The sequence below is a fragment of the Epinephelus lanceolatus genome, chromosome 22 (assembly GCF_041903045.1).
Source record: "Epinephelus lanceolatus isolate andai-2023 chromosome 22, ASM4190304v1, whole genome shotgun sequence".
NCBI classification, from domain to species: Eukaryota; Metazoa; Chordata; class Actinopteri; order Perciformes; family Serranidae; genus Epinephelus; species Epinephelus lanceolatus.
In genome coordinates this window covers 7,904,223-8,038,105 of record NC_135755.1, presented here as the reverse complement: position 1 = coordinate 8,038,105, position 133,883 = coordinate 7,904,223, and the positions used below count along the sequence as shown (strand labels likewise).

Sequence of the window (133,883 nt, the reverse complement as noted above, 5' to 3'; positions counted from 1 at the left end):
TGAAGTGATATCTATTAGTTGGCATATGTTATGTAGCATTATGTTAAAATAAAAAAGCCTTCAGCGGGAGCTGAGACTTGGTGTGCGGTACATATTCTCCGTTTTTCATGACTTTTATATATATATATGTATCCAGCACCCACTCCAAATGGGCCTTGGGATGTGCATGTTTTTTGACTATTTTTGCATTACATTACCAACAAACATACTCATTTTAAGCCAAATCATGACGTTTTTGTCTAAACCTTACCACGAAGTATTGGTGCCTGAACCAATCAAAATTGAAAGTAAAACCTAACTTAACCGTTCCCAATGACAACAGCCATTTAATGGGCTGAAAACAGTATTACGAACCTACTGGTAAGTGTAGCAAGACCCTGCCAACTCATATCTCTAAAGCTGATACACACTTAGGACTTCATTATGTCTTAATCAGGGGTCTGCAACCTTCACAATCAAAAGAGACGTTTTTGGCCTCAACAAAAGGAAAATGCATGGAGCTGCAAAAAACATATGAAAGCCTTATAATGAAGGTAACACAGCCTATTATATCTCAATTAGCCAATAGGTCTGAATGAGCATTTATAAATATGTTGGCTTTTTAAGATTATTTGGTCCTTTAATTTTATTTGCAGTGATGGTGGTGAATGCAAATAAACCAGTCCACACACTGGTAAATTCTCATTTTTGGATTTAGAATTCATAGCTAGCGTACCTAGAGACGCAAGACCAGCCATTGCAAAATTTAGAGGAAAAGGCACCAGGCTGTAGACTGACGAAGCACATTTTTGGTGATCAAATGTTAAACCATTTTTGTATTCAGTGTATAGGCTACACACTTTAACGGCAGGAGAATTTGAGAATCATTCTCGGCCTACAGCAGTGATGAATGACAATTAAAATCTTAAATAAAATAAGGTTATTCATTTCCTTATAGTTTGTTTTTTTAAGTCATGGGGAGCCACTGGATAGGGGCCAAAGAGCCACATGTGCTCCGGAGCCACAGGTTGCCTACACCTGGTCTCAATGAATGTCAAGTAAGTTAAAGTAGGCAAAGCATGTTAAATGTTAGCAAAATCTGTCGGAGCTTTAGCGTTCAAATAAAAATTTGCTTTGCTTTGTAATAAAAGCCCCGTTTTCTCTACTGCACTCTTATGTCCTTTGTTGCATTTGTGGTCCATTCTATTTGTAATTTAATTCATTCTGCATTTGATTTCACTTCGTCACTGTCTCATTTTGTTGTTTGAACTTGATTTATTTCATTCTGTTTTTATTGTTAAAAGTTTTTTAGGGCTTGTCTCTGCCTTTTGAATTGCCTCTATGTTTAAAATGTGCTGTATAAATAGAGTTGACCTGCCTTAAAAATCAGTCACAAAGCTTATAGAAATTCATTATAAGAGTTCTGATACTGCAGCACTACAGGAACTGTAATGGGACATTTAGCTATTCCGAATACAATGTCGCTGCACTGCACTCACTAATCTCGTCTGGTGCTAGCTGTTCCAACGGGAATGAATGAATGTGTGTGTGTGAAACTCTGTGTGTGCGTGCGTGTGTGTGTGTGTGTGTGTGTGTGTGTGTGTGTGTGAATGGGGACACGTATAATCCATCATAACGCAGACACCTGGTGCCTCCACCATTACTCCTGCCGTGATCTGGACAGTGCGTGCGTGTGCGTGTGTGTGTGTGTGTGTGTCTGCCCAGCGTGTGTGGGAGTCAGTATCCATGGGACACACTGATTCAATTACTGGATCATCATGACGAGATGAATGGAAAAGGCAGAGAGGGGAGGAAAGGGACGGGAAAGAGGTGGGGAGCGACAGTAGAGGAATAAAGGAGGCGACCACACAGGGCAAGGAAAGGATGGAGGCGGAGGGAATTTAAAAGAGGGAGAGGGACAAGTAAAAATGTAGGGGAGGAAAGAAAGGATGAAAATTGTGGATGGATGACAGAGCAGGAAAGAAGAGGGGAGACGAGATAAAACAGAGAGATGGATAAGAGAGAGTGGAAAGATAGAAGAGAGACAGGGTTGTTCATCTGCGTGAGTGTGTGACATTTTCCAGAACAGCCGCCCGTCGAAGTGAAAGCACTGTGACGCATGTGTGTGTTTGTGTATCTGTGTGTAAAATTTGTCTTGAATGGATCACTCTGAGCTTAACCAGTGTTTACATGCACGACAACACACACACAAACGCACACACACACACACTGGACTGGTATGCTACCATATAAGCAGAAGCCAAGAAGACAACCTGCGTTTTTATACTGAATGAGGTACAGTAAGAAGTGTGTGAGACCTCTAGCTCAGCTTTTTTTTTAGCTTTTATATTTTCGTTTAAAATACTTATTCGAGGTGGGAATCTCCAGGATTCAGAGGGCAACAATTTGATGATTAATTACTGAAATATTACAATGCCTCATTTTTTTTAATATCTATTCATGATATATTGTATCTCACTGACAACTTGATACTTTTAGCATATTGTATCTATAGTGATCTATAATTACATTAACAGATGAATTCACTTGTGTACAGCATGGCTCCTGTCCAGGTCCCTTTTCCATTCAACTTTGTAGAAACCAAAATGCTTCCACACCTTGTATCTATCTGTTGGACACGCTAATCTTTGGGAGGATATTACATACTACAATATTTCACCAGAAATAGTTTGCAGATACTACATACTATTGGAGAGTAAATGTTCTGCAGCCTTTGTATTTTAAAAAGTTAACTGCATTTATTAATTGACTGAGAGCCTCTCACAGTGTCCTGCCTGTATGGGAGTAACAGAATGATGGGGAGGCAGAGCACACTGCTGTTATGTTTACGTTATGTCTCCAGCAGTGGAGGGCAGCCTCTCTGCTGCATATTATCTTCGGGAAAAGCTAAAGTGCTGAGCAGACTGAGCAAAGGTCTTTTTGAGGTGAAACAGACTGAACATAGAACATAAAATAATCATTAGCATAGCACAATGTTCTTTACTTTTCTTTACTTCATCTTTAAGGCTGAGACACACCTAACCAACTTCAGAGAACTAGCGGCAACAAAAGACAACTGTTGCATTGCCTCACGTTGTCTGTGTCTCGGCCAAAAAGTTTTATATGACCACAAAAAGTTTCAAAATGACCAAAAAAGACATAGACAAATTAGACAAATTACCTCAAAGAGATACACATTACCTCAGAGGCACAAATACAAAATTTATGATACAAATACATAATACACATACAACTACAAGGAGACACAGAATCCCTAAAAGATACACAAAATTACCTCCAAGTGACACATAACGACTACAAAGAGGCACAAAACAACAAGACGAACAAAAATGAACGAAAACAACACAAAATGACCACAACGAAACACAAAGTTACCTACAAAAACACAAAATCAACACAAAGACACACAACATTACCTCAAAGACACACAAAATTACCTCAAAGTGACACATAATGACTACAAAGAACACAACACAAAAGAACCAAATTTACACAAGGAGACACAAAGTTACCTCCAAGAGACGCAAAATTACCACAAAGAGACACAGAATTACCTCAAAGGGACACAAAATCACCACAAAGGGACACAAAATTACCTCAAAGGGACACAAAATTACCCCAAAGACACACAAAATTACCACAAAGAGATGCAAAATCGCCACAAAGAGATGCAAAATCAACTCAAAGGGACACAAAATTACCTCAAAGGGACACAAAATTACCACAAAGAGATGCAAAATCACCACAAAGAGATGCAAAATCAACTCAGAGGGACACAAAATTACCTCAAAGGGACACAAAATTACCTCAAAGACACACAAAATTACCACAAAGAGATGCAAAATCACCTCAAAAAGATGCAAAATTACTTCAAATTACCGCAAAGAGACACAAAATTACCTCAAAGAGACACAAAATTACATCAAAGAGACACAAAATCACCTCAAAGAGACACAAAATTACGTCAAAGAGACGCAGAATTACCTCAAAGGGACACAAAATTACCTCAAAGAGACGCAAAATTACCACAAAGAGACACAAAATTACGTCAAAGAGACACAAAATCACCTCAAAGAGACACAAAATTACCTCAAAGGGACACAAAATTACATCAAAGAGACGCAAAATTACCTCAAAGAGACACAAAATTACCTCAAAGAGACGCAAAATTACCACAAAGAGACACAAAATTACGTCAAAGAGACACAAAATTACGTCAAAGAGACAGAAAATTACCACAAAGTGACCCCAAATCCCTAAATGGACACATAATGACTTGAAGAACTCAAAACAACAACACAAAAGAACAAAATTTACACAAGGAGACACAAAGTTATCTCAGAGAGACGCAAAATTACCTCAAAGGGACACAAAATTACCTAAAAGAGACACAGAATTACCTCACAGAGACACAAAATTACCTCAAAGAGACACAAAATTACCACAAAGAGACCAAAATCCCTAAAAGACACAAAATGACTACAAAGAACACAAAACAACAAAATTTACACAAGGAGACACAAAATTAACTCAAGAGTTGAAAAATTACCACAAATAGACCCAACTTCCCTAAAAGAGAGATATGACTACAAAGAACACGAAACAACAACACAAAAGCACAAAATTAACAAAAAGAGACACAAAGTTAAAGAGACACAAAAGGACACAACAAAACCAAAAAAGCAGTGCAAACAACAGGCAAAACTATAACTAAGTCTGTGTCTTGTTCCTATGTAGGAGAGGTGGTAGGGCCTCCTGCATGTTAGTGCCCAGGGGCCCCATTGTCTCATAATCCACCCATGACCACTGTAGTTACAGGATTTTTGTTTTAAATGTACTGCAAACTGCCCACAAGTTTGAGTCCCTCGTTACTAAAGGGGATTTTAAAGCTTCTATCTATCTATCTATCTATCTATCTATCTATCTAGCTATGCTTTAGCTGAGCTGATCCTTCATCTCCCCCTGCTGGTTAATTTGTGTACTACATCACAGAATCATCTTGTAATGTGTTCTCCTCCTGCTGCTTTACCCTCAGATATCTGCTGATATATAAATGCATATTCATGTAGAACGTGCCGGGGTGTGAGATGCCATCACATACTGATGATACTACTGGAAACATTAATACAGACAGCCTTATTATCTGTGAGACATGAGCGGCTCTGCATCAGCATTCAATCAAACCTAATGTTCATTGCAGATACACATTTCTGTCTCTGTCTCTCTGTCTTCCTCCCGTCTTTTTATTTTGTTTATGACAGATCATACTTGTCATCAGCCCAGAGACTGAACGTTGAGACGTGCCTGCTTTGCTTCTCTCGCACATAATGTCTCATCTCTCACTGTCTTTCTATATTTTGCTTTATTTCACACACACACACACACACACACACACACAACAAACAAACTGCAAACTCGCACAGAGGGGGTTCGACACAAAATAAATGAATAAATAAATGACGTTTATTGCCAGCTTTGCTTTCTCTCTGACAAAATTTCATGTAATGTAATTGGTCTAGGAATCTCTTGCTGATAAGGTAATAAAAAACAATGTTTTCTTTTTGGGGGATAATCCTGTTCAGCTCATGACATCACTTCCCCTTACATTATGACATCACAGTGGGGTCTAATCACCTCATAGGCTATTTCTTCAACTTTCTATTGTGCACTTACTCCCTCTCCTCTCCAGTGTCTCTTTTATCACCTTCTCCTCCTGCTCCTCTTCTTCCCTCCTCTTCTTCTTCGTCTTGTTCTCTTCTTTAAAACACTTGAGGACACTCACCTCCTCGTGCTGCTACTTAACCTCCTCTCCTTATGTATCTCCTTTCCTCCCATATGTCTCCTTCCCTTGTCACTCACAGCCTCACTGTCTTTCTGTTCCCCTCATTCACATCTTCATCCTCTCCCTTTGTGTCACTGTCCCGTTTGTCTCTTGTTAACGACTTGGTGTCAGCCGTGGCGTTCTGGTTAAACTGTGAGATTTGCCTCGCTAACTGATTCGCTTCAGTCCGACAAGCAGCAAATTAGGCCTACGTGTGTGTGTGTGTGTGTGTCCTGTACACATGCACGAGTGTGTGTTCATGTGTTAGGTATATTGTGTTCTTGCTTCCTTCATCAAGATGACCCCCAATTAAGTAAAGGAGAACCTCAAGGGGAGGACAGAAACTGAAAGATGTCAAGAGGGAGAGAGAGAGTGAAAACCAGAATTAGACAAACAGGTAATCAAAATATAATAATAAATGTTAACAAGAAGAAACAGCACATATAGAGAGGGCCGCCCTCATCTGTAGAGTGATCTGTGTCAGGACCAGAAAGCATTCAGCCATGATGAAAATGGTTTGGCGTGGACTGGAGGGAGCAGAGGGTTGATTAAATCTCCATCGCAGTGATTATGGCGTCGTCAGTGAGCTGCCAGGAGGTGACGAGCCAAAAGCTATCGTTATCGTCTGCTGCAGTTAGTCTGGGTTTAACTCCCACTCCCAAATACTGTCCTGATGAGATACAATGCTCACAACATGCTCCTGTCATCTTCTAACACTCCCTCTGATTGCCCAAACTGGCCTGTACGCGTTTTAGAAAGACATCCATCTTTAATGATCAGTTCATTCATGCCTTTGCCCTGTTTGTCCAGGCTGTAGCCATAGTAAAGTGGGATTTACCTTACATACAGCGTAGGCTCTGCATCGTAGCCTGACATGCACATCCCCAGAAATGTAACTGCACGTCGCAGTGATGCAGACCTCCTGTCTGCTTCTGTAAGCTGAAACCATTTCCCTCAGTGGACACAAAGCTTTATTGACTTTAATTTCACAGATAAGAAACAATGAATTGTGAAGACAATAAAGCCTCCACAAAAATAGCATTTTAAGTCTTGTGTGTAATTTATCCTGGTTTCATATGAGCAGAGGAAATCTCTAGACTTGTGCTAATAACGTTAGCGTGTTATATTTGTTTGGAAAACATGTTTAGTATAAGACAGTTGTTTTGTCAGTGAACCTTGTGAGTTGTAATGGAGCAGATTTTGTAATGTTACCTTTGTTAAATGTTGCTGTTGTCCCTGGCTTCATATGAGTTGAGGCTGCTAGGCTAATTTATACAATGTAAAATGCCATAGGTCTGAGCTAATTACATTAGCATGTTGTATTTGTGGGGAAAATGTGTCCAGATAAAGACAAGTGTTTGTGAATCTTGTGAGTTACAGTGAAGCTGATTTGTGTACTTGTGTTTGAAATTGTCTCTATTAGGTCATGTTAAACTAGTCCATATGCATTGGTAGCGTTGTCACCTTCTACCTATGCCAATCCTCAATGCCTATGTGCAGTTTCACATAGATTGACCACATCAGTGAGTAGAAAAACGTGGGACAGACAGAATGACTGACTGACAGAATGACACACTGACAGTTTCCGTTATTATGTACAGCATACCATACCATGACTTAGTCATACCAAAAATTAGAAAAAAAACAACAACACTGGTCCACAGGGGGAGCCACAGCGATCGGTCGCATTTTAGCCATTTTTAAGCATTTTTCTGTTGTTATAGCGCCACCCAGTTGCCAATTAGAGTTAAATTTCTCCAGTCACCTTGAGGCGTCCTGTTCTACATATCTACCAAGTTTAGTAAAAATCCATATGGCGGTTAGGCCTAGATAAGAAATGAGCTCTCTAGCGCCCCCATTTTGTTTGATGGGGTCAATAATGGAGGGGTCCCCTCAGATTATGTGTGGTCATGTGCCTACAAAGTTGCGTGGTGATGGGTGAAACCCTTGAGATGTTATACACCTTTATGTGATGAGCCACGCCCTCCGCAATATTCATTGCCTTATAGAAGCTCAGTTTTAGTAAGTTTTCCAACTTTTACCAAGAGGGAACTTTAGATATTGGTCCCTAGATTATGTTCACCCAGTTTCATGCAGATCGCTCAAACTTCCTAGGAAGAGATCCATTTGAAGTGTTTTTCAAAAAATCCAAAATGGCGGAAAATCTATATAAGCGGAAGTTATGGGTTCTTGAGGCAAATGTGTTCCTCATGAGGAGAGGCATCTCTGTGCAAAGTTTCATGTCTCTACGACATACGGGGCATGAGATATGACCATTCAAAGTTTGCAATTTCAATCGGTTGCTATAGCGCCCCCCTTTGGCCAATTGATGTAATATTGCTTCATTCACATCCTCCCATGACCCTCTACCACTGTGCCAAATTTCACATGGATTGACCAAGTCAGTGAGGAGAAAAACGTGGAACAGACACACACACTGAGTTTTCATCATTATATAGTAAGATGTGTGTTTAATGTGAGTTTTGAATTAACTAAACTTTACAGCACTTCATAGAAACTCCACCGCCGACTAGTGTTTTGGAGGTGTAACTGCAGAGTGACAGAGACACACCACCGCATAAGTATAAATGCTCGACATTCGCCACGTGCGTAGGCTATGGTGTAGGGTCTGCATAGAGTTGATGCACAAGTATAAACGCACCTTAACACTATGTAACCAAATACAACAACCTGCTGATGACCTCTCCTCTCTACCTGTCTCTGCCGATGAGCTGCCCAATCTGAGTAGCACTTGCGTGAGGTAGAGGTATGGGAACTCCACTTGGACAAAGAAACCACAAGCAGAACCACATGATCACTGTTTATGGACTTTTTCTGAGTCTTATAAGTAATGCAGTCAAAGTCATTAGCTGCCAAAAAAATACTCAAGCAAAGAACAGAAACTCAAAAACTGTACTTGAGTAAATGTACGTCGTTACTGTGCACCACTGCCCATTGCAAAAATATAAAAATACTCTGGCCACAGGAAAAAAGAACTGCACACACAGCACTACCAGGCAGAATGCACAATGCACTGTGGCTGATTTAGTTAATCAAGAGATAACATGCAGATTTGTTCCCCGTTGGCCATCGATTGGTTGAAGAGTAGACAGATTTAGTTGGACTACAGCCCTGCTACTATGGACCGACAAATCGCAGTTTGTTCAATCGAACCACTGCGTAGACTAGAGCCAAGCTGCACCATCGTGGTTCAATAGTGATCGAGGGTCACGGACACTTTTCTGGCCTGGAAAACAAGTTTGAAATCCAAGTTCACAAAGTATTCTCCTGTGTCAGGCAACACTGTGAGGACATCGACTGGATGGAAGTTTGAATCATTTCATTCTTCTTGTGTTCAGGCCAAAACCATTTCAAATGCAAATAAGGCATTTAATGTCTGAATGAGGGGCCATACATTTGACATGTTTTTTGTGCCCTGAGATTCACTGTTTTCAGAGTAGACGTGTGTCATGTGACAAGGACCAACCAATCACTGCCAGCAGATGTCATTCCCTTCTTCCGTAAATATCAGTCTGTGGTAAATATGAAGAAGAAGTTGATCATTCTAGCGCAGGACTACCCAGCTTTACATCTGGCCCACAGTCGATATGTTTAGCTTAATACACACTCACAAAGCAACTGTCAAAATAAACACACTATGTAGGTATAACAACACAAATCAATGTGGTTGGGTTTAGGCAACAAAAACATGTGGTCAGGTTTAGGAGAAACAAACAGGGTTTGGCTTCATAATCTTAGAGAACGTGAACACCGCTCTTTCAGGTGAAAGTCGGTGTTTGTTGGACGCATCCAGCACCCCTCCTGCCTACACTACACGGACTTTCATCGTCTTAACTTTCGCTCTTGTCCGGCCTCGTTTCCCCCGGTAAACTATAGCAGCGACCAGCGGCGTATCAACGTTAAGGACGGCTTTTTTCGTAGGTTCCTGACGCTGCAAGTCACTACCCAATTGCCGAATTTCGACGACTCTACCATCGAAACTGGATTGCAATCCATTTGCAAGGTCGGTCACAGGTAGACTGACCCAGTTTGCGTCTGAACACCTGGTTGAGTGGTCGCACCAGAGACTGTGCCAGCTCGGACCTCCGGGTTCACTGTTAAATGCTTTGCGTTATTTTGACAGCCCTCATTAAGACGAGGTTTCTAGTGTCACACTATTGTTAAACTTTACACTCCCCACATTAAGTCTTACTTGAAAGTGTCCTGTGTATTTTATCATCATATAAGTTGCATATTGCAGCTTTAATACCAGCTCCAGCCCGCCTGATACTCTCTGTGTCACTGGATACCCATAATCTCCTTACTGAGTGGCCTCTGGGGTGTACTCAAATGGTCACAAGCTCGATATCTTCGGCAGAGGGCAGAGGTTGAAGGAAATGGCTCTTAGCTCCGTGATGTCTTTACATAACACCATAAAGCCGGTCTCTTGTGAATAAAAGACTTTGTAGGGCGAATTCAGCCGGCTGGAGGATTAGAAACAGCTTTCTCTCTCTTTCTCTTTCAGATCTTTTCTCTGCCCATGCTTGTTCAGTCGTTCCTCCTCCTTCATCCCCCACTCTCTCCGCGTCTCTCTGTGGGGTTTTTCGTGTGTAAAAACCCATATTGCTGGATTACGCCAAAGTCACCTTGCCCTCGCACTTCAGCTCTCAGACGAGTCACACAGTCTTTCATCTAAGCACTCTGTCTCACACCTACATCTCTGTGTCACCAACACACTCTGTCCTCTCGTTCTCTCAGACACACACACACACACACACACTTGTAGAGATCTGAGGAGGCTGCATGAGTTTAGTGTGACCCTGATGGAGAGAAGACAAATCACAAAGCTTTAAAAAAAGAAGTGATTTCATGGTGCTCATTTCTTCAAGTCTTGGTGGAGGCAGTGCCACAGTCTGTGGTTATCTTTCTTGGGCTGGAGAGATAAACTTGGCTGACTCGGCTTGTAAAGAGACGGGAAGGATAATCTGTTTCAATGACAAATTGATTCCTGCTGTGTGTGTCCATGAAGCACATTAGAGACGTCTTTTCACCATATGTTGTAATTTTTCATTTCAAATATTTCTGCTCTGCTCTCTCTGTAGGACTCTTTAACAATTTCACACCCCTCTTAAAGGTCCAGTGTGTATGATTTAGTGAGCTATGCTGGCAGAAATCAAATATAATTTTCATAACTATGATTTCTAATAAGAATTGTTAATTTCAGTACCCTAGAATGAGCCATTTATATCAACATATGGAGCAGGTCCTCATCTGCAGAGTCAGTCATGTTGTCTCTCAGTATTGTAATGACAGTAGAAATTTCAAATTTAATACAATACTTTGAAAAATAATTCAATTTTCCAAGCACCAACCTCCAAGGCTGAAAAATCAAGCGTCAAAAACTGCAGTTCCTCCAATGGCCACTTGAGGCTAGCTGCAACGCAGAGTAAATCCCCACAGTTCTACATGTTAAATTGCCCAACTTTACATTAGAAATAATGATGTCCCCATTATGTCCCCAAAGGAAAACTTTATCAACATCTGTTTTATCCAATAAGATAAAGTTTTCAGTCTGTTCATTTCACTTCAGCCATTTTTTGCAGCAGCAAAATGTATCGAGTGGATTGAAAAAGCAGAACATTAAAACCACTGACAAATGAAGTGAATAATATCAATCATTTCATTACAATGCATGTTCTGCTGAGACATCTTTGGTCCTGGCATTCATGTGGACACCCCTTTACACACTCCATCCACCTAAACATTGTCATAGACCAAGAACCCCCACTGATTGCAACAGTACCCCGATGGCAGCAGCCCCCCAGCAAGGCAGTGCACCATGCCAAACCGCAAAAACTGCTCAGGAACGGTCCAAGGAATGTGACAAAGTGCTCAAGGTATTGGCCTAGCTTTTAAATTCCCCAGATCCCAAAAGGACTTTGGAGGCTAAGTTGACGTCTTGAGCTTAGTCACGTCTGCCGAGCCATTCCTGAGCACTTTTCGTGGTGTGGCTTGGTGCATTGTCCTGCCTGGGGGGGCGCACTGCCATGAAGGAGTGCCAGGTCTCCCAGCAGAACATTGCACTGTAACAAGATGATCAATGTTACTCACTTCATCAGTCAGTGGTTTGCATTTTTTGGCTGATTGGTGTATGTAATTCTAGTAGGCTACCTAAAGTTTGATTTGATTTATTTGGATCCCCATTAGCTGTGGCAATGCCAAAACTATTCTTCCTGGGGTCCATGTTTAATTAGGGTCCGGGCAGCTAAGCTGCCAGGACACTATTGTAATCCTCGGTCTTCTTCTTCTTCTTCTGAGGAAATCATACTTCCCATGGGCGAAAACACACCAAACTTTGCACAAAGGTCCAGTCTCATGCCAGATATCCTCAGCTGTAAACTCAAGCCAATAGTCCTGATGGTGGCGCTACAGTAAGCATCTAAAGTTCAAAAATTTGAAAATTCATAACAAATCAACCATACGTGCTACAACTTCACAGTTTTCATCAAACTGTAGCCCCAATACTGAGGAAACTTTGGTACATTTAAACCTGTTAAAAATTATTAAGTTCATCACTCTGTTTTTTTCAAAAACTGTAAAACTTCTTAAACCTATCTCCTCCCACAATTTTTGCTCAATTGACACCAAACTTGCTACAGAGCATCTTCAGACTGTCCTACAAAAACTATGTTTCTCAGATTTTTGATTTATCAAAAATTGAGCCTACAGTGCATCAAAATGGTTGACTGTAAATGGTACTGTAAACATATACATGCAAATTCTTGCTAAGTAAATCTTCAATGTTCATGAAAAAAATGACAAAATTCTAGAGTCATGGTAGATGATGTGTGGCAAATTTCAGAATTTTATCTCAAAAACTGAATTTTTGACAGCATTTTGAATTTTGCTCTAATGTGAACAATTGGAGTCAATGTAAAAATGGCAATTTTTAACTTATGAAGCAAATCAAGCATTGTTACAAACAAATTACCAACATCTCCGTGCTGTCTAGATGCAATATGTGTATTTTCAGATTTTTGTTTCAATAACTGAATTTTTTACAGTGGTTTGAAATCTGCTCTTCCATGCATGGACGGCTGCTAAACCTGCACGTCTGGCTTAGTCAATTTGTGAAGCTACACATGAATTGTCACTGACTAATTAGCTCAGTGAGATAGAAATTGATTCGATACGATACTTGGCACTTTGTGAAGATACAATACTGCCACACAAAAGTACGCTGGATCAATACAAACTAAGGTATTTAAAAGGTTCAAAGGAAGCAGGTTTTTGATATTGTTTAGCAATCCGACGAGCGCCTTCCTTATACTGACGACGATTCCCAAAGCTGTCTGAGCTTGTGCTTTGCTGTGTGTGGTGCGCTCAGGATCAGTCACTGAAACTGTATTACATTTGTGTGGTATTATCACTGTGAGCTCCTCTCCACACGTTTCGGTCTGTCTCCTCCCATCTTTGATTTACAGCTCTACAAAGTTTTACCAAGTGTTGATGACTTTGGTGTTGCCTTCAGTGACACGGTGCGTCAAGTAACATTAATCAAGAGTAAGTGAAATTAATGTCAGTCCAGATGATGGATGTAACCAGTCTGCAGGCAGCAGGAAGAGAATGAAGAAGGCAAAGTATGAAAACAAAGAGAGAGACACATGTTCGACTAAATTCTGTTGTGCTCTATTCTGGCTTCATCACAAAACATCCGCTGTCCTCCTTTCACCTGAGCTGGTAAACAGATTAGCATCCCGTCCTGAAACAATCCCATCAGCCCCCGCTTCCTGTGCCCATTACACTTTCATCCCGCCTGCCAGTCCGTGCCTGGACTCTGCTCAGAGTGTTTGATAACAGCGGTAAAAACAAAGATTAGGTGGCGAGGAAGAGGAAGAGGAGGAGGAGGAGGAGGAGGAGGAGGAGGGGGGGGGTGTTTTCATCAGATGAATGCTCTTTCAATTTTTCATTTCCCCCGGGTGTGAGGGCACATGGCGATGAAGTACGGAGAGTGTGTGAATGTGTGTGTCTGAGAAAAGAAAAAGAATCGAAAGAAAAGAAAGCCTGACATACCTGACTAACACAAAAACACAGGAAAAGGTTTAGCCTCACTAAAATATCTTGGAGGCGGAAACACTCTTATTGGTTGAGTCACTCAAGAGGCTGCTTCACCGGCTGAGAGCTGAAGCCTTACAGGGCAATTTTTAGGATGGCAGCTTGAGTGGATTCATGTGACAAAGTGGCTTTAAAACGATATTTCTCAAACTATATTTGTATCCCAATAAGCTGTGCTTTAAACTGAGAAATTGTAAAGGTAAGGAGAAAGAAAGCAATGTCACAAACAACAGTGATACATACTATATGTTAAAACAGTGGTTATCAAGGCACACCAAAGGGCGAACCAAAATCTCAAGGCACACTATACATCTATAACTTTTGTATAGGCCCAGTTGAATATTGCCATAATAATGTGTGGTTATCACAAAATCCCACTGCTCACCTGGACTGGCATCATGGCGCAACATTTGAGAACAGTGACTGTGGAGGCCTGCAAAACGAAACAGTTTTCTTCTTGTAGTCAAAGTAACACCGGGTTAGTAATTGATATACAAACAGGGGTGAATCATTCCTTTAAAATAATTTCTTTTAAAGTCAAAGCATGTCAGAAAAGCTGCAGGAGGAAGGTGTGTTGGCTACACACACTCAGCAAATCATAGTTGCTTCATATCATCATACAGTCAGGATATTATCTTTCTATTCCCACTGGCTGGTCTTCACATTGTAGGAGCCTTCTGCAGGAAGGTGCTGTACTATAGAGTTGGACACTAGATGGCAACAAACGCTAAAAATCTACTTGGTGAGAATGAACACTTGCAGAGACAAAACCAAACACAGTCAGCTAGAGAGCTGAGGAGAGTTTTAACAACAGAAAACTCCACCTCAGATCCCATTATTGGGAGTAATTTAATAATAAGCAAACCACTGAGAAATATTGAAATGTGCTTTCATTGTCACGTTTTCTGTTCAGTTAAATATCACTTATTTGTGTGTGTGGGGGGGTATCTGACCTATCTGACCCTCCAGATTCTACGATTGATCCTTTTCTATCACAAAAGGGACTCACAGCCATCGTATATAATCACATTTCCGGGGTGAATTCAAATCATTCAGACACCCTGAGGGCTACTTGGGGCCAGGACCATATACCAGACCGCGTACATACCTCTTCAGCATGTGCTGGGCACAGACTCTTACACAGAGTCCTCCTCACAAACACAAGGCTGACCAAAATATGCCTGTACAGGTCTGATTCTTGCAATAGGTGTAAAGGTTCGCCCACTATATTCGAGACAATTTCTTTCCCTGTTTTTGAGAATAATGTTTACCCATGTGTAGAAAACTAAGAGTTAAAAAACTTAACACCTTTAACACCAGATTTATATTGTTTATATTATATCAAACTTCCAGTTACAAAATCTCACAGAGTTTCACAATGTTTTCCAAATGTGCATAAAATCAAGACAGCAGGAAACAAGTACAGTGGTGGAAAAAAGTTTTCGGACACCCTTAAAATTTTACACAGTCTCAAATATTATCATGAAATATTTGTGGAAAAATCTTTTTTGTGTTTCAAAAGGTGTGGCTGCATTAGACAGATACAAACAAATACAAATTATATTTTTTTGTTTATTGTTTACAAGAAAAACTAACAAAACTAAATTCTTGACAGTTTCAATATGTCAGTTCTCAACATTGTCGGTATCAAAGTCAACAAATAACAGAGAATGTGTTCAAAACTGAACAAAAAATAAATAAACCATCACATCATCAAATTAATATTTAGTAGTCCTGCCATTGGCACGTAGTAGAGCTCTAATCCTGGCTGGCATGTTCCCCACGAGCCTTTCACACTGTTGAGGGGTAATCTTGTCCCATTCTTCTTGAATTACTGCTTTTAATTCTTCTAAATTCTTTGGTTTATGCTTTGAAACAGACCTTTTGATAATCCACCACAGATTTTCAATGGGGCTTATGTCCGGGGATTGAGCTGGCCACTCTAAGACCTGGATACTGTGTCTTGGATGTGTGGCAAGGGGCATTATCTTGTTGAAACATCCAGTTTTTACCTCGATGGAACAGTGCATGTGCAGAAGGGAGCATGTGGGTTTCGAGAATGGTACAATACTTGGTAGAGTTCAACGTGCCATCACAGACAGTGAGATGACCAACACCAGCAGCACTCATGCACCATGATACTGCCTCCACCATGCTTGACAGTAGGTACTGTACATGCTGGAGATAATGCTTCGCCTGGCCTTCTGCGTACCCTCACATTAGTAGGAGGAAGATGAAGCTGGAAACTGGACTCATCTGACCACAAAATCTTCTTCCAATTCCTGGCTGTCCAGTTCTTGTGTGCCTGGGCCCAACGACGCCAGGCTAACCTCTGTCTCTCATTGATCAGGGGCTTCTTGATAGCCTTGTAGGACCTTAAGCCATGATCTAAAAGTCAGCCACGTACAGTGCGGGTGGAACACTGGACACCAGTTTGGTTTGACCACTGCTGCTGAAGCTCCTGTGATGTCATTCGCCAGTTTTGCCTGCACATGCGGATCAGGATGCGGTCATTTCTTGCTGAAGAAACCCTTGGACGCCCAGATCTTGGTTTGTCTTCCAAGCTGTTGGTTCGTCTGTATTTCTGCAGAGTGTATCCAACGGCTGAAGGACTGCATCTGCACTTCCTGGCTATCTGGCGGCAGCTGTATCCTTCCTGGCTGAGAATCTTTATCTTCAGGCGTGTTTCCTGCGTTAGGTTCCTTGTTTTAGCCATTTTTGTGTCTGAAGAACTTTCAAATGTGCTGGCTTTATGTAGACATGAAGCTTGGCAACAAAAATTGTGTCTTTTAATAAAAAGAACGACCTTCATCACTGGTACCAAAATGACCCAATACTCAAAATTTCTTATGTATTTTTATGGAACCAATCAATTTTAAGTTTTTAATGGCTTTTTTAGGATTTATTTAGTATTTTGGCTGTGACTGTACTAAAAGAAATTGCACTTGAAGACCTAAGAGTGATTCTTAATGCAATATTTCACAAATGCATGGGGTGTCCGAAAACTTTTTTCCACCACTGTACATTTTAAAGCAGTTAAACACAGCTATAGCTCTGCAGGGTTTGACCAGTGGTGCAACAAAGAGACACAATATCACCCACACTACATCCACACTTAAATGTTTAGGGTATATTTACCAAGCCTGATATAAAATGCCGTCAGTTTAACGTCTCACAGAAGGCAGGGATGAGTGGAAATGGAGCGGTGATACACTTCAGAACTGATGAGGGAAAGTGGAAACAGGTGAGCAGAAGGAAGTGACAGTCAGGTGACTGGGATGAGGGAAGTGTGAGTGCCTCTAGTGGACAGGTGGAGAATGGCAGTAAAGCTTAGCAGACATGCAGGGGCCTGGTGAAGTGGAGGTGTGGTGGAAAAGAGGGACAAAAAAAGCAGAACAGGAAAACCAGACAGCTGTGGAAGGCATCATGACAGTCAGGATTGCAAAGTTTTCTGCATGAGTTGTCAATTTAGTGGGCGTGTTAATGCTGCTGGGAAACTGCGCCTACTCAGGGCAACAACACAGTTTATCTTGGGAGCATTGGTGCAACAGTCAACAAAGAAAGGACGGCAGAGGCAATACCCACACACAAATGCAACTGGCCTGGACGGCTACAAAAAAAGGTTCACATGCTGAGTGCTCAGTGCAAAACAGTGTCAGTTTACTCAGGACATCCATGCACTAAAAGAAGGGTGCTCAAAGTGCAAGAAATTATAACAAAAAAGTGAAAACAGCAGCAAATGTACAAAATAAGACAAAGCATATCCAAAAGAGCCATGCTGGATGCACATGTCTATAGAAAGCAGGACAGATTCGCTGTGTGCTTTTAGGATGAAAGATCCATCTACTTTCCTCTGCAGGAGTTTAGTTTCCAATTCCATCTGTCCCATAAAATAAAGGCAACCCCCCCTTTAAAGTGCCATTAAGTAAAACTGAATGCCACTTGTTGGAGCTTTCTGCTGCTGTCCTGGGGAATATTGAATTTTTGTAAATGCATGCGTACATTCATCCCTCAGACTACTGTTGCACACTTGAATAAAGACTCAGAGTGAATTATAGGTTTCTTTCTTTACTTGGCTTTCTACAAAATACACACATTGCACTACATTGTTACACATGTCCAGACCCCCTCTTGTGGCCGAAAGTGACAACAGCTCTTGTCTAACTCTTCATGACTGAATACAGGAAGCTGGAGCACAGTGTATTTTGTTAACTACACCACAATATAAAACAACACATTCTTCAGTAAACAAGACATTATAACCTTTTAACACTCCCTGTGCCTTTGCTTAAGCCATAAAATAAAATACATGTAATGAAATGAAATAACATGAAATGAATAACAAATGAATGAACAATATAAAGGGTGTGGCTTCTCTTGCTTCTTAGATGGACTTCTTATCTGCACACTAAGGCCCAATCCCATTTCTACCCCTTAAATCTTCCACTTGGTATTGAGTAATCTCATTTGCGAGATAACCCTTGATGAGGGAAGTGAGAAATATTAGGGTAGAGATCTTTCCCTAAGAAATGAGACAACACTTCATGCAAATTGGCGTGGCCGACGTGCAGGCATACGTCACATGTAGTAGCGGCGCAAGATACCGGTAGTCATTAATGTTACGACTGTTGTCGTAATTTATTTTGTTTGTGTGTGTTTTGCTGCATGTGTTCTTTGTGCGTGTTCTCTGTGTTTTCTGTATGCAAATAGGTGTGTGCCATAGCCCGGTGAGGATTGGTGAATTTGATCGGTGCTCATTCCTGATTGGCTGCCGCCAAGGGGGGTCAGGTTTTTAAAGGACAAAGATGGCAGTTGCTGCGAGCTAGCAGGCAGACCTCACCTTCCTCCTCTCCCAACCGGCCACACATATTGTTGTTGCAGTAAATCATTATTGTTAAAGACTGTTAAATCGTAGGGGTGGACCGTCAGTTGTGTTACCATCCCTTTTTCTCCTGTTTATTTAGTTAGGGAGGTAAGCTTTTTGTCATTTGTTTTTTTATTGTTTGGTTAGGTTATTTACTTACTCCCTGGGCAGGATTGTTTTTGTTTGTTATTTTGACCTTAGTCCACCCTGAAGTTACTATTTCAGTTAATTCTGTTATTTAAATATTGTAAATAAATTCGCACTATTGATCGTTCCATACGTCTTTTTCATTGTGGCTACTTGGGACTTGGGGAAGATGGGGGCCTTTCATGTTGTGTCCCAGACACCCCTAGACTGGGCATAACATTAAGGTTTGAAATTGCCGGCTCCAGCGCTTGTTACCTGTGGTGTGTGCTATGTTTATTCTTCTCCGTCTGAGGAATCAACGGAGGGGAAATGCTGAAAACAGGAGGCGCCTACAACGTCTTCTAGTTCTGATCGATTTTCTTCGGGTAAGTCTATTTTGACACTGTGTTCAACCGAGTTGCTGATGAGTTTATGCTAATCCAACCATCTGTTGTTTGTATAGCCTACTTTCCGATCATACAGTAACAAATTGTAGTTCTCAAGGTGTTCTGGGAAATTTCATCTTCCACTTTGTTGAAAGTGTGGGTCGGGGCTCCCTTGGAATCTAGGGCAGGTTTTAAGTGTTGGAAACCATTTCCACTACCTCAATTCTGTTTTGGGACACCACTACCCTACTATTCCCATGTGAAACCAAAAGTCAGTTGAGTTACCTTAATTACAATGTCGTGTGTAAGTATGTGTAACATACCCTACTGCACTAAGGTAACTTTCTGTGGCATGATGTTAGCAGGGAAAGTACTTATTTTAGGCCAAACCATGATGTTTTGTTTTAAACCTGTGCCTCATTATTTGAGGCTCTGAGCAATGGCCGTCATATAAAGAGTGAGTATGTCTGTACTGTGTAGAAGGGAGGGAGGAGTCTTGGGTGCGTCAAACAAACACAGGACTTTCACCCAGGAGACCGCAGTTCATGCCCCCTGTGAAGCCAAAAACCAACGTTGAAACCAAAAACCAATGCTGAGTACTTTAAAATAATGTATTGTAGTATGCATGTACATGAATTTGTCATGTGACATACTATGTTGTGCTAATAAGACTTGTACGTATTTTAACAGAAACCGTTATCATTTTTCTAAGCCTATCTACGTACTTTTGTTGCCTAAACTCAAGGAAGAATACCTCCAAAGAAGTAAATAAAGCTACAGTGGAAGTTTATTTTGAAACAAGATTGTATGCATTTGACATGCTGAAAATGCTAGAGGGAAATCCAGAGCATCATAACTTGACATGTAGAGCCACGGACCAAGTCTCTGTTTTGGACAAGCTGAGAGTGAGAACACGTTTTCTGCTCTTACTCTCATTACATCTTTCATCCTGACTGAGCCATATGACTAACACACGGTAACTTCCCTGCCCTGTAGAGAAACAGCAGAGGTAGTGAGAGGCTACTCGGCAGGCAAAACCAGAATGCCGACATCAGCACCACACACCCGTCGTGGTACTCCAGCAGTGACGACGCGTGCACAGCCGTGCAAATCAGTAACCCCACATATTTCAGAAACATGACAACCGTTATGGCGACGATGGTGAAGAATGCCCTCTTCTTTGATTGGTCGACACGTTTCCTGTCTCCACCCACTCCCCCCGGCCCTGGGCGAATGAGAACAAAGACAACGGAGAGGCTGCAGAAGGAAATAACAAGTAACCCAAAGGCAAAGACAGTGAAGAATGGGATTGTGGGTAAAACTGGGTTCCATGAAGCCACAAAACACAGCATCCCCAAACAAGCCAGCCAAATACAGCCGATAATGGTGTTTCTGACCCTGATGCCTCTCTCTGTTTTCAGACTCAGGTAGGTGATGGGGTGTACGACTGCCAGGTAGTGCTCCACACAGGTGAGACACTGAAACAACAACCGTCCAGTATAAACAATGAAGATGATGTAAACGGCTGCTTTCATCATCATCTGCCTTTGCGCGTAGATGCTGCAGCAGTAAAATCCGCACGCAAGCAAACCGATCGGCTCCATGGCGATTATATTGTAGGTGAGGAAGTCGGAGTGGCTCACTGTCCTCGCTGTGGACACCTGCTGTTGTTTCCACCATCGCTGGATACCCATGTAGAGGACAAAGGCAGAGAGAGGGAGCAGGAGAAGGAATGAGGTGCAGGTGAACGTGGTGAAGACTGCAGAGCCGACCGCGGACTCAGAGCACTTGTAGAAGTGAGGGTAGAGGAAGGAGTTAGACAAGAGAGGAGGGAGGAGGGAGATGTTGGGTGACGAGGAAGAGTCGAGAGACATTTCTGCTCAGACAGTGGCCTGTGGAAGAAATGGAAAGGAAGAAGTCAAGAGAGGGATGAAGCAATGAATGCAATCCTGTCTCTTAGAAATTAGGTTCATATTAATACAGCAAATGAGGAAACATAATGCAGCTTCATTTTTTTTTTACTTAATGACGAAACATTGTGTGAAGTCCACAAAATCAGCTTATAGCAACTATTGCAAACTTTTGAATGGTCATGTTCAGGCCTTCAAAACATTTAAAGTTAAAAAATAGATTGAGGTCTTATATGAATATTGTAGAAAGTCAACATGGATGCTTTCACATCTGGCCTGTTTCGTCCGGTTCAATCGAACTCAAGTTTGTTTGCCCCCTAAGTGCGGTTTGTTTGGGCAATCCCACTCAGGTGTGCACCAAAACAACCAGACCTTCTTGAAGAGGTCGTCTCGGTCCGGTTACAAATGAACTCTGGTGTGCTTCGTTTGTGGTGACAATGTGTTCTGACCTGGATCTGAACCAACTGCAGTCACATGACACATTGTTTGGGTTAAACATGAGCATGTTACAGTCCTGGAGGATTATTAATGTGCACCTCCTCCTGTACTGCCTTAATATGCACATTCAGCACATCCAATGCATCAAAACATTGTTTTCTAGTTGGAGTCGCGCCTCGTTTTCAAACTGTATGGTTTGACTAAAATGAACAATGACAGCAATATAGTCCACGATGAGCAGCACTAAAATCAACCTGCGTAGTTGTCCCTCCATTGTGACATTAGAAAGTGTCACATTTATCTTGCAAGTGTACTCTTCTTCAACGTTTGCTTTACTTCCTGGATTTTTCCCACATGGAAATTCTGACCAATCAAGAGCAGCTTTCTCACACAAGGCATTTGATCTGGTCCACTTGTAAATGCTGCCATGAGAACACAAGCCAGCTCTGGGCAATTATACAACTTTGGAACAAACTTAGTCCCTGATTCAGAGGAAAGCGAGACAACTCGGTCTGAAAGCACCCATGGAGCACAAGAACATGTTAACTTTATTAATAATTAAAGGTTGTGTATGAAACTTTAAGATCCTTATTTATAGTGATACTTCTCTTAGGCCGTTAAATGAACTGCAGTCAGCATCCTCTGTAGCCATGAGCGAGTACCTGCATCGGCCACAACAGCGATCAACAACAGACTGACCATGATTGACTGGCATCACGAGGACTGAATACTAGAAAATAAATAGCAATCATATTTAGAGTAACGTTACTATCTGTTTCTTCCTATATTTCATTTGGACCATTTGACTCCATGATACTAACTACCTTGCCGCTTGAAAATTACTTATCAGCCAACGTTACAAAGCAACCAAAGGCAGATCCATGCAGCATAGCTAGACAGTTAGCTGGCTAACCTTAGCTCATGTTACAGTTAGCTTGTTGGCTGCCCAGCTAGCTGCAATTTAGCTGCACTGCATGGATCTGGCGCTGGCTGTTGGGACACTGGATTCATGATTCGGGGCTCTGAATTTTGATGAATTCACAAACCCTATCAGACCACAAATGAGATAAGAATTAGATAGCGCACTCCCCTGTCTTTGTGCTTCATGCCTCACTGCTCAAAAATTACTTCGCCTGCAGGAGAGTGAAGGGCAGGTGCGGAGACGGACCTTAAGTCAGCAGCTGTAACAGCTCAAATTCAGCCAGCACAGACCTCAGCGATAACTGGACTGCTGCTGCAAAATGTATATGGAAACACACCATGTGTGGACTCTGTTGTGGTGGGTGCTGGTCTTTTTTGACAATAGCAGACTACATTTTTTCACCAACGTTAGCTACCTTTGCCCGCTAAAGTGCTGTAGTGGAGTCAAAGAGAGATGTAGCACGCTGATGGGAGAAGTTTGCCTCCATGGCTTTCTGCCAGAAAGGGATTTCTTGGTTAAAGTTCATCACATCCTTTGGATTTTCCCTAACTCCTTTACATAGAAGCCAATCCACAGGCTGTTATAGGCAATCATAAAGTCGAAGGAATGTGTGCTTTTGTCACGTTACATTCAGTTCACCCACTGGCAATTAAAAATGGCAAAGTGCTTTTGTTGCCCAACCCTAACTACAGATGAAACTCTAGATGCAAACGCAGTCTCAGGTGTCATTTGCAACTTTATCTGCCCACCATCCACCCTGACAGACTCCCTATGACTTCTGTGCAGTTCAAAAACTTTCCCACCAAACATAATATGAAAGCATTCATGTTTCCATCAAAACATAACTCGCGAAAGACATTAATGACATAAAAACATATTTTAAATAATATAATAATAAATAATAAATGATATCTAAAAATATCAAATTATGTTACCAGCCTATGTTCAACAATTACTACAATACCCAGAATTCATTGCAAAGGCTGTGTTCTGTGATGCATTGCTTCATGGTATGCCACTGCCAAATGACACATCATAAATTACAGGCACTGGTTTGGCTCATTTTTGGGTTTCTAATCATTAATTACAACAAGAGATGTTACATTGTGAGACATGATTCAAACCAAAGATATTTTTGTTTGCGGTCGTCAACAGATGGAAAAACCCAATTCACTTCTAAATGTTTTGCTGTCTCAAGACAATTTGAGATGACAATATACAGAGGGACAAATAATTACTACCACTAAGTAAATTCTCCAGAGCAAGTCCTTGTTCTGGAGAATTTCACCCCTTCTGAAATATATTTAGTTGAACCAACCTCAGAAAAGAAAAAGCACCATTTCCCTCTACTGGTCACAGTTGACAGAAATATATGCAATCTGAGAAGTGATGAGTCCACCAAAGATATGGGAAATTGTGTTAATACAAAAATATTAACAAACTGTATGAAAAAGGTAAGTTAATGCAGAAAGTTTTATTTGAAAGAGCCAAAATGAAAAACCAGGACAGTAATCTGCAAATTTATATTGCTGAGTCATCATGAGATGACCATAGAGCAGATTTTACTGTACTGTATATAAATAAATTTGTCAACAGATTAATAAGACACCAACCTTGTGGAGAGTGTTTGTTGTTCCTTATCTTGTCTACAAAGACTGGACTGCTTTGCCTCTGCTCTACTGTTAAATGAATACTTTTAATGTGGAAAAACAGCGTGAGCAGGTCTGTGGGATTTTTGCATGCAGCAAATGCAATAGAGATGGAGTGATTTATTATACTATAAATGACAGTAGGCAAATTTTCTTGTCTGCAAAACAGCAATACTTGTACACTTGCTCAAGGGCACTTTAACTAAGTTGATTCTGGCTAACAAAGAACTTCACACAATATATTTTCTGCATCAATTCACTGTACTTACATGTATAGATGAATTACAGAACCATGAAAATGTGGTTAGGCTAGGAATTTCATCTTTCACAAAGTCTTCCTAAAGGATAAAATGATATGCATCTAAAGAGACACTGTCAATTTGTCATTTTTGTCCATCCATTACCATGAACATTTGACAGGATTCAAATGACTGGTGTGTATTCAAATCAAACTGAGCCACATAGCCAGGAGCACCTGTCAAAAACTTGAGATGAAGCTGGGAGTGGTGTGATTAATGTTCAGATCAGACCAAACCTATTCTGCTAAGACAAAATCTAATTTACTGGTTGTAGATATGGTATTGTATATCTGTATACACACAATTTAGAAAAGTACGTGCTTTCTTGAATAACCACCTATAGAGTGTAGGTACATTTTTAGGCTTATTTGAGATGTATAATTTAATATCATCGGCAAAAAAAATGAGAGGAGATACCTTTAAAGTGGCTTATTGTTTGCATGTACAAGATGAACAGAATAGGACCCAGGACAGAACCTTGGAGCACACCATTACAGCATGTCTCACATAAGAGCATATATACCAGCAGCAACACAGAAGCTCCTTCAGGTAGGAGGAGAGGGTGACCCACAGGTTCATAGTGAATGGGGACAATATCATCCCGATCATAGCCTGATCCGGGCAAGCATAGGGCACTGGTTTAGATTAGGAAAGACAATGGGCATTTAATTGTGTGTATTGTGTCACAGTGGACTATATACCAATTACCAATATACCTTTTTTTTTCCAAAGATCATGTTTGATATATTTAGTGCTCTGCTATGCACCACTTTAAACATGGCGAAGCAAAAGAGGAGTGATGTTGCAGAGTGTGAACACTGAAGGCAAAATGACCCACCTAAGTTCACAATTAGAAAAGCCACATGGCCTGCAGGAAAAATGGCTGATCAGAGTACGACAAGAAGATGGCTGAAACACGGTCAGTATGGGACAATACAACAATGGAAATGTGTGAAGTTCTTCGAGTTCCCTCTCTGAGTATAATTAACTTGAAAGCTAAATTACACAAGTATATGTGTGTGATCTATGTTGTGTAAAGGTTTTGGGTTAGTGAAAAGGATGTTAAGTTCATGCAAGACTGTCTGTACAAAGCATTAGCTAACTAACATCAGCTTAGGTTACTGGGTAGCTGGCATTTGGCAAAGCTGACTACAAAGAAATCACAACAATTACTCACTGAATAGCATCCAAGCAATACATGTACTACATCGACATCAGTTAAACAGTTTTGCTTAGCCTGTACCATTACTGTGCTGACATTAGCTAAGCCCAGTGGTTATGCTACCTGTCCATGAATGGAGGGGCAACAAAGTTGCTTCGGCGTACTGCTTATGTTGGCCAGTGGTCATCTGTAGTGAATGAGCCAGGTTTTAAAGAGTTGTGGTTCTAGTGCAAGCTTTGTTGTGCTGTACTATGAGGAACTGGTCGTTGAAGAAACACAAAAGCAGGGAAAGTGGTCACCTTTTTGTTCTTCCAAAATAAAATCCTTTGTTGTTTTTGCTGTGAAAAATTGCAACCAGTTGTTTGTTAAGTGAAGTTTACGCAACCATAGCCAAATGGTGAGATCAGAAAAAAGTGGTCTTTTTGTTCTCTGTCCGATAAAAGGTAGTAAAACTCCTTCAGTGTATAAAACAGGGATCTCTTAACAGCAAGCCAAAGCGTTGTAGAGAGAGACCGGTTTGAAGTTGCCCACCAATTGTCAATTGACAATTTGACATCATAGGTCTCACACCAGACTCAAGCGGTGGCAGTTGAAGAACCAGGTCCATGGTCGGGATTTCACACATAGGTGTGAAACATGGAGGACCCTGGGACGCTGAGTTCAACAGCTCTCCTGTGTTTGTAGAACAAAAGAGAATGAGGGCTCAACAACCATTTTGAGTTGACTGAGGCCCTTTAACAGAATGGGGAAACTACATATAGACATTTCGAACATTTCGTCATGTTCGAAGTTTTCAAAGGTCAGATTACTGTAGAGTTAGAGAAAGGGTTGAGGTCATACATGCAGGTGTGATTATTAGTATTAAGTCAAGGAAGGTCAATCAAGCAGTTGCCGTGTGGACTTGTTGTTTTTTGATGCAAACATGACAGCAGCTGAGCTGTCAACGACGGCTGATGAATGACTTGTGGCCAACTATGGAAACCACACAGAGAAAAACAATAGGTGGGGCTGTGATTTACAGTCAGTACAGTAAATCTGCAACAGACACTCAGACAGAGGAGTCCACAGAGGGGGAAGATCAGAAACAAATACAGGTAATTCATTACTTTTTAATGTTTTCAACTTTTTAAATCCACATTAGTGTGGACACAGGCAGCTCATGTCGAGAAAGACTTGCATTATGGAAAATGCAGGATCCAGCAATTATAAATATTGACTTTGACCAGAAACTAAAAATCAGGATTTCTCCGTTTCTGCTTCACAGATTTTGATAATTGTTTTTAAAATGTTTCTATCACCAAAGTACCCTTTAATTCCACAATGTTTTTTTGAAGGTTAATAGATCAAAGCTTTACACTAAAAGCAGCTTGAATTGAACTTCTAAGCTACTTAGTGGAAACCCAACAGCGTAAAAATGAATGACCACCTTATAAAGTTATTATAGTGAACATGTTAGCAAACAGTTCCTTTGCATTTGTTTTAAGGTTTTCTTTTCTGTCCACTTGAAGCATTTAACTTGAGCATTCACTCTTTTTTTGGCTCTGGTAAACACAAAATACATGGATCTTTAGCTGCCAAATGTTCCACTGCGTTCACCAGCTGGTCTCTAACACTCTCTGTTGTTTAGTGCTGAACAGGTAGTGTACGGTGGGTTCATCTGAGCTCTTTGCCACTTCTAGGAACATTGTTGATGAGAGTTATGAGAATGAACCATATTAGTGAAACTGTAAAACCAGAGCAATGAGTTGACAGACATTAAAATTCTCTGTAGAGCTGAGAGGAAACAGTAGAGTAGAGCAGTCGCGTCCAGTAGTTCAGTAGACCGAACAACTCAAAACTGAATTCGGAAAACTTAAACTTGCAAGAAGAGGAGAGAAATCCCTCCTCCAGGATTGATGGCATGAAAAATATGTATTTTATGTTTCCTCCACTTGACTGTATTTTTCTCTTCCAGATATGACAGTAAACTCGTCCTTCTCCTCCAATGACTCCCTTCCTGATTGCCATTTTACCAGACCAGCCTTCTTTTTCTTCATCACACACTACATCACAAGGATTCTCCTCCTCCTCCCTCTCTGTATCCTCGTCCTCTACCTGGGTCTCCAACGATGGCAGCAACAGCGCTCCACCTCCACAGCAGCAATGATGACTCACTCAGACAGCTTCACCTACCACATGGTCACCATGGAGCTGGTTGATCTCTTAGGGAGCATCTTCAACCTCTGTGGTGTCTTTTTATATCGTTCTGATATATTATTGTGGGGGGAGTATTTCTGGATCTTCACCTGGCATGGAGAGTTGTGCTTCCACATCCTGACCTGTGTGGAGCGCTACCTGGCTGTCATTCATCCCGTCACCTACCTGAGCCTGAGAGGAGAGAGAGGGATCAGAATCAGAAATATCAGCATTGGGTGTGTGTGGCTGTTTTGTGTTGGAGAGACAATTTGTATAACTTTAAAATACTTCTTACATGTGGCTTTCTGCTTCTTGATTTTGTCCTTGATCATCGTGTCCTTCTGCAGCCTTTCTGTTCTCTGCATTCTGATTCGTCCAGGGCCAGGGGAGCAGGGCGGGGACAGGGAAAGAGTTGACCAATCAAAGCGGAGAGCTTTCTACACCATCATGGCCATACTGGGAGTGCTGCTCCTGAGGTGCTCTGCTAATCTGGCTTGGGATTTTGTTCATATGTTGGGGCAAGGTGGGAAGTGTGCAACATCAGTAGCTGACATCTGGTTCAATCTCCCCAGCAGTCTGGTGTTACCTCTGCTGTTTCTACACAGAGCAGGAACATTAGCTTGTTGTAAGAACAACACCTGATGAGGTTAAGGATTAGATTTGCATAAAGTGTATATTTCAGGTTGGAGGTCACTTTGAGTCAATGTGTCTCACCCGGTTCTGGTGTTGAAATCCCATTTCACACTCCATCACGTCCCCAGGAATATAATCCTCTGGTGTAAAGTGTGCGCCACAAATAACCACGTTCTTCGTTGCTGATGCAGCCGTGAAGTCCTGTCTCCTCACTTGGACAAAACGCACCCACGCATGAAAAGTTGCACTTTTCCTATTCGTGGAAAAAGTATGAACTCTATGTCCAGATAGATTAGAGTTTGTGCAGCCTCCACAAACGCAGTATTACTGACTGACAAGACAACTGACTACAGTCTACCAACTAACTGTCCTGATATACTGCCAAACTACTACTGCACAGTTTACTGTACGTTGCAGCCTCAGAAAACCACAATTTTCACCATAGTTTTGCCCTTTTTATCCCTGAAGATGAATTTTTAAAATTATTTTTTGGGTATAGTTGGCCTAATCATAAGCTCAGAAATGTAAATCCATAAAAAAAAAACAGTCAAAAAAATTTTCAACCTGAAATATACACTTTAAAAGAAATCACTTCCGATAGAAGCACGCAATTATCTATTTAAACAAATGCTGGTTTTGTCACCATCCTACTCCTGAGAAAAATATATGATGTGATTTTGTTTTTGTCCTTCTGATTATTAAACATGTTATTTTTCCTTCATGAAGTAAATATGCTGTATATCATGGGCATCAGTTTCCTGTTAAACCACATACATAGTTATGATACATCTACCTTACAAACTAATCATGATTAAACCACTATGAAATGTGGTTCGAATGGTTGTAGGAGAAAAAAGAATACTGGAATAAATATAGTATGGATAATGTAATATGTTACACTGCAAGACAGGCTTATTATTCCAAGTGTGCAGTTCTGTGTATAGAAGTTACAATGTGGTTGCATGAGTGGCTCCAAAGAAGCATGCTACTGTAATGGGTGTGAATGCTGAGCTTCATTACACTGGTTTTCTTCATTCATGACTAGACTGAAAAAAGACTAAATGTGTTTTTGATATGTGTGTGCTTATTGTTTATTATTACTTTTTGGTGTGAACAGCAAAAAATGGGCTTGAATCTTTTAATTAGTGTGTGATTCATTTGCTTTAAGTATTTGCATTGGGTGTTTAAAGAGTTGATTAATTTGCAGGATGATGCTATGAACTGCTTGTCTTGACTGTTGTGTTTAAGAAATGAAAACAAAAATCCCCCAAAAAATAATCCTGGAATAAACAGGCCTTTACAAATACAAAGTGCAAATCAATGGGGTATTAAAAGTCTTCATAAAACAATAAAAACTAAGATTATCCTGACAGGCAGCAGTTGAAGACTGTAACCCTGTGGCGTCTTCCACAGTCCACACTCACTTCAGCACACCTGCTTTTAATTAAAGGTTTCCCAGATGCCAGGTCAGGTGGCGCATTAGAGTGTCTCAAAAAAATAATAGGAAAGTAGGACTTGCAAGAAATGGCTCTAACAGGTCTTAAAAGACCTAAAGAACTGTGATCGTTCCTAGATCGCACAGTGATTGTGCAGACACAATAAAAGGGGGGTTCTGAAAACTATATAAAGATCTAAAATCCAAAAACACTTATATACACATTTAGATAAACATGTTTGCAGAGAGTTCCAGGTATCTGTGACAAAACATTTCTGTAATGCTAGTAATGTGAAATCCTAATAAATGTCACTTTTTCATTATAAAACTGCACATTTTCCAGTGTTTTTTCATTGTGACCATCCCAAGGCGCAACTGTGTAATAATCATGTGGTGTACTCAGCACTGTGAAATGCTACACCTGCTCAGTGGATTGATTATCTTGGAAAAGAAAAGTGCTTACCAACACATTCATACATTTTCCGTAACTGTTTGTGCTGTCAGGGGTTGTGGGGGGGCTGGAGCCTATCCCAGCTTACATTGGGTGAGAGGTGGGGCACAACCTGGACAAGTTGCCAACTATTGTAGGGCTAACACATAGAAACAGACAACCATTCAGGCTCACATTCACACCTATAGCCAATTTAGAGTCACCAATTAACCTGCATGTCTTTGGACTGTGGGAGGAAACCGGAGTGCCCGGAGAAAACCCACGCTGACACGGGGAGAACATGCAAACTCCACATGGAGGGGCTCCTCCACCCTCAGTTTGAACCAGTAACCCTATTGCTGTGAGATGACAATGCTAACAACTGACCATGGTGAATGAGGATATTGTAATGCTGGGGTCAGAGTGCATAATATCATCCCAATCATAGCCCAATCCTGGTAAGCATAGGGAGTAGGCTTAGCAAGACAGTGGATGTTATTCTGTCCTTCTGTATGCATGTCTGATGTCTTTCATGTCTTGAGATGTCATGTGTCTGTCATTACAGACTGTTTTTGTGAAACTGAAATGACAGCAAAATATATTTATATACACAAAGCACAAACAGATGGAGGTTGATTCCAAAGGCCATGCTCAAGAGAACCTCTCCTGCATGCAATCAAAACAAAGATGGCCGAAATGAACCACGACCCAGGTCACATGTTTGTGTTAAAACAAGGAAGAGGCAGTTTCTTATGTGCCTTTACTCTAAAGTGAAACCAGAAATCAACATCTCTCGACATCATTATAAATGAGGGCTGTCCCTCAATGATTGCTCGAGATTGAATAAAAGTTGAATTAATGAAAAAGAGTCAGCAGGGGGTGCTAAACTTGAAACAAACAAATATTACATGACAGATGTTATTGTGTCACAGGGGGTGAATACCAACACTGCATCTCTGATGCCTCATCATGTTGTGGCAGAGCATGTCTGGTTATTTTTTTGTATTCTGTCACATCCATGACTTTGACCAATAGGAGCACAGAGCACTCCTCTATGCACCACTTTACACATGGTGAAGCAAAAGCAAAAGATGTTGCTGAGTGAGATCACACAAAGACAAAATGGCCACTTGAGTCAACAGGGCCTGCAGGTAAAAATGGCTGATCAGAGTACGACAAGAACATGACCAAAAACATGCTCAGTATGGGACAAGAGACCAATGGAAACTTGTGAAGTTCACTGAGTTCCCTGTCTGTGTATAAGTGTGTTGAAAGCCAAATTATATTAGTATATGTGTGTGATCTATGTTGTGTAAATGTGCTGGGTTAGTGAAAAGGATGTTGCAGTCTTTGTTGTGCTGTATTCTGAGGAACTGGTCACTCTTTATCCCTGCAGAGTAAGCATTCGGTGCTGACGTCGCTGACATAATATGAAACATGGCTGTGCACATGTGCATGTATGAATTTCAAGTTCAGCTTACCCCTTGGGAAAATTGGTACAGGGCAAAAGCAGGGGGTTGCTGACACTGAAAAAAAACAAGAGGAGGGAAAGTGGTCACCTTTTTGTTCTTCCAAAATAAAATCCTCTGTTGTCTTGCAATGAAAAATACAACTGGTTGTTTTTAATGTTTAATGGAGTACTTGAACATTGTGAAGTGAATCTTACACTACCATAGCCAAATGGTGAGATCAGAAAAATCTGGTCTTTTTGTTCCCTGTCTAAAAGAGGTAATAAGGCTCCTTCAGTGTATAAAACAGGGATCTCTTAACAGCAAGCCAAAGCATTGTAGAGAGAGACCGGTTTGTAGTTGCTGACCAATTTAATTGACAATTTGACATCATAGGTCTCACACCAAACTCAACCTGTGGCAGTTGAAGAACCAGGTCAGTGGCCAGGATTTCACACATAGGTGTGAAACATGGAGGACCCTGGGACGCTGAGTTCAACAGCTCTCCTGTGTTTGTAGAACAAAAGAGAATGAGGGCTCAACAACCATTTTGAGTAGCCTGAGGCCCTTTAACAGAATGGGGAAACTACATATAGACATTTGGTATTTGTATGTGTTTCTGTGCAGGAATGAAAGTGCAGTGTTCATTCATGTGTGTGATGTATGACCAGAGGAATGTGCAGATATGAAAAATAGAAAAAGAAAAAGTGTTGTGCGTTTGAATTCATCACATTTGCATGTGACAAAAAGCCTTGATAAATCTGGTGCTCTGTGTCTTGCACAAGGATATTTTTTGAATACACACTCAGTTGTAGATATTAGCCGTGTTTCCCAGATCGCTCTTAGCGCTAAGAGCTTCTTAAGAACGCTCTTAAGCCTCTTGTGAAAGAAAAGCGCATTTCCCAGATCACTCTTAGCTTAAGAAGATCTTTTACTAAGAAGTTGTAAGATCGTGCTGACCCACTTTTAACAGTCTTCTTAGCGACCAAACGCTCACAGATCCAGCCGCGTCAGGCAAATTAATATTACACTAAGCAAGAAGATGTTAAAACAGTGCACACCGTTGTATATATTGATCTATTTTATACTTCAGATTTATATTTAGAATTATTTGGTGACAGAAAAGAACAAATTTCATTCTGCAGAGAAATGCGTGTCCTTACTGTGCATATGACAATAAACACTTTGAATCTTGAATCTATATGTTTTATGACGACACTATGTGCTTTTAAAGCTGTGGCACCTGAGGACCTCAGGTTTGGACTGAGTGAGGACATTTCTGGAACATGTGGACATTTTGTCATGTTCTAAGTTTTTAAAGGTCAGATTACTGAAGAGTTAGAGAAAAGGTTGAGGTCATACATGCAGGTGTGATTATTAGTATTAAGTCAAGGAGGGTCAATCAAGCATTTGCCCTGTGGACTTGTTGTTTTTCAATTCAGCTTTATTTAAAGTGTAAAATCACCATAAACATGGTCTCGAAACACTTTACAGTTCACGTAGACAAAATACATTAGAAAATACAATTTACAAATAAAAATAAATACAATTTACAAATAAGCACAATTATTTACAAAAACAATTACAAAATACAATAAAAAAGTGCTATCAAGTTGTGCCATATGCTTGGGAAAATAAATAGGTTTTTAGTCTTGATTTAAAGATATCAACGGATTCAGCATCCCTTACTGGTTGGGGGAGCCGGTTCCAGAGAAGTGGGGCACGGTGGGAAAATGCTCTACCACCTACTGATTTTTTGTGAACTTTGGGGACTGTGAGGTGGTTACCATTTTGTGAGCGGAGAGCACGTGTTGGAACGTATGGAGTGATTAGTTCAGATAAGTATGAGGGTGCTAGGCCATGTAGAGATTTGTAGGTGAGTAAAAGCAGCTTGAAGTCTGATCTGGACTGGATCGGGAGCCAGTGGAGAGTGATTAAAGCTGGGGTTATGTGATCATATTTCCTGGTTTTGGTTAGTATCCTGGCTGCTGCATTTTGAACAAGTTGTAATTTGTTTGTGCTGCGCTGCAGTAGGCCAGAGAGGAGGATATTGCAGTAATCTAGTCTAGATGAAACAAAGGCGTGAACTAGGATTTCTGCATCTGAGGTATTTAGGAGGGGATGGATCTTTGAGATGTTGCGTAGATGGAAAAATGCTATCTGAGTGATTTCCTTGATGTGAGCATCGAAAGACAGAGATGAATCAAAAGTCACACAAAGGTTTTTAACTGTTGATTTTGGGGTGACAACACAGTTGTCGATGTTTAGACTAAGGTCAGTGAGGAGTGGTAGTTGGGTGCTCGGGCCTATGATTAGTAGTTCAGTTTTGTTGGCATTCAGTCGTAAAAAAATTTGTGACATCCAGTGAGTAACAGCAGCTAAGCAGGATTCAAGATTTGTAAGTTGGGATTGATTGTCGGGTGTAAGTGGAATGTAAATTTGCGTGTCATCAGCATAACAATGGTAGTTAATGCCAAATCTACGAAATATGTCACCAAGGGGCAGTAAGTATGTACAAAAGAGTAAGGGACCCAAGACAGATCCCTGTGGTACGCCAAACTGCACTAAGGAGGATATGGATGTAGTGTTTTTATATGAGACACAGTGCTTTCTGTCACTCAGATATGATTGTAACCAGGAAAGTGCAGTACCATGGATGCCTACGTGATTGGACAGAAGATCTAGCAGAATGTTATGATCGACCGTATCAAAAGCTGCACTTAAATCCAGGAGAATGAGAAGTGAAGAAGAATTGGAGTCAGATGCAAGGAGAAGGTCATTGGTTATTTTGGTGAGGGCAGTCTCAGTGCTATGTAGTGATTTGAAACCAGATTGAAAAGGATCGAGGAGGCTGTTGCGTGAAAGGTGGTCAGTAAGTTGACTGAAGACTATTTTTTCAAGGACCTTTGAGATGAAAGGGAGATTTGAGATTGGTCTGAAGTTGTTGAGAACGTCAGGATCAAGAGTAGGTTTCTTGAGTAGTGGTTTGATTACAGCTGATTTGAAAGAAGTGGGGACAATGCCAGATGAGAGGGACCTGATAATAATGTTGAGTAGCGGGGTGCCTAGAATCGGAAGGAGTTCTTTAATTAGTTTTGCCGGGAGAGGGTCAAATAAACAGGTTGTAGGTTTAGATGAGAGCAGTAATTTAGAAAACGCATCTAGAGAGATGGTCTGAAAGTGCGAGAGTGTCATAGTCTCATCTAAGATTCTTAAAGCCGGGCTAGGGGATGGGTTTACACACTTATTAAGTAGATGGCTGCTAATTTCATCTCTAATACAGGAGATTTTGCCATTAAAGAAATCAAGAAAATCATCAGCTGTAAATGGAGAGTTAGTATCAGAAGAGGGTTGGCGAGTAAGGTTTGCAACAGTGTTGAACAGGAATTTTGGGTTATTTTTATTTGTGTTAATAAGAGTTGACAGATAAGAGGCTCTAGCAGCAGAGAGCATACGTTTGTAATCCTGAAGGCTGTCACTCCAAGCTAGTCGGAAAACCTCAAGCTTAGATGAGCGCCATTTACGTTCTAGCTTTCTGCATACGCGTTTTTGTGTACGCGTGGTGTCAGTGAACCAGGACGAGTGTTTTTTGGAGCGATGTGTTTTTGTGCGCAGGGGTGCAATGGAATCAAGTGTGGCACTTAAGATTGAACTGAAATCATTTGTGAGGTCATCAAGAGATACAGATTGCTCTGGCAGAGTAGCAAGAGAGTGCGGGAGCAGGCCAGCAAGTTTGGAAATGGTGGAGTCATCAATACGGCGGCTGCTAAAAGTATCAGTATGGTTTGACCGCCGGTGGGGCAGGTCGGCTCTAAATTTAATAAGGCAATGATCAGAAAGTGTGGGAGGATATGACAAAACTGACAGGTCAGAGATGTTAATACCATGGGTGAGTACAAGGTCTAGTGTGTTACCATTGGAGTGCGTTTGTTCATGGACCAGCTGAGCAAAACCAAAAGTGTCAGTTAGGGAAGTAAAGGCTTTGGTGAGTGGATCGGTTTTACAGTTAACGCGTATGTTAAAGTCGCCAAAAATTATGATGTTATCTGCGTGGGTTACGAGGTCAGAAAGAAAATCAGAAAACTCAACCAGAAATGTAGAATAAGGTCCCGGTGGACGATATAACATGACTGAGTAGAATGAACCAAGGCCAGCTGTAGCAGAGGTGAGAATTTCACAGGATGACAATTTATGTCTATGATCATGTGAGAGACCTAAATTTGAGTTGAAAATTAGGCCAACACCCCCACCAGATTTCGATGATCTGGCAATATGTAAATTGGAATAATTGGGGGGAGAGGCTTCACCAAGGGGAAGAAATTCATTTGGTTTCAGCCAGGTTTCACATAATCCCATTATGTCCATGCCATGGTCAACAATCATGTCATTAATAAGAAGAGCCTTGTTATTGATTGATCTAGTATTGATGAAACCAAAACGAATGTGCATGTGGTCAGGAGAAAACGTGTTGAGAGTAGAAGAGTGAGTGGTGGAGTTGCCAGAAATAATTAATAGATTGTCCTTTGTAACCCCTCTAGGTCTGTCAGTGTGGCGAGGAAGACGAGCAGTAGAGTTATTAATATGGACAGGAATAGGAATGGGCAGTTGAGGTGCAATAAGCCCGTCAGGCCATGGGGGGGAGCCAGAGGTGTGAATTTTGCAGCTATACCGTACTGCACAGTGGTGCTCGTCAGGCGCAGTTAGTCCTCCACGCCGCCAGAGGTCGATACGGGAGGCAGTATTCGCAGAACTCGCAGAGGGTTTTGTGGAAGAAGAAGGAGGAGCGAGCACTGTGGAGGGGGTGTGGCATGTAAACAGTCAAGCGTGTGCGTGAGCCATAGCGTGTAGGCCTACAGTGTACTGTATGTTTGCTGCGAGCATGCGGCTACCTAATTTACTCGGGTGCAGACCGTCATGTCTATAGAAAGAGGGGCGATTCCAGAATAAGTTGAAATTGTCAACAAAGTGAAAACCAAGGGTACTGCAAGCAGACAGGAGCCAGGAATGGAGGGAGAGGAGTCTAGAGAACCGCTGTACGCCGAGGCCGAGTGTGGGAAGAGGGCCACTAATGAAGATTGACTTTCTCGATGTAAACATGACAGCAGCTGCTGATGAATGACTTGTGGCCAACTATGGAAACCATACAGAGAAAAACAATAGGTGGGGCTGTGATTTACAGTCAGTACAGTAAATCTGCAACAGACACTCAGACAGAGGAGTCCACAGAGGGGGAAGATCAGAAACAAATACAGGTAAGGTTGGTGTTCTCATCACTTTTTAATGTTATCAACTTTTTAAGTCCACATTAGTGTGGACACAGGCAGCTCATGTCGAGAAAGACTTGCTTTATGGAAAATGCAGGATCCAGCAATTTTAAACATTGACTTTGACCAGAAACAAAAATCAGGATTTCTCGGGTTCTGCTTCACAGATTTTGATAATTGTTTTTAAAATGTTTCTATCACCAAAGTACCCTTTAATTCCACAATGTTTTTTTGAAGGTTAATAGATCAAAGCTTTACACTTAAAGCAGTTTCAACTGAATTTCGAAGCTACTTAGTGGAAACACAACAGCGTAAACACAAATGACCACCTTATAAAGTTAATATAGTGAACATGTTAGCAAACAGTTCCCTTGCATTTGTTTTAAGTTTTTCTTTTCTGTCCACTTGAAGCATTTAACTTGAGTATTCACTCTCTTTTTTTGTCTCTGGTAAACACAAAATACATGGATCTTTAGCTGCCAAATGTTCCACTGCGTTCACCAGCTGGTCTCTAACACTCTCTGTTGTTTAGTGCTGAACAGGTAGTGTACGGTGGGTTCATCTGAGCTCTTTGCCACTTCTAGGAAAATGGTGGATGAGAGTTAGGAGAATGAACCAAGTCAGTGAAACTGTAAAACCAGAGAAATGAGCTGACAGATGATAAAATTCTCTCTAGAGCTGATGGGAAACAGTAGTGTCCAGTAGTTCAGTAGACCGAACAACCAAAAATTGAATTCGGAAAACTTAAACTTGCAAGAAAAGGGGAGGAATCCCTCCTCCAGGATTGATGTCATGAAAAATTTGTATTGTACCTGAGCCTGAGAGGAGAGAGAGGGATCAGAATCAGAAATATCAGCACTGGGTGTGTGTGGCTGTTTTGTGTTGGAGTGACAATTTGCATAACTTTAAAATGCTTCTTAGTTGTGGCTTTCTGCTTCCTGATTTTGTCCTTGATCATCGTGTCCTTCTGCATCCTTCCTGTTCTCTGCGTTCTGAATCATCCAGGGCCAGGGGAATAGGGTGGGGACAGGGAAAGAGTTGACCAATCAAAGCGGAGAGCTTTCTACACCATTTTGGCCATACTGGGAGTGCTGCTCCTGAGGTCCTCTGCTAATCTGGCTTGGGCTTCTCTTCATATGTTGAGGCAAAGTAGTGAGTGTGCAACAACAGCAGCTACAGACTGGTTCAATCTCCCCAGCAGTCTGGTGTTACCTCTGCTGTTTCTACACAGAGCAGGAACATTAGCGTGTTGTAAGAACAACTCCTAATGAGGTTAAGGATTAGATTTGCATTAAATGAAATCACTTCTGACAGAAGCAAACAGCTGTCTATTTAAAGATCTGCTAGTTTGCTCACCATCCTACTCCTGAGAAAAATATATGATGTGATTTTGTTTTTGTCCTTATGATTATTAAACATGTTATTTTTCCTTCATGAAGTAAAGATGCTGTATATCATGGGCATCAGTTTCCTGTTAAACCACATACATAGTTATGATACATCTACTTTGCTCAATAATCATGATTAAACCACTATGAAATGTGGTTTGAATTGTTGTAGGAGAAACAAGAATACTGGAATGAATATAGCATGGATTATGTCATATGTTACACTGCAAGACAGGCTTATATTTCCATGTGTGCAGTTCTGTGTATGGAAGTTACAATGTGGTTGCATTTCCTGTGAGTGGCGCCAAAGAAGCATTTGTTTATATGTATGTGCTCATTGTTTATGCACTTGAAAGCCATGTGCTGAAACGCGTTCGTTTTTGACACTGCTGTGCGTCATTAAAAGACTGATATATATGATATTTGTGAGTGCTGACATTTTGATCTATTCAACTGTGTTTTTGTCTTTTCATGTATTTTCCACAGAGGAAAAAAAAAATATTTTCAAACTACCCATGTACGTGTGGCAGCCCAGTCACCAGATTTTTTTTTTGTAAATTTCTGCAAACCAGGAATGAGTTAAATTTTTAAGTTAAATACATATGTAACATTACATATACATATAAATGCTTTGAAAGGGACATGGTACATGGGCTATCATTTTCATCAGGCGGTGGAGGGATAAGGTGGATGGCCTGACACCTCGGTATAATGCTTGTCAAGCTTCCAAACACTGTTCAAGACCAACAAATAACAACAAGACTTGTGAATTAGCGACCCATTGCTGTTTTTTATATTGAGCTACATTAGGGTCAAAAGTTTTGTACTTGAAAAAATAAAATTTGAAACTGAAAATTCATGTGTTGATCTTGAATTTTGAAAAATACAACAATGTTTTCAAAATAAAAATAAGTGTATGAAAAGTTTTTTCAGGTTAAATATAATTTTGATTCACTTTGGTAATTCTTTTGTATGAATAATTTATTTTCACATATTTGAAGTTTATATATTCTAACTGCCGATCATATACTAAACTGTCATTCCATATATTCAAACTTCCATTCCATTTATTCCAATTGTGATTACATATATTCAAGTTTTTATTCCATTTATTTTTAAATTTCAATCCATATATTCAAACTTTCATAACATATATATATTCAAGTTTCATTCCATATATTCCATATATTTGAATCTGACACAGCTGACCAGCGCCAATTGTACATGATACCACAGGGTAATCCACTGAAATAAATTCACTTCAAAACAAATGAGTGATGCTTTGACCTGCATTTAAAACCTTTAATATTTTATGTAAATCAGGTTATTTAAAAGAAATCTCATTATTTGGCAGTGGATACATGGGAAAGTGTAAATTCTTATTCTTCTCTGCCTATTTTTGTAATTTCTTCAATAACAGGCTGTGATCTACAGTGTCAAATGCTTTTTTTTAGATCTAAAAATACCCCAACTGCATATTCTTTCTTTTCCACTGCCTTTGTAATTTCCTCTACAAATTCCAATACTGCATAAGAAGTTGTCCTGTTGGCTCTGAACCCATACTGCTGTTCACACAATACACCATGTTTACACTCCTTTCAGGGATGGACCTAAGGCCCTCCCTCCCTTCCTTTGCTTTTCCTGAACCCCCCCCCCCCAAAACGCATTTCTTTTGCAAACAACACTACATTTCTTTTGCGCTCAATGCCATGTTTCTTTTGTGAACAGCGTCACAATTTTTTGTGCACAATGCCACATTTGTTGTGCAAACAACACCATGTGTCTTTTGCCAACAACACTACACTTCTTTTGTGCAAAATGACATGACATGTTTTGGGAACAATGCCACATTTCTTTTTCACATAATATAAGATTTCTTTAACGTGTCAATGAGCGACTTTAGAACAAAGAGCCTTTCCTGATTCCTCCTCTCTTCAGCTTCCTCTTTACTCCTCTCTTCTTCAGACAAATGGTCCATGTGGTGGTTTCATGTGGTCCCGGCCTCGAATGAACAAATCAAAACATATTTTTAAAAACTTTGAGAGCATCACAGGAAACAGGCAAAAGATGTCATTTATTTACTGTCTCCATTTGATTGTCTTTTTCTCTTCCAGATATGGCAGTAAACTCTTCTTCCATCAACTCCCTTCATAGCATTTTATCTTTGGACATTTACTGCTACATCACCAGACCAAGCTCCCTAATCTTTGCCACATACTTCTTCATCCATATCCTCCTCGTCCTCTCTCTCTGCATCTTCGTACTCTACCTGGGTCTCCAACGATGGCGGCGACAGCGCTCCACCTCCACAGCAGCAAAGACAAGCCACTCAGACATCTTCACCTACCACATGGTCACCATGGAGCTGATTGGTGTCACAGGGAGCATTCTCTGCTGCTGTGGTATCATTTTGGATGATGCTTATATATTGTACGTGGGTTTTATTCCTTGGGCCTTCACCTGGTATGGAGAGACGTTCTTCCACATCCTGACCTGTGTGGATCGCTACCTGGCTGTCGTTCATCCCTTCACCTACCTGAGCCTGAAAGGAGAGAGAGGGATCAGAATCAGAAACATCAGCACAGGGTGTGTTTGGCTGCTTTGCTGTGGAGCAACATGTCTAATTAATGAAAACAGCTCCTTAATTGGGGATTTCTGCCTCTTGATTTTCTCTATGATCATCGTGTCCTTCTGCAGCTTCTCTGTTCTGTACGTTCTGAAGCGTCCAGGGCCAGGGGAACAGGGCGGGGACAGGGAAAGAGTTGACCAATCAAAGCGGAGAGCTTTCTACACCATCTTGGCCATACTGGGAGTGCTGCTGTTGAAGTGTTTATCAAATCTGATTTGGACTGTTTTTCACATGTTCATGGAAATTGAGTGTGTGATAACAGCAGTTGAGCTCTGGCTTAATCTCCCCAGCAGTCTGGTGTTACCTCTGCTGTTTCTACACCGAGCAGGAACATTAGCTTGTTGTAAGAACAACACCTGATGAGGTGAATGATTAGATTTGTATAATTGTTGATACAAGCAATCAGTTGTCAGTTTGGGACCCTGTGTCCTCAAATGAGGACATCACATTTTGGGTTTACTTGACCTTGTGCTTCATTCTACTTAACTCACACCTGTTGTCCTCGTTCATGGACACCTTTTTGTGCCATCTAGTGGTAGTAACAGCACAATACACTAATCCATGTAAAAACAAGATGGCAGTCATCTCTGCCAAGTCAGTCTGCAGCCGATCTCAACACAAAAGTGGACAAGGTCCAAAACCTGCTCACATGTTGCTGTTGGAACTGGTTTATTTATGATGAATAATGTTTCTAGTTTGACATGACAACAAATTTGACCAATTTAGGAACAGTAACATGCTAAGACACATTAGGAAGGAAAAAATTTCTTGTCGTCTGGTTTGAGGACATTTGTACTTAATCATCATTGACAATTGTTAGTTTTTTATACTTCATGTCTTACTGACCCCAAATAGCTAGGAGAAATTAAAAATGCTAAAACAAAATTCAGGTCTCAGGAGGTTAAAGATCCACTGGTTTGCTTTCTTCCTACTCCTGAGAAAAATGTGTGGTGTGTTTATGTTATGACCATAGTCCCAAACCTCACCTATGGTCATGAGCTCTGGGTAGTGACTGAAAGAATGAGGTCTCGGATACAAGAGGCCGAAATGAGTTTATTCTGTGGGGTGGCTGGGCTCAGCCTTAGAGATAGGGTGAGGAGCTCAGACATCCGGAGGGAGCTCGGAGTAGAGCCGCTGCTCCTTCACGTTGCAACAGGTTAGTTAAGGTGGTTTGGGCATGTGATCAGGATGCCTCCTGGGCACCTCCTATGAGAGGTGTTCCAGGTACGTCCCACTGGTAGGAGGCCCCGGGGCAGACCCAGAACATGCTGGGGGGATTATATATCTCATCTGGCCTGGGAACACACTGGGGTTGCATGCAAATTGGCACACACACACACACACACACACACACACACAGATACATTGATTCACCAGGTTGTTAATTTTCTTGACATTGCTCAGGATTGCTGAGACTGAATTTCCTGCTGAATTGCTCCAATTCTCACACTTCTTGCAGCAACATCCGTATGGTTTAAATGCATCAAAGACACAAACGTGCCTTGATGGTGTCAGATTTTATTCAGTATCCTCAAGATCCATTCCATATTTCATTCCATGTCATTCCATATATTTATGCTTTCATTCCATATCTTCAAACTTCTTATGTACTGAAGTTTAATTCAGTATAGTCAAGGTACATTTCATATATTGAAATATTTATTCCACATATTCAAACTTCCATTCCATGTATAATTATATTTTCAAATTTCATTCCATGTCTTAAACCTTCATGGCATGTATTTGAAGTATTTAGACTTTCATTACATATATTCTAACTTTATATGATATATCCCAGCTCTCATTTCATATATTGAGGTTCTTTTTATATATTCCAACTTATATTCTATATTTAATTATATTTTCAAATTTCATTTTATGTCTTTAAATTTCATGGCATGTATTTAAATTATTTAGACTGCCATTCTATTTGTTCCAATTTCATTCCATATATCCTGACTTTATTTTATCATTTTATAAACTGAGGTTCATTCCATATATTCCAACTTTCATCCTGTGTATTCTGAATTTAATTCCGTCTAATTAATTTCATTCCATACATTCAACATTTCATTCCATGTATTCAAAGTTCATTCCATATATTCAAACGTTCATTCCAGTGTAATTGTATTTTCAAATTTCATTCCATGTCATTAATTTCTGTGACATTTAAAGTATTTAGACTGTTATGCCATTTCATTCCATTTGTTCAAATTTCATTCCATGTCTTTAATTTCCATGACATTTAAAGTATTTAGACTTTTATTCCATTTCATTCCATTTGTTTAAATTTCATTTCATATATTCTAACTTTAATTGATATATTCCAAATTTCAGCTTATATATTCAGGTTCATTCCATATATTCCAACTTTCATTCAGTAAATTCTAGAATAAAGGAAATCACTTCGCACATCTATTAAAACAAGACAGGTGCGCTGAAGAGAGAAGACCAAAAAATTGCAAAAGGACTCCCGCACACTGTCTAACTTGCAATATAAAATTTATTTGTGACGTTTCGGTACTAGACCTTTGTTTGCCTGATGAAGGTCTAGTACCGAAAGGTCACACATAAATTTTATATTGCAAATTAGACAGTGTGCGGGAGTCCTTTTGCAATTCAGTATATTCTGAATTTCATTCCTTGTGATTCGTTTCATTCCATATATTCAAATTTTCATTCCATATATTCAAACTTTCAGTTTATATGTAGTTATATTTAAAATTTAATTCCATGTCTTTAGCTTTTATTGCATGTATTTAAAGTATTTAGATTTTCATTCCATTACATTCCATATATTCCAGCTTTCATTCTGTGTATTCTGATCTTCATTACTTGTGATTTGTTTCATCCATTATATTCAATATTTTATTCCATATATTGTGACCGTCATTCCATTAAACACAAACTTCAAATTACACATATAATAATTTTCTGAATGGTATGCAATAATATACATATATTCATTCTTGTGGAGAGATTTAACTCACAGTACTGTACAATACAGGAAACAAAAAGATATGATTAAAATAACGCAACTATGCAAAACAGTCAGACTCCATCTAATGAACTGATAAAAGAAACCATTGTTGGATTGATGTTATGGTATTAATCGTATAGGCATAAAGGATTGTTTGCATTGTCACACTGTGCAGACTTTGTGTTGAGGACACTGGGTGTCTAGAGGTATAAAGTAAGATGGGCACCATGCAGATGTTTCTTCAGCTATGATAAGCATGGGGGAGAAAAGGTCTTCACAGAGGGTTACACACACTGACTACCCCACATCATGGTGTGATTATCCAAGAAATTTGGTACCACTAAAAGCTGAGTAAAATGTAAGGGGATTTTAAGTTTTTGGTATGACTGTGTCCATGATTACATGCTGTGTCCATGATCTTCTCTGATGTCACATTTGTGTTGTAATAAACATATATTCAAGTAAAGACAACTGAGGTTCATCGAGTTTGTTACTTTATTCATCTAAATGAATTGATCAGAAGTACCAGTTTTCCACATCACGCATGTTGTTAAAAAATCTGGAAGTGATACCACTGCCTGTTCCACTGTTAGAATTATTACTTTACAAAAATGGGGTACATTTTATAGCTGGACACAAATGAAGCTCTAGTTCTGTTGGAAAGACAATACTTTTCATGCTGTCTCTTTTCAGTAATGGTAGTTACCTTTTGATGTGGATAGACTCAGAGATCTTTTCTTTTCAATCGACGTACGATTCATTTGCATGAACTACTTGTATTTGGTCTGAAAAGACTTTAAGAACTATGATTGTTCCTTGTTCTGTCTGTGTGGACACAATAAAAAGAAGGTTCTTTAAACTCTACATAAAGTTCATCCAGTCCAAAACAACACATTAATTCCTTTGCAGACAATACAGCCTGCATAGATTTGCCTTTGGCGTTAAATGGATATTATTTTAATGCTGTCAGGGTGTCACACGGAGGCACCAATTATGTTAGAAACAACAATATTAGGCCTCACCAAGGGGACACCATTAATGTTGTAAATTGGCTATCGGAAATAATTAATAATTATTAATAATAATTATTTTAAATAATCTGACTTAATTAACATTAAATCACCTTGTGGGGTATCATTCCCATGATATAGCCAGTTAAAGATATCAGTCTCAAAAGTTCACTAAACTATCAATCTAGAATTTTGATTAATAATTAAATTAATGACAATAACCAAATTTAACAGTAAAGCCTGAAGGATTTCGGCAGAGGTTGACTATTCATTCACCCTTGTGCAACATTAAAAACACAGCAGGTATAATTCCAAATAATTACATTTATTCATAAAGTAGCAAAGCAAAACCAAACACACAAACTCTAACTAACAATCTATATACAACCTTGGTGTGTGTGTGTGTATGTGTGTGTGTGTGTGTGTGTGTGTGAAATTTGAGTCATCAAAAGTTGAATGAATGAAAAGAGTCAGCAGGGGGTGCTAAACTTAAAAGAAACTAATATTATATGACACATGTCACATATTGTGTCACAGGGGATGAATACCAACACTGCGTCTTTGATGCCTCATCATGTTGTGACAGAGCGTCTGATTATTTTTTGCCTTCCACTATGTATTCTGTCACATCCATGACTTTGACCAATAGGAGCACAGAGCACTCCTCTATGCACCACTTTGCACATGGTGAAGCAAAAGCAAAAGATGTTGCTGAGTGAGAACACACAAAGACAAAATGGCCACTTGAGTCAGCACGGCCTGCAGGTAAAAATGGCTGATCAGAGTACTACATGAAGATGGCCAAAAACATGCTCAGTATGGGACAAGAGACCAATGGAAATTATGGGGCAAGTTCATTGAGTTCCCTGTCTGAGTAAAATTTTGTTGAAAGCCAAATTACATGAGTATATGTGTGTGATCTATGTTGCATAAACGTGCCAGGTTAGTAAAAAGGATGTTAAGTTGCATGCAAGACTGTCCGTGTGAAGTATAACGTAACATCAGCTCAGGTTACTGGGTAGCTGGCGTTTGGCAAAGCTGAATACAAAGAGATCACAACAATAACTCACTGAATAGCATCAAAGCAATACATGTACACTGACATCAGTTAACAGTTTTGCTTAGCTTGTACTGTTCATATGCCGACATGAGCTAAGCCCAGGGTTACGTTACCAGTTCATGAATGGAGATTTAAAGGAGTTGCTTTGGCGTGCAGCTTTTGTTAGCCAGTGACACTGAATTAAAACAAAAAGAGGGAAAGTGGTCACCTTTTTGTTCTTCCAAAAGAAAATCCTCTCTTGTCTTGCAGTGAAAATTCCAACTGGTTGTTTTTACTGTTTACTCGAGTACTTGAAAATTGTGAAGTGAATCTTATGCTACCATAGCCAAAAAAAAGTGCTCTCTTTGTTCTCTGTCCAAAAGAGGTAGTAAAACTCCTTCAGTGTATAAAACAGGGATCTCTTAACAGCAAGCCAAAGCGTTGCAGATAGAGATCGGTTTGAAATGGCTCGCCAATTTAATTGACAATTTGACATCATAGGTCTCACACCAGACTCAACCTGTGGCAGTTGACTCAACAACCATTTTGAGTAGACTGAGGCCCTTTAACAGAATGGGTAAACTACATACAGACATTTGGTATTTGTATGTGTTTCTGTGCAGGAATGAAAGTGCAGTGTTCATTCATGTGTGTGATGTGTGACCAGAGGAATGTGCAGGTGTGTGTTTGACTGCATCACATTTAGGCCTGACAAAAAGCCTTAATAAACCTGGTTGTCTGTGGCTTGCATAAGTTAATCAGTTTTCAATTTGAGGATATTTTTGAATACACACTCAGTTGTAGATATTGTCAGTAGGTGGATTTACAGATTTTCAGTAGAACTTACAAACCTTCCTTTATCATTAACAGGATTCAAATGTCCTGTAAGTAAAACTTGTGCTTATTCAAACAAACAGTGTCATGCAGCCCAGCACACCTGTCTGCCCTGTGGATGTGTGTGTGTGATCTACTTCTGTCTTTGTGAGGACCTCAGGTTTGGACTGAGTGAGGACATTTTTGGAAAGTGTGGACATTTCGTCATGTTCAAAGTTTTCAAAGGTCAGATTACTGTAGAGTTAGAGAAAGGGTTGAGGTCATACATGCAGGTGTGATTATTAGTATTAAGTCAAGGAAGGTCAATCAAGCAGTTGCCGTGTGGACTTGTTGTTTTTTGATGCAAACATGACAGCAGCTGAGCTGTCAACGACGGCTGATGAATGACTTGTGGCCAACTATGGAAACCACACAGAGAAAAACAATAGGTGGGGCTGTGATTTACAGTCAGTACAGTAAATCTGCAACAGACACTCAGACAGAGGAGTCCACAGAGGGGGAAGATCAGAAACCAATACAGGTAATTCATTACTTTTTAATGTTTTCAACTTTTTAAATCCACATTAGTGTGGACACAGGCAGCTCATGTCGAGAAAGACTTGCATTATGGAAAATGCAGGATCCAGCAATTATAAATATTGACTTTGACCAGAAACTAAAAATCAGGATTTCTCCGTTTCTGCTTCACAGATTTTGATAATTGTTTTTAAAATGTTTCTATCACCAAAGTACCCTTTAATTCCACAATGTTTTTTTGAAGGTTAATAGATCAAAGCTTTACACTAAAAGCAGCTTGAATTGAACTTCTAAGCTACTTAGTGGAAACACAACAGCGTAAAAATGAATGACCACCTTATAAAGTTATTACAGTGAACATGTTAGCAAACAGTTCCCTTGCATTTGTTTTAAGGTTTTCTTTTCTGTCCACTTGAAGCATTTAACTTGAGCATTCACTCTTTTTTTGTCTCTGGTAAACACAAAATACATGTATCTTTAGCTGCCAAATGTTCCACTGCGTTCACCAGCTGGTCTCTAACACTCTCTGTTGTTTAGTGCTGAACAGGTAGTGTACGGTGGGTTCATCTGAGCTCTTTGCCACTTCTAGGAACATTGTTGATGAGAGTTATGAGAATGAACCATATTAGTGAAACTGTAAAACCAGAGCAATGAGTTGACAGACATTAAAATTCTCTGTAGAGCTGAGAGGAAACAGTAGAGTAGAGCAGTCGCGTCCAGTAGTTCAGTAGACCGAACAACTCAAAACTGAATTTGGAAAACTTAAACTTGCAAGAAGAGGAGAGAAATCCCTCCTCCAGGATTGGTGGCATGAAAAATATGTATTTTATGTTTCCTCCACTTGACTGTATTTTTCTCTTCCAGATATGACAGTAAACTCGTCCTTCTCCTCCAATGACTCCCTTCTTGATTGCCGTTTTACCAGACCAGCCTCCTTTTTCTTCATCACACACTACATCACAAGGATTCTCCTCCTCCTCCCTCTCTGCATCCTCGTCCTCTACCTGGGTCTCCAACGATGGCAGCAACAGCGCTCCACCTCCACAGCAGCAATGATGATTCACTCAGACAGCTTCACCTACCACATGGTCACCATGGAGCTGGTTGATCTCTTAGGGAGCATCTTCAACCTCTGTGGTGTCTTTTTATATCGTTCTGATATATTATTGTGGGGGGAGTATTTCTGGTCCTTCACCTGGTATGGAGAGTTGTGCTTCCACATCCTGACCTGTGTGGAGCGCTACCTGGCTGTCGTTCATCCCGTCACCTACCTGAGCCTGAGAGGAGAGAGCGGGATCAGAATCAGAAATATCAGCATTGGGTGTGTGTGGCTGTTTTGTGTTGGAGTGACAATTTGTATAACTTTAAAATACTTCTTACATGTGGCTTTCTGCTTCTTGATTTTGTCCTTGATCATCGTGTCCTTCTGCAGCCTTTCTGTTCTCTGCGTTCTGATTCGTCCAGGGCCAGGGGAACAGGGTGGGGACAGGGAAAGAGTTGACCAATTAAAGCGAAGAGCTTTCTACACCATCTTGGCCATACTGGGAGTGCTGCTGTTGAGATCCTCTGCTAATCTGTCTTGGGATTTTGTTCATATGTTGGGGCAAGGTGGGAAGTGTGCAACATCAGTAGCTGACATCTGGTTCAATCTCCCCAGCAGTCTGGTGTTACCTCTGCTGTTTCTGCACAGAGCAGGAACATTAGCTTGTTGTAAGAACAACACCTGATGAGGTTAAGGATTAGATTTGCATAAAGCGTATATTTCAGGTTGGAGGTCACTTTGAGTCAATGTGTCTCACCCGGTTCTGGTGTTGAAATCCCATTTCACACTCCATCACGTCCCCGGGAATATAATCCTCTGGTGTAAAGTGTGCGCCACAAATAACCACGTTCTTCGTTGCTGATGCAGCCGTGAAGTCCTGTCTCCTCACTTGGACAAAACGCACCCACGCATGAAAAGTTGCACTTTTCCTATTCGTGGAAAAAGTATGAACTCTATGTCCAGATAGATTAGAGTTTGTGCAGCCTCCACAAACGCAGTATTACTGACTGACAAGACAACTGACTACAGTCTACCAACTAACTGTCCTGATATACTGCCAAACTACTACTGCACAGTTTACTGTACGTTGCAGCCTCAGAAAACCACAATTTTCACCATAGTTTTGCCCTTTTTATCCCTGAAGATGAATTTTTAAAATTATTTTTTGGGTATAGTTGGCCTAATCATAAGCTCAGAAATGTAAATCCATAAAAAAAAAACAGTCAAAAAAATTTTCAACCTGAAATATACACTTTAAAAGAAATCACTTCCGATAGAAGCACGCAATTATCTATTTAAACAAATGCTGGTTTTGTCACCATCCTACTCCTGAGAAAAATATATGATGTGATTTTGTTTTTGTCCTTCTGATTATTAAACATGTTATTTTTCCTTCATGAAGTAAATATGCTGTATATCATGGGCATCAGTTTCCTGTTAAACCACATACATAGTTATGATACATCTACCTTACAAACTAATCATGATTAAACCACTATGAAATGTGGTTCGAATGGTTGTAGGAGAAAAAAGAATACTGGAATAAATATAGTATGGATAATGTAATATGTTACACTGCAAGACAGGCTTATTATTCCAAGTGTGCAGTTCTGTGTATAGAAGTTACAATGTGGTTGCATGAGTGGCTCCAAAGAAGCATGCTACTGTAATGGGTGTGAATGCTGAGCTTCATTACACTGGTTTTCTTCATTCATGACTAGACTGAAAAAAGACTAAATGTGTTTTTGATATGTGTGTGCTTATTGTTTATTATTACTTTTTGGTGTGAACAGCAAAAAATGGGCTTGAATCTTTTAATTAGTGTGTGATTCATTTGCTTTAAGTATTTGCATTGGGTGTTTAAAGAGTTGATTAATTTGCAGGATGATGCTATGAACTGCTTGTCTTGACTGTTGTGTTTAAGAAATGAAAACAAAAATCCCCCAAAAAATAATCCTGGAATAAACAGGCCTTTACAAATACAAAGTGCAAATCAATGGGGTATTAAAAGTCTTCATAAAACAATAAAAACTAAGATTATCCTGACAGGCAGCAGTTGAAGACTGTAACCCTGTGGCGTCTTCCACAGTCCACACTCACTTCAGCACACCTGCTTTTAATTAAAGGTTTCCCAGATGCCAGGTCAGGTGGCGCATTAGAGTGTCTCAAAAAAATAATAGGAAAGTAGGACTTGCAAGAAATGGCTCTAACAGGTCTTAAAAGACCTAAAGAACTGTGATCGTTCCTAGATCGCACAGTGATTGTGCAGACACAATAAAAGGGGGGTTCTGAAAACTATATAAAGATCTAAAATCCAAAAACACTTATATACACATTTAGATAAACATGTTTGCAGAGAGTTCCAGGTATCTGTGACAAAACATTTCTGTAATGCTAGTAATGTGAAATCCTAATAAATGTCACTTTTTCATTATAAAACTGCACATTTTCCAGTGTTTTTTCATTGTGACCATCCCAAGGCGCAACTGTGTAATAATCATGTGGTGTACTCAGCACTGTGAAATGCTACACCTGCTCAGTGGATTGATTATCTTGGAAAAAGAAAAGTGCTTACCAACACATTCATACATTTTCCGTAACTGTTTGTGCTGTCAGGGGTTGTGGGGGGGCTGGAGCCTATCCCAGCTTACATTGGGTGAGAGGTGGGGCACAACCTGGACAAGTTGCCAACTATTGTAGGGCTAACACATAGAAACAGACAACCATTCAGGCTCACATTCACACCTATAGCCAATTTAGAGTCACCAATTAACCTGCATGTCTTTGGACTGTGGGAGGAAACCGGAGTGCCCGGAGAAAACCCACGCTGACACGGGGAGAACATGCAAACTCCACATGGAGGGGCTCCTCCACCCTCAGTTTGAACCAGTAACCCTATTGCTGTGAGATGACAATGCTAACAACTGACCATGGTGAATGGGGATATTGTAATGCTGGGGTCAGAGTGCATAATATCATCCCAATCATAGCCCAATCCTGGTAAGCATAGGGAGTAGGCTTAGCAAGACAGTGGATGTTATTCTGTCCTTCTGTATGCATGTCTGATGTCTTTCATGTCTTGAGATGTCATGTGTCTGTCATTACAGACTGTTTTTGTGAAACTGAAATGACAGCAAAATATATTTATATACACAAAGCACAAACAGATGGAGGTTGATTCCAAAGGCCATGCTCAAGAGAACCTCTCCTGCATGCAATCAAAACAAAGATGGCCGAAATGAACCACGACCCAGGTCACATGTTTGTGTTAAAACAAGGAAGAGGCAGTTTCTTATGTGCCTTTACTCTAAAGTGAAACCAGAAATCAGCATCTCTCGACATCATTATAAATGAGGGCTGTCCCTCAATGATTGCTCGAGATTGAATAAAAGTTGAATTAATGAAAAAGAGTCAGCAGGGGGTGCTAAACTTGAAACAAACAAATATTACATGACAGATGTTATTGTGTCACAGGGGGTGAATACCAACACTGCATCTCTGATGCCTCATCATGTTGTGGCAGAGCATGTCTGGTTATTTTTTTGTATTCTGTCACATCCATGACTTTGACCAATAGGAGCACAGAGCACTCCTCTATGCACCACTTTACACATGGTGAAGCAAAAGCAAAAGATGTTGCTGAGTGAGATCACACAAAGACAAAATGGCCACTTGAGTCAACAGGGCCTGCAGGTAAAAATGGCTGATCAGAGTACGACAAGAACATGACCAAAAACATGCTCAGTATGGGACAAGAGACCAATGGAAACTTGTGAAGTTCACTGAGTTCCCTGTCTGTGTATAAGTGTGTTGAAAGCCAAATTATATTAGTATATGTGTGTGATCTATGTTGTGTAAATGTGCCGGGTTAGTGAAAAGGATGTTGCAGTCTTTGTTGTGCTGTATTCTGAGGAACTGGTCACTCTTTATCCCTGCAGAGTAAGCATTCGGTGCTGACGTCGCTGACATAATATGAAACATGGCTGTGCACATGTGCATGTATGAATTTCAAGTTCAGCTTACCCCTTGGGAAAATTGGTACAGGGCAAAAGCAGGGGGTTGCTGACACTGAAAAAAAACAAGAGGAGGGAAAGTGGTCACCTTTTTGTTCTTCCAAAATAAAATCCTCTGTTGTCTTGCAATGAAAAATACAACTGGTTGTTTTTAATGTTTAATGGAGTACTTGAACATTGTGAAGTGAATCTTACACTACCATAGCCAAATGGTGAGATCAGAAAAATCTGGTCTTTTTGTTCCCTGTCTAAAAGAGGTAATAAGGCTCCTTCAGTGTATAAAACAGGGATCTCTTAACAGCAAGCCAAAGCATTGTAGAGAGAGACCGGTTTGTAGTTGCTGACCAATTCAATTGACAATTTGACATCATAGGTCTCACACCAAACTCAACCTGTGGCAGTTGAAGAACCAGGTCAGTGGCCAGGATTTCACACATAGGTGTGAAACATGGAGGACCCTGGGACGCTGAGTTCAACAGCTCTCCTGTGTTTGTAGAACAAAAGAGAATGAGGGCTCAACAACCATTTTGAGTAGCCTGAGGCCCTTTAACAGAATGGGGAAACTACATATAGACATTTGGTATTTGTATGTGTTTCTGTGCAGGAATGAAAGTGCAGTGTTCATTCATGTGTGTGATGTATGACCAGAGGAATGTGCAGATATGAAAAATAGAAAAAGAAAAAGTGTTGTGCGTTTGAATTCATCACATTTGCATGTGACAAAAAGCCTTGATAAATCTGGTGCTCTGTGTCTTGCACAAGGATATTTTTTGAATACACACTCAGTTGTAGATATTAGCCGTGTTTCCCAGATCGCTCTTAGCGCTAAGAGCTTCTTAAGAACGCTCTTAAGCCTCTTGTGAAAGAAAAGCGCATTTCCCAGATCACTCTTAGCTTAAGAAGATCTTTTACTAAGAAGTTGTAAGATCGTGCTGACCCACTTTTAACAGTCTTCTTAGCGACCAAACGCTCACAGATCCAGCCGCGTCAGGCAAATTAATATTACACTAAGCAAGAAGATGTTAAAACAGTGCACACCGTTGTATATATTGATCTATTTTATACTTCAGATTTATATTTAGAATTATTTGGTGACAGAAAAGAACAAATTTCATTCTGTAGAGAAATGCGTGTCCTTACTGTGCATATGACAATAAACACTTTGAATCTTGAATCTATATGTTTTATGACGACACTATGTGCTTTTAAAGCTGTGGCACCTGAGGACCTCAGGTTTGGACTGAGTGAGGACATTTCTGGAACATGTGGACATTTTGTCATGTTCTAAGTTTTTAAAGGTCAGATTACTGAAGAGTTAGAGAAAAGGTTGAGGTCATACATGCAGGTGTGATTATTAGTATTAAGTCAAGGAGGGTCAATCAAGCATTTGCCCTGTGGACTTGTTGTTTTTCAATTCAGCTTTATTTAAAGTGTAAAATCACCATAAACATGGTCTCGAAACACTTTACAGTTCACGTAGACAAAATACATTAGAAAATACAATTTACAAATAAAAATAAATACAATTTACAAATAAGCACAATTATTTACAAAAACAATTACAAAATACAATAAAAAAGTGCTATCAAGTTGTGCCATATGCTTGGGAAAATAAATAGGTTTTTAGTCTTGATTTAAAGATATCAACGGATTCAGCATCCCTTACTGGTTGGGGGAGCCGGTTCCAGAGAAGTGGGGCACGGTGGGAAAATGCTCTACCACCTACTGATTTTTTGTGAACTTTGGGGACTGTGAGGTGGTTACCATTTTGTGAGCGGAGAGCACGTGTTGGAACGTATGGAGTGATTAGTTCAGATAAGTATGAGGGTGCTAGGCCATGTAGAGATTTGTAGGTGAGTAAAAGCAGCTTGAAGTCTGATCTGGACTGGATCGGGAGCCAGTGGAGAGTGATTAAAGCTGGGGTTATGTGATCATATTTCCTGGTTTTGGTTAGTATCCTGGCTGCTGCATTTTGAACAAGTTGTAATTTGTTTGTGCTGCGCTGCAGTAGGCCAGAGAGGAGGATATTGCAGTAATCTAGTCTAGATGAAACAAAGGCGTGAACTAGGATTTCTGCATCTGAGGTATTTAGGAGGGGATGGATCTTTGAGATGTTGCGTAGATGGAAAAATGCTATCTGAGTGATTTCCTTGATGTGAGCATCGAAAGACAGAGATGAATCAAAAGTCACACAAAGGTTTTTAACTGTTGATTTTGGGGTGACAACACAGTTGTCGATGTTTAGACTAAGGTCAGTGAGGAGTGGTAGTTGGGTGCTCGGGCCTATGATTAGTAGTTCAGTTTTGTTGGCATTCAGTCGTAAAAAAATTTGTGACATCCAGTGAGTAACAGCAGCTAAGCAGGATTCAAGATTTGTAAGTTGGGATTGATTGTCGGGTGTAAGTGGAATGTAAATTTGCGTGTCATCAGCATAACAATGGTAGTTAATGCCAAATCTACGAAATATGTCACCAAGGGGCAGTAAGTATGTACAAAAGAGTAAGGGACCCAAGACAGATCCCTGTGGTACGCCAAACTGCACTAAGGAGGATATGGATGTAGTGTTTTTATATGAGACACAGTGCTTTCTGTCACTCAGATATGATTGTAACCAGGAAAGTGCAGTACCATGGATGCCTACGTGATTGGACAGACGATCTAGCAGAATGTTATGATCGACCGTATCAAAAGCTGCACTTAAATCCAGGAGAATGAGAAGTGAAGAAGAATTGGAGTCAGATGCAAGGAGAAGGTCATTGGTTATTTTGGTGAGGGCAGTCTCAGTGCTATGTAGTGATTTGAAACCAGATTGAAAAGGATCGAGGAGGCTGTTGCGTGAAAGGTGGTCAGTAAGTTGACTGAAGACTAATTTTTCAAGGACCTTTGAGATGAAAGGGAGATTTGAGATTGGTCTGAAGTTGTTGAGAACGTCAGGATCAAGAGTAGGTTTCTTGAGTAGTGGTTTGATTACAGCTGATTTGAAAGAAGTGGGGACAATGCCAGATGAGAGGGACCTGATAATAATGTTGAGTAGCGGGGTGCCTAGAATCGGAAGGAGTTCTTTAATTAGTTTTGCCGGGAGAGGGTCAAATAAACAGGTTGTAGGTTTAGATGAGAGCAGTAATTTAGAAAACGCATCTAGAGAGATGGTCTGAAAGTGCGAGAGTGTCATAGTCTCATCTAAGATTCTTAAAGCCGGGCTAGGGGATGGGTTTACACACTTATTAAGTAGATGGCTGCTAATTTCATCTCTAATACAGGAGATTTTGCCATTAAAGAAATCAAGAAAATCATCAGCTGTAAATGGAGAGTTAGTATCAGAAGAGGGTTGGCGAGTAAGGTTTGCAACAGTGTTGAACAGGAATTTTGGGTTATTTTTATTTGTGTTAATAAGAGTTGACAGATAAGAGGCTCTAGCAGCAGAGAGCATACGTTTGTAATCCTGAAGGCTGTCACTCCAAGCTAGTCGGAAAACCTCAAGCTTAGATGAGCGCCATTTACGTTCTAGCTTTCTGCATACGCGTTTTTGTGTACGCGTGGTGTCAGTGAACCAGGACGAGTGTTTTTTGGAGCGATGTGTTTTTGTGCGCAGGGGTGCAATGGAATCAAGTGTGGCACTTAAGATTGAACTGAAATCATTTATGAGGTCATCAAGAGATACAGATTGCTCTGGCAGAGTAGCAAGAGAGTGCGGGAGCAGGCCAGCAAGTTTGGAAATGGTGGAGTCATCAATACGGCGGCTGCTAAAAGTATCAGTATGGTTTGACCGCCGGTGGGGCAGGTCGGCTCTAAATTTAATAAGGCAATGATCAGAAAGTGTGGGAGGATATGACAAAACTGACAGGTCAGAGATGTTAATACCATGGGTGAGTACAAGGTCTAGTGTGTTACCATTGGAGTGCGTTTGTTCATGGACCAGCTGAGCAAAACCAAAAGTGTCAGTTAGGGAAGTAAAGGCTTTGGTGAGTGGATCGGTTTTACAGTTAACGCGTATGTTAAAGTCGCCAAAAATTATGATGTTATCTGCGTGGGTTACGAGGTCAGAAAGAAAATCAGAAAACTCAACCAGAAATGTAGAATAAGGTCCCGGTGGACGATATAACATGACTGAGTAGAATGAACCAAGGCCAGCTGTAGCAGAGGTGAGAATTTCACAGGATGACAATTTATGTCTATGATCATGTGAGAGACCTAAATTTGAGTTGAAAATTAGGCCAACACCCCCACCAGATTTCGATGATCTGGCAATATGTAAATTGGAATAATTGGGGGGAGAGGCTTCACCAAGGGGAAGAAATTCATTTGGTTTCAGCCAGGTTTCACATAATCCCATTATGTCCATGCCATGGTCAACAATCATGTCATTAATAAGAAGAGCCTTGTTATTGATTGATCTAGTATTGATGAAACCAAAACGAATGTGCATGTGGTCAGGAGAAAACGTGTTGAGAGTAGAAGAGTGAGTGGTGGAGTTGCCAGAAATAATTAATAGATTGTCCTTTGTAACCCCTCTAGGTCTGTCAGTGTGGCGAGGAAGACGAGCAGTAGAGTTATTAATATGGACAGGAATAGGAATGGGCAGTTGAGGTGCAATAAGCCCGTCAGGCCATGGGGGGGAGCCAGAGGTGTGAATTTTGCAGCTATACCGTACTGCACAGTGGTGCTCGTCAGGCGCAGTTAGTCCTCCACGCCGCCAGAGGTCGATACGGGAGGCAGTATTCGCAGAACTCGCAGAGGGTTTTGTGGAAGAAGAAGGAGGAGCGAGCACTGTGGAGGGGGTGTGGCATGTAAACAGTCAAGCGTGTGCGTGAGCCATAGCGTGTAGGCCTACAGTGTACTGTATGTTTGCTGCGAGCATGCGGCTACCTAATTTACTCGGGTGCAGACCGTCATGTCTATAGAAAGAGGGGCGATTCCAGAATAAGTTGAAATTGTCAACAAAGTGAAAACCAAGGGTACTGCAAGCAGACAGGAGCCAGGAATGGAGGGAGAGGAGTCTAGAGAACCGCTGTACGCCGAGGCCGAGTGTGGGAAGAGGGCCACTAATGAAGATTGACTTTCTCGATGTAAACATGACAGCAGCTGCTGATGAATGACTTGTGGCCAACTATGGAAACCATACAGAGAAAAACAATAGGTGGGGCTGTGATTTACAGTCAGTACAGTAAATCTGCAACAGACACTCAGACAGAGGAGTCCACAGAGGGGGAAGATCAGAAACAAATACAGGTAAGGTTGGTGTTCTCATCACTTTTTAATGTTATCAACTTTTTAAGTCCACATTAGTGTGGACACAGGCAGCTCATGTCGAGAAAGACTTGCTTTATGGAAAATGCAGGATCCAGCAATTATAAACATTGACTTTGACCAGAAACAAAAATCAGGATTTCTCGGGTTCTGCTTCACAGATTTTGATAATTGTTTTTAAAATCTTTCTATCACCAAAGTACCCTTTAATTCCACAATGTTTTTTTGAAGGTTAATAGATCAAAGCTTTACACTTAAAGCAGTTTCAACTGAATTTCGAAGCTACTTAGTGGAAACACAACAGCGTAAACACAAATGACCACCTTATAAAGTTAATATAGTGAACATGTTAGCAAACAGTTCCCTTGCATTTGTTTTAAGTTTTTCTTTTCTGTCCACTTGAAGCATTTAACTTGAGTATTCACTCTCTTTTTTTGTCTCTGGTAAACACAAAATACATGGATCTTTAGCTGCCAAATGTTCCACTGCGTTCACCAGCTGGTCTCTAACACTCTCTGTTGTTTAGTGCTGAACAGGTAGTGTACGGTGGGTTCATCTGAGCTCTTTGCCACTTCTAGGAAAATGGTGGATGAGAGTTAGGAGAATGAACCAAGTCAGTGAAACTGTAAAACCAGAGAAATGAGCTGACAGATGATAAAATTCTCTCTAGAGCTGATGGGAAACAGTAGTGTCCAGTAGTTCAGTAGACCGAACAACCAAAAATTGAATTCGGAAAACTTAAACTTGCAAGAAAAGGGGAGGAATCCCTCCTCCAGGATTGATGTCATGAAAAATTTGTATTGTACCTGAGCCTGAGAGGAGAGAGAGGGATCAGAATCAGAAATATCAGCACTGGGTGTGTGTGGCTGTTTTGTGTTGGAGTGACAATTTGCATAACTTTAAAATGCTTCTTAGTTGTGGCTTTCTGCTTCCTGATTTTGTCCTTGATCATCGTGTCCTTCTGCATCCTTCCTGTTCTCTGCGTTCTGAATCATCCAGGGCCAGGGGAATAGGGTGGGGACAGGGAAAGAGTTGACCAATCAAAGCGGAGAGCTTTCTACACCATTTTGGCCATACTGGGAGTGCTGCTCCTGAGGTCCTCTGCTAATCTGGCTTGGGCTTCTCTTCATATGTTGAGGCAAAGTAGTGAGTGTGCAACAACAGCAGCTACAGACTGGTTCAATCTCCCCAGCAGTCTGGTGTTACCTCTGCTGTTTCTACACAGAGCAGGAACATTAGCGTGTTGTAAGAACAACTCCTAATGAGGTTAAGGATTAGATTTGCATTAAAAGAAATCACTTCTGACAGAAGCAAACAGCTGTCTATTTAAAGATCTGCTAGTTTGCTCACCATCCTACTCCTGAGAAAAATATATGATGTGATTTTGTTTTTGTCCTTCTGATTATTAAACATGTTATTTTTCCTTCATGAAGTAAAGATGCTGTATATCATGGGCATCAGTTTCCTGTTAAACCACATACATAGTTATGATACATCTACTTTGCTCAATAATCATGATTAAACCACTATGAAATGTGGTTTGAATTGTTGTAGGAGAAACAAGAATACTGAAATGAATATAGCATGGATTATGTCATATGTTACACTGCAAGACAGGCTTATATTTCCAAGTGTGCAGTTCTGTGTATAGAAGTTACAATGTGGTTGCATTTCCTGTGAGTGGTGCCAAAGAAGCATTTGTTTATATGTATGTGCTCATTGTTTATGCACTTGAAAGCCATGTGCTGAAACGCGTTCGTTTTTGACACTGCTGTGCGTCATTAAAAGACTGATATATATGATATTTGTGAGTGCTGACATTTTGATCTATTCAACTGTGTTTTTGTCTTTTCATGTATTTTCCACAGAGGAAAAAAAAAATATTTTCAAAGTACCCATGTACGTGTGGCAGCCCAGTCACCAGATTTTTTTTTTGTAAATTTCTGCAAACCAGGAATGAGTTAAATTTTTAAGTTAAATACATATGTAACATTACATATACATATAAATGCTTTGAAAGGGACATGGTACATGGGCTATCATTTTCATCAGGCGGTGGAGGGATAAGGTGGATGGCCTGACACCTCGGTATAATGCTTGTCAAGCTTCCAAACACTGTTCAAGACCAACAAATAACAACAAGACTTGTGAATTAGCGACCCATTGCTGTTTTTTATATTGAGCTACATTAGGGTCAAAAGTTTTGTACTTGAAAAAATAAAATTTGAAACTGAAAATTCATGTGTTGATCTTGAATTTTGAAAAATACAACAATGTTTTCAAAATAAAAATAAGTGTATGAAAAGTTTTTTCAGGTTAAATATAATTTTGATTCACTTTGGTAATTCTTTTGTATGAATAATTTATTTTCACATATTTGAAGTTTATATATTCTAACTGCCGATCATATACTAAACTGTCATTCCATATATTCAAACTTCCATTCCATTTATTCCAATTGTGATTACATATATTCAAGTTTTTATTCCATTTATTTTTAAATTTCAATCCATATATTCAAACTTTCATAACATATACAGTACAGGCCAAAAGTTTGGACACACCTTCTCATTCAATGCGTTTTCTTTATTTTCATGACTATTTACATTGTAGATTCTCACTGAAGGCATCAAAACTATGAATGAACACATGTGGAGTTATGTACTTAACAAAAAAAGGTGAAATAACTGAAAACATGTTTTATATTCTAGTTTCTTCAAAATAGCCACCCTTTGCTCTGATTACTGCTTTGCACACTCTTGGCATTCTCTCCATGAGCTTCAAGAGGTAGTCACCTGAAATGGTTTTCCAACAGCCTTGAAGGAGTTCCCAGAGGTGTTTAGCACTTGTTGGCCCCTTTGCCTTCACTCTGCGGTCCAGCTCACCCCAAACCATCTCGATTGGGTTCAGGTCCGGTGACTGTGGAGGCCAGGTCATCTGCCGCAGCACTCCATCACTCTCCTTCTTGGTCAAATAGCCCTTACACAGCCTGGAGGTGTGTTTGGGGTCATTGTCCTGTTGAAAAATAAATGATCGTCCAACTAAACGCAAACCGGATGGGATGGCATGTCGCTGCAGGATGCTGTGGTAGCCATGCTGGTTCAGTGTGCCTTCAATTTTGAATAAATCCCCAACAGTGTCACCAGCAAAACACCCCCACACCATCACACCTCCTCCTCCATGCTTCACAGTGGGAACCAGGCATGTGGAATCCATCCGTTCACCTTTTCTGTGTCTCACAAAGACACGGCGGTTGGAACCAAAGATCTCAAATTTGGACTCATCAGACCAAAGCACAGATTTCCACTGGTCTAATGTCCATTCCTTGTGTTTCTTGGCCCAAACAAATCTCTTCTGCTTGTTGCCTCTCCTTAGCAGTGGTTTCCTAGCAGCTATTTGACCATGAAGGCCTGATTAGCGCAGTCTCCTCTTAACAGTTGTTCTAGAGATGGGTCTGCTGCTAGAACTCTGTGTGGCATTCATCTGGTCTCTGATCTGAGCTGCTGTTAACTTGCCATTTCTGAGGCTGGTGACTCGGATGAACTTATCCTCAGAAGCAGAGGTGACTCTTGGTCTTCCTTTCCTGGGTCGGTCCTCATGTGTGCCAGTTTCGTTGTAGCGCTTGATGGTTTTTGCGACTCCACTTGGGGACACATTTAAAGTTTTTGCAATTTTCCGGACTGACTGACCTTCATTTCTTAAAGTAATGATGGCCACTCGTTTTTCTTTAGTTAGCTGATTGGTTCTTGCCATAATATGAATTTTAACAGTTGTCCAATAGGGCTGTCGGCTGTGTATTAACCTGACTTCTGCACAACACAACTGATGGTCCCAACCCCATTGATAAAGCAAGAAATTCCACTAAATAACCCTGATAAGGCACACCTGTGAAGTGGAAACCATTTCAGGTGACTACCTCTTGAAGCTCATGGAGAGAATGCCAAGAGTGTGCAAAGCAGTAATGAGAGCAAAGGGTGGCTATTTTGAAGAAACTAGAATATAAAACATGTTTTCAGTTATTTCACCTTTTTTTGTTAAGTACATAACTCCACATGTGTTCATTCATAGTTTTGATGCCTTCAGTGAGAATCTACAATGTAAATAGTCATGAAAATAAAGAAAACGCATTGAATGAGAAGGTGTGTCCAAACTTTTGGCCTGTACTGTATATATTCAAGTTTCATTCCATATATTCCATATATTTGAATCTGACACAGCTGACCAGCGCCAATTGTACATGATACCACAGGGTAATCCACTGAAATAAATTCACTTCAAAACAAATGAGTGATGCTTTGACCTGCATTTAAAACCTTTAATATTTTATGTAAATCAGGTTATTTAAAAGAAATCTCATTATTTGGCAGTGGATACATGGGAAAGTGTAAATTCTTATTCTTCTCTGCCTATTTTTGTAATTTCTTCAATAACAGGCTGTGATCTACAGTGTCAAATGCTTTTTTTTAGATCTAAAAATACCCCAACTGCATATTCTTTCTTTTCCACTGCCTTTGTAATTTCCTCTACAAATTCCAATACTGCATAAGAAGTTGTCCTATTGGCTCTGAACCCATACTGCTGTTCACACAATACACCATGTTTACACTCCTTTCAGGGATGGACCTAAGGCCCTCCCTCCCTTCCTTTGCTTTTCCTGAACCCCCCCCCCCCAAAACGCATTTCTTTTGCAAACAACACTACATTTCTTTTGCGCTCAATGCCATGTTTCTTTTGTGAACAGCGTCACAATTTTTTGTGCACAATGCCACATTTGTTGTGCAAACAACACCATGTGTCTTTTGCCAACAACACTACACTTCTTTTGTGCAAAATGACATGACATGTTTTGGGAACAATGCCACATTTCTTTTTCACATAATATAAGATTTCTTTAACGTGTCAATGAGCGACTTTAGAACAAAGAGCCTTTCCTGATTCCTCCTCTCTTCAGCTTCCTCTTTACTCCTCTCTTCTTCAGACAAATGGTCCATGTGGTGGTTTCATGTGGTCCCGGCCTCGAATGAACTAATCAAAACATATTTTTAAAAACTTTGAGAGCATCACAGGAAACAGGCAAAAGATGTCATTTATTTACTGTCTCCATTTGACTGTCTTTTTCTCTTCCAGATATGGCAGTAAACTCTTCTTCCATCAACTCCCTTCATAGCATTTTATCTTTGGACATTTACTGCTACATCACCAGACCAAGCTCCCTAATCTTTGCCACATACTTCTTCATCCATATCCTCCTCATCCTCTCTCTCTGCATCTTCGTACTCTACCTGGGTCTCCAACGATGGCGGCGACAGCGCTCCACCTCCACAGCAGCAAAGACAAGCCACTCAGACATCTTCACCTACCACATGGTCACCATGGAGCTGATTGGTGTCACAGGGAGCATTCTCTGCTGCTGTGGTATCATTTTGGATGATGCTTATATATTGTACGTGGGTTTTATTCCTTGGGCCTTCACCTGGTATGGAGAGACGTTCTTCCACATCCTGACCTGTGTGGATCGCTACCTGGCTGTCGTTCATCCCTTCACCTACCTGAGCCTGAAAGGAGAGAGAGGGATCAGAATCAGAAACATCAGCACAGGGTGTGTTTGGCTGCTTTGCTGTGGAGCAACAAGTCTAATTAATGAAAACAGCTCCTTAATTGGGGATTTCTGCCTCTTGATTTTCTCTATGATCATCGTGTCCTTCTGCAGCTTCTCTGTTCTGTACGTTCTGAAGCGTCCAGGGCCAGGGGAACAGGGCGGGGACAGGGAAAGAGTTGACCAATCAAAGCGGAGAGCTTTCTACACCATCTTGGCCATACTGGGAGTGCTGCTGTTGAAGTGTTTATCAAATCTGATTTGGACTGTTTTTCACATGTTCATGGAAATTGAGTGTGTGATAACAGCAGTTGAGCTCTGGCTTAATCTCCCCAGCAGTCTGGTGTTACCTCTGCTGTTTCTACACCGAGCAGGAACATTAGCTTGTTGTAAGAACAACACCTGATGAGGTGAATGATTAGATTTGTATAATTTGTCAGTTGTCAGTTTGGGACCCTGTGTCCTCAAATGAGGACATCACATTTTGGGTTTACTTGACCTTGTGTTTCATTCTACTTAACTCACACCTGTTGTCCTCGTTCATGGACACCTTTTTGTGCCATCTAGTGGTAGTAACAGCACAATACACTAATCCATGTAAAAACAAGATGGCAGTCATCTCTGCCAAGTCAGTCTGCAGCCGATCTCAACACAAAAGTGGACAAGGTCCAAAACCTGCTCACATGTTGCTGTTGGAACTGGTTTATTTATGATGAATAATGTTTCTAGTTTGACATGACAACAAATTTGACCAATTTAGGAACAGTAACATGCTAAGACACATTAGGAAGGAAAAAATTTCTTGTCGTCTGGTTTGAGGACATTTGTACTTAATCATCATTGACAATTGTTAGTTTTTTATACTTCATGTCTTACTGACCCCAAATAGCTAGGAGAAATTAAAAATGCTAAAACAAAATTCAGGTCTCAGGAGGTTAAAGATCCACTGGTTTGCTTTCTTCCTACTCCTGAGAAAAATGTGTGGTGTGTTTATGTTATGACCATAGTCCCAAACCTCACCTATGGTCATGAGCTCTGGGTAGTGACTGAAAGAATGAGGTCTCGGATACAAGAGGCCGAAATGAGTTTATTCTGTGGGGTGGCTGGGCTCAGCCTTAGAGATAGGGTGAGGAGCTCAGACATCCGGAGGGAGCTCGGAGTAGAGCCGCTGCTCCTTCACATTGCAACAGGTTAGTTAAGGTGGTTTGGGCATGTGATCAGGATGCCTCCTGGGCACCTCCTATGAGAGGTGTTCCAGGTACGTCCCACTGGTAGGAGGCCCCGGGGCAGACCCAGAACATGCTGGGGGGATTATATATCTCATCTGGCCTGGGAACACACTGGGGTTGCATGCAAATTGGCACACACACACACACACACACACACAGATACATTAATTCACCAGGTTGTTAATTTTCTTGACATTGCTCAGGATTGCTGAGACTGAATTTCCTGCTGAATTGCTCCAATTCTCACACTTCTTGCAGCAACATCTGTATGGTTTAAATGCATCAAAGACACAAACGTGCCTTGATGGTGTCAGATTTTATTCAGTATCCTCAAGATCCATTCCATATTTCATTCCATGTCATTCCATATATTTATGCTTTCATTCCATATCTTCAAACTTCTTATGTACTGAAGTTTAATTCAATATAGTCAAGGTACATTTCATATATTGAAACATTTATTCCACATATTCAAACTTCCATTCCATGTATAATTATATTTTCAAATTTCATTCCATGTCTTAAACCTTCATGGCATGTATTTGAAGTATTTAGACTTTCATTACATATATTCTAACTTTATATGATATATCCCAGCTCTCATTTCATATATTGAGGTTCTTTTCATATATTCCAACTTATATTCTATATTTAATTATATTTTCAAATTTCATTTTATGTCTTTAAATTTCATGGCATGTATTTAAATTATTTAGACTGTCATTCTATTTGTTCCAATTTCATTCCATATATCCTGACTTTATTTTATCATTTTATAAACTGAGGTTCATTCCATATATTCCAACTTTCATCCTGTGTATTCTGAATTTAATTCCGTCTAATTAATTTCATTCCATACATTCAACATTTCATTCCATGTATTCAAAGTTCATTCCATATATTCAAACGTTCATTCCAGTGTAATTGTATTTTCAAATTTCATTCCATGTCGTTAATTTCTGTGACATTTAAAGTATTTAGACTTTTATTCCATTTCATTCCATTTGTTCAAATTTCATTCCATGTCTTTAATTTCCATGACATTTAAAGTATTTAGACTTTTATTCCATTTCATTCCATTTGTTTAAATTTCATTTCATATATTCCAACTTTAATTGATATATTCGAAATTTCAGCTTATATATTCAGGTTCATTCCATATATTCCAACTTTCATTCAGTAAATTCTAGAATAAAGGAAATCACTTCGCACATCTATTAAAACAAGACAGGTGCGCTGAAGAGAGAAGACCAAAAAATTGCAAAAGGACTCCTGCACACTGTCTAACTTGCAATATAAAATTTATTTGTGACGTTTCGGTACTAGACCTTTGTTTGCCTGATGAAGGTCTAGTACCGAAACGTCACACATAAATTTTATATTGCAAGTTAGACAGTGTGCGGGAGTCCTTTTGCAATTCAGTATATTCTGAATTTCATTCCTTGTGATTCGTTTCATTCCATATATTCAAATTTTCATTCCATATATTCAAACTTTCAGTCTATATGTAGTTATATTCAAAATTTAATTCCATGTCTTTAGCTTTTATTGCATGTATTTAAAGTATTTAGATTTTCATTCCATTACATTCCATATATTCCAGCTTTCATTCTGTGTATTCTGACCTTCATTACTTGTGATTTGTTTCATCCATTATATTCAATATTTTATTCCATATATTGTGACCGTCATTCCATTAAACACAAACTTCAAATTACACATATAATAATTTTCTGAATGGTATGCAATAATATACATATATTCATTCTTGTGGAGAGATTTAACTCACAGTACTGTACAATACAGGAAACAAAAAGATATGATTAAAATAACGCAACTATGCAAAACAGTCAGACTCCATCTAATGAACTGATAAAAGAAACCATTGTTGGATTGATGTTATGGTATTAATCGTATAGGCATAAAGGATTGTTTGCATTGTCACACTGTGCAGACTTTGTGTTGAGGACACTGGGTGTCTAGAGGTATAAAGTAAGATGGGCACCATGCAGATGTTTCTTCAGCTATGATAAGCATGGGGGAGAAAAGGTCTTCACAGAGGGTTACACACACTGACTACCCCACATCATGGTGTGATTATCAAAGAAGTTTCAAAGAAGTATTATCCAAGAAATTTGGTACCACTAAAAGCTCAGTAAAATGTAAGGGGATTTTAAGTTTTTGGTATGACTGTGTCCATGATTACATGCTGTGTCCATGATCTTCTCTGATGTCACATTTGTGTTGTAATAAACATATATTCAAGTAAAGACAACTGAGGTTCATCGAGTTTGTTACTTTATTCATCTAAATGAATTGATCAGAAGTACCAGTTTTCCACATCACGCATGTTGTTAAAAAATCTGGAAGTGATACCACTGCCTGTTCCACTGTTAGAATTATTACTTTACAAAAATGGGGTACATTTTATAGCTGGACACAAATGAAGCTCTAGTTCTGTCGGAAAGACAATACTTTTCATGCTGTCTCTTTTCAGTAATGGTAGTTACCTTTTGATGTGGATAGACTCAGAGATCTTTTCTTTTCAATCGACGTACGATTCATTTGCATGAACTACTTGTATTTGGTCTGAAAAGACTTTAAGAACTATGATTGTTCCTTGTTCTGTCTGTGTGGACACAATAAAAAGAAGGTTCTTTAAACTCTACATAAAGTTCATCCAGTCCAAAACAACACATTAATTCCTTTGCAGACAATACAGCCTGCATAGATTTGCCTTTGGCGTTAAATGGATATTACTTTAATGCTGTCAGGGTGTCACACGGAGGCACCAATTATGTTAGAAACAACAATATTAGGCCTCACCAAGGGGACACCATTAATGTTGTAAATTGGCTATCGGAAATAATTAATAATTATTAATAATAATTATTTTAAATAATCTGACTTAATTAACATTAAATCACCTTGTGGGGTATCATTCCCATGATATAGCCAGTTAAAGATATCAGTCTCAAAAGTTCACTAAACTATCAATCTAGAATTTTGATTAATAATTAAATTAATGACAATAACCAAATTTAACAGTAAAGCCTGAAGGATTTCGGCAGAGGTTGACTATTCATTCACCCTTGTGCAACATTAAAAACACAGCAGGTATAATTCCAAATAATTACATTTATTCATAAAGTAGCAAAGCAAAACCAAACACACAAACTCTAACTAACAATCTATATACAACCTTGGTGTGTGTGTGTGTATGTGTGTGTGTGTGTGTGTGTGTGAAATTTGAGTCATCAAAAGTTGAATGAATGAAAAGAGTCAGCAGGGGGTGCTAAACTTAAAAGAAACTAATATTATATGACACATGTCACATATTGTGTCACAGGGGATGAATACCAACACTGCGTCTTTGATGCCTCATCATGTTGTGACAGAGCATGTCTGATTATTTTTTGCCTTCCACTATGTATTCTGTCACATCCATGACTTTGACCAATAGGAGCACAGAGCACTCCTCTATGCACCACTTTGCACATGGTGAAGCAAAAGCAAAAGATGTTGCTGAGTGAGAACACACAAAGACAAAATGGCCACTTGAGTCAGCACGGCCTGCAGGTAAAAATGGCTGATCAGAGTACTACATGAAGATGGCCAAAAACATGCTCAGTATGGGACAAGAGACCAATGGAAATTATGGGGCAAGTTCATTGAGTTCCCTGTCTGAGTAAAATTTTGTTGAAAGCCAAATTACATGAGTATATGTGTGTAATCTATGTTGCATATACGTGCCAGGTTAGTAAAAAGGATGTTAAGTTGCATGCAAGACTGTCCGTGTGAAGTATAACGTACCATCAGCTCAGGTTACTGGGTAGCTGGCGTTTGGCAAAGCTGAATACAAAGAGATCACAACAATAACTCACTGAATAGCATCAAAGCAATACATGTACACTGACATCAGTTAACAGTTTTGCTTAGCTTGTACTGTTCATATGCCGACATGAGCTAAGCCCAGGGTTACGTTACCAGTTCATGAATGGAGATTTAAAGGAGTTGCTTTGGCGTGCAGCTTTTGTTAGCCAGTGACACTGAATTAAAACAAAAAGAGGGAAAGTGGTCACCTTTTTGTTCTTCCAAAAGAAAATCCTCTCTTGTCTTGCAGTGAAAATTCCAACTGGTTGTTTTTACTGTTTACTCGAGTACTTGAAAATTGTGAAGTGAATCTTATGCTACCATAGCCAAAAAAAAGTGCTCTCTTTGTTCTCTGTCCAAAAGAGGTAGTAAAACTCCTTCAGTGTATAAAACAGGGATCTCTTAACAGCAAGCCAAAGCGTTGCAGATAGAGATCGGTTTGAAATGGCTCGCCAATTTAATTGACAATTTGACATCATAGGTCTCACACCAGACTCAACCTGTGGCAGTTGACTCAACAACCATTTTGAGTAGACTGAGGCCCTTTAACAGAATGGGTAAACTACATACAGACATTTGGTATTTGTATGTGTTTCTGTGCAGGAATGAAAGTGCAGTGTTCATTCATGTGTGTGATGTGTGACCAGAGGAATGTGCAGGTGTGTGTTTGACTGCATCACATTTAGGCCTGACAAAAAGCCTTAATAAACCTGGTTGTCTGTGGCTTGCATAAGTTAATCAGTTTTCAATTTGAGGATATTTTTGAATACACACTCAGTTGTAGATATTGTCAGTAGGTGGATTTACAGATTTTCAGTAGAACTTACAAACCTTCCTTTATCATTAACAGGATTCAAATGTCCTGTAAGTAAAACTTGTGCTTATTCAAACAAACAGTGTCATGCAGCCCAGCACACCTGTCTGCCCTGTGGATGTGTGTGTGTGATCTACTTCTGTCTTTGTGAGGACCTCAGGTTTGGACTGAGTGAGGACATTTTTGGAAAGTGTGGACATTTCGTCATGTTCAAAGTTTTCAAAGGTCAGATTACTGTAGAGTTAGAGAAAGGGTTGAGGTCATACATGCAGGTGTGATTATTAGTATTAAGTCAAGGAAGGTCAATCAAGCAGTTGCCGTGTGGACTTGTTGTTTTTTGATGCAAACATGACAGCAGCTGAGCTGTCAACGACGGCTGATGAATGACTTGTGGCCAACTATGGAAACCACACAGAGAAAAACAATAGGTGGGGCTGTGATTTACAGTCAGTACAGTAAATCTGCAACAGACACTCAGACAGAGGAGTCCACAGAGGGGGGAGATCAGAAACAAATACAGGTAATTCATTACTTTTTAATGTTTTCAACTTTTTAAATCCACATTAGTGTGGACACAGGCAGCTCATGTCGAGAAAGACTTGCATTATGGAAAATGCAGGATCCAGCAATTATAAATATTGACTTTGACCAGAAACTAAAAATCAGGATTTCTCCGTTTCTGCTTCACAGATTTTGATAATTGTTTTTAAAATGTTTCTATCACCAAAGTACCCTTTAATTCCACAATGTTTTTTTGAAGGTTAATAGATCAAAGCTTTACACTAAAAGCAGCTTGAATTGAACCTCTAAGCTACTTAGTGGAAACACAACAGCGTAAAAATGAATGACCACCTTATAAAGTTATTACAGTGAACATGTTAGCAAACAGTTCCCTTGCATTTGTTTTAAGTTTTTCTTTTCTGTCCACTTGAAGCATTTAACTTGAGCATTCACTCTTTTTTTTTGGCTCTGGTAAACACAAAATACATGGATCTTTAGCTGCCAAATGTTCCACTGCGTTCACCAGCTGGTCTCTAACACTCTCTGTTGTTTAGTGCTGAACAGGTAGTGTACGGTGGGTTCATCTGAGCTCTTTGCCACTTCTAGGAACATTGTTGATGAGAGTTATGAGAATGAACCAAATCAGTGAAACTGTACATTAACAGACATGACAGACATTAACATTATCTGTAGAGCTGAGAGGAAACAGTAGAGTAGAGTAGTAGAGTTCGGTAGTAGACCGAACAGCTTATAACTGAATTAGGACAAAACTTGCAGGAAGAGGAGGACAAGAGGAATCCCTCCTCCAGGATTGATGGCATGAAAAATATGTATTTAATATGTTTTCTCCACTTGACTGTATTTTTCTCTTCCAGATATGACAGTAAACTCGTCCTTCTCCTCCAATGACTCCCTTCCTGATTGCCGTTTTACCGGACCAGCCTCCTTTCTCTTCATCACACACTACATCACAAACATTCTCCTCCTCCTCCCTCTCTGTATCCTCGTCCTCTACCTGGGTCTCCAACGATGGCAGCAACAGCGCTCCACCTCCACAGCAGCAGCAATGACTCACTCAGACAGCTTCACCTACCACATGGTCACCATGGAGCTGGTTGGTGTCTTAGGGAGCATCTTCAACCTCTGTGGTGTCTTTTTATATCGTTCTGATATATTATTGTTGGGGAAGTATTTCTGGTCCTTCACCTGGTATGGAGAGGCTTTCTTCCACATCCTGACCTGTGTGGAGCGCTACCTGGCTGTCATTCATCCTGTCACCTACCTGACCCTGAGAGGAGAGAGAGGGATCAGAATCAGAAATATCAGCATTGGGTGTGTGTGGCTGCTCTCTGTTGGATCAATAAGTTTTGTAATTATAAAACACTTCATACTTTTGGATTTCTGCTTCTTGATTTTGTCCTTGATCATCGTGTCCTTCTACAGCCTTTCTGTTCTCTGCGTTCTGATTCGTCCAGGGCCAGGGGAACAGGGTGGAGACAGGGAAAGAGTTGACCAATCAAAGCGAAGAGCTTTCTACACCATCTTGGCCATACTGGGAGTGCTGCTCCTGAGGTCCTCTGCTAATCTGGCTTGGGCTTCTCTTCATATGTTGAGGCAAGGTAGTGAGTGTACAACAACAGCAGCTACAGACTGGTTCAATCTCCCCAGCAGTCTGGTGTTACCTCTGCTGTTTCTACACAGAGCAGGAACATTAGCGTGTTGTAAGAACAACTCCTAATGAGGTTAAGGATTAGATTTGTATTAAATGAAATCACTTCTGATGGAAGCAAGCAGTTGTCTATTTAAACAAATGCTGGTTTTGTCACCATCCTACTCCTGAGAAAAATATATGATGTGTTTTTGTTTTTGTCCTTCTGATTATTAAACATGTTATTTTTCCTTCATGAAGTAAAGATGCTGTATATCATGGGCATCAGTTTCCTGTTAAACCACATACATAGTTATGATACATCTACTTTGCTCAATAATCATGATTAAACCACTATGAAATGTGGTTTGAATTGTTGTAGGAGAAACAAGAATACTGGAATAAATATCGTATGGACAATGTCATATGTTACACTGCAAGACAGGCTTATATTTCCAAGTGTGCAGTTCTGTGTATAGAAGTTACAATGTGGTTGCATTTCCTGTGAGTGGCGCCAAAGAAGCATGTTATTGTAATGGGTGTGAATGCTGAGCTTCATTACACTGGTTTTCATCATTCATAACTGGACTGAAAAAAGACTAAATGTGTTCATGATATGTGCGTGCTTATTGTTTATTATTCCTTTTTGGTGTGAATAGCAAAAAATGGGCTTGAATCTTTTAATTGATGTGCGATTCATTTGCTTTACGTATTTGCATTGGGTAGCAAAGGTAGTAAAACAGGGATCTCTTAAACAGCAAGCCAAAACGTTGTAGAGAGAGACCAGTTTGAAGGGCTGTCTGACCGAAATGTTACATTTACAATAACGGGAGTCAATTAACAGTGCGTGGATTATTTTACTAACATATTTTTTTTCTGTTTTTTCTTAGTTCTCATCACACATGTGTCTCATGTTATGTTGAGCTGCAGTGATAGAATCAGATTGTAAAAGTAGCAGCGCCATCACTGCACACTAAAATAATCTTCGGAATTTCAAATATCATGTGTTTAATGTTGTAGGGGAGACCGGAGATGGTTGTAACACTCTCAGTTTGGCCAATTAGAAACGAGCTGTGGTGACATCATCAACATAGTCCATGCCCATTTACAATTGGAGCTCACTGGTGAAGCCGCATGTCTCTGAGTCCAAATTTGTCTGTTCTAGAGCCATAAAACAGTTTTTCAGGTGAGAAACCAAACATTTTCATCACAGTTGTTTTTTGCATAGTGTCCATTGTGTTGTATGTACAATTGTTTCACTTACATAGGTTCAAGTAGTAGTTTCTCTAGTTTAATTTGATGTGTTTCATTAGTGCTAGCTTTGACGCTAAATGCTAAAAACAGTTAGCTCTTTCATGGCTGCTAGGCATGGGGAGGGTTGTAACTCTTCGAAAGTGTTTATTGTAACTGTTAAAATGCTGTTCAAATGTCAACCTCATTGAGGCTACAACACACTCACACACACACACACACACACACACACAGGTTAATACTTTATAATTCTTGATTTTATTTATTTTATGTTATATATTTTTATTTATTTTCTTGTACTTATTTTTGTATTTGTGTTATACATTTCTATTTATTTTAATATTATAATTATTGTATTCTTACAAGTTTAATGTTCCTTCTTTATAATTCATTAAAGTGCTTGAATACATTTAGCCTATTGTGAATCTTTTTTAAGCACAATAATTTCATTGTTACATCCACCCCATCTAGTGTTACAACTCACCCCAGTACTGGGGTACGTTGTAACAATATACCTCTTTGTATCTGACGTTAATTTCCATAATCTGTGATGGTGTAGTAGAGGTCAAAGTGTGTGTTATTTATAGCAGACAAATATGGGTACCACGTATCAAAATGTAAGAGCTCTAACAAAAAAAAAACACTGAGTTACACTTGCTCAAACAAAAAGTGTTACAATCATCCCCGGTCTCCCCTAAATATCTATGTTTGTTATAAGTTCTGTTTTAAAATCAGTGAAAATAAATCCCTGGAATTATTAAATGAATCCTCTGACCTTTAATACCATATAGGCTCCTCTTTTTACCTGTCACTCCGGACTTTCTTTCATAGATACTTTTTCTGCTGTGATCTGATTGGTCAGATTTCGGGCTGTTGATACCCTGAAGTTATGCTGCTTTGGAGCAGGTTAGCTGTTCAGCATAAGTTACCACGGTGATTTATCCCGATAAAAAGAGAACCAGCTTTTTAGTAATGAAAACCCAGAGTTAACCCCAAAGTTAGCTTGCTAACTCCAAATCCTGCTTGGTAGTACGGGCCTCTGGTCCATGGCTGGGATTTCACACATAGGTGTGAAACATGGAGGACCCTGGGATCAGTAGGGGTTCTAGCCTAAATGGCACCCTGGGCGACACCCCCCTATGTTACCTGACATAGTTATTGTTACGGGCAGTGTGTAACCAGGGCCGTCGCAACCGGACAGGCAAACTAGGCAATTGCCTTGGGCCCCGAGCTGGAAGGGGGCCCCCAGAGATGTCTGACATTGGTCCATATCAATGACAATATGATGGAACCCCTATAGATACTGCAACAACGACAACACATTGGAATCCCCCCTAACGGGGCCCCCTACTAGCTGCTGCTTGCGAGTGGCTAAGTAGGGTGACCAGACATCCCGCATTGTGCGGGACTGTACAGCATTTCTGTCTCTTTTCACGCGTCACGCAAATTGAGACCATGTTCTGCATGACTGGTTGCCACCCACGCGAGCATTGTTGGGGTACCGTAGTACTGCGGTACCTCACGGTACCACTACTGTGGGATAAGTTCAAAGTCCAATCACAACACTCACCCTCTTGCGCAAGCAAAACAAATTATTCAGGACCACGCTATGCAAGTACAGATTTCAACCAACAGCAGAAACGAAAGGCGAATCCTGCCAGTTGTGGGTTGAACAGGGGTCACAGACGCTGTATTCCTGTCAAATATGCCACAAGATAAGGCTTACCGGCGACGGGGAAGTCCGGCTCCAGGTCCAATAATTTCCTCTTTGTTGATTTCATGACTGCCCAGTAGTACCTGAACAGCTGAGCCGTGGCAGCACAAAGGTATGTGACGTGTCAGAGGAGAAACGAGCCGTTCACATTTCTCTCTTTGTGGCAGGTTTACGGTCCACAAACCTCACCGCACTTTAGGGACTGTTCTTTACTTGTCAGGGGAGGAGGGTGGCTGGTTGATTCTTATTTCATTTATTTATTTTATTTTGACCCCCCCTATGTTAATCACTTATTGATGCTGTTTTTGAAGTATGAATAAGTCAATAAGTAATTTATTCCATTGAAATATCATTGATGTATTATAGAAAAGTGATTTATCTTTTTATAAATGACAAAAGGCACATCTGCCTCATTTTTGCTGTGGTATCCTGATACTACTCAGAACTATGATACTTTCTCTGTGTGTAACACGCTGCTCACACAGCAGCATAGCACAGCACTTGACACACAGTCAATTGGAGCGAAGCCTGTGTCGCATTCAGGTGCGGTGTGCAGGAATCAATCAATCAATCAATCAATTTTATTTATAAAGCCCAATATCACAAATCACAATTTGCCTCACAGGGCTTTGCAGCATACGACATCCCTCTGTCCTTAGGACCCTCACAGCGGATAAGGAAAAACTCCCCAAGAGAGAGAGAGAGAGAGAGAGAGTGAGAAGGAGAGAAGGTGCTCGGTGTATTATAGGGGGTCCTCCAGCAGACTAGGCCTAAGTCAGCCTAACTAGGGGCTGGTACAGGGCAAGCCTGAGCCAGCCCTAACTATAAGCTTTATCAAAGAGGAAAGTCTTAAGTCTAGTCTTAAATGTGGAGACGGTGTCTGCCTCCCGGACTGTAACAGGAAGATGATTCCACAGGAGAGGAGCCTGATAGCTGAAGGCTCTGGCTCCTGATCTGCTTTTGGAGACTTTAGGGACCACGAGTAACCCTGCGTTCTCAGAGCGCAGTGTTCTGGTGGGATAATAAGGCACTATGAGCTCTCTAAGATATGACGGAGCTTGACCATTTAGAGCTTTATAAGTTAACAGTATGATTTTAAATTCAATTCTGGATTTTACAGGGAGCCAGTGCAGAGAAGCTAAAACAGGAGAAATATGATCTCGTTTCTTAGTTCCTGTTAGTACACGTGCTGCTGCATTCTGAATTAGCTGGAGAGTTTTTAAGGACTTACTAGAGCTACCTGATAATAGAGAGTTACAGCGATCCAGCCTAGAGGTAACAAAAGCGTGGACCAATTTTTCTGCATCTTTTCGGGTCAGGATAGGCCTAATTTTCGCAATATTACGCAGATGAAAAATGCAGTGCGTGAGATTTGTTACATATATGGTATGAAACACAGAAAAAGAAAAAGTGGTGTGTCTTTGAATTCATCACCTTTGCGCATGACTAAATCTGGTGGTCTGTGTCTTGCACAAGTTAATTTTCAGTTTAAGGATATTTTTGAATACACACTCAGTTGTAGATATTGTCAGTAGGTACATTTTCAGATTTTCAATAGAACTTACAAATCTTCCTTTATCATGAACAGGATTCAAATGTCCTGTAAGTAAAACTTGTGCTTATTCAAACAAACAGTGTCATGCAGCCCAGCACACCTGTCTGCCCTGTGGATGTGTGTGATCTACTTCTGTCTTTGTGAGGACCTCAGGTTTGGACTGAGTGAGGACATTTTTGCAAAGTGTGGATATTTTGTCATCTTTGTCATCATCAGCTTTTCAAAGGTCAGTTTACTGTAGAGTTAGAGAAAGGGTTGAGGTCATACATGCAGGTGTGATTATTAGTATTTAGTCAAGGAAGGTCAATCAAGCAGTTGCCGTGTGGACTTGTTGTTTTTCGATGCAAACATGACAGCAGCTGAGCTGTCAACGACGGCTGATGAATGACTTGTGGCCAACTATGGAAACCATACAGAGAAAAACAATACAGGAGCTCATTTTACCAGGATTGAAGGAGCCAATATTATTATAATGAAGACACATTTGAATTGAACTAGTGAGAGAGAAAGAGACAGAGAGGAGGGGCTGTGATTTACAGTCAGTACTGTAAATCTGCAACAGATACTCGGACGGAGGAGTCCACAGAGGGGGGAGATCAGAAACCAATACAAGTAAGGTTGGTGTTTTTATCACTATCAACTTTTTAAATCCACCTTAGTGTGGACGCAGGCAGCTCATGCCCAGACAGACTTGCGTTATGGAAAGCCTATAGGATCCAGCAATTAGAAAGTAAAAATCAGAATTTCTCGGGTTCTGCTTCACAGATTTTGATCACTGTTTTTAAAATCTGTCTATCACTGCAGTACCCCTTTAATTCCACAATGATTCTTTGAAGGCTAATAGATCAAAGTTTTACACTAAAAGCAGTTTCAACTGAATTTCTAAGCTACTTAGTGGAAACACAACAAACACAAAGGCCCACTTTACATGGTGAACATCTCAGCAAACAGTTTCCCAGAATTTATTTTAAGTTTTTTCTTTTTGCCCACTTGATGCTTTTATCTCCAGTGTTCACTCTTCTTTTTGGCTCTGGGTTGGTCCCTACCAATGCCCGGATAAAATACATGTATCTTTAGCTGCCAAATATTCCATTACATTCACCAGCCCTCATATTCACATACCGAACAACTCAAAATTGAATTAGGGAAACTAAACCTTGCAAGAAGAGGAAAACTAGAGGAATCCTACCTCCAGGACTGATGGCATGAAAAATATGTACAGTACAGGCCAAAAGTTTGGATACACCTTCTCATTCAATGCGTTTTCTTTATTTTCATGACTATTTACATTGTAGATTCTCACTGAAGGCATCAAATCTATGAATGAACACATGTGGAGTTATGTACTTAACAAAAAAAGGTGAAATAACTGAAAACATGTTTTATATTCTAGTTTCTTCAAAATAGCCACCCTTTGCTCTGATTACTGCTTTGCACACTCTTGGCATTCTCTCCATGAGCTTCAAGAGGTAGTCACCTGAAATGGTTTCCACTTCACAGGTGTGCCTTATCAGGGTTAATTAGTGGAATTTCTTGCTTTATCAATGGGGTTGGGACCATCAGTTGTGTTGTGCAGAAGTCAGGTTAATACACAGCCGACAGCCCTATTGGACAACTGTTAAAATTCATATTATGGCAAGAACCAATCAGCTAACTAAAGAAAAACCAGTGGCCATCATTACTTTAAGAAATGAAGGTCAGTCAGTCCGGAAAATTGCAAAAACTTTAAATGTGTCCCCAAGTGGAGTCGCAAAAACCATCAAGCGCTACAACGAAACTGGCACACATGAGGACCGACCCAGGAAAGGAAGACCAAGAGTCACCTCTGCTTCTGAGGATAAGTTCATCCGAGTCACCAGCCTCAGAAATGGCAAGTTAACAGCAGCTCAGATCAGAGACCAGATGAATGCCACACAGAGTTCTAGCAGCAGACCCATCTCTAGAACAACTGTTAAGAGGAGACTGCGCGAATCAGGCCTTCATGGTCAAATAGCTGCTAGGAAACCACTGCTAAGGAGAGGCAACAAGCAGAAGAGATTTGTTTGGGCCAAGAAACACAAGGAATGGACATTAGACCAGTGGAAATCTGTGCTTTGGTCTGATGAGTCCAAATTTGAGATCTTTGGTTCCGACCGCCGTGTCTTTGTGAGACGCAGAAAAGGTGAACAGATGGATTCCACATGCCTGGTTCCCACTGTGAAGCATGGAGGAGGAGGTGTGATGGTGTGGGGGTGTTATGCTGGTGACACTGTTGGGGATTTATTCAAAATTGAAGGCACACTGAACCAGCATGGCTACCACAGCATCCTGCAGCGACATGCCATCCCATCCGGTTTGCATTTAGTTGGACGATCATTTATTTTTCAACAGGACAATGACCCCAAACACACCTCCAGGCTGTGTAAGAGCTATTTGACCAAGAAGGAGAGTGATGGAGTGCTGCGGCAGATGACCTGGCCTCCACAGTCACCGGACCTGAACCCAATCGAGATGGTTTGGGGTGAGCTGGACCGCAGAGTGAAGGCAAAGGGGCCAACAAGTGCTAAACACCTCTGGGAACTCCTTCAAGACTGTTGGAAAACCATTTCAGGTGACTACCTCTTGAAGCTCATGGAGAGAATGCCAAGAGTGTGCAAAGCAGTAATCAGAGCAAAGGGTGGCTATTTTGAAGAAACTAGAATATCAAACATGTTTTCAGTTATTTCACCTTTTTTTGTTAAGTACATAACTCCACATGTGTTCACTCATAGTTTTGATGCCTTCAGTGAGAATCTACAATGTAAATAGTCATGAAAATAAAGAAAACGCATTGAATGAGAAGGTGTGTCCAAACTTTTGGCCTGTACTGTATTTAATGTTTTCTCCATTTGACTGTATTTTTCTCTTCCAGATATGACAGTAAACTCATCCTTCTCCTCCAATGACTCCCTTCCTGATTGCCTTTTTACCAGACCAACCTCCTTTTTCTTCATCACATACTACATCACAAACATTCTCCTCCTCCTCCCTCTCTGCATCCTCGTCCTCTACCTGGGTCTCCAACGATGGCAGCAACAGCACTCCACCTCCACAGCAGCAGCAATGACTCACTCAGACAGCTTCACCTACCACATGGTCACCATGGAGCTGGTTGGTGTCTTAGGGAGCATCTTCGGCTTCTGTGGTGTCTTTGTTGATCGTGTTCATATATCATGGTTGGGGCACTTTTTGTGGATCTTCACCTGGTATGGAGAGATGTTCTTCCACATCCTGACCTGTGTGGAGCGCTACCTGGCTGTCGTTCATCCCGTCACCTACCTGAGCCTGAGAGGAGAGAGAGGGATCAGAATCAGAAATATCAGCATTGGGTGTGTGTGGCTGCTTTGTGTTGGAACAACAATTTGTATGACTTTAAAATACTCTTTAGTTGTGGCTTTCTGCTTCTTGATTTTGTCCTTGATCATTGTGTCCTTCTGCAGCCTTTCTGTTCTCTGCGTTCTGATTCGTCCAGGGCCAGGGGAACAGGGCGGGGACAGGGAAAGAGTTGACCAATCAAAGCGGAGAGCTTTCTACACCATCTTGGCCATACTGGGAGTGCTGCTCCTGAGGTCCTCTGCTAATCTGGCTTGGACTGTTGTTCATATGTTGAGGGAAAGCAGGGATTGTTCAGCAACGGCAGCTGAAATCTGGTTCAATCTCCCCAGCAGTCTGGTGTTACCTCTGCTGTTTCTACACAGAGCAGGAACATTAGCGTGTTGTAAGAACAACTCCTAATGAGGTTAAGGATTAGATTTGCATTAAATGAAATCACTTCTGATAGAAGCAAGCAGTTCTGTATTTAAAGATCTGCTAGTTTGGTCTCCATCCTACTCCTGAGAAAAACATATGATGTGATTTTGTTTTTGTCCTTCTGATTATTAAACATGTTATTTTTCCTTCATGAAGTAAAGATGCTGTATATCATGGGCATCAGTTTCCTGTTAAACCACATACATAGTTATGATACATCTACCTTACTAAATAATCATGATTAAATGACTATGAAATGTGGTTTGAATGGTTGTAGGAGAAAAAAGAATACTGGAATGAATATAGCATGGATTATGTCATATGTTACACTGCAAGACAGGCTTATATTTCCAAGTGTGTAGTTCTGTGTATAGAAGTTACAATGTGGTTGCATTTCCTGTGAGTGGTGCCAAAGAAGCATTTGTTTATGATATGTATGTGCTTATTGTTTATTATTCCTTTTTGGTGTGTATAGGTGCATAGTTAAAAATGGGCTTGAATCTTTGATGTTCAGTTTATTTGCTTTGAGTACTTGCATTGGGTCTTTTAAGAGTTGGTTAATTTGCAGGATGTGTGGAGAGTTGCAGGATGATGCTATGAACTGATTGTCTTGACTTAAAACCAAAAATCCATAAACAAACATTCCTGAAATCAACAGGCCTTTACACAATACAAAGTTCAAAGTTCAATGGGCTACAATACATTTTCATGAAACCATAAAGATTTACCAAACAGGCAGCAGGTAAGGACTGTAACCCTGTAGTGTCTTCCACGCTCCACACTCACATTAACACACCTGCCCTTAATTAAAGGGTCCCCAGATGCCAGGTCAGATGGTGCATTAAAGTGACTCAAAAAATAATAGGAAACTAGGACTTCCTAGAAATGGCTCTAACAGGTCTTAAAAGACCTTAAGAACTGTGGTCATTCCTAGATCGTGCGGTGCGGATGCAATAAAAGGAAAGTTCTTAAAACTTTATAAAAAGTTCTGCTGTACATGTATGTATTTTACACATGTAAAATTTTGTACAGTTTTGTATTTTGTGCAAAAGTAAAGTAGATGATCTAGCATTACAGAGTGATTGCACAGGAATTGTTTCGAGATCTCACATTTCTGCTTTAGCTGTATATGAGTGTGATGCTTCCTGGTGAGATGACACAGGTGATGACTCTGTTTCAAGGGTCATCAACTACATTTGTCCGAGGCCAGAATGTTTCTAAGCACTGTGGGGACCGAGTGTGAAATAATATATTAGATGTGAATGCACAGCAGCCTTTGTTTTCACATTATTTGAATTATGTCCATTCTGTCCAGGTGTCCATCTAATGGACAGATAAATGAAACTACACTGGGATCGATGTTGGGGTAGAAGTTTATGAGACATTAATGAATGCATGAGTTGTGCATTGATTTGGTAATTCTGGGGGCCTCAGGTGCCTTGATGTCTTTGGACTATGGGGAGCGTGCAGGCTCCGTAGAGGGGCTCACCCAGCCTGGGTTCGAATCGGAAACCCTCTTGCTGAGAGGCAACAATGCTAACTAACTGCACCACTGTGCTGCGTCACTTGCTAGCACAGACTATAACAAATTTGTGACCAAAATTTAAGTGAGTCTTTTGGGTCCATAAAACAAACTTAGTTCATTAACATAAATGGGAGCAAAAACAAAATGGTTGTATTTAATTTTTTTGTTCAGTGTAGGTGCCATACAAAACTGAGTGTCATGTGACACGACTTTAAATTTTTGGTTTGTGTGTTCATGCATACATGCTGTACCAAGTCTGATGTCTGATTTGTGTTGTAATAAACATATACTCAAGAAAGGACAGCTGAGGCTCATCTAGTTTGTTCTCCAATTCATCAAAATGAAGAATGACCAGAAGTACAAGTTTTCCACATCAGGGTCTCATTTATAAACATTGCATACACACAAAATGAAGCCCGAAAGAGGCGTATGCCACTTGGTGGGCGAAACTTTGACCCATGCTTACAAACTTTTTGGAGACGGGAAATTGGTGACGCTACATGATTATCGACATTTTTTGGCTTTTGTATATATCCATGGACCGCGGAACGCATCTGAACAAGGGGGGGCCATAATTTCAAGTCACATGGAGGGGGTGGGGGGGCATATGCATTGAAACAGACAATATTACTGATGTATTAAATAATGCTGCGGAGCACTTTTATTATTCTGACGCCACACAGTCACATCTACAGTACACACATGAACACGAACGCATGCTTGCTCAGATTAACCCCTCTGATCCCACTCTAACATTCACACACAACAGGCCAAGCCTATTTACACATAAACGCACAGATGAAACTATAGCAAACAACAAAGTACATCCAGTCCACAACCACAACCAAAACTCATCTTGCTGCCTTGAATCTAAATCAACATCATATTCATTATCATCACAAGTCAGCACTCATATCAGACTGATGTGCAGAGCTGCGCGCGCGCACACACACACACACACACACCCAACAAGAAAAGTTAGTGAAAAGTAACCAGAACGCTGAATTTCTGTCCACTCCCGCCCGCTCCCACAAAACTCTGAGAATTTATGCCTGCACAATAATAGAGATGCATTGATTTTGTGTCTTATCCCGTCCCGCAGGAGAAAACACGTCATTTTATAGGCTATTAATAAAGAGATTCATGGGGCTGTTTGTTTCGTTTCCCTGGCCTCCATGTCTTTTCAGGAATAGCGCTCCTATTTCGTTGTTTTCATTTAGTTCTTAATGAAATAAAGGCTGTTTCATATCCTATTCTCCTCCTCTGTATTTATTTATGATTGAGGTTAAGCCAAGCCCGGCGCCAGGATGAAGTTACTGAGGGGGCGGTTAAAAATTACGAGGGGGCAAATCTTTATTATGCAACATAGGTTCACACAGTGAGTTATAAAGAGCGCATAGACGTGCGTAATTGTCACGCGTAATGACAGCTCGTTGCCAGTGAAACACATAAACTGCACATCTTCTTTCATGTTTGTCTCATGACAGATGGAGCTAACAGACAGACAGACAGACAGACAGGTGGAGCAAGCGGCAAATGAAAGCTGTTTCAGGGCATATTCGTCCATTTATGAATAAATATAGAGTGGAAACGCTCATGCATGTGCACCAAGTTCCTGTGTTGACATCCTGTCGCTAGGCTACATCTTCTTCTTCTTCTTTTTCTTCTTCTTCTACTGTTTAATGGGGACCCGCGGGACCCGGCGGGACCCAATCCCAATGCAGCCCTCTACTGTATGTCAGAATACAAAAGTTACCCGGGCCATGGCCCCCCTGGCCCCCCTGGCCCCCCCGGTTCCGCGGTCTATGCGTATATTTTTAAAATTGATCCTACGCGTTGTTTTATGAATGAGACCCCAGATGTAGTGTTCAAAAATCTGAAATGTACGCCAATGTGTGTTCTGATTTTAGACTAACTGCTTTTACAAGACATGAAATTATGTTGAGATTTTATAGCTAACAGCAAACAAAAGCAAACAAATTGTAGGTAGTGGTGTGTGCGTGTGCGCTCATCAGTAATGCAACAGTATAATGAACCAAATAAAGGATTAAATGTAGGATACTAGGAATATATTTTCTCGACTATCTGTTGCTGTGTTGTTTATTCATTAATTAATCATCCTTTGTGGGTGAGTTTGTCTTTGCTACTTTTGTTATTTCATTCAAATAAAACATTTGAATGTAAATCTAATTTGCAGAGGGAGAGAGGTGATGCGCTGTGATTTACAGTCAGTTCAGTATCAGTCAGTCACAGGAGTCCAGAGAGGGAGAAGATCAGGAACAAATACTGACAAGGTTGGTGTTGTTAATACTTTTATTGTATTCATTTTCTTTAATCACATTAGTGTGGATGACCAAAAACAAATTTAATCTTACTATTCTGACACCTGCACAGATGATACTTTGTTTTATAAACTCTGTAGTTTTCCTAAAGACTCTCAACAGGAACTTCAAAGGAGCACTTCACTGATTTAATACATGAATGTTCATTTACTCATCATGGTTTTGGACCACTCATCCTGCATGTGAAAACAGTTGTATTATATTTTGTGTTGCTCTGGAGGAGATTATGTAGTGAACAGTACAAATGCAAAACACTGCAATCAAATTAAGGATCACATCCTGATGGGTTATGATTGGCATACTGTACCTCGGCATAGCTAAACCTCAATTAATCACTCATTGAATGCACCACCTGGAGAGCATGCTAAGTGGCCCAAATCACAGCTGTGTGGTATGAAAAAAAGAGCCGGCCCTAACTATAAGCTTTATCAAAGGCTATATCCTGCGGAGCTCTGCTGGCGCAGGTTTCAGTGAAGAGCAAACTTCCAGCAAATTGTGTGCAAAGTGTTGTGGGGATTTTATACCCGTGGAGGATCCACACAGGCATCCTTCGAATTTCTTGGAAAGAAGGACTCAGTCCTTTGAGAAACTCGGAAGGATCCTTGACATTAGAGCAGTTTTCAGCTGGAGTCTATGATGTAGTGTCCTTCAAATTCGGCCGTTCGAGGATCCTTCCTTGACTTTGAGAAACCCAGAGTGAAAACAAACAGGAGACAGTAGGAGGGGGAAACAGGAAACTCAAAGGAGAGGCAAAGCTGAAACCCTAACAGTAACATGCCCAACCATGTTTACACAGCTTTCAGGGATGGACATAAGGCCCTCCCTTCGTTCCTTTGTTTTTCCTCAAAGGGCTTCCTCTTTACTCCTCTCTTCTTCAGACAAATGGTCCATGTGGTGGTTTCATGTGGTCCCGGCCTCGGATGAACTAATCAAAACATATTTTTAAAAACTTTGAGAGCATCACAGGAAACATGCAAAAGATGTCATTTATTTACTGTCTCCATTTGATTGTCTTTTTCTCTTCCAGATATGGCAGTAAACTCTTCCTCCAACAACTCCATTCATAGCATTTTCTCTTCGGACATTTACTGCTACATCACCAGACCAAGCTCCCAAATCTTTGCCACATACTTCTTCATCCATATCCTCCTCGTCCTCTCTCTCTGCATCTTCGTACTCTACCTGGGTCTCCAACGATGGCAGCGACAGAGCTCCACCTCCACAGCTGCAAAGACAAGCCACTCAGACATCTTCACCTACCACATGGTCACCATGGAGCTGATTGGTGTCACAGGGAGCATCCTCTGCTGCTGTGGTATCATTTTGGATAATGCTTATATATTGTACGTGGGTTTTATTCCTTGGTCCTTCACCTGGTATGGAGAGACGTTCTTCCACATCCTGACCTGTGTGGAGCGCTACCTGGCTGTTGTTCATGCCGTCACCTACCTGAGCCTGAGAGGAGAGAGAGGGATCAGAATCAGAAACATCAGCACAGGGTGTGCTTGGCTGCTTTGCTGTGGAGCAACAAGTCTAATTAATGAAAACAGCTCCTTAGTTGGGGATTTCTGCCTCTTGATTTTCTCTGTGATCATTGTGTCCTTCTGCAGCTTCTCTGTTCTGTACGTTCTGAAGCGTCCAGGGCCAGGGGAACAGGGCGGGGACAGGGAAAGAGTTGACGAGTCAAAGCGGAGAGCTTTCTACACCATCATGGCCATACTGGGAGTGCTGCTGTTGAGGTGTTTTGGAAGTCTGATTTGGACTCTTGTTCATATGTTGATGGAAAGTGAGTGTGTGATATCAGCAATTGAGCACTGGCTTAATCTCCCCAGCAGTCTGGTGTTACCTCTGCTGTTTCTACACAGGGCAGGAAAATTAGCGTGCTGTAAGAACAACTAATGAGGAAAAGGATTAGGTTTGTATTAAAGGAAATCATTTCTGATACCAGCAAGCAATTGGCTATATATCCTCCTGAAACCCTGTGTCCTCATACGAGGACGTCACATTTTGGGTTTACTTTACCTTGTGCCTCATTCTACTTAAAGGGATAGTGCACCCAAAAATGAAAATTCAGCCATTATCTACTCACCCATATGCCGATGGAGGCCCTGGTGAAATTTCCTCACAAGTCCTCACATCCCTTGTGGAGATCGGCGGGGGGAATAGCTAGCACACCTAATGGCTGACGGCGCCCCAGACTAACGTCCAAGAACACAAAATTGAATCCACAAAGTATCTCCATACTGCTCATCCGTAGTGATCCAAGTGTCCTGAAGCTGCGACATAAAAAATTGTTTCGAAAAACGTCATTTGAACTCTGTTTTTAGCCTCACTGTAGCCTGTAGCTCTGACTGCTTCTCTGTGCTCCGGGCTCACGTGTGTGCATTTGCACGAGACCAGCGAAAGCATGAGCTTTGCTTACCCGTGTTTACATCATGTAAAAAACAAGATGGCAGCCATCTCTGCCAAGTCAGTCTGCAGCCGATCTCAACACAAAAGTGGACAAGGTCCAAAACCTGATCACATGTTATGGTTGAAACTAGTTTATTTATGATGAATAATGTTTGTAGTTTGACATGACAACAAATTTGACCAATTGTAGCAACAGTACAAGCTATGACACTGTTAATTAGGAAGTACTTGTTTGAAGACACTGGGACTTAATTATCGTCTCGTTTGAGGACATTGGGACTTTATTATAATTGACAATTTTTAGTTTTTTACACTTATCAGGTCCTACTGATCCCAAACAGCTAGAAGAAATGCTAAAACAAAAGTTCAGGTCTCAGGAGGTTGAAGATCCACTGGTTTTCTTTCTTCCTACGCCTGACAAAATGTGTGTGTGAGTGTGTTTATGTTATGACCATAGTCCCAAACCTCACCTATGTTCATGAGCTCTGGGTAGTGACTGAAAGAATGAGGTTTCAGATACGAGTGGCCGAAATGACTTTCTTCTGTGGGATGGCTGGGCTCAGCCTTAGAGATAGGGTGAGGAGCTTGGACATCCGGAGGGAGCTCGGAGTAGAGCCGCTGCTCCTTCACACTGAAAGGGAGTCCGTTGGTTCGGGCATCTGATCAGGATGCCTCCTGGGAGCCTCCTGATGGAGGTGTTTCAGGCATGTTCCACTGGTAGGAAGCCCTGGGGCAGACCCAGAACATGCTGGGGGGATTATATATCTCATCTGGCCTGGGAACACGTTGGGGTCCCCCAGGAGGAGCTGGAAAGCATCGCTGGGGAGAGGGACATTTGCGGTGCTTTGCTTGGCCTGCTGTCCCCGCGGCCCAGGCTCGGATAAACAGATGAAAATGGGTGGATGTTTATGTTATGTTCCTCCGGTAACTAAACATGATTATTTTCTCTTTAACCCTCAGGGGACTCAAGGTATTGTGATAATTTTGGCATTTTCACTGGTTCTCTGATTTATTTAAGTCAAATATAAACACAAGTTTATATTTTATATTTTAAGTTTATTCCATATATTCAAACTTCCATTCCGTGTATAATTGTATTTTCAAATTTCATTCCATGTCTTAAACTTTCGTGGCATGTATTTGAAGTATTTAGACTTTCATTCCATATATTCTAACTTTATATGATATATCCCAACTCTCATTTTATATATTGAGGCTCTTTTCATATATTCCAACTTGTATTCTATATATAATTATACTTTCAAATTTCATTTTATGTCTTTAAATTTGGCATGTATTTAAAGTATTTAGACTTTCATTCTGTCTTTTCCACTTTCATTCCATATATCCAGACTTATTTGATATATGCCAACTTTCATTTCATATATTGAGGTACATTCCGTATATTCCAACTTTCATTCTGTGTATTATGAATTTAATTCCGTCTAATTCATTTCATTCCATATATTCAACATTTCATTCCATAAATGCAACATTTCATTCCATATATTCAGAGTTCATACCATATATTCAAACATTCGTTCTATATAAATGTATTTTCAAATTTCATTCCATGACTTTAATTTAATTTAAAGTATTGAGACTTTCATTCCATTTGTTCAAAGTTCATTCCATATATTCCAACTTTAATTGATATATTCCAAATATCAGTTTATATATTCCGGTTAATTCCATATATTCCAACTTTCATTCAGTATATTCTGAATTTCATTCCTTGTTATTTGTTTCATTGCATATATTCACAATTTCATTCCATATATTCAAACTTTCAGTCAATATGTAGTTATATTTTAAAATTTAACTCCATGTTTTTGCCTTTTATTGCATGTATTTAAAGTTACATTTTCATTCCATTACATTTCATATATTCCAAATTTCATTCTGTATATTCTGACCTTCATTTCTTGTGATTTGTTTCATTCCATATATTCACAATTTCATTCCATATATTCAAACTTTAATTGATATATTCCAAATTTCAGTTTATATATTCAGGTTCATTTCATATATTCCAACTTTCATTCAGTATATTCTGAATTTCATTCCTTGTGATTTGTTTCATTCGGTATATTCACAATTCCATTCCATATATTCAAACTTTCAGTCTATATGTAGTTATTTTCAAATTTATTTCCATGTCTTTACCTTTTATCGCATGTATTTAAAGTTAAAGTTAGATTTTCATTCCATTACATTCCATGTATTCCAAATTTTATTCTGTGTATTCTGACCTTCATTCCTTGTGATTTGTTTCATCCCATATATTCAATATTTTATTCCATATATTGTGACCGTCATTACATTAAACACAAACATTTAATGCTTTTCTGAATGGTATGCAATAATATACATTCTTGTGGAGAGGTTTGACTTACAGTACTGTACAATACATGAAACAAATAGATATGATTAAAATAACGCAACTATGCAAAACAGACTCTATTTCATTTGAATGCTCAACAGACTATGTCTTCACATAATTTGAATTTTGTTAGGTGTCCATCTAATGAACTGATGAAAGAAACCATAGTTGGACTGATGTTGTGGTATAAATTCTTTAGGCATAAAGGAATGTTTGCATTGTTATGATTTGGTCATTTTTGAGGCCTTAGAGTACTTCACACTGGGCAGGCCTTATGTGAGAACACTCTTGGTGTCTAGAGGTAAAACAGAAGATGGGCACCATTTAAAGCTCAGTGAAATGGAAGGGGACTTTAAGTTTTTGGTATGACTGCGTCCATGATTACATGCTGTGTCCATGATCTTCTCTGATTTGTGTTGACATTTGTGTTGTAATAAGCATAGTTAGCAGTTAATAAACAGTTAGGAAGACAATACTTTTTATGCAATGTCTTTTCAGTAATGGTAATTACTTTTCGGCATGGATAGACTCAAAGATCTTTTCTTTTCAATTGACTTGTGATTCATTTGCACAAACTATTTGCGTTTGGTCTGAAAAGACTTTAAGAACTATGATTGTTCCTTTTTCTTTCAGTGCGGACAAAGAAGGTTCTTAAAACTCTACAAAAAGGTTCAACCAGTCCAAACCCCCCTACAATACATATGAATATCTTTGCAGAGTATATACTGTAGAGATTTGCCTTTGGCATTAAATGGATATTATTTAAATGCTATACATGCAAGTATTTTACACCATATATGGTACATAAGTAAAGCAGATGATCTGGCATTACAGAGTGATTGCACAGGAATTGTTTTGAGACCTGACATTTCTGATTTGGCTGTTCATGAATGCAATGCTTCCTGGTGAGACGATGCAAAGCAGTTAATGACTCTATTTCAAGGGTCATCAACTACATTTTTCCGAGGCCAGAATGTTTCTAAGCAGACACTGTGGGGACCAACGTTCAAATTATATTAGATTTGAATGCACAGCAGCCTTTGTTTTCACATTATTTGAATTCTGTCATGTCTCCATCTAATGGACCGATAAAATAGACTACAGCTGCATCGATGTTGATGAATGCATGATTTGTGCATTGTCATGATTGGGTTATCTGAGAGGCCTCTTTCACACTGTGCAGGCTGTATGTGAGGAGAGTCTGGAGGTGAAACATGAGATGAAGATCTTCCAGATGTTCCCACTGCTTTGATAAACAAGGACGAAAAACAGTCGTTACACACATCGTCAACCCCCCATCATGTTAAGTAATTTTCATAAAATTTATCAACTGAATTTTTAAGCATTTACAAGTTGATTTACAACCAACAACATAAATGAAATGACAATGACTTCTTGAATTTTAAGGATCCACAAACAGTTTAGCCGAATCACAACAATATTTGTAAAGTATATGACACCCACTATCTTTAACTCGCTAATTCAGATCAAGTCTCCACGTATACAGGGATGTATGAAAACATAGTTTTTTGGCCATTCGTCCAGTCTAGAACTGCCTTGTACATCTGTACACAATTCCTGGAAGCTGAAAACCAGTTCTTGCATGACCTGCATACTCACCAGGCATGTCATCCATTGAGCATGTTTGCAGTGCTCTGGGTCGGCGTATAACCACTTCCTGCCAACATCCATCAAATTTGCACAGCCATTGAAAAGGAGTGGACCAACATTCCCAAGGCAACCATCAACAACCTGATCAACTCTATGTGAAGGAGATGTGTCACACTGCACAAGGCAAATAGGATACTGACTCACTTTATACGGCATCTCTGTAACATTAGTCGTGAGAAATCTGAATGAAAGTCTTTTCTTTAAAGGTCAAACTGCAGATTAAAGAGTGGCCTTTTATTGTGACCAGCCCAAGACACACCTGTTAGTAATCAGGAAGCTTAATCAGCATTTTGATATGCCACACCTGTCTGGTGGAAGGATCATCTTGGAATAAGAGAGGTGCTCACTTTTAACAAACTTGCACCCATTATTTTGGAGAAATACATCTTTTGTGTGCATAAAAAACAGTTTTAGATCTTGAAGTTGAACCTGTGAAAAAGAGACCAAACTACAGCTTTTCCACATCACATGTATGTTGCAAAATCAAAAATTCTGACCAATGTCTTCTTTTACAACACATTAAAAATTATGGACACAAATTCAGTAAGGCAACTATGTAATAATTCAAATAAAGGATTAAATCTGGGAATATATTCTCCACTTCAGCTGTTACTCTAAGTGTTTATTTATCAATAAGATATTCATTGTGGGTACATTTGTCTTTGCTACTTTTGTTGTTTTATTCAAATAACACATTTGAATGTAAATCTAATTTACTGAGGCAGAGAGGTGAGGTGCTGTGATTTACAATCAGTTCAGTATATTTGGATCAGATACTCAGACACAGGAGTCCACAGTTGGAGGAAAATCAGAAACAAATACTGATAAGGTTGGTGTTAATATTACTTTTTTAATATCATCATCATATTCTTAAATCCAAATTAGTGTAGACGACTGAAACTGACAGAAAACAAGCTTTAGGGGTTCCTCTAAAGATTTTGTTTTTTATCTTCTTCTTTTTTCTGTATGCTTATTGTTGTAATAGGCACAGTATCTCCATGAACCCCTTTTAACTTCCAACCACAATGTTTAGACCTCTTAATATTTTTTCCTGTCTTTTCTATACATATTTTTGTGTAAATAAACTAAACTAAACGTCCCGACAGAAACTTTAAAGGGGAACATGAAGGTCCATTTACTCATCATGGTTGGTACCACTCATCCTGCATGTGCAAACAGATTTATAATGTCGCTCTGGAGGAGCTTTAAGGCTTGAGACTACAAATATTCTGGGATGGACACATAACATAACACATTGAATTTATTTTCATTACTATTACAAAGTTGTTAGTGTTGTTTGCGTGTACTCCTACAATTTTCAGTTTTTAAAAAAAATCTGTTATTTTACTTTGAAGTATTTTAAACCCGAATTTCACTTTGATACATTTCAAGTTACATCTGTTACCGAGTAAAAACAAACGTCACATGAATGAGTCCTGATAAACTGTGTGAGAATGGAACAAAAGAGAGGAGATATATCAGCTGCAGTCACACCTGTGCCAGGCCACATATGTAGCATCCGCGATACGATATTATCACGATTCAATATTGTTGCCATTTTAAATATGTTGTGATATGCTGAGTGTCGCGATAAATGATATTGTGATATATTCCAATTACTTTTACCTAAGTAAATTTTGTACACAAGCACTTGTAGTTTTACTTGATAAAAATGTCTTTACATTAACAGTGCTTTTACATGAGCAGAATATTCTGGTACTTTTTCTACTTTTGCACATTTCTTACTGAAGGTAAGTGTCATAAAGCAGGGGGCTTTAACTTTGAAGTTGCATCATGGGAAAAATAGGATCCAGCTATTTGATCCTTGAATCCCAAGTCAGGATGTCTTGGCTTTTGCTGCACAGATTCTGATGTGTTTTCAAATCTGTCTATCTATCACTGGAATACACAGGTTAATATAGGTACATTAGGGCAGCTTTAATTGAATTTGTAAGACACTATCACATATGAATCAATATTCTGTTTCTGCATTGCCTATTTCTCACCTCGAATGTCCAGAAACATATTTTAGTGTACTGTTTAGCTGTAAAATGAGAAAGCTGGTTGTATGGAGGGCAGGACTTTGGTTGACTATTTCCAACTTGGCGGCCAAACTTTTTCAATTTACAGCTAAATGCCAAAAGAAGCAGTAGAAAGAGGAGTGACAGAATGTTTTTCACAGGATATTTACTTTCAGGATATAATGATAGTTTTTTTTATAAATGTCTAAATGTGTTTAGCATCAAAGCATTTACACGTTGAATGACTCCCAACAACAAAAATTAAAGTAATGCAAATGACAATGACTTCTTGAACTCAAAGGATCCAGATGTTTCAAGGTTTTCTCTGGCCTTTCATCCACTCGAAAACTGCTGGTTTTCAGAAACTCATGTGACATGTAGACAGGAAAAGCAGAGTTTTTGGTTTGACACACCTGACGTTGCTCCATTATTTCCTTTTTGAGGCGCCAGAAGTGAACATGACCCAAATGGTGCTGGCACTAACCTTACAAAAACAACTTTTTCCATGTTTACATGTAAATGTACAGATGTTCTTCCACTATATTTGAGGAACAAAAGCATCAGAATGTGTTAAGCCTAGTTCACGTTACATGATTTTCACCGTGATTTTGACGTCACAAAGGATCTTGAGAGCCACCTTGGGTCGGAGGTGAGTCGGCAGATAGTCTGCCACGACGAGTCCTCATGTGTGAACAAGCCTACAAACAAGTCGCCCCCTCGTCTGTGACTGGGATTGGATATCTGGCATGCTAGAAAACTGGAGAAGTCTGACACGACTGACAAAGAGCATCAGCCAATGAGAGGCCGGATACAGTACGTCCCATGTCAGCACGCAGGAGGACGGAAGAAATGTGAGGAGGACAAGCCACACGGTTGCCAGGTCTGCTTATTAGCCGCGACTTTGGGCTTGTTTTTTGTAAAGTTGCTTACAAATATTAGTAGTCACGGGTTGCAGTTTTTTGGGCTTGCTCTCTAAACGTCGCCTTTCTCTCTATATATACATATATATGCATCACTTCTTTTGGGCTTGTTTCCATAGCCCTGGTTGCTTGTTTCTCTCCCAAGATCTTGCAACACTGACAAGCCGGCAAGCAACAACAACAATGGCGGCGTCCACAGGATCCCGGGGAGCTTGTTGTGTTTAGACCCAGGCCCTGGAGGCAGATCTGATTCAACACTGGGAAGAATATCCATGCCTTTACGATGTGTCGTCTCCAAGTAAAAAAACGTAGTTTGGTGACATCACTGCGTTATCTGGGGCTCTGTCGGCGAGGGCTCGGTGGAGAAATCTTGTGGTGTGCACACAGGTCGTAACGCAGTTGGCGAGACTCCCGCTGATAGAAACACACGTCGCCAGGTATGAACGCCCAAAAGATTATGATAGTCTTCGCGACGCAAAATCAGGGTGAAAATCGTGTAATGTGAACTAGGCTTTACTGACATCACTGCTCGATGTAGACTTCTGGAAACAGCTAGTTTTTAAGGATTTCTGATTGGCTATCACCTAGAACTTTGCATGTTTTTGGGTTAGGGTATATCGACCTGTTGGTTCGACACGCTCCACACAGTGCTTCAGTTGTACTTTTGTGTAAAATCCCTCTTTTAGGACTGATAGATATGCAAAACATGCAATTAATATGTTTTCTCCATTTTCCTCTTCCAGATATGGCAGGAAACTCTTCCTCTTCCAATGACTCCATTCTTCATTCTAACTTTCCTGTGGCCATACTTTGCCTCTTCACCAGACCAGGCTCCTTAGTTTATACTGCATTAAATATCACAAACATCCTCCTCCTCCTCCCTCTCTGCATCCTCGTCCTCTACCTGGGTCTCCAACGATGGCAACGACAGCGCTCCACCTCCACAGCAGCAATGACGAGTCACTCAGACAGCTTCACCTACCATATGGTCGCCATGCAGCTGATTCGTGTCGTAGGGTGCACCGTCTGCTTCTGCGCTATCATCTGGGGTCATGTCATTACATTCTATGCCGGGTACTTTCTTCGAGTCTTCACCTGGTATGGAGAGTTGTGCTTCCACAAACTGACCTGTGTGGAGCGCTACCTGGCCGTCGTTCATCCCGTCACCTACCTGAGCCTGAGAGGAGAGAGAGGGATGAGAATCAGAAATATCAGCATTGGGTGTGTGTGGCTGTTTTGTGTTGGAGCAGCAAGTCTGATAACTGAAGGGAACTTGGTATCTGTGGATTTCTGCCTCATGACCTTCTCAGTGATCGTCATCGCCTTCTGCAGCCTTTCTGTTCTCCGCGTTCTGATTCGTCCAGGGCCAGGGGAACAGGGCGGGGACAGGGAGAGAGTTGACGAGTCAAAGCAGAGAGCTTTCTACACCATCGTGGCCATACTGGGAGTGCTGCTGTTGAAGTGTTTTGGAAGTCTATTTGTGGTTGTTTTTCATACGTTGGGGGTAAATGAGTGTGTGATATTGACATTAGTTGACCACTGGTTTAATCTCCCCAGCAGTCTGGTGTTACCTCTGCTGTTTCTACACAGAGCAGGAACATTAGCGTGCTGTAAGAACAACACCTAATGAGGATAAGGATTAGACTTGCTTTAAATCACTTCATACAAGTAAGCAATTGCCCTCTTTAAACATCTGCTGGTCTGGCCTCCACCAACTCCTGAGGAAAATATACAGTGTGTTAATGCAATTTAAATGAGACCTCTCTGTTGGGTGTTATCAATGACTGTAAACCAAAATCCCTCTGGATGCAATTTAATTGATATACGACCAATCTGAGCAATGAAATATGACTTAGCGCTGAACAACGGACAAATGCTAATGGACTACAGCGAGCAGAGATGAGCTTTGTCTGTGAACCAGGGCCGTTGTTGGCAACTTGGGGGGTCCTACGCGCAAGCTGCTTTTGTGATTGTTGCAGCCTGAGTGCGCAACTTTACAGATGTGATGCAGACTTCATTATTATAAGCATTCACAGCATTATTTGTTTAACTAAGTAGTTTTTTTTACCATTAAATTACAGTTGTTTTTTTGATACTGTTTTACAAAAACAGAATCCCATGATGGAAATGGGTTTGCCTTTTTGAGGGGATAAATAGAAAATCACACCATTATTTAGTTAATGTGAGTTCTTTTAACACAGGTGTATTTCCAGGTAGCTATCAGCCGCCCCCCACCCAGATCAGCTCTGCCCTCAGGACTTCAGGTCAACAGACTATGATATGATCCATGTTAAGGTCGCTTAGCAACCTCAGACGGAAACTGGCACCGCGCTCTTGACAGCTGGCTCAAAGAAGGCACAAAAGTAGTGCCCAGCCTAGGTGGTTAAAGACGCAGCATGTGTACGGCCCTTTAATGGGCCTGTACAATCAAAATTTTTATGTGAACCAGTATGAGTATCCCTTGTATAAAAATGAGGCTCCAGTACATCAATTATGAGCCATTCATTTGATCTAGCTGTGACAGACAGAGTGAGTTCTGACACCCGACGATTACGGCACCCATCGTTCTGATACAACACCACTTAATCCTGTTAAAACAACACTCGCAACTTGCATTAATTTTTATGAAAAAAACCTTTTGATTCCTTTGATCTGAGGACCTTAACAGACTAAAAGAATATGAATAACTTACAGGGTTATTAAAGAATGGACACATGATTTGAGGTAGCCAACAACCTGCTTTTATACATCCGAAGAACTTCGATTAAAAAAAGACAAATGAACTGCCTGACAACCAGACCAGGCTTCTAAAAGACAGCAGTTTATTTGTCAAAATGTGTAGCCACACCGGGCGACCTTACATATTTGACTGATATATAAAGAGTAAAAGTGACCTGGTCTTTAATTGGAGCCTTACAGTAGCTGGGACGATGTCGAGGTAGAAGTTTAGTAGGCTTGAAGGAATGTATAATGTTTGCTGTTGTGATTTGTCTTTCACGCTGTGCAGGCTTTATGTGAGGAGGCTCTGGGTGTCTGGAGGTAAAGCATAAGATAAAGACCTTGCAGATGTTCCTATGGCTATGATAACAAACACTACAAAACACACGCACATCCCAATAACCAATGGAATGGGTACTGTACCAAAGAAATGCCTGGCAAAGTCCCATCATGTTGTGATTATACAAGAAACTAGGTGCCATTTAAAGCCGAGTGAAATGTAATAAGACTTTAAATCTTTTGGTGTGACTGTGTCCATGCATACATGCTGTACCATGATTTAATTAACTGAAGCTGCTGTATGTCCAGGGCATCGTTTTCCTTTGGAGAGGTTCAGCTTTGTGCACACATACTGTATACACAAGACACAAAAAAGCTGTGATAAGAACAACACGTCCATGCAAAATAGTTGATGATTCCAGTTGATTTGAATACATGGCAGACTTTGTCTTCACATCATTTGAATTGTGTCAAGTGTCCATCTAATAATAATAATAATAAAAAAAACAACTACAGTTGAAATAGATGGGGTGGCATGTGTGATTTGTGCCTATCATGATCTGATAGAAGGTACCTGCTGATGTGTCTACCCCTGTGTTAAACATGGAGGAGAAACAGACCAAGGGTTACACACACTGTACTGAGATCTTCTTAGATGTCAGATTTGTATTGTAATAAATATATATACAAGTAAGGACACCTGAGGCTCATCAGGTTTGTTGTATATTTCATCTAAATAAAGACGGACCAGAAGTAAAAGTTTTCCACATAAGTCTGGTGGTGAAAAATCCGAAACTGACGCCAGTGTCGTTTCAGTGCTAAAATGATTACTTTACTTACTTACTTTACTGGAGATTTTATACTTGGTATGTAGTGGTATGTGAGCGGGCTGAATGTGATCAGTAAGACAACAATGAAATGATTCAAATAAAGTATTAATGTTGGATATTTTCCATTTGATCTATTACCGTAATGGTTTATCTGTCAGCAAGTCATTCATTTGTCATTCGCCAGTTTGTCATTGAACATTTGAATGGAGAGACAGAGAGAGGGAGGGAGGGAGGTATGAAGTGGGGCTGTGATTTACAGTCAGCTCAGGATATTTGGATCAGATGTTCGGACACTGGAGTCCACAGAGGGAGAAGATCAGAAACAAATACTGATAAGGTTGGTGTTATTACTACTTTTTGATATCATCATCTCCTGAAGTCCACATAAGTGTGGATGACTGAAAACAAATTTATTTATTTATTTATTTATTTGAACGCTTGCACAGTGAATACTGTATTATGTAAACTCAGAGGTTTTTCTTTCCTGTACATTTTTAAGTGTTTTTAAAAATGTGTCCTTTTACTTTTAAGTACTTTCAATGCAAATATCTGACTTTACTACATTTCCATTCACAATCCATTATAGATTTAAAAACAGAAGTCAGATGAATGGGGCCTGATAGAGTATGTGTGAGAAAGGGAATAAAGAAAGGAGATAAATCAGCAGCTGCAGCAAAGAAGAAGCTGCAGGTGTGTCCGTGGCCGCAGTTGGGCAGAGCTCGACTGAGGTGACGCTGTCGAAATCCGGCGTTTGGCACCAACGTAAAAGCTATCCTTTAATTTCGGCCGGTCGCCGTTGTAGCTTAATGGCAACCCGTGGCATCAGGGGGAAACACAGTGGCACAGGAATGAGAGATAAGGAACTCCTAGTCTCTATATACAGACTCTACATTCAGTGAATGTAGAGTCTGTAGGCAAACCCCGGAGATCTTGCCCCCTTCAGTAGAAGAGCGGAAGAGCCCTGGTTTCCGGTGCTAGGCTGTTTGTAGTCCATGTGATTGATAAGAATTTGTTTGTAATGACCTTTAAAGCAAATAGAGACCGGAACCGAAATATCAAAGTTTAACCGAATTTATCATCTTGCACAAGAGGAGCGTTTCACAGTGCAACACACAAGATGAGGTTACAGAGAAAAGGCTCCCTGGAGGAGCGTTTGCTATCAGCTATTATACAGCACAAGTGGGCAGGGAAGCTCGGATGTTTCTATCAAGTACACACTTGTAGATAACGTCACAATCATCTTCGGTCCCTCTGTTGGAACAATACCCTGCCTGTCTGGCCATCCAAAATGGCCTGTCCTTGACTTGTCTCTGATCCGAGCCTCCCTGTCCTCCCCTACAGATACAGAGCTGATGAATCTGCTGACGTTGTGGTGTTTAAGTACAAAACAGAAACAGTATCCTACTGACCGGTACACAGCGTACATACACAGCGTGATCATAATTTTTATAACAGTGATATTGACCAATTACGTTTGAGCCGGCTGCAGTTGTTGCCAGGTTAAATGGTCCGTGCGGTGAACTAACGAGGCTGAACATAACTGGCGTCACTGCAAACTCTGAATCCATCGCAATGGTTCAGCATATTTACTTATATATAAACTAAAGATGGAAACAGAAATTCACCTCCTCTGCCCAAATCAAACCGGAATGCCAAAAAATCAGGGGTCTGCCCCCAGAGGCTGTATCGCCGTCTGCCGGAAGTCAGACGCCGAATACAGCCGATGGGTTCCGAGAATGAGGAACTCCAAGTAAAGTGGGCGGGAGTGGTGGTGGATGGGTCCAACAAACACTGGCGTTCACCAGGGAGAGCGGTGTTCATGTCTCCTCGGGTTCTAAAGCCAAACCCTGTTCGTTTTCCCTAAACCTAACCACATTCATTTAGCCTGGAAATCCAGACTGACATCCAGAAAGATTTTGAGTCTGGCCCTCACGATACACCCTTCCTACCCAAGCGGCGGCACTAACTGAGGCATATTAAAGGCCACCGCACACACTTGGATAGCACGATGGCCAATCAGAGCAAAAAACAAGGTGACGTATTCATTACACTAAGCCCCATTGGTTTTATCGGTATTTTGCTTTTGCCGTATCCCGTTGGCAAAAATGTCCTTCCTGGAAACGAAGGCTTCTATCTGCCCTACCCTTTATTTATTTTATCTTCTGTTCCTCTCTCAAGGAAAAAGATAAGCGTACTTGGCTTAGCGTTTCTTCCAAAGCTAAATTGAATGGACGCGATCCTTCAGCAGCTGCCATCTTGGCTGTTTACTTTTCGACTCCTATGGCACAGCGCTGTCCTCATCATGTTACACCCGCCCAGAGCCCGCTTCTGTCAGATAGACTGATCTGATTGGTCCGATTTGGCATTCAAAGTGCTCTGCTCGTCGGGGCCAGATTCCAGTACAGTGCAAATTTGTATTTGCTAGGGGCGGGGCATCTGGTTTCCAGGTTAACATTCGTTAGGAAGAAACATCGATTCGCGGTGTTGTACCGACATACTGCTTTTATTTTGAAAGAAGCAAGCATGTAACAGGCAGAACTTGACACGGTGTCCCAGAACGTCAACAACCAACACACCCAGGGTACCTTGCACATAGTATGTGGACGTGGAAGGTCCATGACCAAACGTCAATATGTGACGAGGTCAGAGCAAGGATGTGTTGATTCTTAATGCTACATTTAGGAAGGCAAAACCTCCTAAACCTGCCCTGATGGAAGCATCTGAAACTCAACATGGAGGGGATGCTGAGAGTCTGAGACAAGAGACCAACATTTAACAAGAACCCCAGGTGACCCAGTTGACTTTGCTCATTAAGGTGTTGTTAATAAGCGTAGCTGATGAAGTTGGGGTGGTGGTGGGGCTGGTGGGGTTCTAAGACTGATGGACATGCAAAGGATGTAATTTATGTTTCCTCCATTTGATTGTCTTTTTCACTTCCAGATATGGCAGTAAACTCCTCCTCCTCCTCTTCCAATGACTTCCTTCCTTCCCTGACTATATGCCTCATCACCAGTCCAAGCTCTCTCATCTTCATCACACACTGCATCACAAACTTCCTCCTCCTCCTTCCTCTCTACATCCTCGTACTCTACCTGGGTCTCCAACGATGGCGGCGACAGCGCTCCACCTCCATAGCAGTAGTGACGAGTCACTCAAACACCTTCGCCTACCACATGGTCGCCATGGAGCTGGTTGGTCTCTTAGGGATCACCTTCATCTGCTGTGTTATCTATGAGTTTCATAACATAATTCTAAGTGTGGGACATCGTCTTTGGGCCTTCACCTGGTATGGGGAGATTTGTTTTCACATCCTGACCTGTGTGGAGCGCTACCTGGCTGTCGTTCATCCCGTCACCTACCTGAGCCTGAGAGGAGAGAGAGGGATCAGAATCAGAAATATCAGCATTGGGTGTGTGTGGCTGCTCTCTGTTGGAGCAATGTGTCTGTTTACTGAAGACAACTTCTTAATTGTGGATTTCTGCCTCTTGATTTTGTCCTTGATCATCGTGTCCTTCTGCAGCCTCTCTGTTCTCCGCATTCTGATTCGTCCAGGGCCAGGGGAACAGGGCGGGGACAGGGAAAGAGTTGACGAGTCAAAGCGGAGAGCTTTCTACACCATCATAGCCATACTGGGAGTGCTGCTGTTGAGGTGTTTTGTGAGTCTGATTTGGACTATTTTTCATATGTTGATGGAAAATGAGTGTGTGCTACTGACAGCTGAAGCCTGGCTTAATCTCCCCAGCAGTCTGGTGTTACCTCTGCTGTTTCTGCACAGAGCAGGAGCATTAGCGTGCTGTAAGAATTAGCTTTGAATTAAATCACTTCACAGACAAGCAAACAGCAGCTGGTTTGGTCCTCACCTTAACCAAAGAGAAATATCTCGTGTGATTTTATTTTGTCCTTCTGGTGCTGTTTTTCTGTAAACGTGAACTCTACCCTGACGTTGTCAGACTATATATGTAATATATTTTGTTCATGAATGCTTCCTTTGGAGAGTTTCAGCTTAGAGCACACATGCTGCGACAACATGGGACAAAAATAACACGTCCATGCAAAACAGTTAATGATTAGTGTTTGATTTGAATACACAGCAGGCTTTTCTTCTCATCATTTGAATTATGTCAGTCTAATGGTAGATTGATGTGGTAGAAATTTATGAGGGGTGAAGTAATGTCTGTCTGTGCATTGTCGTTATCTAGTAGGAAGACCCTGCCGACATTTCTGTTCGGCCTCAACCAATTGTTACACACTGTACCAAGATTTCTCGGATGTCAGATTTTTATTGTAATAAAAATATATTAATGTAAGGACAACTAAGCATTATCATTTGTTTTATTTTTCATCTAAATGAAGTGCTACTTTCATGTGTTGTTGAAAAATTTGAAACTGATGCCGCCGTCTGTTCAGATGTTACAGTTACTACGTTAAGAAGATGTCTGTTGAAAATGAGCTGAGATATTAAAGCTGGACACAAATAGTGTGCAGTGGTGTGTGCACCAGTCCAACACATTCTCACTCCAGTCTCATCATATGTTGACGTTTGGTAAATCAGTTCTATTTTCACAGGAAATGTACAGTTTACATGCAGTCTCTTTCAAAATAAAAGCGCTACATCGGTACAACACCACAAATTGACTTTTTTTTCCCTCCAACAAGTAATGCCCGTGGTTAGGTTTAGGAAAAAAGAAGAGGGTTTGGCTTTAGAGTCTTTTGGGACGCGAACACCGCTCTCTTATGTCATGTCTGACGCCACAAGTCACTGCACAAGCGCCTGATTTCGACGACTTTGGAGTGAGAGCAGGCTGACTAGTCAGTAATGCAACAATATAAATAAAATGAAAAAAGGCTAACGAGTGAGATATCCCTTTTTGGCACAAACATTTTCAAATGTAGACAAATGCATTAATGGGCATATATAAGTAAAACACGTTTATTTTTGCTAACATATATTAATTATGCTTAAATCAATCCTATAATCCTTATTTGTTTTTGATACATGGTTAATTATAAAGTCTTTTTCTCTGGTTGAATTGCTCTGCTTGGCAAATTGTCTCGCCATATTTGCATTTTCGCAATGCTGTGTCATCGATTTTCCTCACTTCCTCTTGGATGTGCACTGCTTACGATCTGTCACCTTGTCACTATCCTCTTAAAGGATAACTTCGGTATTTTTCAACCTGGGCCCTATTTCCCCATGGGTATGTGTGCGTATGATTCATAGGTACAAATCGTTTTAAAATTGGTTCAGTATTGAGGGAAGCGGATGCAGCTGGCAGCCACAAGGCAGATATGGGGGCAAATGCGTCCCGTATAAGTTTGCGTATTAAAAGTGCTTTTTTTTTGCCACTGACCAGATCAGATCACCAGTGCTATCTCTGTAAATAGCATACTAAGCTTTTCCCTGACCCTTCACCTCCTCCCAACTGTGACGTCATCTCGCTAGAGCTTTGCTTGTTGCCGGAAGAAAACAGAGGAGCGCTGCTTGTCCCGTGGTACAGTTGAGAGTTTTACTGCATCGGTATCATGGCTGCATATTTACCCGATTTTGAGAATGAAGATGAGCCCTTTTATTACTTATTTGAGCCCGAGTATACGGACGAGGAGCTCCTACAAATTGAAGAGCAGACGTGGATAGAGAGAGAGAGGGCCAATGAGCAGACGAGGGTGAAGCAGCGGCTGCGCGAGCGCAAATCTCTGAGGAGTGGTGGTGCTCCTGTGGTTGCTGTGACTCCATGCCCACAGAGGACGAGTGGGACCTGCTGCCCAGTATTCATGGTCTCGATGTGTCCTGGGATGATACAGAAACTACCAAACACTGTGAAACTACATTAGAGGATTTCCCCCCTCTGATCAACAGGGCAGTGCTGGATACCTTTTTTCATGTGCCCAAAATAAATTGGAGGAGGCGGCCAAAACCACAGGGACCAATTGGTCAACTATCCATCAAGTAAGTATAACTAATATGTCTTTATGCATGTAATACTGATACCTAGAATTGTCTCCGAGACGCACATTTACTGTTGCATACTTTGCCCTCATATTTTATACTTGGTATGTAGTGGTATGTGAGCGGGCTGAATGTGATCAGTAAGACAACAATGAAATGATTCAAATAAAGTATTAATGTTGGATATTTTCCATTTGATCTATTACCGTAATGGTTTATCTGTCAGCAAGTCATTCATTTGTCATTCGCCAGTTTGTCATTGAACATTTGAATGGAGAGACAGAGAGAGGGAGGGAGGGAGGTATGAAGTGGGGCTGTGATTTACAGTCAGCTCAGGATATTTGGATCAGATGTTCGGACACTGGAGTCCACAGAGGGAGAAGATCAGAAACAAATACTGATAAGGTTGGTGTTATTACTACTTTTTGATATCATCATCTCCTGAAGTCCACATAAGTGTGGATGACTGAAAACAAATTTATTTATTTATTTATTTATTTGAACGCTTGCACAGTGAATACTGTATTATGTAAACTCAGAGGTTTTTCTTTCCTGTACATTTTTAAGTGTTTTTAAAAATGTGTCCTTTTACTTTTAAGTACTTTCAATGCAAATATCTGACTTTACTACATTTCCATTCACAATCCATTATAGATTTAAAAACAGAAGTCAGATGAATGGGGCCTGATAGAGTATGTGTGAGAAAGGGAATAAAGAAAGGAGATAAATCAGCAGCTGCAGCAAAGAAGAAGCTGCAGGTGTGTCCGTGGCCGCAGTTGGGCAGAGCTCGACTGAGGTGACGCTGTCGAAATCCGGCGTTTGGCACCAACGTAAAAGCTATCCTTTAATTTCGGCCGGTCGCCGTTGTAGCTTAATGGCAACCCGTGGCATCAGGGGGAAACACAGTGGCACAGGAATGAGAGATAAGGAACTCCTAGTCTCTATATACAGACTCTACATTCAGTGAATGTAGAGTCTGTAGGCAAACCCCGGAGATCTTGCCCCCTTCAGTAGAAGAGCGGAAGAGCCCTGGTTTCCGGTGCTAGGCTGTTTGTAGTCCATGTGATTGATAAGAATTTGTTTGTAATGACCTTTAAAGCAAATAGAGACCGGAACCGAAATATCAAAGTTTAACCGAATTTATTATCTTGTACAAGAGGAGCGTTTCACAGTGCAACACACAAGATGAGGTTACAGAGAAAAGGCTCCCTGGAGGAGCGTTTGCTATCAGCTATTATACAGCACAAGTGGGCAGGGAAGCTCGGATGTTTCTATCAAGTACACACTTGTAGATAACGTCACAATCATCTTCGGTCCCTCTGTTGGAACAATACCCTGCCTGTCTGGCCATCCAAAATGGCCTGTCCTTGACTTGTCTCTGATCCGAGCCTCCCTGTCCTCCCCTACAGATACAGAGCTGATGAATCTGCTGACGTTGTGGTGTTTAAGTACAAAACAGAAACAGTATCCTACTGACCGGTACACAGCGTACATACACAGCGTGATCATAATTTTTATAACAGTGATATTGACCAATCACGTTTGAGCCGGCTGCAGTTGTTGCCAGGTTAAATGGTCCGTGCGGTGAACTAACGAGGCTGAACATAACTGGCGTCACTGCAAACTCTGAATCCATCGCAATGGTTCAGCATATTTACTTATATATAAACTAAAGATGGAAACAGAAATTCACCTCCTCTGCCCAAATCAAACCGGAATGCCAAAAAATCAGGGGTCTGCCCCCAGAGGCTGTATCGCCGTCTGCCGGAAGTCAGACGCCGAATACAGCCGATGGGTTCCGAGAATGAGGAACTCCAAGTAAAGTGGGCGGGAGTGGTGGTGGATGGGTCCAACAAACACTGGCGTTCACCAGGGAGAGCGGTGTTCATGTCTCCTCGGGTTCTAAAGCCAAACCCTGTTCGTTTTCCCTAAACCTAACCACATTCATTTAGCCTGGAAATCCAGACTGACATCCAGAAAGATTTTGAGTCTGGCCCTCACGATACACCCTTCCTACCCAAGCGGCGGCACTAACTGAGGCATATTAAAGGCCACCGCACACACTTGGATAGCACGATGGCCAATCAGAGCAAAAAACAAGGTGACGTATTCATTACACTAAGCCCCATTGGTTTTATCGGTATTTTGCTTTTGCCGTATCCCGTTGGCAAAAATGTCCTTCCTGGAAACGAAGGCTTCTATCTGCCCTACCCTTTATTTATTTTATCTTCTGTTCCTCTCTCAAGGAAAAAGATAAGCGTACTTGGCTTAGCGTTTCTTCCAAAGCTAAATTGAATGGACGCGATCCTTCAGCAGCTGCCATCTTGGCTGTTTACTTTTCGACTCCTATGGCACAGCGCTGTCCTCATCATGTTACACCCGCCCAGAGCCCGCCTCTGTCAGATAGACTGATCTGATTGGTCCGATTTGGCATTCAAAGTGCTCTGCTCGTCGGGGCCAGATTCCAGTACAGTGCAAATTTGTATTTGCTAGGGGCGGGGCATCTGGTTTCCAGGTTAACATTCGTTAGGAAGAAACATCGATTCGCGGTGTTGTACCGACATACTGCTTTTATTTTGAAAGAAGCAAGCATGTAACAGGCAGAACTTGACACGGTGTCCCAGAACGTCAACAACCAACACACCCAGGGTACCTTGCACATAGTATGTGGACGTGGAAGGTCCATGACCAAACGTCAATATGTGACGAGGTCGGAGCAAGGATGTGTTGATTCTTAATGCTACATTTAGGAAGGCAAAACCTCCTAAACCTGCCCTGATGGAAGCATCTGAAACTCAACATGGAGGGGATGCTGAGAGTCTGAGACAAGAGACCAACATTTAACAAGAACCCCAGGTGACCCAGTTGACTTTGCTCATTAAGGTGTTGTTAATAAGCGTAGCTGATGAAGTTGGGGTGGTGGTGGGGCTGGTGGGGTTCTAAGACTGATGGACATGCAAAGGATGTAATTTATGTTTCCTCCATTTGATTGTCTTTTTCACTTCCAGATATGGCAGTAAACTCCTCCTCCTCCTCTTCCAATGACTTCCTTCCTTCCCTGACTATATGCCTCATCACCAGTCCAAGCTCTCTCATCTTCATCACACACTGCATCACAAACTTCCTCCTCCTCCTTCCTCTCTACATCCTCGTACTCTACCTGGGTCTCCAACGATGGCGGCGACAGCGCTCCACCTCCATAGCAGTAGTGACGAGTCACTCAAACACCTTCGCCTACCACATGGTCGCCATGGAGCTGGTTGGTCTCTTAGGGATCACCTTCATCTGCTGTGTTATCTATGAGTTTCATAACATAATTCTAAGTGTGGGACATCGTCTTTGGGCCTTCACCTGGTATGGGGAGATTTGTTTTCACATCCTGACCTGTGTGGAGCGCTACCTGGCTGTCGTTCATCCCGTCACCTACCTGAGCCTGAGAGGAGAGAGAGGGATCAGAATCAGAAATATCAGCATTGGGTGTGTGTGGCTGCTCTCTGTTGGAGCAATGTGTCTGTTTACTGAAGACAACTTCTTAATTGTGGATTTCTGCCTCTTGGGTTTCTCCTTGATCATCGTGTCCTTCTGCAGCCTCTCTGTTCTCCGCATTCTGATTCGTCCAGGGCCAGGGGAACAGGGCGGGGACAGGGAAAGAGTTGACGAGTCAAAGCGGAGAGCTTTCTACACCATCATAGCCATACTGGGAGTGCTGCTGTTGAGGTGTTTTGTGAGTCTGATTTGGACTATTTTTCATATGTTGATGGAAAATGAGTGTGTGCTACTGACAGCTGAAGCCTGGCTTAATCTCCCCAGCAGTCTGGTGTTACCTCTGCTGTTTCTGCACAGAGCAGGAGCATTAGCGTGCTGTAAGAATTAGCTTTGAATTAAATCACTTCACAGACAAGCAAACAGCAGCTGGTTTGGTCCTCACCTTAACCAAAGAGAAATATCTCGTGTGATTTTATTTTGTCCTTCTGGTGCTGTTTTTCTGTAAACGTGAACTCTACCCTGACGTTGTCAGACTATATATGTAATATATTTTGTTCATGAATGCTTCCTTTGGAGAGTTTCAGCTTAGAGCACACATGCTGCGACAACATGGGACAAAAATAACACGTCCATGCAAAACAGTTAATGATTAGTGTTTGATTTGAATACACAGCAGGCTTTTCTTCTCATCATTTGAATTATGTCAGTCTAATGGTAGATTGATGTGGTAGAAATTTATGAGGGGTGAAGTAATGTCTGTCTGTGCATTGTCGTTATCTAGTAGGAAGACCCTGCCGACATTTCTGTTCGGCCTCAACCAATTGTTACACACTGTACCAAGATTTCTCGGATGTCAGATTTTTATTGTAATAAAAATATATTAATGTAAGGACAACTAAGCATTATCATTTGTTTTATTTTTCATCTAAATGAAGTGCTACTTTCATGTGTTGTTGAAAAATTTGAAACTGATGCCGCCGTCTGTTCAGATGTTACAGTTACTACGTTAAGAAGATGTCTGTTGAAAATGAGCTGAGATATTAAAGCTGGACACAAATAGTGTGCAGTGGTGTGTGCACCAGTCCAACACATTCTCACTCCAGTCTCATCATATGTTGACGTTTGGTAAATCAGTTCTATTTTCACAGGAAATGTACAGTTTACATGCAGTCTCTTTCAAAATAAAAGCGCTACATCGGTACAACACCACAAATTGACTTTTTTTTCCCTCCAACAAGTAATGCCCGTGGTTAGGTTTAGGAAAAAAGAAGAGGGTTCGGCTTTAGAGTCTTTTGGGACGCGAACACCACTCTCTTATGTCATGTCTGACGCCACAAGTCACTGCACAAGCGCCTGATTTCGACGACTTTGGAGTGAGAGCAGGCTGACTAGTCAGTAATGCAACAATATAAATAAAATGAAAAAAGGCTAACGAGTGAGATATCCCTTTTTGGCACAAACATTTTCAAATGTAGACAAATGCATTAATGGGCATATATAAGTAAAACACGTTTATTTTTGCTAACATATATTAATTATGCTTAAATCAATCCTATAATCCTTATTTGTTTTTGATACATGGTTAATTATAAAGTCTTTTTCTCTGGTTGAATTGCTCTGCTTGGCAAATTGTCTTGCCATATTTGCATTTTCGCAATGCTGTGTCATCGATTTTCCTCACTTCCTCTTGGATGTGCACTGCTTACGATCTGTCACCTTGTCACTATCCTCTTAAAGGATAACTTCGGTATTTTTCAACCTGGGCCCTATTTCCCCATGGGTATGTGTGCGTATGATTCATAGGTACAACTCGTTTTAAAATTGGTTCAGTATTGAGGGAAGCGGATGCAGCTGGCAGCCACAAGGCAGATATGGGGGCAAATGCGTCCCGTATAAGTTTGCGTATTAAAAGTGCTTTTTTTTTGCCACTGACCAGATCAGATCACCAGTGCTATCTCTGTAAATAGCATACTAAGCTTTTCCCTGACCCTTCACCTCCTCCCAACTGTGACGTCATCTCGCTAGAGCTTTGCTTGTTGCCGGAAGAAAACAGAGGAGCGCTGCTTGTCCCGTGGTACAGTTGAGAGTTTTACTGCATCGGTATCATGGCTGCATATTTACCCGATTTTGAGAATGAAGATGAGCCCTTTTATTACTTATTTGAGCCCGAGTATACGGACGAGGAGCTCCTACAAATTGAAGAGCAGACGTGGATAGAGAGAGAGAGGGCCAATGAGCAGACGAGGGTGAAGCAGCGGCTGCGCGAGCGCAAATCTCTGAGGAGTGGTGGTGCTCCTGTGGTTGCTGTGACTCCATGCCAACAGAGGACGAGTGGGACCTGCTGCCCAGTATTCATGGTCTCGATGTGTCCTGGGATGATACAGAAACTACCAAACACTGTGAAACTACATTAGAGGATTTCCCCCCTCTGATCAACAGGGCAGTGCTGGATACCTTTTTTCATGTGCCCAAAATAAATTGGAGGAGGCGGCCAAAACCACAGGGACCAATTGGTCAACTATCCATCAAGTAAGTATAACTAATATGTCTTTATGCATGTAATACTGATACCTAGAATTGTCTCCGAGACGCACATTTACTGTTGCATACTTTGCCCTCATATTTTATACTTGGTATGTAGTGGTATGTGAGCGGGCTGAATGTGATCAGTAAGACAACAATGAAATGATTCAAATAAAGTATTAATGTTGGATATTTTCCATTTGATCTATTACCGTAATGGTTTATCTGTCAGCAAGTCATTCATTTGTCATTCGCCAGTTTGTCATTGAACATTTGAATGGAGAGACAGAGAGAGGGAGGGAGGGAGGTATGAAGTGGGGCTGTGATTTACAGTCAGCTCAGGATATTTGGATCAGATGTTCGGACACTGGAGTCCACAGAGGGAGAAGATCAGAAACAAATACTGATAAGGTTGGTGTTATTACTACTTTTTGATATCATCATCTCCTGAAGTCCACATAAGTGTGGATGACTGAAAACAAATTTATTTATTTATTTATTTATTTGAACGCTTGCACAGTGAATACTGTATTATGTAAACTCAGAGGTTTTTCTTTCCTGTACATTTTTAAGTGTTTTTAAAAATGTGTCCTTTTACTTTTAAGTACTTTCAATGCAAATATCTGACTTTACTACATTTCCATTCACAATCCATTATAGATTTAAAAACAGAAGTCAGATGAATGGGGCCTGATAGAGTATGTGTGAGAAAGGGAATAAAGAAAGGAGATAAATCAGCAGCTGCAGCAAAGAAGAAGCTGCAGGTGTGTCCGTGGCCGCAGTTGGGCAGAGCTCGACTGAGGTGACGCTGTCGAAATCCGGCGTTTGGCACCAACGTAAAAGCTATCCTTTAATTTCGGCCGGTCCCCGTTGTAGCTTAATGGCAACCCGTGGCATCAGAGGGAAACACAGTGGCACAGGAATGAGAGATAAGGAACTCCTAGTCTCTATATACAGACTCTACATTCAGTGAATGTAGAGTCTGTAGGCAAACCCCGGAGATCTTGCCTCCGGAAGAAGAGCGGAAGAGCCCTGGTTTCCGGTGCTAGGCTGTTTGTAGTCCATGTGATTGATAAGAATTTGTTTGTAATGACCTTTAAAGCAAATAGAGACCGGAACCGAAATATCAAAGTTTAACCGAATTTATTATCTTGTACAAGAGGAGCGTTTCACAGTGCAACACACAAGATGAGGTTACAGAGAAAAGGCTCCCTGGAGGAGCGTTTGCTATCAGCTATTATACAGCACAAGTGGGCAGGGAAGCTCGGATGTTTCTATCAAGTACACACTTGTAGATAACGTCACAATCATCTTCGGTCCCTCTGTTGGAACAATACCCTGCCTGTCTGGCCATCCAAAATGGCCTGTCCTTGACTTGTCTCTGATCCGAGCCTCCCTGTCCTCCCCTACAGATACAGAGCTGATGAATCTGCTGACGTTGTGGTGTTTAAGTACAAAACAGAAACAGTATCCTACTGACCGGTACACAGCGTACATACACAGCGTGATCATAATTTTTATAACAGTGATATTGACCAATCACGTTTGAGCCGGCTGCAGTTGTTGCCAGGTTAAATGGTCCGTGCGGTGAACTAACGAGGCTGAACATAACTGGCGTCACTGCAAACTCTGAATCCATCGCAATGGTTCAGCATATTTACTTATATATAAACTAAAGATGGAAACAGAAATTCACCTCCTCTGCCCAAATCAAACCGGAATGCCAAAAAATCAGGGGTCTGCCCCCAGAGGCTGTATCACCGTCTGCCGGAAGTCAGACGCCGAATACAGCCGATGGGTTCCGAGAATGAGGAACTCCAAGTAAAGTGGGCGGGAGTGGTGGTGGATGGGTCCAACAAACACTGGCGTTCACCAGGGAGAGCGGTGTTCATGTCTCCTCGGGTTCTAAAGCCAAACCCTGTTCGTTGGTCCAATTTGGCATTCAAAGTGCTCTGCTCGTCGGGGCCAGATTCCAGTACAGTGCAAATTTGTATTTGCTAGGGGCGGGGCATCTGGTTTCCAGGTTAACATTCGTTAGGAAGAAACATCGATTCGCGGTGTTGTACCGACATACTGCTTTTATTTTGAAAGAAGCAAGCATGTAACAGGCAGAACTTGACACGGTGTCCCAGAACGTCAACAACCAACACACCCAGGGTACCTTGCACATAGTATGTGGACGTGGAAGGTCCATGACCAAACGTCAATATGTGACGAGGTCGGAGCAAGGATGTGTTGATTCTTAATGCTACATTTAGGAAGGCAAAACCTCCTAAACCTGCCCTGATGGAAGCATCTGAAACTCAACATGGAGGGGATGCTGAGAGTCTGAGACAAGAGACCAACATTTAACAAGAACCCCAGGTGACCCAGTTGACTTTGCTCATTAAGGTGTTGTTAATAAGCGTAGCTGATGAAGTTGGGGTGGTGGTGGGGCTGGTGGGGTTCTAAGACTGATGGACATGCAAAGGATGTAATTTATGTTTCCTCCATTTGATTGTCTTTTTCACTTCCAGATATGGCAGTAAACTCCTCCTCCTCCTCTTCCAATGACTTCCTTCCTTCCCTGACTATATGCCTCATCACCAGTCCAAGCTCTCTCATCTTCATCACACACTGCATCACAAACTTCCTCCTCCTCCTTCCTCTCTACATCCTCGTACTCTACCTGGGTCTCCAACGATGGCGGCGACAGCGCTCCACCTCCATAGCAGTAGTGACGAGTCACTCAAACACCTTCGCCTACCACATGGTCGCCATGGAGCTGGTTGGTCTCTTAGGGATCACCTTCATCTGCTGTGTTATCTATGAGTTTCATAACATAATTCTAAGTGTGGGACATCGTCTTTGGGCCTTCACCTGGTATGGGGAGATTTGTTTTCACATCCTGACCTGTGTGGAGCGCTACCTGGCTGTCGTTCATCCCGTCACCTACCTGAGCCTGAGAGGAGAGAGAGGGATCAGAATCAGAAATATCAGCATTGGGTGTGTGTGGCTGCTCTCTGTTGGAGCAATGTGTCTGTTTACTGAAAGCAACTTCTTAATTGTGGATTTCTGCCTCTTGGGTTTCTCCTTGATCATCGTGTCCTTCTGCAGCCTCTCTGTTCTCCGCATTCTGATTCGTCCAGGGCCAGGGGAACAGGGCGGGGACAGGGAAAGAGTTGACGAGTCAAAGCGGAGAGCTTTCTACACCATCATAGCCATACTGGGAGTGCTGCTGTTGAGGTGTTTTGTGAGTCTGATTTGGACTATTTTTCATATGTTGATGGAAAATGAGTGTGTGCTACTGACAGCTGAAGCCTGGCTTAATCTCCCCAGCAGTCTGGTGTTACCTCTGCTGTTTCTGCACAGAGCAGGAGCATTAGCGTGCTGTAAGAATTAGCTTTGAATTAAATCACTTCACAGACAAGCAAACAGCAGCTGGTTTGGTCCTCACCTTAACCAAAGAGAAATATCTCGTGTGATTTTATTTTGTCCTTCTGGTGCTGTTTTTCTGTAAACGTGAACTCTACCCTGACGTTGTCAGACTATATATGTAATATATTTTGTTCATGAATGCTTCCTTTGGAGAGTTTCAGCTTAGAGCACACATGCTGCGACAACATGGGACAAAAATAACACGTCCATGCAAAACAGTTAATGATTAGTGTTTGATTTGAATACACAGCAGGCTTTTCTTCTCATCATTTGAATTATGTCAGTCTAATGGTAGATTGATGTGGTAGAAATTTATGAGGGGTGAAGTAATGTCTGTCTGTGCATTGTCGTTATCTAGTAGGAAGACCCTGCCGACATTTCTGTTCGGCCTCAACCAATTGTTACACACTGTACCAAGATTTCTCGGATGTCAGATTTTTATTGTAATAAAAATATATTAATGTAAGGACAACTAAGCATTATCATTTGTTTTATTTTTCATCTAAATGAAGTGCTACTTTCATGTGTTGTTGAAAAATTTGAAACTGATGCCGCCGTCTGTTCAGATGTTACAGTTACTACGTTAAGAAGATGTCTGTTGAAAATGAGCTGAGATATTAAAGCTGGACACAAATAGTGTGCAGTGGTGTGTGCACCAGTCCAACACATTCTCACTCCAGTCTCATCATATGTTGACGTTTGGTAAATCAGTTCTATTTTCACAGGAAATGTACAGTTTACATGCAGTCTCTTTCAAAATAAAAGCGCTACATCGGTACAACACCACAAATTGACTTTTTTTTCCCTCCAACAAGTAATGCCCGTGGTTAGGTTTAGGAAAAAAGAAGAGGGTTCGGCTTTAGAGTCTTTTGGGACGCGAACACCGCTCTCTTATGTCATGTCTGACGCCACAAGTCACTGCACAAGCGCCTGATTTCGACGACTTTGGAGTGAGAGCAGGCTGACTAGTCAGTAATGCAACAATATAAATAAAATGAAAAAAGGCTAACGAGTGAGATATCCCTTTTTGGCACAAACATTTTCAAATGTAGACAAATGCATTAATGGGCATATATAAGTAAAACACGTTTATTTTTGCTAACATATATTAATTATGCTTAAATCAATCCTATAATCCTTATTTGTTTTTGATACATGGTTAATTATAAAGTCTTTTTCTCTGGTTGAATTGCTCTGCTTGGCAAATTGTCTTGCCATATTTGCATTTTCGCAATGCTGTGTCATCGATTTTCCTCACTTCCTCTTGGATGTGCACTGCTTACGATCTGTCACCTTGTCACTATCCTCTTAAAGGATAACTTCGGTATTTTTCAACCTGGGCCCTATTTCCCCATGGGTATGTGTGCGTATGATTCATAGGTACAACTCGTTTTAAAATTGGTTCAGTATTGAGGGAAGCGGATGCAGCTGGCAGCCACAAGGCAGATATGGGGGCAAATGCGTCCCGTATAAGTTTGCGTATTAAAAGTGCTTTTTTTTTGCCACTGACCAGATCAGATCACCAGTGCTATCTCTGTAAATAGCATACTAAGCTTTTCCCTGACCCTTCACCTCCTCCCAACTGTGACGTCATCTCGCTAGAGCTTTGCTTGTTGCCGGAAGAAAACAGAGGAGCGCTGCTTGTCCCGTGGTACAGTTGAGAGTTTTACTGCATCGGTATCATGGCTGCATATTTACCCGATTTTGAGAATGAAGATGAGCCCTTTTATTACTTATTTGAGCCCGAGTATACGGACGAGGAGCTCCTACAAATTGAAGAGCAGACGTGGACAGAGAGAGAGAGGGCCAATGAGCAGACGAGGGTGAAGCAGCGGCTGCACGAGCGCAAATCTCTGAGGAGTGGTGGTGCTCCTGTGGTTGCTGTGACTCCATGCCCACAGAGGACGAGTGGGACCTGCTGCCCAGTATTCATGGTCTCGATGTGTCCTGGGATGATACAGAAACTACCAAACACTGTGAAACTACATTAGAGGATTTCCCCCCTCTGATCAACAGGGCAGTGCTGGATACCTTTTTTCATGTGCCCAAAATAAATTGGAGGAGGCGGCCAAAACCACAGGGACCAATTGGTCAACTATCCATCAAGTAAGTATAACTAATATGTCTTTATGCATGTAATACTGATACCTAGAATTGTCTCCGAGACGCACATTTACTGTTGCATACTTTGCCCTCATATTTTATACTTGGTATGTAGTGGTATGTGAGCGGGCTGAATGTGATCAGTAAGACAACAATGAAATGATTCAAATAAAGTATTAATGTTGGATATTTTCCATTTGATCTATTACCGTAATGGTTTATCTGTCAGCAAGTCATTCATTTGTCATTCGCCAGTTTGTCATTGAACATTTGAATGGAGAGACAGAGAGAGGGAGGGAGGGAGGTATGAAGTGGGGCTGTGATTTACAGTCAGCTCAGGATATTTGGATCAGATGTTCGGACACTGGAGTCCACAGAGGGAGAAGATCAGAAACAAATACTGATAAGGTTGGTGTTATTACTACTTTTTGATATCATCATCTCCTGAAGTCCACATAAGTGTGGATGACTGAAAACAAATTTATTTATTTATTTATTTATTTATTTGAACGCTTGCACAGTGAATACTGTATTATGTAAACTCAGAGGTTTTTCTTTCCTGTACATTTTTAAGTGTTTTTAAAAATGTGTCCTTTTACTTTTAAGTACTTTCAATGCAAATATCTGACTTTACTACATTTCCATTCACAATCCATTATAGATGTAAAAACAGAAGTCAGATGAATGGGGCCTGATAGAGTATGTGTGAGAAAGGGAATAAAGAAAGGAGATAAATCAGCAGCTGCAGCAAAGAAGAAGCTGCAGGTGTGTCCGTGGCCGCAGTTGGGCAGAGCTCGACTGAGGTGACGCTGTCGAAATCCGGCGTTTGGCACCAACGTAAAAGCTATCCTTTAATTTCGGCCGGTCCCCGTTGTAGCTTAATGGCAACCCGTGGCATCAGGGGGAAACACAGTGGCACAGGAATGAGAGATAAGGAACTCCTAGTCTCTATATACAGACTCTACATTCAGTGAATGTAGAGTCTGTAGGCAAACCCCGGAGATCTTGCCTCCGGAAGAAGAGCGGAAGAGCCCTGGTTTCCGGTGCTAGGCTGTTTGTAGTCCATGTGATTGATAAGAATTTGTTTGTAATGACCTTTAAAGCAAATAGAGACCGGAACCGAAATATCAAAGTTTAACCGAATTTATTATCTTGTACAAGAGGAGCGTTTCACAGTGCAACACACAAGATGAGGTTACAGAGAAAAGGCTCCCTGGAGGAGCGTTTGCTATCAGCTATTATACAGCACAAGTGGGCAGGGAAGCTCGGATGTTTCTATCAAGTACACACTTGTAGATAACGTCACAATCATCTTCGGTCCCTCTGTTGGAACAATACCCTGCCTGTCTGGCCATCCAAAATGGCCTGTCCTTGACTTGTCTCTGATCCGAGCCTCCCTGTCCTCCCCTACAGATACAGAGCTGATGAATCTGCTGACGTTGTGGTGTTTAAGTACAAAACAGAAACAGTATCCTACTGACCGGTACACAGCGTACATACACAGCGTGATCATAATTTTTATAACAGTGATATTGACCAATCACGTTTGAGCCGGCTGCAGTTGTTGCCAGGTTAAATGGTCCGTGCGGTGAACTAACGAGGCTGAACATAACTGGCGTCACTGCAAACTCTGAATCCATCGCAATGGTTCAGCATATTTACTTATATATAAACTAAAGATGGAAACAGAAATTCACCTCCTCTGCCCAAATCAAACCGGAATGCCAAAAAATCAGGGGTCTGCCCCCAGAGGCTGTATCGCCGTCTGCCGGAAGTCAGACGCCGAATACAGCCGATGGGTTCCGAGAATGAGGAACTCCAAGTAAAGTGGGCGGGAGTGGTGGTGGATGGGTCCAACAAACACTGGCGTTCACCAGGGAGAGCGGTGTTCATGTCTCCTCGGGTTCTAAAGCCAAACCCTGTTCGTTTTCCCTAAACCTAACCACATTCATTTAGCCTGGAAATCCAGACTGACATCCAGAAAGATTTTGAGTCTGGCCCTCACGATACACCCTTCCTACCCAAGCGGCGGCACTAACTGAGGCATATTAAAGGCCACCGCACACACTTGGATAGCACGATGGCCAATCAGAGCAAAAAACAAGGTGACGTATTCATTACACTAAGCCCCATTGGTTTTATCGGTATTTTGCTTTTGCCGTATCCCGTTGGCAAAAATGTCCTTCCTGGAAACGAAGGCTTCTATCTGCCCTACCCTTTATTTATTTTATCTTCTGTTCCTCTCTCAAGGAAAAAGATAAGCGTACTTGGCTTAGCGTTTCTTCCAAAGCTAAATTGAATGGACGCGATCCTTCAGCAGCTGCCATCTTGGCTGTTTACTTTTCGACTCCTATGGCACAGCGCTGTCCTCATCATGTTACACCCGCCCAGAGCCCGCTTCTGTCAGATAGACTGATCTGATTGGTCCGATTTGGCATTCAAAGTGCTCTGCTCGTCGGGGCCAGATTCCAGTACAGTGCAAATTTGTATTTGCTAGGGGCGGGGCATCTGGTTTCCAGGTTAACATTCGTTAGGAAGAAACATCGATTCGCGGTGTTGTACCGACATACTGCTTTTATTTTGAAAGAAGCAAGCATGTAACAGGCAGAACTTGACACGGTGTCCCAGAACGTCAACAACCAACACACCCAGGGTACCTTGCACATAGTATGTGGACGTGGAAGGTCCATGACCAAACGTCAATATGTGACGAGGTCAGAGCAAGGATGTGTTGATTCTTAATGCTACATTTAGGAAGGCAAAACCTCCTAAACCTGCCCTGATGGAAGCATCTGAAACTCAACATGGAGGGGATGCTGAGAGTCTGAGACAAGAGACCAACATTTAACAAGAACCCCAGGTGACCCAGTTGACTTTGCTCATTAAGGTGTTGTTAATAAGCGTAGCTGATGAAGTTGGGGTGGTGGTGGGGCTGGTGGGGTTCTAAGACTGATGGACATGCAAAGGATGTAATTTATGTTTCCTCCATTTGATTGTCTTTTTCACTTCCAGATATGGCAGTAAACTCCTCCTCCTCCTCTTCCAATGACTTCCTTCCTTCCCTGACTATATGCCTCATCACCAGTCCAAGCTCTCTCATCTTCATCACACACTGCATCACAAACTTCCTCCTCCTCCTTCCTCTCTACATCCTCGTACTCTACCTGGGTCTCCAACGATGGCGGCGACAGCGCTCCACCTCCATAGCAGTAGTGACGAGTCACTCAAACACCTTCGCCTACCACATGGTCGCCATGGAGCTGGTTGGTCTCTTAGGGATCACCTTCATCTGCTGTGTTATCTATGAGTTTCATAACATAATTCTAAGTGTGGGACATCGTCTTTGGGCCTTCACCTGGTATGGGGAGATTTGTTTTCACATCCTGACCTGTGTGGAGCGCTACCTGGCTGTCGTTCATCCCGTCACCTACCTGAGCCTGAGAGGAGAGAGAGGGATCAGAATCAGAAATATCAGCATTGGGTGTGTGTGGCTGCTCTCTGTTGGAGCAATGTGTCTGTTTACTGAAAGCAACTTCTTAATTGTGGATTTCTGCCTCTTGGGTTTCTCCTTGATCATCGTGTCCTTCTGCAGCCTCTCTGTTCTCCGCATTCTGATTCGTCCAGGGCCAGGGGAACAGGGCGGGGACAGGGAAAGAGTTGACGAGTCAAAGCGGAGAGCTTTCTACACCATCATAGCCATACTGGGAGTGCTGCTGTTGAGGTGTTTTGTGAGTCTGATTTGGACTATTTTTCATATGTTGATGGAAAATGAGTGTGTGCTACTGACAGCTGAAGCCTGGCTTAATCTCCCCAGCAGTCTGGTGTTACCTCTGCTGTTTCTGCACAGAGCAGGAGCATTAGCGTGCTGTAAGAATTAGCTTTGAATTAAATCACTTCACAGACAAGCAAACAGCAGCTGGTTTGGTCCTCACCTTAACCAAAGAGAAATATCTCGTGTGATTTTATTTTGTCCTTCTGGTGCTGTTTTTCTGTAAACGTGAACTCTACCCTGACGTTGTCAGACTATATATGTAATATATTTTGTTCATGAATGCTTCCTTTGGGGAGTTTCAGCTTAGAGCACACATGCTGCGACAACATGGGACAAAAATAACACGTCCATGCAAAACAGTTAATGATTAGTGTTTGATTTGAATACACAGCAGGCTTTTCTTCTCATCATTTGAATTATGTCAGTCTAATGGTAGATTGATGTGGTAGAAATTTATGAGGGGTGAAGTAATGTCTGTCTGTGCATTGTCGTTATCTAGTAGGAAGACCCTGCCGACATTTCTGTTCGGCCTCAACCAATTGTTACACACTGTACCAAGATTTCTCGGATGTCAGATTTTTATTGTAATAAAAATATATTAATGTAAGGACAACTAAGCATTATCATTTGTTTTATTTTTCATCTAAATGAAGTGCTACTTTCATGTGTTGTTGAAAAATTTGAAACTGATGCCGCCGTCTGTTCAGATGTTACAGTTACTACGTTAAGAAGATGTCTGTTGAAAATGAGCTGAGATATTAAAGCTGGACACAAATAGTGTGCAGTGGTGTGTGCACCAGTCCAACACATTCTCACTCCAGTCTCATCATATGTTGACGTTTGGTAAATCAGTTCTATTTTCACAGGAAATGTACAGTTTACATGCAGTCTCTTTCAAAATAAAAGCGCTACATCGGTACAACACCACAAATTGACTTTTTTTTCCCTCCAACAAGTAATGCCCGTGGTTAGGTTTAGGAAAAAAGAAGAGGGTTTGGCTTTAGAGTCTTTTGGGACGCGAACACCGCTCTCTTATGTCATGTCTGACGCCACAAGTCACTGCACAAGCGCCTGATTTCGACGACTTTGGAGTGAGAGCAGGCTGACTAGTCAGTAATGCAACAATATAAATAAAATGAAAAAAGGCTAACGAGTGAGATATCCCTTTTTGGCACAAACATTTTCAAATGTAGACAAATGCATTAATGGGCATATATAAGTAAAACACGTTTATTTTTGCTAACATATATTAATTATGCTTAAATCAATCCTATAATCCTTATTTGTTTTTGATACATGGTTAATTATAAAGTCTTTTTCTCTGGTTGAATTGCTCTGCTTGGCAAATTGTCTCGCCATATTTGCATTTTCGCAATGCTGTGTCATCGATTTTCCTCACTTCCTCTTGGATGTGCACTGCTTACGATCTGTCACCTTGTCACTATCCTCTTAAAGGATAACTTCGGTATTTTTCAACCTGGGCCCTATTTCCCCATGGGTATGTGTGCGTATGATTCATAGGTACAACTCGTTTTAAAATTGGTTCAGTATTGAGGGAAGCGGATGCAGCTGGCAGCCACAAGGCAGATATGGGGGCAAATGCGTCCCGTATAAGTTTGCGTATTAAAAGTGCTTTTTTTTTGCCACTGACCAGATCAGATCACCAGTGCTATCTCTGTAAATAGCATACTAAGCTTTTCCCTGACCCTTCACCTCCTCCCAACTGTGACGTCATCTCGCTAGAGCTTTGCTTGTTGCCGGAAGAAAACAGAGGAGCGCTGCTTGTCCCGTGGTACAGTTGAGAGTTTTACTGCATCGGTATCATGGCTGCATATTTACCCGATTTTGAGAATGAAGATGAGCCCTTTTATTACTTATTTGAGCCCGAGTATACGGACGAGGAGCTCCTACAAATTGAAGAGCAGACGTGGATAGAGAGAGAGAGGGCCAATGAGCAGACGAGGGTGAAGCAGCGGCTGCGCGAGCGCAAATCTCTGAGGAGTGGTGGTGCTCCTGTGGTTGCTGTGACTCCATGCCCACAGAGGACGAGTGGGACCTGCTGCCCAGTATTCATGGTCTCGATGTGTCCTGGGATGATACAGAAACTACCAAACACTGTGAAACTACATTAGAGGATTTCCCCCCTCTGATCAACAGGGCAGTGCTGGATACCTTTTTTCATGTGCCCAAAATAAATTGGAGGAGGCGGCCAAAACCACAGGGACCAATTGGTCAACTATCCATCAAGTAAGTATAACTAATATGTCTTTATGCATGTAATACTGATACCTAGAATTGTCTCCGAGACGCACATTTACTGTTGCATACTTTGCCCTCATATATATCGTACCCTGTTTTCTTCCGGGAACAAGCAAAGCTCTCGTGAGATGACATCACAGTTGGGAGGAGGTGAAGGGTCAGGGAAAAGCTTAGTATGCTATATACAGAGATAACACTGGCGATCTGAACCGGTCAGTTGCGAAAAAAAGCACTTTTAATGCGCAAACTTATACGAGACGCATTTGACCCCATATCTACCTCGCGGCTGCCGGCTGCATCCGCCTCCCTCAGTACTGAACCAATTTTAAAACAAGTTGTACCTATGAATCATACGCGCACATACACATGGGGAAATAGGGCCCTGGTTGAAAAATACCGAAGTTATCCTTTAAGTCCCAATCTAGGCATGTTGTGCTCAGGGATGTCCCGACCACAGTTATGGGCTTGTGGATGTATACCTCTATGAACCATTCAAGTTGCACTTACAGTTTACATCCATGTCTGTGAAAACATGCTTCACACATGTCTCTCCCCTGGCAGCACAGAAGATCTATACAATCAGCACAGTTTAAGGATGGACATGCAAGATCAGTGTCACCAATTCAGTCTCTGACCAAATGTCTCCCCTTCTGTTCCTGAGATATGACGTTGAGTAATGGCCAGAAAAGTGTTTTATGCAGAACATTATGATGTCACAGTGATGTTGACCTTTGACCTTTTGGATATTAAATGTCATCACACATCATACATTTGTGTAAACTTTTGTCATGATTAGTGTATTAACACTTGAGTTATGGCTAAGAAATGTTTTGTGAGGCCACAGTGACCTTGACCTTTGACTACAAAAATCTACTCAGTTAATTCTCGAGTCCACGTGAACATTTGCGCCAAATTTGACGAAACTCCCTCACGGCTGTTTTGAGATTGTGTTCACAAGAATGAGGCGGATGCAAGGTCACATTGACCTTGACCCTTGACCACAAAATTCTTATCAGTTAATTGCTGAGTCCATGGTCCACAAGATGTTCTTAACGGTACAGTGCACCCAAAAATGAAAATTCAGCCATTATCTACTCACCCATATGCCGAGGGAGGCTCAGGTGAAGTTTTAGAGTCCTCACATCACTTGCGGAGATCCAAGGGGAGAGTGGGTAGCAGCACAACTCCACCTAATGGAGGCTGACAGCGCCCCAGATTCAAACGTCCAAAAACACATAATTGAAACCACAAAATATCTCCGTACTGCTCATCCGTAGTGATCCAAGTGTCCTGAAGCCCCGACATAAAAAGTTGTTTGGAAAAACAATTATATGTATGAGTCTGTACATTATTTTCCAGGAAAGTCCTGCATCATATACCTTTAACATAACTTAAACTTCCCAGTCCTTTTGCTAACATAGATGCATTTATGTATATTATATCTTAATATATTTTCAATTTGATCTGTCACTACAATCGTTCATTCATCAATAAGGTATTCATCTGTCTGTTTGCCATTGCCACAAGTTAAGTTAATTTGTTTTTTATTCAAATTAAACATTTGAATTTAAATCTAATTTAGACAGAGACAGGGAGAGAAGGAGGGGAGCTTTGATGTGGGGCTGCGATATATAGTCAGTACAGTTTATCTGGATCAGATACTCAGACACAGGAGTCCACAGAGGGAGGACGACCAGAGACAAACACTCACAAGGTTGGTGTTGTAATTTCTTTATCATTGTTAAATTCACATCGGTGTGGATGAGTGAAACAGACAGAAAACAAGGTTTATCTTACTATATAATGTATTAATTTTATTAACATAAAAAGATTTTCAATGCCATGCGAGCGCAGATGAGTTGGTAAATTCCAATAAATAGTCGGTGCTGCTTCTGCTTCTTAACAGAGAGACAGATAAATCGGAGTTTACAGTGAACCTGGGTACACATTATGGTTATTTCACATTAGCAGTACACATTATGAGTTATCTATAGTCTCATTGTCTGAGATTTTGAGCTTTTCAAATAATGATCAGTGAGAGAAAAAAACATTTTGACTAATAGTAGACTACAATTTTTCGTCTAAAAAGTTTTCATCAACTAAAACTGGTTGAAAACTTTCGAAGTTGTCGTCAACTGAAATTAGAATAAAACTACACTAATACTAACAAGCATTTTTGTCTAAAGCCAAAGCCTAAGCTGCCAATCTTTATCAATAATGGATATCAAATATCAAATAAAGGAGTACATGTAGGGTAGGGATATATTTTCCAACTGATCTGTTACTACAACTGTTTATCCATACGTTATTCATTTGTCACTCAGTTTGTCATTTCCACTTTGTTTTTATTCAAATAAGATTTTATTTTGGAGTTAACTTTCAGACAGACAGAGGTAACGTGAGGCTGCGATTCATCTGGATCAGATACTCAGACGCAGGAGTACGCAGACGGAGGAAAATCAGAAACAAATACTGATAAGGTTGGTGGTCTTAATACTATTAAATATCTTCATCTTCTTTTTTTATGAAAGACGTACTTTACTTTTTCAGGACCATTTTCATATATACAGCTTATTTGCTTTTTAGTTTACAGTTCATTACAAAGAAACATTTCTGTCAGAGTTAAAAAGAAAATTAATTAAAAAGTATAAAATAGTCCACAGTATAATAACCATAGAGAATACGTTCTAGTAGCTAATACACTGTACACATTTTATACATTGAATACAATAACTTATCTCTATATACTTGCATGCACACACACTGACACACATAAACCCACAGAAATACCTGCATGTACCCATATGTACACATTATATTCATACATCTATGCACATATCTATATATTAACATTCAAGCTCTTACTGTGTATGTGCATACGTACACCCAAGTCTACATGTTAGTTACAGGGAGTGATAAATCATTCTGTAACATGGTCATCTGTTTGTTTGATTATAACATGATAATAATCTCTTGGTACATTTTACCAGTATAGTTCTGGTCTCCCATCTTCTATAAGCCGTCTTTTCTCAAATCATCCAACACATTCTCACTCCGACCTCGTCACATATCGACGTTTGGTCATGGACACTGTGAATCAAGGTTTTTTTCCTTCAACAACAAATGCATGCGGTTATATTTTACTAACACACTCGCACATGGTTGGGTCGAGGCAACAAAAGCATGTGGCTGGGTTTAGGAAAAAAGAACAGGGTTTGGCTTCACAATCTAGCGGGAGGTGAATACCGGCCTCCTGGGTAAAAGTCAGTGGTTGTTGGACCCATCCTCCGCCCGTCCTACCCACACCGACTCTTATGGGACTTATGCCCCCTTAACTTTAATTGTTGTCCCACCGCATTCCGCCCTGATCTCGCAGGGCCTGGTCGTGTATCATGCTAACGTGAAAGGATGGCATTATTGCTAGCTCGGACTTCTGGGTTCACTGCTGAATGCTTTGCATTTGCAAAAAGATCTGTGCTGAACCCCCTCTGGTCTCTTTCAGAAGAGCGCGCTCATTAAGAGACAGACTGGTCCATACAGTCTTGAGTGTCCCCTCTCCCAGGACTACGTGGTTGCCCTCCCCACCTCTAGGTTTTTATAGATGTGGTCACTGTACCCACTGCTCCAACTCAACTGACTCTCAATATTTATGTCATCCGCATACGGGGAAAAAGTACACAACTAATTCATTTATCAACTGCAGCACTACCCATGTTATTTACATTCTGAAATGTCCATGCGGTAAGGTTTACGTGGGACAGACTAAACGCCCTCTTAAAGCCAGGATAGCTGAACATAAGGCTGCTATTCGTAATCATAACATGGATTATGCGATAGCACGCCATTATGTTAAAGCTAATCATGGTTCTTGTGCTTCTCTCTGCTTCTACGGCATCGAAAAAGTCTCCCCCCCACAGAGAGGTGGAGATATTGTCAACAAACTCCTCAGAAGAGAAGCTCATTGGATTTACACACTGAACACTGTTGAACCACATGGACTGAATGAAGAATTGAATTTTTCATGTTTTCTGTAAAACATTGGGTTACATCTTTAGGTTGTTTGTAATTTTAATTTATTATTATTAGTATTTATTTATTATTATTATTATTAATTTTATTTTATTTTATTATTATTAATAATAATTTTATTTTATGTATATATATATATATATTTTTATTTATTTATTTATTTTTCTCTCTCTCATCTTCACCATTCTTAGCGGGAGTGTGTTCTGTTTTGGATTGCTGATTCTTTACACCCTTTTTCTGATGAGTGCCTCAACAGGATTGGTTAATTTCCCCTCATCCTCATTTACCAATGACAGACCGTTTGGGTTTCAGGATGTGTGTATTTAACTGCCATTGTTCTATCAATACCTGTTTGACTCTGAAGAAGACGCAGTAGCATCGAAACGTCAGTCTGTTTGCACCTTATTAAAAGCTCTGCAATTCTATCGAGTGCTCCAGCCTCCTTTCATTTGGGTTCAGTCATTTTTTGAAGTGGCCCACTTGATGTATTGTCTGCTGAATGCTTTGCGTTGAGGTGATATTTCAGCCTTGAACTACTTGATAGAACAAGAATTCCTCCACTGCAGAAACCCTATCAACAGTTCCGTCTGGGCGTTTTTTAAATGTAAATGTTTCATTCATGGGGCCAAGCAGCGACGTCTCATCTGCCTCCATCATGTGACAAAGCTACTGTGGCCTTCAATGATGCACTGGGTCAAAGGGCAGCAGGGAACGTGATTAATCAGCATTATTTTCAAAGTTCGTCAAAGTTCAAAGTTATTTTTTCTGTGACTTATTAATAGAAATTAACATGTTATTTTGCCACTTGGGGACAAAAGGTGTAACAACTGGTGCATATTACCACCGTCCACTTGATGCATTTAAGTTTAGTGTTCACTCTCCTTTTTGGTCTGGTTTGGTCTCCCCCACCTCCTGAGGGAAATATCTGTCTCTTTAGCTGCTAAATGTTCCACTATGTTCACGAGCTAGTCTCTAATTGTGTTTATCTGCCCTGTAGTGCTGAGCATAGTGTGCAGTTGGTTCATCTGGGCTTTGAACCAACAGGAAGAGAAACACAGGATGAATTCCTTCTCTGTGATTGAAAAGACGTAATGTATACATTGTCTCCTTTTGACTGTCTTTTTCTCTTCCAGATATGGCAGAAAATGTCTCCTCCAATGACTCCCTTCTTCATCCTCCCTTTTCCATGCCATGCCTCTTCAACAGACCAAGCTCCTTACTCTTCACCACATACTACATCACAAGGATCCTCCTCCTCCTCCCTCTCTGCATCCTCGTCCTCTACCTGGGTCTCCAACGATGGCAGCAACAGCGCTCCACCTCCATGGCAGCGATGACTCACTCAGACAGCTTCACCTACCACATGGTCGCCATGGAGCTGACAAGCGTCTTTGGGAATGCCCTCTGCTGTTTCGGTGTCTTTTTGGATCATTTCCTTGTATTATTTGTGGGGCTCCATTTTTGGGCTTTAACCTGGTACGGGGAGACGTTCTTCCACATCCTGACCTGTGTGGAGCGCTACTTGGCTGTCGTTCATCCTGTTATCTACCTGAGCCTGAGAGGAGAGAGAGGGATAAGAATCAGAAATATCAGCATCGGGTGTGTGTGGCTGATTTATTTCGGGGCGATAGGTCTGATGCATTTCGAATACTTCTTATTTGTGGATTTCTGCCTCTTGATTTTGTCCTTAATCGTCGTGTCCTTCTGCAGCCTTTCTGTTCTCCACATTCTGATTCGTCCAGGGCCAGGGGAACAGGGCGGGGACAAGGAAAGAGTTGACCAATCAAAGCGAAGAGCTTTCTACACTATTTGGGCCATACTGGGGGTGCTGCTGTTGAGGTGTTTTGTGAGTCTGATTTGGACTCTTGTTCAGATGTCGGATGACAATGAGTGTATGATTTCAACAATGGTTGAATTCTGGCTCAATTTCCCCAGCAGCCTGGTGTTACCTCTGCTGTTTCTACACAGAGCAGGAACATTAGCGTGCTGTAAGAACAACACCTAATGATTAGATTTGTGTTAAATGAAATCACTTCTGACTGAAGCAAGCAACTGTCAATTTAAAATCTGCTGGTTTGCTCTCCACCTGCTCCTGAGAAAAATATCTGGTGTCTTTATATTACGTCCTTTTGGTAATTAAAACATGCTTATTTTCTCTTCTATCATGGGCATCCGTCTCTGTAATAAGACATCAAACCTACCCTGACATCACCAGGCCAATTCACAAACACGAGGTAGTTTGGAAGCTCTGTTCATTTTTTTATTTATCAAGGGGCATTATCAAATGTAAAATGTGAAAACAGGCTACATCATTCAGAGATGAGCTGTGCTGGTGTAGCATCAATATACCTGTAATGATTGTCGCCATTTGACGCTATAGCAGCTTCAACACAAAGTTTTACAACAGCTGTAGCCATCTTGGTTGTCTCCGAAAATAACTCAGTGGCCCTCCGCTTCACTGCAGTAGGTTTATGCTTGCAGTGGTGTTCGTGGTGTGCCAAAAAATACATCATCAGATATTTTGCGTAAGGCATGAAGTCTCCACAAGTTGTTTGTCGTTGTCTAAAATCAGCCTTATGTTAGATAAACAGTTGTGATTGGTCCGACCCTGGCCAGGTCCGCTGGAAGTCCATCTGAATGGTTAAACAAAGGAGTTTAAGATATTAGTAATGTGTCTTGTGTCCTGTCATGTGAACAAGTGAAGATTGTAGATAGAGGCATTATTTTTGGCACACGTGCATTTACCAGGATATTGATTTTAATTGCTTAGGATTGCCGACACTAGATTTCCTGCAACATCCGGATGGATTAATCACATGAAAACACAGGATGGCACCTTGATGATGTCAGTTTTCATTCAATATTCTACAGTTTAATTCCATATAATCCGACTGTCAGTCCATATACCAAGCCTTCTTTACATAAATTCAGACTTTCATTGTATATATTCAAGCTTCATAATATATATTTAAGGTTAATTTAACATATTTAAACATTAGTTTTATATAATGAACTTAATAATAACAATACATTTTATTTCTAAAGTGCTTTTCTAAACCTGAGTTATAAAGTACTTTGCAGTACCATACAACATCAAAAACAAAGAAATGAAAGAACATCATCCACAGAAAATGCAAATTAAGGATTATACATATATATAAAATCTAAAGTATACATAAACAAATCTCCATACAAACACATTTATACTCTTACATACATCCATACATACATGTCTGTGCGCATACATAACATAAAGCCTTCGCATATGTACATAAATGCACACATATCAATAAGCACACATACAAGCAAACACACATATGTGTCAATGCAAACATAAGCACACTTACACACCTTCAAAATATGTTTTCAACTTTTGCTTTCTATTGTCAACTTTCATCCCATATATTCAAACTTCAATCTATATATTTATGTTGCATTCAATACATTCAAGGTTTGTTCCATATATTTAACTTATGTATTCAAATTTTCATTCAGTATATTCAAATTTTATTCCATATATTCGACATTCATTCCATAAATTTTTACATTTTATTCTATGTATTCAAATTGTGATCAATATATTTAAATTTCATTCCATATATTCAAGCCTTTATTCTATGTCTTCAAGTTGCATTCAATGCAATAAAATTTATTCCACATATTCAAAATGTAATTCTATGTATTCACAATTTATTTCATATAATCGTATGTATTCCATATATTCAATCTTTCATTCTATATATTCAAGTTTGAGTCTATATATTCATATTTCATTCCATAGCTTCAAACTTTACTTCTCTATGTGTAAGTTGCATTCCATATATACAAGGTTCATTCCATATATTCAAAATTCCTTTCTATTTATTCAAGTTTTATTCCATATATTCAACTTTTACTCCATGTAATTATATGTTTATTCTTTTTGGTTGCATTCTATTTATTACAACTTGTATTGTATATTTTCAAGGTTCATTCCATATAAATTTAAATTTCATTCCATAGTTTCAAACTTTAATTCTCTATGTTTAGGTTGCATTCCATATATACAAGATTCATTCCATATATTCAAAATTCCATTCTATTTTTTCAAATTTTATTCCATATACTCATACCTCCATTCTGTATATTTTGGTTGCATTCCATTTACTAAAAATTGTATTGTATATTTTCAATTTTTATATCATAAAGATTTTAATTTCATTTCATGAATTCAAACTTTCATTCTATATAAATGTTTCATTCCATATATTTAGGGTTCATTCCATATTTTCAAACTTTCATCCATTGTGTTTAAATTTTATTCCACATATTCATGTTTCATTCGATGTAATCAAGGTTTAGTTCATATATTTAAATCTTATTCTATATATTAAAGGTGTATTCCATTTATTCAAATTTGATTCCATATACTCAAACTTTCATTCCGTATAGCCAAGGTTCATTCCACATATTAAAACTTTCATTATATGTTTTCTAACTTCCATTCTATGTATTGAAGTTTCATTTCATATATTTCAACTGTCCTACCATTAAACTAAAACTTCACATCATATATTTAATAACATTTTATACATTATGGTGTGTATTGATATTCAAATGCTGGATTCGCATATAAACTGTATGTGATACGTGAGTATAGTAGATGATTACATGTTTATTATAATACAGGAATTGTTTTCAGATTTGATTTTCTTGGATTCAGTTCATGAGCATGATACTGTCTGTGAAGAGATTTGACTGTATTTACAAGAAACACAAAGATGTGATTAAAATAACTTGACCAAACAGTTACTGGCTATTTGACTCGAATACACATCAGACTTTGTCTTTGCATCATTTATATTCTGTCAACTGTCCATCCAATGGACTGATGAAGCAAATTACTGTTGAACTGATGTTTTAGTAGACATGTCTCAAGTATAAAGGAATGTATGATTCATGCATTGTCATGATTTGGTAATCTGAGAGGCCCCAGAGTCCCTCACACTCTGCAGGCTTTATGTGAGGAGGCTCTGGGTGTCTGGAGGTAAATAATAAGATGATGACCTTGCAGATGTTCCTACTCTTATGATAAACATGGAGAACTGGTCCTGACAAAGAGTTACAACCATTGTTGAAAATGTTAGAAGACTAAGTTTCCAGGATGACTGTGTCCATGTATACAGGCTGCCCCAAGATCTTCTGTAATGAGAGCTTTGTATTGTAATAAACATATATTCAAGCAAATACAACTGAGACTCATTGTTTGTTCTTTTTTTTTTAAATGTAGATTGACCAGCTGCTGATTGACTTTTTCAATGTTAGAATTACTATTTTAAGAAGACATCTGTTTGAAACTTGAAAATACTAAATGATTAACTGAAACAAAACCTCTTTAAAGGCCTTCAATATGACCCCTCGGGGCACTAATGGTGTGTAGTGAATGGTTTGTAGGGAACTGGAGCATGGTAGCTGAGCTGGGCAGGGCTGGGGGAGCTGGCAGAGGGGTTCTGGGGAGCAGAAGACAATGGAGCTGGTTTGAATCAAGATGGTTTCCAAGTGGAGAAGGGGTGGGGCTCCAAGGCAGGCGTCAGACCAGGGGGAATGCTAAGTGCAAAGGGTAACAGGTATTAGCAAAAGCTTAACAAGTATCAAAAGAGGAAAAAGACTGACAATTGAGCTGAGTTTACAGTCTGGTGGCAGGCTGTAGTTGGAGCTCTGTATTTGAAGCAGAGATGGTTTGCAGCTGCTGCCCAGCTATTGCACACCTGATCCCACTCTTGCAATCAGAGGGACAGTCAGAGAGAGAGAGGAGGAGAGGGAGAACTCCTGGCTAGGAGGGAGAGGAGGCTGAAGCAGAGGCTGTGACAAATACATTTGTACCTTTACTTAAGAAGAAAGTGAAGGTAATTAAGTATGATGAATAACCTTTACTTATAAGGGAGATGTTTGCCACTGTAATGTTGCTACTTTTTCTTATGTAAAGGACGATTCATACAGAGGCTAACACACTGACCCCCAGTGACTGAATGAACGTACAACACAACACTGGATAAACAGTCATTTCCACGGACATCAGAGTTTTAAGTTTTGTTCTTGTCCCACCACATTTCCCTCTGAAGACGCTGAGTGCCTATAACAGCAGCCCATCGTGTATCATGCCGACGTTACAGGGCGGCTTTTTTCGTCTATGTCTGATGCCGCAAGTCACTGCCCAAGCGATGGGTTTTGCTGACTTTGGAGTGAAACTGGGTTGAAATGTAATAATTCTCTAGCCTGGAAATCCAGACTCATATCTAGAAAGATTCTGAGTCGGGCCCTCACCGCTGCACCCTTCCTACCCAAGGTGCGGCACTAACTGAGGCATTTCACAGCTTTTCCCCGGGTAGAAATGTCAGAGAACATCACAAAGTTATGACATAACCATTGTGACAACGTATTGATCCTCACACAACAACTAGGGCTGATCAAACTATCCATCAACTTCGTAATCAGAACTTGGGAACAACATGGGAGAGGACGCTCCATTAATCACAGTCAGTTGTGTGGGCTTCATAAGACAAGGCAGGCTACAGCTACATATATTTGTCCTGTTACTTGTAGCTACATGTCAAATAGCTTACTATGTCATTAGCGTAAGTTTACCAGATGGCTCTTACCATTTAGAAACGAGATGGACTTCATCTACAACAATCCCCAAGAGGTTGTCTTGGAAGGTCCTGCTAGCCAGCATTTCACGATAAGTCTTCTGGAGTAGCCAGGATTCAGGACTGCCGGAAACACGCTGGCATTCGCCTCTTCTTATTTTTCCTTCGTCGTGCACACCTGTTTGGCTTCCTGGAAGCAAAGGCTTCTAGGGCAGTCTTCGGTTCGTCTCTCAAAAAAAAAGGATAAGTGTAGTTGGCTCCAAATCTGGTGTTTGGGCAGTGACTTGCGGCGTCAGAAACCAAGGAAAAAAGGCATCCTTTAACATCGGCATGATACGCAGCCGATCTCTGTTATAGTTTAACAGCACCCGGCGGCATCAGGAGTAAAGCAGCGGGACAAAGACGAAAGTTAAGGCGCTGGAAGTTCAAGTGGGGTGGGCGGATGTTCGCATCCCGTAAGATTCTTAAGCCAAACCTTGTTCTCTTTTCCAAAAACCTAACCATGTGTGTTTGTTGTTGAAGTAAAAAAAAAAAAAACGTCAATTTGCGGTGTTGTACTAACGTAGTGCGTAGGCTGCATGTAAATGTTAAATTTCCTGTGAAAACAGAAGTGTATTTTCAAAGAAGACAATGCATGTAACAGGCAGAACTTGACATGGCGCCCCAGAATGTCAACAACCAATGCACCCAGGGTACCTTGCACGTCATATGTGGACGTGGAAAGCAAATATATGACGAGGTCTGAGTGAGAATGTGTTGGTTAAGGACAGGGATAGCAGTGGGGTGCATTTTGGTCAAGTTGTTAATAAGGGGGATGGAACAGAGGTCTGTCTCTGTGCAGTCATGTTCTACATATGTTCATGTATGCACTGTATGTATTTGAGTCCATTTTTGTAAAGCTACATACATACATTTATCTATTGATATGTTTTCCATATGATTTGTCAGTATGATTGTTTTTCTATTGATATGGCATTCACTTGTCAGTCAATTTGTCATTGCCACTTTGTTGTTTCATTCAAATTAAACATTTGAATTTAGATCACACTGAGAGAGAGCGGGAGAGGGTGAGGCTGCAAATTACAGTCAGTACAGTATATCTGGATGAGATATTCAGACACAGGACTCCGCAGAGAGAGGGAGATCAGAAACAAATACTGATAAGGTTGGTGTTCTTAATACTTTTTAATATCATCACCTCCTTAAATCCGCATTGGCATGGACAACTAAATCGCAGAGAAAACAAACTTACTGTTTAGACACTTGCACGACTGATGCTGTATTCTCTTAACTATTCTCCATTTGATTGTCTTTTTTATTCCAGCTATGGCAGTAAACTCCTCCACCTCCTCCTCCTTAATCAATGTTAGCAGCATCCCTGTAAACAATTGCTCCACACCAAAGGATGTCTTGTTTGTCACATTCAGCATCACAAACATCCTCCTCGTCCTCCCTCTCTGCATCCTTGTCCTCTACCTGGGTCTCCAACGATGGCGGCGACAGCACTCCACCTCTACAGCAGGAGTGACAAGTCACTCAGACATCTTCACCTACCATGTGGTTGCCATGGAGCTGCTTGGTGTCTTCGGGTGTACCCTCAGTTGCTGTGCTGTCTACGGGGACCATGACATTATATTCATTGTGGGGTACTATCTTTGGGCCTTCACCTGGTATGGAGAGACGTTTTTTCACATCCTGACCTGTGTGGAGCGCTACCTGGCTGTTGTTCATCCCGTCACCTACCTGAGCCTGAGAGGAGAGAGAGGGATCAGAATCAGAAATATCAGCATTGGGTGTGTGTGGCTGCTTTGTGTTGGAGTAATACATTTTATGGCTTTTACACACTCTCTAGTCATTGATTTCTGCCTCTTGATTGTCTCCTTGATCATCGTGTCCTTCTGCAGCCTTTCTGTTCTCCACATTCTGAAACGTCCAGGGCCAGGGGAACAGGGTGGGGACAGGGAAAGAGTTGACCAATCAAAGCGGAGAGCTTTCTACACCATCATAGCCATACTGGGAGTGCTGCTGTTGAGGTGCATTTCAAGTCTAGTATGGACCACTAAAGCGCTGAGGCAAAGTGAGTGTGCAACAGTTACAGCTGAAATCTGGTTCAATCTCCCCAGCAGTCTGGTGTTACCTCTGCTGTTTCTACACAGAGCAGGAACATTAGCTTGTTGTAAGAGCAACATCTAAAGAGGATAAGAATTAGATTAGCATTAAGTAAAATCACTTTGGAGACAAGCAAACCACTTGCTATTTTAAACATCTGCGTGTCTGGTCTCCGTCTACTTCTGAGAAAAATATCTAGTCTATCCTTGTAGTAACTTAGCATATTGTATATCTTAGGGGTTTGAAATGCAGTGGGTGGCGGCAATTGTTAACAATCAAACATATTAAATACCATCGCTTTGAAGAAGATGTCCATGTGAGAGACGGACACACAAGGGCACTTTTTGCAACTACTGTATTACTGTGAGGGAGGGGTGCTGGATGGGTCAAACACACTCTGGACTTTCACCTAGGAGTCCGCTATTTGTTTCCTGTGTGAAAGTGTGGTAGTATGTGAGGTATGCCCCATGATGTCAACAGCTGTACTTTTTTTAAGCCAAACCATGATCCATCCATCCATCTATTTTCATCCGCCTATCCGGGGCCGGGTCGCGGGGGCAGCAGGCCGAGCAAAGCATCCCAGACGTCCCTCTCCCCAGCAACACCTTCCAGCTCCTCCTGGCAGACCCCAAGGTGTTTCCAGGCCAGATGAGATATGTAATCCTTCCAGCATGTTCTAGGTCTGCCGTGGGGCCTGAAAGACTGTATGCATGTAACCAGCAGAGTGTAATTTGAAAAGACACAATGCATGTACAAGCTAAAATTTACATGCCATCCTAGAACGCCC

General features: G+C 40.8%; 14 protein-coding genes and 1 long non-coding RNA gene across 15 annotated transcripts; 14 read left to right on the top strand and 1 right to left on the bottom strand.

Annotated features, from left to right (window-relative positions):
• The first annotated feature begins 26,659 nt into the window (after positions 1-26,659).
• LOC144459795 (uncharacterized) lies at positions 26,660-30,205 on the top strand. The gene is made up of 2 exons (XM_078164458.1): positions 26,660-26,786; positions 27,647-30,205. Exon 2 carries the CDS (start codon positions 27,649-27,651, stop codon positions 28,507-28,509), a length of 861 nt encoding a protein of 286 aa, XP_078020584.1. The 5' UTR covers positions 26,660-26,786; positions 27,647-27,648; the 3' UTR covers positions 28,510-30,205.
• Positions 30,206-36,603: 6,398 nt separating this feature from the next.
• Positions 36,604-44,545, top strand: LOC144459766 (uncharacterized). The gene is made up of 2 exons (XM_078164376.1): positions 36,604-37,065; positions 40,580-44,545. The coding sequence occupies exon 2, from the start codon at positions 40,582-40,584 to the stop codon at positions 41,452-41,454; it is 873 nt and encodes a 290-aa protein (XP_078020502.1). The 5' UTR covers positions 36,604-37,065; positions 40,580-40,581; the 3' UTR covers positions 41,455-44,545.
• Positions 44,546-48,339: 3,794 nt separating this feature from the next.
• On the top strand, positions 48,340-50,896 carry LOC144459933 (uncharacterized). The gene has a single exon (XM_078164766.1). It carries the CDS (start codon positions 48,340-48,342, stop codon positions 49,198-49,200), a length of 861 nt encoding a protein of 286 aa, XP_078020892.1. The 3' UTR covers positions 49,201-50,896.
• A 6,399-nt stretch (positions 50,897-57,295) lies between these two features.
• On the top strand, positions 57,296-67,128 carry LOC144459764 (uncharacterized). The gene is made up of 2 exons (XM_078164374.1): positions 57,296-57,757; positions 62,903-67,128. The coding sequence occupies exon 2, from the start codon at positions 62,905-62,907 to the stop codon at positions 63,775-63,777; it is 873 nt and encodes a 290-aa protein (XP_078020500.1). The 5' UTR covers positions 57,296-57,757; positions 62,903-62,904; the 3' UTR covers positions 63,778-67,128.
• LOC144459765 (uncharacterized) lies at positions 63,259-72,906 on the top strand. Its single transcript, XM_078164375.1, has 2 exons — positions 63,259-63,374; positions 70,664-72,906. The coding sequence occupies exon 2, from the start codon at positions 70,666-70,668 to the stop codon at positions 71,524-71,526; it is 861 nt and encodes a 286-aa protein (XP_078020501.1). The 5' UTR covers positions 63,259-63,374; positions 70,664-70,665; the 3' UTR covers positions 71,527-72,906.
• Positions 72,907-78,848: 5,942 nt separating this feature from the next.
• Positions 78,849-79,709, top strand: LOC144459932 (uncharacterized). Its single transcript, XM_078164765.1, has one exon. It carries the CDS (start codon positions 78,849-78,851, stop codon positions 79,707-79,709), a length of 861 nt encoding a protein of 286 aa, XP_078020891.1.
• A 4,911-nt stretch (positions 79,710-84,620) lies between these two features.
• On the top strand, positions 84,621-85,490 carry LOC144459931 (uncharacterized). The gene has a single exon (XM_078164764.1). The coding sequence runs from the start codon at positions 84,621-84,623 to the stop codon at positions 85,488-85,490; it is 870 nt and encodes a 289-aa protein (XP_078020890.1).
• A 3,910-nt stretch (positions 85,491-89,400) lies between these two features.
• On the bottom strand, positions 89,401-90,310 carry LOC117246019 (uncharacterized). The gene is made up of 3 exons (XR_004500669.1): positions 90,202-90,310; positions 90,007-90,064; positions 89,401-89,632 (listed from the first exon to the last, which is right to left on the bottom strand). It is a non-coding gene; the product is annotated as an uncharacterized LOC117246019 (long non-coding RNA).
• Positions 90,311-93,743: 3,433 nt separating this feature from the next.
• LOC144459930 (uncharacterized) lies at positions 93,744-94,625 on the top strand. Its single transcript, XM_078164763.1, has one exon. It carries the CDS (start codon positions 93,744-93,746, stop codon positions 94,623-94,625), a length of 882 nt encoding a protein of 293 aa, XP_078020889.1.
• A 5,121-nt stretch (positions 94,626-99,746) lies between these two features.
• On the top strand, positions 99,747-101,132 carry LOC144459824 (uncharacterized). Its single transcript, XM_078164513.1, has one exon. The coding sequence runs from the start codon at positions 99,768-99,770 to the stop codon at positions 100,629-100,631; it is 864 nt and encodes a 287-aa protein (XP_078020639.1). The 5' UTR covers positions 99,747-99,767; the 3' UTR covers positions 100,632-101,132.
• Positions 101,133-102,189: 1,057 nt separating this feature from the next.
• Positions 102,190-107,147, top strand: LOC144459807 (uncharacterized). The gene is made up of 2 exons (XM_078164489.1): positions 102,190-102,772; positions 105,781-107,147. Exon 2 carries the CDS (start codon positions 105,783-105,785, stop codon positions 106,644-106,646), a length of 864 nt encoding a protein of 287 aa, XP_078020615.1. The 5' UTR covers positions 102,190-102,772; positions 105,781-105,782; the 3' UTR covers positions 106,647-107,147.
• A 1,441-nt stretch (positions 107,148-108,588) lies between these two features.
• On the top strand, positions 108,589-112,664 carry LOC144459810 (uncharacterized). The gene is made up of 2 exons (XM_078164493.1): positions 108,589-108,787; positions 111,298-112,664. Exon 2 carries the CDS (start codon positions 111,300-111,302, stop codon positions 112,161-112,163), a length of 864 nt encoding a protein of 287 aa, XP_078020619.1. The 5' UTR covers positions 108,589-108,787; positions 111,298-111,299; the 3' UTR covers positions 112,164-112,664.
• A 1,441-nt stretch (positions 112,665-114,105) lies between these two features.
• On the top strand, positions 114,106-118,680 carry LOC144459811 (uncharacterized). Its single transcript, XM_078164494.1, has 2 exons — positions 114,106-114,304; positions 117,314-118,680. The coding sequence occupies exon 2, from the start codon at positions 117,316-117,318 to the stop codon at positions 118,177-118,179; it is 864 nt and encodes a 287-aa protein (XP_078020620.1). The 5' UTR covers positions 114,106-114,304; positions 117,314-117,315; the 3' UTR covers positions 118,180-118,680.
• A 6,831-nt stretch (positions 118,681-125,511) lies between these two features.
• LOC144459856 (uncharacterized) lies at positions 125,512-126,806 on the top strand. Its single transcript, XM_078164632.1, has one exon. It carries the CDS (start codon positions 125,548-125,550, stop codon positions 126,364-126,366), a length of 819 nt encoding a protein of 272 aa, XP_078020758.1. The 5' UTR covers positions 125,512-125,547; the 3' UTR covers positions 126,367-126,806.
• A 5,507-nt stretch (positions 126,807-132,313) lies between these two features.
• LOC144459929 (uncharacterized) lies at positions 132,314-133,180 on the top strand. The gene has a single exon (XM_078164762.1). It carries the CDS (start codon positions 132,314-132,316, stop codon positions 133,178-133,180), a length of 867 nt encoding a protein of 288 aa, XP_078020888.1.
• The last annotated feature ends 703 nt before the right edge of the window (positions 133,181-133,883 follow it).

What these genes read in the sequence shown, in the direction of transcription:
- LOC144459795 (XM_078164458.1), top strand. Translation starts at nt 27,649, where the DNA reads ATGACAGTAAACTCGTCCTTCTCCTCCAATGACTCCCTTCCTGATTGC.
- LOC144459766 (XM_078164376.1), top strand. Translation starts at nt 40,582, where the DNA reads ATGGCAGTAAACTCTTCTTCCATCAACTCCCTTCATAGCATTTTATCT.
- LOC144459933 (XM_078164766.1), top strand. Translation starts at nt 48,340, where the DNA reads ATGACAGTAAACTCGTCCTTCTCCTCCAATGACTCCCTTCTTGATTGC.
- LOC144459764 (XM_078164374.1), top strand. Translation starts at nt 62,905, where the DNA reads ATGGCAGTAAACTCTTCTTCCATCAACTCCCTTCATAGCATTTTATCT.
- LOC144459765 (XM_078164375.1), top strand. Translation starts at nt 70,666, where the DNA reads ATGACAGTAAACTCGTCCTTCTCCTCCAATGACTCCCTTCCTGATTGC.
- LOC144459932 (XM_078164765.1), top strand. Translation starts at nt 78,849, where the DNA reads ATGACAGTAAACTCATCCTTCTCCTCCAATGACTCCCTTCCTGATTGC.
- LOC144459931 (XM_078164764.1), top strand. Translation starts at nt 84,621, where the DNA reads ATGGCAGTAAACTCTTCCTCCAACAACTCCATTCATAGCATTTTCTCT.
- LOC144459930 (XM_078164763.1), top strand. Translation starts at nt 93,744, where the DNA reads ATGGCAGGAAACTCTTCCTCTTCCAATGACTCCATTCTTCATTCTAAC.
- LOC144459824 (XM_078164513.1), top strand. Translation starts at nt 99,768, where the DNA reads ATGGCAGTAAACTCCTCCTCCTCCTCTTCCAATGACTTCCTTCCTTCC.
- LOC144459807 (XM_078164489.1), top strand. Translation starts at nt 105,783, where the DNA reads ATGGCAGTAAACTCCTCCTCCTCCTCTTCCAATGACTTCCTTCCTTCC.
- LOC144459810 (XM_078164493.1), top strand. Translation starts at nt 111,300, where the DNA reads ATGGCAGTAAACTCCTCCTCCTCCTCTTCCAATGACTTCCTTCCTTCC.
- LOC144459811 (XM_078164494.1), top strand. Translation starts at nt 117,316, where the DNA reads ATGGCAGTAAACTCCTCCTCCTCCTCTTCCAATGACTTCCTTCCTTCC.
- LOC144459856 (XM_078164632.1), top strand. Translation starts at nt 125,548, where the DNA reads ATGCCATGCCTCTTCAACAGACCAAGCTCCTTACTCTTCACCACATAC.
- LOC144459929 (XM_078164762.1), top strand. Translation starts at nt 132,314, where the DNA reads ATGGCAGTAAACTCCTCCACCTCCTCCTCCTTAATCAATGTTAGCAGC.